Raw genomic sequence first — 144,179 nt, 5'->3', positions numbered from 1 at the left:
CTATTTTGTGGATGAAAAATTTAGGCATCATTCAAAGTCCTTGGAACTATTGACGAAGAGTAATGAGCAAATGTAAGCAGAAAAAGATGATTTTTTTGGTGGGGGACAGGGTCTCACTATACAGCTCTGGCTGCTGTGGAATACACTATGTAGACTAGGTGGGTCTTAAACTCACAAAGATACATCTGCCTCTACCTCCCGAGTGCTGAGATTAAGAGAGTGTGCCACTAGCACCCAGCTAAAGAGTAGATGATTAAAGAAGAAAGAGAGAAAGAGACTTTCTAGGAAGACATTTCTAATTTTAAGTTCTTAATTAAGCAAGCAATTAAGGGATAATTTTTCATGCAAAATACAAAATCACGACTGACATAAGTATTGAAAGAACATACATCAAAGATTTTTATTTAATTCATTAATAAGAAAATTAGGAAAATGTCATAATGAACTCACAATGGAAGTCAAAAGTCAGAGGCATTTATAGATTTCAGATTAGGAATACTGAAGCAACTCCCAGGGGAGGGACCTTATGCCAGAAACTGGGGTGAAGCCCCCAGACAAATATTCCAGACTTTTTGTATAAAAGGGTGCCAGGGAGCTGAGGTGATGCTTTTGACCAAACTTTCCAGACTTTTTGGATAAAGGGGTGCCAGCGAGCGGAGGTGAAGCTCTTCAACTAAACATTTTAGACTCCTTGGATAAAGGGGTGCTGGCTCAAGTCTGTCTGCTTCCTGCGGGCATGGGATGCTGTGGGAGAGGGAAGAGCTGGGCGTTGGTGGGCTCACGCTCAGCGAGAGGTATTGCTGGAGAGGCATCCAGTTTACTGTCATCCTGGAGATCTCAGGCAGCTGTTTCTTGAGGGAGATGAGAAGGCAAAACTGGCTTTGTTCATAAAGAGGAAACAATCAACCGAGCTTCTATGAGGCAAAATTTGATTCTGCTAAAGCAAGAGATATTTCAAGTTGTTATCAGTGATCTACAATGTCTAATACTAGCAAATATCTCAAAAGCAAGGGAAGGTACAGTGATCCTATAATCAGAATCAGGTAATCCAGTAGCCAGGCTGTACAACCCATGACCTCATGGTCCACATGAAGCCAAGGAGAATTAAGAATAAGGTCCAACACTAAATAGTATGCTCATTTAAAACATTCAAAGGATTTTGTAATTTGCTCATATCTGTAACTAGGTTGCAAGTTCTCTGATGTGATGTGTGTAATTGTCGTGTCATGACATCAAAAGGTCAGGCATGAAGAACCAAAGTTCCTCCATTTTATCCTCCACCTTCGTCTTGTGTCTTGTGTAAGCTATTTCCTGTAAAACATTCCAGTCCCAGAAATGGCTAGGGGCAGAAGTAATAGAGTAGTTGTCTGAAAAGTACAGATAACCACAGAACGTTCCCACCCAAAGGTCAGTCAATAAGAAAACTTGACAAGCAACAGGCAAGGTTCGAAAATAAAACTTCTGAAAAGTCCCTAGATATGAACCAATCAGGATTGAACCTGTCACCCCACACTCTGCTAATGTAACTTTTCTGGGTTTTGCCTCAAAATAATGTACTCTAGATGGTTGGGGTACCTCCTCTTGCTGCTGCACTGACAAGGTCCCTGACAGTTTGTATCATGTACACAATAACCTTGCTTTTGCATTTTGGTGAGTCGGTCTTCCTGATGGTCTTTCGGGGTTCCACAGACTGGGCATAACAAGGCACTCCTGCCAAACTGTTTTCTATTAAAGCCTAGAATTTCCCCTCCCCATAACTCTGAGGGGGAGAGAGAGAGAGAGAGAGAGAGAGAGGGAGAGAGGGAGGGAGGGAGGAAGGGAGGGAGGGAGGGAGGGAGGGAGGGAGGGAGGGAGGGAGGGAGGGAGGGAGAGACTTGGATCGCACTCTGATCTCAAGGTCTTGCTTATGAAGGTTCATTCTAATCCATATCCCTTATCCAGCTTCTCATACATGGGCATTTCTTGGAGTGTTCTTCCATCTCTCTCTTAGTGCTAAAAGTTAGTATGAATTAACTGTCTACTTTAAGATTATAATATGAAATGCCCACAGGTTCATGGTTTCTAGCTAGTGACACCATTTTGGAAGAATGTAGAAACTTTGACTGGATGAGGTCACTGAGACCTTTGAAAGACCTGAGATCTTTGAAGGTTATGCCTGTTCCTGCCTGGACTGACTTTCTGCTTCCTGCCCACTACGAGGCAAGGAACTGCCTGAGCATGCTCCCACTAACTGGTCACAGAGCCAACATAGAGTACTGTGGGCTCAATTCTCTGCAACCTTGAGCAGAAAAAGGGCATTGCCCCTTTACACTGCTTCTGTGAGATGCTTTGTCAGAGTGAAAAGGAACTAACATATATATTATGCTTCAGGTTCTTGACAGCCTCCACAAAGTCCCACCAGATAATCTTTCCTTACAGCATAGTAAACAAGCTAGAGAAATTGAGTCACTTGTATAAAACCTCCATCAATAAGGCTTCGTTTGGGTTCAAATCTCATCAAATTGCGCCTTTTCTTTTGCCCCTTAGTTCTGCACCAGGCCACCAGAGGGCCTGCTTGACAAGAAGCACATCCTACATGAAAGAAGAGCAGTAAACTCTATTTACTCTGAGAATCATATTTCAATTAATCCCTGAGCTTTGTCTCAATGATTAATTTATCTATTAAATTATCTATTTGTATTTTATATGTATGACTGTTTTGCCTGCACGTGTGAATGAGAATCATGCATGTGCAGTGCCTGCAGAAGCCAGAAAAGAGTGTCAGATCTTCCTGGAACTGGAATCACAGAGGGTTGTAAACTGTCACGTGGGTGCTGGAAACTGAACACTTGATCTTACAAAAGACTGCTCCATGGTCCCGGTTTTTAAATGCCTTCTCTGCTCAGCAATACACAGTAGCGCCTGAAAAAGAATTTTTCTTTTTTTGATAGTTTGTTTTGTTCTTTGAGGCAGGGTCTCTCTATATAGCCCTGGGTGTCCTGGAACTCACTATGTAGACCAAGCTGGCCTCCAACTCACAGAGATCCACCTGCCTCTTTCTCAAGAGTGCTCAAAGAGGTTTTGGGTTGTTTTTCTTTGTTCATTTGTTTGGTTTTGTTTGTTTGTTTTTGAGGTGACTACCTTTACATGGGCCTGGGAATAAGATATTTACATAAGTACTCCTGAAGAAAAACATAGACATGGATAAAGTTCAGAGGCTGAGCTAAGAGTTGGCATAGATCAGAAGTTAATAATCAAAACTATAAACCAAGTCTAGCTGCTGTTTATAGCCTACACACTAAGAATGCTTTCACTTTAATAATTAAAAACTTTCAAAAGAGCTTCAGTGTGGTGATACATGCCTATAAACCAAGCACTCGGGTTGGGGGCAGACAGAGGCAGGTAGATCTCTCCCTGAGTTGCAGGCTAGCCTCATTTGCAGAGTGAATTCCAGGACAGCCAGGACTACAAAAAGAAACCTTGTCTTGAGAAACAAAGCAAAACAAAAAGATTAATAAAACAGTTTAAAAATTGTCCAATGGAAGTGACACACACCTTTAATCTCAGCACTTGAAAGGAAGAGGCAGGTTGATCTCTATGAGTTGGAGGCCAGCCTGGTCTACAGAGCGAGTTCCAGGATAACAAGAGCTGTTATACAGAGAAATCTTGCGTCAACATATATATATATATATATATATATATATATATATATATATAATTTTTTAAAAAATTAAATACATAAATTTAAAATTAAAAAAATCAAGAGAAGTTTTGCCATATGGATATTACTTGACATTCAGATTCCAATTTCTGTGCCTTCATTAGAATATTACCTATCTATCAGTGCTTTGATCTTGCTACCTGCCTTCAAGCTTCAAGAAAGCTAAAGATCGGGGAACTGCAGCCTCTCTATAACTCCCAGTCAAGAGTGACTTTCTGTTTGGGAATAATTTCTCAGAAACCCCAGAGTCAGTAGCTCTGAAGAACCTAAACACTGCATGTCCTAAATGCCACGAATTTTTAAATTATGTGATGGGGAATGAGGCCTGGAACCCTACGCTTCAAAAGCATTTTTGAAGGTTCTCTACTGTGTTTTCTGCCCTTGGCATCTCAGTCAGTTCGTGGCTGTTCTGGTTCGTGTTCTGTGGCAGTTTGCTTGAATTTACCATTAATTACGATAATTAAAGTCACAGAGCCAACTTTTCCAACTCCTGGACTGAAGTGTTTCCTCACATTTCTTTCCCCAAAGCTCCCTCTACTGACTAAGTTCTCAGAATGACATTTAACTGCAGATGGACTTGAGACCAGAAAAAAGCCAAAGCCATAGATCTATAGAAAAAGGTTATTTGGGGTATTATTTCCAGTCCTAGTCAACTTTTTCACAATGTATGAACATCAACATCTGAGTATATAAATTTTTATTTAATATTTTTTAGAAATTTTGTACATATGCACTATGTCTACATCATCCCAGCCCTTCCTTCTCCTTACCCCAACTCCTCCTGTGTCCCCAACTATCAATTCATGATCTTATCAATCAAACTCATGATCTCTTCCATTATTATTGTTACAGATATATACACATGCACATATGTGTAAGCAGAGACTGTGCATTCGTTTCCCAGCTGCACAGACCCAAATAATCACACAGAAACTATATTAATTACAACACTGTTTGGCCAATGACTTAGGTATATTCTTATCTAGCTCTTATATCTTGAATTAACCCATTTCTATTAGTCTGTGCATCACTACAAGACTGTGCCCTACCAGTAAAGTTCCAGGATGCCTTTCTCCTTTGGAAGCTTCATGGTGTCTCCTTAACTTCGCCTACTCACTCTATATATCTTTGTTCAGATTTCCTTCTTGACTTTGCTCTGCTAAACTATTGGCCAAAACAACTTTATTCATTAACCAATAAAAGCAACACATATACAGAAGGACATCACATCATCTCCCCTTTTCTGTCTAAATAAAAAGGAAAGATTTAACTTTAACAATAGTAAAATTACATATAATAAAGCAGTTAATCAAGCAAGAATTACAGTTACAATATTTAGCATTTACATTTGACAAATTAAGGAAAATAATATCTTATCTTTGTGAGTCTAAAATTTTATATCTAATTTATTTTTTATCATAAATAAAAAACTATAACTATCTTCAACTTCAAGAGTCTTCAACTCTTCAAAGACTCCAGAAGGATTTAATATTACCTAAGTAAACAGGAAGTGCATTGTAAGCAACTTCCAGAGCTCTAAAATTGATCGAGACATCTTGCTGCCTGGACAGTCACCCAAAGCTCTTCTGTAATGTTGGGACATCCATCTTCAGCCTACAGGCCCATAGTACCCTGCAGACTTTTTCATGAAGCAGGAAATTTGAAGATCTGTTCTATGTTGTAAAGGCAAAATTCATCAGTTGCTTTCTTATATGTCCTTCAGAATGTCTGGCAGACTCTTTCATGTAGCAGAAACCCTGAAGGACTGTCTCACTTTCTTTGTTTTTAAATGATTTATTTTTATGTGCATTAGTGTTTTGCTTGTGTGTATTTCTTTTTCTTTCTTTCTTTTTTTTTTCTTTTTTTTTTTTCGAGACAGGGTTTCTCTGTAGCTTTTGGAGCCTGTCCTGGAACTAGCTCTTGTAGACCAGGCTGTCCTCGAACTCCCGAGTGCTGGGATTAAAGGTGTGCACCACCTCTGCTCAGCTGTCTCGCTTTCTTTAGGTAAGTTCAGCAGTCCTTTTTCTTTGGGTCCTTCATGTCCAGTTTATATAGCATACCATCAAGCAGTCTAGGCAACAGCAGTTTCTTGGCCAAATGGCTAGCCTTGTCACATTGAAGGCAAATTCTGTAACAAGTTTCTTCAAAGCCCATCTACCTTTCTGAAGTAACTGGTGCTGGCAGAAGTAGACATGTCTCACTAGTCTGATGTTCTTAAAACATATTAAACGCCTGTTCTTTAGGTCTTTGAAAGGTATGAAGAATACTTATTCATCTGAAATATATCTCTATACATTTAGAAAACCTAACTAACATGACTACAGTTTGACTATTATAGATGAATATCTATTAATCTGTATTTCTCAACTATATATTACATTTTTAAATGGGTTGTGCAAATATAATACCTCAAATAAAGCAGAAATACATATATACAGTATAACAAATTGACATTAAATTTGTATCAATAGACCAAACTAAACACCAATATAAAGTACTCATTTCTATATCATACCTCCCATAAATGAAAACATTTATAAACAATCATTTTGAGAATTTGGGCATTGTCATCTCCAAACTGTTTCCTGCTGTTTGTTGAGCAAAATATTTTTAGGGTTTATGAAAACCTTTCAGTAAGGATCTTAGTCTGTAAGGAATCTACAGGTTCTTATATTCTGTGGAAACAAAAGTAAAACCTTTTTTCCAAAGTAGCACATCCTTAGACTCAAATTTTGAAGTCAAGATACCTTTAAAATATATATGTTGGTTTAGCTTAGCAGCCCCCAGAATCAAATATCTTTCTGCAGTAAAAAATTCAAAGAAAACACAATAATATACATAATCCAGACTCTCTGTGTATATCCCATCTTTATGTGACTTTTTTCTTTCCTCCTTTAATCTATGACTATCTGTACTCTTTTATATTAACTGTCTATATTCTTTTTCTTCTCTCTCCCAAGCCTACATACATTTTTAAATCATGTTAGGACCCATTCAGAGGTTTGTTTCTATCTGAAACTGTCTTTATTGCATAGCTGTAATCATTTTCTAACCAGGAGAGCTTTTAAAATGGTAAGCAGTGTGGTCATAGCAGCCCTAGGTGCTGGCTCCACCTCTCTTGCCCTTTCAGTATGGCAAAGGTACATATACCACCAGCTCTGGGACTGCTGGGTAGGAGCAGTGCTCACACCTCAATTCTGGGAAGCACCGTGCAGTACATAAACACCTTTTGTCTGGGTAAAAGCTGAATCTGCCATGAAGCATGCTATGCAACCTGGAAATGTCTCCTCCATGCTTTCCTGTCTGTGTACACCTAGCAGACCTGATCCAGTGCTTGCCAAGGTGGGGGTGCTGAGCAGCAGGCATGCCCTTCCTCCTAACTCCAAGAGGGCATACAACCACCTGCAGTCGAAGTGTGTGGCTGGTCATATGGGCTAGGCCCAAACATATGGGCACCATTTGTATGTGCAGACTGTTCACTTGTTTCCTGGTTGCCCAGACCCAAATAACCACACAGAAATTATATTAATGACAACACTGTTTGGTCAATGACTTAGTATTCTTAGCTAGCTCTTATATCTTGAATTAGCCCATTTCTATTAATCTGTGTATCACCATGAGGCTGTGACTTACCTGTAAAGTTCCAATGTGTCCTCCTTCGGGATCTACATAGCGTCTCCTTGACTCTTCCTACTCTCTCTATATACATCTCTGTTCAGATTTCTTGACTGGATTTGTTTTGCTAAGCCATTGGCCAAACAACTTTATTCATCAATCAACAAAAGCAACACATATACAGAAGGACACCCCATATCACATATGTATATCTGACCTACTAAGTCCATTTAGTTTTGCTTATATGTACATGCATCCCAGTTGACTACTTAGGGTTGGACAACCTATGTAAAACTCATCCTGGAGAGACTGATTATTCCTCTCTCAGTAACTCTTCATCTAAGGGTGGAATATATGGAATTTCCCTTATCCACATTGGCATGCAGCTGGTGATATCATTACACTGACCTTGTTCAGGCAACCATATCATTGAGATCTCCTGTGAGCAACTTCTTTGTCACATGTAGAATATCTTATCTCACAATTGATACCCTGGTCTTCTGACTCTTAGAATCTTTTATTGCCCTGTTCCACAATTTTTCTCTGAGCCTTGGGTATAGGTGTTGCATTACAAATGTATCAAATAGAGTTGTGCAACCCACACTCACTTATTCTCTGCATTTTTACTAGTTGTGGGTCTTTATAATAGCCCTCTTATATCACCAAAAGAAGTTTGTTCCAAGACAGGCTCAAACTACAGAGAAACCCTGTCTCGAAAAACAAACAAACAAACAAAGAAGTTTCTTTGGCCAAGCGGTGGTGGCACATGCCTTTAATTCCAGCACTTGGAAGGCAGAGGCAGGCGGATCTCTGTGAGTTCGAGGCCAGCCTGACCTACAAAAGCTAGTTCCAGGATAGGCTCCAAAACCACAGTGAAACCCTGTCTCAAAAAAAAAAAAAAAAAAACAGGAAAAAAAAGGGAAGAAGAAGTTTCTTTGATGAGGACTAAGAGCTACAGTTGATTGTATATAGAATATGTATTTAGAATATTGTTAGAAATCATATTTGCTTAGGAGAATTGTTGTAATAAGTTCTTCTCATGGATCTCTATGATCTCAGTTGGCTAAGTTCATGGTTTCTAGCATAAATTCCCTCCCGTTAAGCAGGCCTTAAGTCCAATTAATTGACTGTTGGTGACCCTCCACACATGATAAAATTGCACCATTGGTTGCAATTTAGTCATTGTTGTGGTTCATTGACTTTACATAGAACTATCAACTATCAACTATGCAAACTTGGCAGCTTGCATAGAACCTTCCTATACTATGAAAGCTAGTTCCTCAGGGAGGAGTCTTCCAGGTCAGTTCCAGCTTGATTCCTCCAAGTTATACATTTGAAGTGTGGTATCTTCAGCAATAAGGTTTTACCTACCAACCTTTTGGTGATAACAAAGAGCTATAGCCATACCTTATATTGTTTGTACATGGGGTGTCTCTTGGAATCTTTTGAGCAACAACTGAAATGAAAAATTTCTATGCCCTGCCATGGGGTTAGAACAACATATTATTATGTTCACCTAAAATGCATACATAGGGACTGGAGAGATGCCTCAGAGGTTAAGAGCACTGGTTGCTCTTCTAGAGGTCCTGAGTTCAATTCCCTGCAACCACATCTATAACAACCATCTATAATGAGAACTGGTGCCCTCTTCTGGTGTGCAGGCATAAGGCAGAACACTGTATACATAATAAATAAATAAATCTTTTAAAAATTTACATATAATATAGGTGCATATATATGTAAATAATTTAAGTGAAGTTAAGTCATTTGGAGAGGTGTTGTTCTCCCAAGAGCCATAGTTATGTACAGCATCTCCACTGTAGGACCCAGTGAGAACAAAACTCCCTCTGAATGCAATTGATCAAGTGAACAATTCTAAGGTGAGTGGGAGAAGTCTTGGTAAGCAATGCCTTCCTGAACACAGGCTCCTCAAACACCTTGCTAATGATACACAGCTGCTCTTACTGCTTACCCCTTGGGAAGGATGATCATATGTAGGCAGAAGAAGTAATACCTGCTTTATTAAGGCTGCTTAGGTTGGAGGCAGCCCTTCTAATGTGGGAGAGGGAGGTATGATTAGGACTGAATAAGGACTGTGGTATGATATGTATGACTGATGGATGAAACAAGATCACAGGAGTATAGAACTATAAATTGTTGGTAACTTGAAGAAATGTCCCGTAAGTTTCTGAAAAAGAAAAGAAAAGAAAAACAACAACCAAATCTGTAATTTGCTCTTCCTGGCCAAGATTTTCCATGATACAATTACACATCATCCCAGAGGTGCTACGGAGTCCCTGAACAGTGCTGAGGTTTGACCTGTTACTTAGAATATCACCCCAGCTGCACGGTGGTAAGCAGATGCAAAAGAGAACCATGTAAGAAATAGCTGGAAAATTTCACCTGAGATAGCAGAGGTCAGCGACCTTCTCTAAGAAAGTGGCTTTGTGGATGGAGAGGAGACTCACTGGGCCTTCCTGGTTGTGTTAGTCAGATGTTTTGTTGCTATGACAAAATGTCTGGCATAAACAGCTTAAAGGGCAAAGGCTTATTCTAGCCTACATTTTCAGAGGTTTTTTTTTGTTTGTTTGTTTTAAATCATGGTGGGGATAGAGCTTGGGTTACCCAAGTGGCTTCCATCATAGCAGCTAGGTAGCAAAGAGGGCGGGGGAACCCTGTGTGTCCTGATTTTCTGCTTTGCTCCATTTTATTACATTGGGGCCCCAAGACTATGGAATGATACCACCCATGTTCAGGATAGATGCCATACCTTTAGCTAATCCTCTGTGGAAACACTCTCCCAGATATTCCTGGAGGGCATATTTCACTTACATCCTAGGTGTTTCTTGGTCCAGCTAGGCTAACAACCAAAATTTACCAATACAAGTCCACCCATCCTCAACTTGACACCTAAACACAGCTCCTTAAACTGTAACTAAGGCCTCTGATCACAAAGACAAGACGAGTTTCTACTTTGATGATGTACTAGATTTTGGTACAGTTAACTAAAATAGGAAATCAAATGGAATAAGTGGATATAAACATATTGGCTGAGTCCAGAGGATGGGCTATCCCAAGAAATACTAACTTGGAGCTCCTCTGTGAGGCAGAGTATGAATACACAGCTCTAGTCTCTGCAGGTAGGAAGAAAAGCCACAGTAGAGATGTAACCACCAAACGAGACAGTGTAAATCATAAGTAGAAATTAAGACAGCCCCTGGAGGAAACAGCCATTTTCACTGTCATGTCAGAGGTTGAGCAGAGTTGACTGACTGAGCTCTGCTGCTTCTCCCTCCACCAACAGAGGGGCGAGTGTCTTAGGACCTGAACCATCATCACTAGCATCTGGGGGCCCGAGCCACCTGCAAAATGCAGACGGGAATGTGCCTCAAGAAAAGGACTCTGCCCCCAGGAAAGAACAGGGTGACAGGGAAGGAAATTAGTTTTTGTGGAACAGAAGAGTTGGCCTATTTCTTACTCTGAATTTAATCAACTTAATGCCTGAAAGGTTGGGGAACAACAGAAGTCAGAAGAAAAAAATTGTTACAAATGAAGGCTGCCTCTCCGGGGATCTAGATAGCAAGCCAATGCCTAGGCTGGGGTTCATGGTTCAACCAATGAACAAAAATGATTATATTGGGTCTTGAAGGAAGGCAGGGTAGAGGAGAGGCCCAATAAGGGGCCGGAACTGGAAATTCCTGGTGGTATGATCCACTTAAGATAGTTACTGACAATTTTTTTAAAAAAAAAAAAAAAGAAGGAAAAAAAGATAGATACTGACAACCACTCTGATTAAGCCAATTAAGAGTTTTAAGTACTATTTATAGATGGCCAGTCAAGAGCAGGCTTGAGCGTCTGTAAAGTCTCTGGGTGCCTAAATCTAGTGATAAAGCATTTATAAAGGCAGAACCTACATCAAAGTTAGATGACGGCCAGAGGAACCTTGAAGCCTTCATTCCCAGCAGAGCACAGTAGTTACTTTGCCAATTATTTTGGTTAACAGGTATGGTTTATAGTCAAGACCATGAACATCTCAAGAGTTTTGTGAAGGCAGATGTGACTGCAGAGGGGAGGGAAAGCAAAGGACTGAGAACTGTCCAAGCCAACACAAAACGGGGTCAGAATGTGATGACATTACCTTGGTCATTTCACTCCCCCAATTTTTAAAGTTATTTTCAAATTTTTGGTATTGGCTAAGGGGTAACTACTGACTCCTGAGGTTCATTAGCTTAATGGAGGTGATTTATTCTACATGGCTACACAGCAGGTCTCATAAAAGCAGGCATAGACGGTCTGTCTGCAAGGTCAGTGAGAAGGGTTGTGAGCCAAGGCTTTAACCCAACGTGTTATGGTATCAGAGACTATTTGATTTACACTCCTGTTGTCATTTTTGGTCTGTTTTGGTGGGTTTTTTTGTTTGTTTGTTTTTGAGACGTTATTGTGTGGCCCTGGGTGTCCTGGAGCTCTCTCTGTAGACCAGGCTGGCCTCTAACTCACAGAGATCCACTTGCCTCTGCCTCCCATGTGCTAGAATTAGAGAAGTGTACCACCACTACCTAGTCTCTGAAGTTTCTTGATGTACACTTGGCCCTTGGGTCAGAATGAGTGATGAGGCACTAAGGAGCAGTCTCCCTCCAGGTAAAAAAGGACCTGCCATGAGTGGGCTTCATTTCTGTGAAGCTGACTTTCCATTTCTCATCAGGGGCTAGTCCCTTCAGAGGAATGGCAGGCCTTTGGGCCCTTGCCTTAGGTAGACCTATATGCAGGAAAGATATTTAGAGGCAGCCTGATGGCCATCTCTCAGAGACATAGAATCTGATACCTGGAAGATAATAACTCAGTCTGCTAAGATCTACCATCCAGTTGGATCCTGTTTAGTGTCCTGGGAGCAGGCCTTGTTCTTTTCTTCCTGGAAGTAGGTGGGCTGGGGAGGGAGTTGGGGATCAGGGAAAGCATGGTCAAGGCAGAATTGGGCTCTGCAGGAATCCTTGCTGCTTATTGGGCTGCCTGATCTGCCCTATGATTTCCTTGGGCTTCGGGTGTGTTGGCTGATTGATGTCCCTTGCAATGTATAACAATCATGTCCTTAGGTACCCAGATCTCTTTAAGGAGAGCAATAATTCCCCCTTTGTTTTTAACAGTCTTTCTTTCAGTAGTCCATCAATAGGTCTCTGCCTCAGGAAGGGAAATATCTGATGGATGGTCTGAGATATGTTCGTGAAGTCCCCACTGTCATGGAGGGGAACCTCAGGGTTGTCATCAGCATCAATGTCACAATATTGAGATTGTTCAATAGCAAAAGAGATCAAGCAACAGACTCCAATATTGAGTCATATGGGTATTTGTCCTTCTTAGGAGGGTTTGCACAGTGGAGGATCACGTAAAGTCAGGTTCTGGCCCAGGTGAGTTTGTCAGTTTCTCTTACTATTATAGTGGTTGCGGTTGTGGCACAGAATCAGGGTGGCCAAAGGGAGGTCACCACATCCAGATTCTTGCACAGAGTTACAGGCCTCAGCTAAGGCCTGAGACAAAGAGGTGAACCAGTTTAGTGACATCTGGTAACTAAAGCTCAGATTAGAGTCTGCTTTAGTCCCCAGAAAGCTTATTTTTCTGTTTCAGTCTGCTTTAAAGGCTGGACTCTGCAGTGATAGACTAATGGGACTGGTCTATTTCAGCAAACTCAGGAATCCAGAGCCTGCAATGTCCCCGCTGCCCCCAGGAAGTCTCATGCCTGTTTCTTGGTTTGGGGTAGGGTGGGGCTTTCCCCCTGCAGCCCTGAGAGTTCCCCTGTCTTGTGGGCATATACCACAAACAGGAGACTTTGTTTGACAGAGCTGAGCTTTTTTTCCTCAGCGGTGAAATGTCAGAGCAGCAAGAGTAAGTCCTTTGTGACTTTCAAACAGGCAGCAGTGGTGGCTGCTGCCAATAGATCATCTACATGCTGGAGCAGAGTAGAATTGGGGTGTGACACTGAGATCCTGTTAAGACTTCTTGCAACACCTTCTCAAAGAGAGTAGGGGAAGTTTTGAACCCTTGGGGTAGATGTGCCCAGGTTAGCTGACTAGCTTCATTGCACATTGGATCAGTTCATTCAAAGACAAATATGGGCAGGCTAACTGGTGTAGCTACCAAGGTTTTTTCCCTTCTCCTGGCGATTCGCAGGGCCGTGTGACCTCCGGCTCCCTGGAGACTCTGCACTAGCTCTGGCTTGAGGGGATAACCTAGCAAGAACCTGGTTCTCTTTGTTATGGTGATTCCACTTGTATTCAAAGTCTTAGCAGTGGGCCCATAGCCTGGCTCCCCAGCTGATCCTGCTCCAGGCGCTGGGAAGGCTTTAATCTTCTCCTCCTGCTTCTGGTTGGGAGGAGGCTTTGCATTTTCGATCCTTCTAGCCCACTGGTATAAATACCCGACTTGAGTTTAATAAAGTTGCCATTTACTCTGGTAAATGAGCAAAGGTCTCTTTTGTGTGTGTCTCTTTTTTAACCCTCAGGACAGTCGTCCATTCTCGTGGGCCCGAGTTCGGGAAAGCATGCAGCCTGAATCGGGCGTGGGTATCCACTGGAAAGTGCAGACTCTTACAAACTGGCTCCAGAGAAATAAGAGAAATAGAGAAGCAAGTATCCTTAAGGTCCAGGACTGTACAGAACTGGTGACTTGGTGGGAGGAGACTGAGCAAAGTGTACAGATTTGGAACTGTAAGATTTCAGTTCATTCATTTGCCTCCTGTAGATCGTGGACTGGCTGATAACCCAAGATTTCTGGCTTATGCACAGGCAGTAAAGACATAGTCCAAGTTATCTGGCATGGGGCGAGGATATTAGCTCTAAACATCCTCTTGATATTGTTATACCCAAGTTACCGATCCCCAAAAAAGAAACTTCATAGAACCTGATTCTGACGTAAAGCACAAGAAGGTTTCGAATATATAAACTCGAGTTTGAAACACACCTCTAGCACACCGAGGCAGTGGGTGAGGCAAGTGCAGTGTCGAGCCTGGGGAAGGGGAGAAGTTTTAAAGGGGAAAGACCATAATCAGGGGAGTTCATGTCCTGTCATCTTGGGATTGGGTAAGGAGGGTATAAGGTAAGGTAGTTTCTCAAACCATTGGTCAGTTTTTGGGTGCAGAAACCTAAAAAAGAGCCATTAATACCTGACAAGGTATCTTCAAGGACAAGGTATCTTCAAGGACAGGAGGCCTCCCAGGAGCATCTGGACCTCGTTAAATTTTATGGCCCTGCTCCCTAGTTTCTTAATTGGCTATTTTCACGGTATCTGTTCAAATTCTGACATTGCAGCACATTTCTAGAACTGAGATCAGCCCCTGCTCATTATATGGCTTAAGATAAAGTCCCTTCTTTAAAATGGAGTTTGCAAAGTCAGGTACTCACAATATGGGAACAATTTTCAGTCTAGCCTTTTGGTTCAAGGATATCAACAGACCCCTGTTGGTATGTCTATAGCCAAGAGACTTACCACAACTGGTGGGTGGTGTGCTGCCAAGCCAGGGGTGCTTATCTCAGCCCATATCTTAGGTAACTGTTGTTGTAAGTCCTGAAGCAGGGGTCCAGAGTCTGGATTTGTTTCTGCTGTGAGTGGGGGAGTTAGAAAATGTTCTTCACACAGAGGGCAGTTAAGCTGAGCAGGTAGGGCAGGAGTAAAGGAAATTTTAGTTTCTTGTAGAAGAAAGGTGATAGTGATGTTATGGAGTTTCAGAACACCCAGAAAAGAACACTATACTCAACTCAGATTCTAATTAAACAAATTTATTAAAGCTGCTATCAGGGCCACAGTCTGTAGCTCAAATTAGAGATTTGCTGCCCAGAGGCAGGTGAAGGAAGGGCTTTTAAAGATGAAACCCACAAGAGCTGTTGGTCTCTGCCAAGATTAGACAGTCAAGGTGACTGGATGTCTGCATAAACAAGTTACAGATTCCAAAATCAGCAACTAGTAATATTGTATCAAGCAGACGGTCATGATTATACATTTCTGGGGTCAGGAAGTCAGGATTGGGAGGAACCCTATATCTTCAGGAACTTGAGTCAGAGACAAATTGATATTAGGTTCCAAGATGTATGCCCCCAGCACAAAATGGAATTTCTTTAGCCATCACAGTAGTGTGTAATTTTTGAAAAACATCTTTGTCCAGAAGGAGGAAAGGGCAATCTAGGACCATCGTGAAAGAGGGGTGGGTGAGACTAAACTGTTCTTTTAAGTGTAAGGTGATTTTCCTTAATGGTACCTCTCCCCACAGTGCATAGTGTCAGTTATTTATTTATTTATTTATTTATTTATGCATTTCTCTCCCTTGGACACAAACAGTACAGGGTTAATATAGGGGCAGAGTGAGCTGACTGGAATACAGCCAGCATAAACCTTGCTTGCTTACATTTTACTGTCAACAGCCAACGTATCTTGCCTCTGTCTTGAGGTGTCTTCGTTATCGTAAACTTTTTGGGCTACCTTGATGAATTGCAAAGCACTCTAGCTTTCGAAGTTTTTTATGGGTGTCCAGAGCTGACTAAATGACAAGAACCAAATGTAATGAATGCTCTAGCAGTTCTTGGAGCCAGTGGATCAAATGGGATATCAAATCTGAAGGCCCTTCCCCCCCTTGAGAAATGTCCCCCGAGACTCTTTTTGCCCTGAAGAACCACAGTAGTGTCAAACAAATTAATTTTTTCAAGCTGCACCCTGGATTCTGGGATTGGGAGCTGGTGCAAGCGTCCAGAGCCTGGGAGCCTGCATATGCATTGGGGCGCTACCTCAAATCGAGTAGCTTTTCAGCATCTGTATCAATGACTGAGCCTCCAAAACCCTTCCTTGCCTCTGCCCTATACATTCCCTCTCCTCTGAAGTAAACAGACAAGGAATTGCTGATAAACACCCCTGGTAGGGTGATTGACAGACTCCAGGAAAGCCTTTAGGGGGCTTGGGGCTTATCAGAAAAGGGGGCTCTGGACCTTCCGATTATACAGATCAGAAGTAGAGAAAGAAACACAGATCGAGTAAAGGGCAACGCTCTTTCTTTAAATTGTTGACCCCGGGTCTGTAGGGAGCGGTGTCTGGTATGATAGAAAAACAGAGGTTGGGATCTGAATCCAATATGGGGTATGGTGGTGCCTCAAGCTGGAAGTCAAAGGTACTTTGGAAGCCAGCAGGACAATAAGCTAAGTGGAGCAGTCGCCGCCCTAAGACAGAGTTGGCTCTCCAGCTCTCCAGCTCCCCAGCTCCCCAGCTCCCCAGCTCCCCAGCTCCCCAGCTCCCCAGCTCCCCAGCTCCCCAGCTCCCCAGCTCCCCAGCTCCCGGGAGCATCGACGCCACCCACCCAGGCTCCTCGCAGAGCCGAGAGGAGCGGCAGGTCCAGACCAGGACCCTCGCAGACGCCCATAGGGTACACAGTTTATCCAAGTCCCAGGGGCCTTGCCTCGTGAAGTAAGACCGGGCTGGAGGTCCAGTGGGAGCCCACGGTGGGAGAAGCGCTGGGGTGCAGACAAAACGACCAATGGCCAACAACAGCAGGGGGCGCCACCTACTGACAGAATCCGGAAAAACCAGCAGATTTTTTTTTAATTTGCTTTTTTTAAAAAAATGTTTTTATTGAGCTACACACTTTTCTCTACTCCCTTTCCTTCCTTTCCTCTCCCCTTTTGCCATCTTCTGTGACCTCCCCCCCCATGCTCCCAATTCACTCAGGAGTTTTTTGTCTTTTTCACCTTTTTATGTAGATCTATGTATAAAAAGCACAGAATTTTAATCAGATTCCTTTTGGGAAAAAACAGAAATACCAGCAGCAAAAGCAAGAAATCAGTTCAACAGTTCCCAAAGCTGAACTTGCCCATTATACGTTCGATCAACTCTCTGGGCCAAACTTCCCTGTCACACATTCAATCGATTCTCTGAACTAACCTTGCTCTTCATGAAATCAGCATTCACACAATTGGCCCATTCATTCATCCAAGCAAAACCGAAACCAAATCTCTCACAATAGGCAGAACCAGGGTACAGGGTCCGCCATTTGGGACCTTCCAACTTAGTGTGGAGGATGGACTAAGAAAGAGTTTCCTGAGAGAAATTCTTTTCCTAAACCAGGACGAAGACCTTGGATAGCCAACCCTCTTTTCCAGGAGAAGAGTCTCTCCCTTGGGGCCTATACCTCTTATCCAGAAGGTTCCGTGGGGCTCGTTCTCCTCAACTAATTCACGGTACAGACACTCCTCCTAGAAGTGTCCAAAGGACTCTGTCTTGATGCTGGGGACACAGCAGTCACTCCACACCTCTTCTGCTTCAGCGAGAGGCGTGGAGCCTGGAACATTTATCAGGAGGACTTCTCTGCCGCACCCTCTTCCTGGCCAGGAAAGTGGAGCTAGGTATGGGATCTCTCTGTGGCTCTAGGGTGATGACCCACGTGAGACAGTTGTTGACAACCTTGATGACTAAGCCAATTAAGAATTTTAAGTCCTTTCTGTTGATGGCCAGACCAAAAGAATGCTTGAGCCTCTAAAATGTCTTCTGTTGTCTGAGTTCAGGGATGCAACATTTTACAGGGAAAACTCACAAGATATAGCAAAGTTAGATGAGACTCAGAGTAACCTTAAAAAGTTCATTTTTGGCAGAGAATAGTAGTTACTTTAGACATAATTTGCCAATTATTTTAGTTAGTATATCTGGACCATAGTCAAGACAATGGAAATCTCAAATTTGTTGCCAACACAGACCTTGACTGCTATGGGGAGTTGGATAAAGGTCTGAGAACTGTCTAAGCCAGTTGGGGTTCTTTAATACAGTTCCTCAAGTTGTGGTGACTTCCAATCATAAAATTATTTTTGTTGTTACTTTGTAGCTGCAATTTTGCTATTGTTATAAATTGTAATGCAAACATTTTTTGAAGATAGAGGTTTGGTAAAGGGGTCGTGACCCATAGGTTGAGAATCACTACGACACAGCTGACCCTTATATGTCAGTTGTTCATGTATCTTCAGGTTCTGTGCAAAGTATTACTTATATAAAAAATCATAATTTTGAGACTCATTGGAATATATGCAAAGTAGGTATAAATAAAAGAGAGCTAATTTAAACAAAACTATTAAGTATTCGTGTAGATACCATGTGGACATAACTGGATATGGTGCTGCATGCTTTTAAATCCAAATACTTGGGAGACAGAGGCAGGCACATCTGTGCAAGTTCCAGGCCAGCTTGATCTACATATGGATCTTCAGGATAGCCAGGGATGCATAAAGAAATGGTCTTAAAAAAAAACAAAAGGAAATGTGAATAAAGGAAATTCTGAGCTACACAAATTATTAACATTTAGTTACTTATGAAAGTAAAGTAAGAATGAGAAGAATTGGGGTATAGCACAATGGGTTAGAATACGTGAAACCCAGCACCAAAATATGTCATAAAAGAGTAAGAAAGATTCCTCTACTAACAAAATAGGTAGGACAGAAGTGGATTCTAAAATTAACAGCCAGAGAGGATTGGAATCAGGAACTATGTCGAAGCTTGAGCCACAAGGCTTTCAGCCATGATGGACACAAGCACAATACCAGGAATGTGTGTAACACATACACACGCATTGGTCATTAATTCACTGAATTCATAAGCGTGGTTTCATATACATGTGAACCAATAAATGTATTTATAGTTTATATGTACACACAACTCACAGTGACACATGTATGTGTTGAAGGAGTCTTTGTTTGTTTCCTGGCTGCTCTGACTCAAAATAATCACACAGAAACTTTATTAATTACAATTCTGTTTGGCCAGTAGCTTAAGCATATTTCTGGATATAACTCTTTTATCTCAAATTAACCCATTTCAATTATTTTATATTTTACTACAAGGTTTGTGACCTATTGGCAAGGTTCCATCTGGCAGCTTGCATCTTTCTCTTCTGGCAGCTACATGACATCTCACTGACTCTGTCTACTCTCTCCTCCTCTATCTGCTTGAAAACCCCACCTTGCCCTATTCTCCTAAGCCACTGGCCAAACAGCTTCATTCATTAACAAATAAAAATAACACATAGACATAAGTACTTCCCATACCATTTCCTCTTTTCTATTTAAATAAAAAGGAAGGTTTTTAACTTTAAATTAGTAAAATTACCTATAACAAAACAGTTATCAAGCAAGAATTATAGTTACAATATTTATATCTAAGGAAAACTATAATTATAATTATCTATTTTTCAACTCAATCAAAGATTCCAGAAGGATATAATATTACCTAAATAAGCCGGAAGTGCATTGTAAACAACTTGCAAAACTCTAGAATTGACAGAGACATTGCACTGCCTGGACAGTCACTCAAAGTTTTTCTGTAATGTTGTGGGCATCCATCTTCAGTCTACTGGCCCATAGTATCTGGCAGACTTTTCCACAAGCAGGAAATTTTAAAGACAGTTTTACCTATATTGGCAGTTTGTCAGTCACTTTTTTCTGTGTCCTGTGGAATGTCTGGCAGACTCTTTCACGAAGCAGGAACACTGAAAGACTGTCTTATCTTCTTTAGGCAGCTTCAGCAGTCATTTTTCTGTGGATCCTGAAAGTCTAGGCAAGAGTAGTTTCTTGCCCAAATGGCTAACAAAATCCATAAGGAGTCCCTTTGATGCCCTCTTGAAGTAGATTGTGCTGCCAGGAGCAGATGTGTCTTACTGTCATGAAAAGTACTAAGTTCTTAAATTATTTTAAATGCCATAGTCTGTATTCTTTGAAAGATCCAAAGAATATCTATCCATCTGAAATACATCTCTGTACATCTAGGAAATCTAACTAACATGACTACAAGTTTGACTAGTATAGATGACTCTCTATTAATCTATATTTCTTAATTATACATTTCATTTTTACATGAGCTGCACAAACACAATACCTTAAGCAAGAGCAGAAATATATATATATATATATATATGTATGTGTATACAGTATAACAAAATTGACCTTAAATTTGTATCAATAGACCAAGATCAATATGAATGCAAAGTATTCATACCTATAGCATACCCCCTTTAAATGTAAACAAACATTTATAAACAATCATTTAGGGAAATTTGGCATTGTTGTCTAGACTACTTCCTGCTTATTGGGGTGCTATTAATTAGGTCTGTCATGGGGTATCCTGTGTGGTAGGTCCATCTCAGCCAGCAGTCCTGAAGCTGAATGTCCTGAAGTCATGGATGTTGGACCATCTGGACCATTGTTTCAGAGGGTCTTGTTTGATAAAACCACATTACTCTGGAAGGAATCCACAGGTTCTCACCTTCTGTGAAAACAAAAGCAGAACCTCTTTTCCAAAGCAACATAGCCTTAGACCCAAATTTTGAAGTCAAGATACCTTTAAAGTATATATGTTGGTTTAGCTTAGCAGCCTCTACAATAAAATGTCTCTCTGTACTTAGCTCCTTTATAGTATAAAAATTTAAAGAAAACACAATAGTATACATAATCCAGACTCTCTGTGTATATTCCATCTTTATGTAGTTTATATTTCTTTATTCCTTTAATCTCTGACTGTCTGTATTCTGTCTCTTTAAAGCCTTTGTTTTATTTTTAAAAAACTATTCGTTTCTATTTATAACTGTTGATATTCTTTTTCTTCTCTCTCTCAAGTCTACATAACTTTATCCAAAACTGTGACTCATTTAAAGATCTTTTATCTCTGAATCTATCTTTACTGCATATTTGTGATTATTTTCTAACCTGGAGCACTTTAAAATGGTAAGCAGTGTGGTTGCAGCAGCTTTGGATGCTGACTCAACTTCTCTCTGTCTTTCAATATGGTGGAAGTACCATTACTGCCAGTTCTGGGACTGCCAGGTAGGAGCCATTCTCAATACCTTAACTCTGAGAAGGAACGTGCAGCACATAAACCCATTTTATCTGAGTAAAAGTTAAATCTGCCATGCAGTGCCTGGAAAGATCTGTGTATGGTGGCGGGGATCTGCCATGTTCTCCTGCCTGTGCACTCCTAGGAGATCTGATTCTGCCACTTGCGCAGATGGGGAGCACTGAACCATGGTCATGGTCTCAGCTACTTTTCTCCTGATCCTGGGTGGACACAAAAGCATCTAGACCCAAAGTGGGTGACGGGCATCAGCCCCAAATGTTTCAGATCATATTGGTGTGCCAATCTGTTGGAGGAGGCCGTGGTACTGTAGAAATTCCTTCAGCCAGTAGCCTTTAAGATACCAGTCCACTTGGGCATGGCCTCTTATACTATAAATGCTGAAGCAAAGTACACACTTGCTCTCTCTCTTTCCTGGCCCTGGATTAAGTTCCTTTTCCCCACATTCATCAGGAGGACTGTGATCTGTAAATCTAACCCTAAATAAATAACCCTTTATTATATGTGATTCTGAGCTAGTGTTGGATTATTTTGTAACTTCCATCTTCATCTGGCACCCATGTGAATACCAATTCTACACCTATGGGGTAGGCCAAAAAAGACCCAAAAAATCCACAACCCAGAAGGCCTCCCATCTCTGCCCACCTGGCTTGATTTCACCTACTAAGCACCTTTTTGTCAAACCCTGCCACAACCACAGTGGCGCTACCATGTGGTGACTTGGCAATTTTCCAGGTTTGTGCATGGTCCCCTCCCCCACACCTGTCACTTTACCTGCTGCTCAGTGACTTGCTCAGTTTCTGGTTTGTGATCCCTGCTCACGAACTCTGGGCTTCATGCTCCATGTACGAAATTTATCTAATTGCTCTAAATTTGTCAAGCAAAGCATATTTGTCAGTATTTATTCAGGCACCAACATGCAGAACCAAAGCAATTCAAATAGTCCGATGCCTCCCTATTTCTACAGTACCACGGCCTCCTCCAACAGATTGGCACACCAATATGATCTGAAACATTTGGGGCTGATGCCTGTCACCCACTTTGGGTCCAGATGCTTTTGTGCCCACCCGGAATCAGGAGAAAAGTAGCTGAGACCATGACCATGGCTCAGTACTCCCCACCTGCGCAGGTGGCAGAATCAGGTCTCCTAGGAGTGCACAGGCAGGAGAACATGGCAGATCCCCGCCACCATACACAGATCTTTCCAGGCACTGCATGGCAGATTTAACTTTTACTCAGATAAAATGGGTTTATGTGCTGAGTCTCCCCACCACGTGGCTTCAACGGTGACACCTGCTGGTCAATAAAGATTATTACACGTAAAGCAATTTACTGAACTCTAGCGGTGGTAAGTAAATTAATAAATTTGAAAGTTAAATGATAGCAGACAATATTACCATTCAGGAATTTAATACCCTTTCTGCGTATACAATGGATGGTATTCTGCAAGGCTTATGTGATTTTCCTTATACATCCATTTATTTGATTTTGGGAATTAGTTTTGTTTTTCATATTATATCGTCAAGAGAATGGCTTGATAACAGAGCCAAGAATAAGGCACTTTTAAAAATGACACAGTCTTCACAGAATAATAATGAACAACTAGTTGAAAAAAATCAAAACTATTGAAAAGGATAACATTAATTTGACAGACAAAATCCAATCAATGTTGAAAGGTGCTGAGACATTATCTGAAATAATTTATGCTGTTGAACTTAACAACCAAAATCTGTTAAAACGTTATGATAGGTTAGAGGATAAGGTATCTCTCCAGGAAGGTAATATGCGCACCATCAAAATTATGTACAAGGATGAGATGTTATCATTACTGGACAAATTTCATACCTTGGAATCATCAGTGAGGGCATTCGAATGGACAGGAGATTCAAACTTTACAAAAAAGAGATTTGAAAAGATTAAGGAAATTATTGAAATGATGAGCAGAAAGAAAAGGCACAAGGACAGGGTTTAACCTCATCAGTACATGCCAGAGTCTGGAATGACTTACCAGAGTTTTAGCTGCCTATCTCGTAATATCCTATGAGAAACCATCTGGCACAAAATACCCTAATGTACTCAAAGAATATACATGGCAACCTATAGGGGTGAGTGATCTAAAAGAAATTAAGCAAGCAATAGTACTTTATGGCCAGCATTCACTGTTTGTTAGGGGAATGGTGAGCTTCAAGCAATAAGGCTACTCCACACGATTGGCTTCAATTAATCTCAGCGGTCCTAGAAAATGGGCCCCGGCTGAAATGGAATGCTATTGGTGAAAAGAAGAAAAAAAATTAGAGCAACAGGGGAAAGCAAAAGGATTTGAGGCTTCCCAAGACCAAATACTTGGCAAGGGCCATTGTTCTGATCCTCAGGACCAGGCTCTCTACGATGAATACACCTTATCCCTATGCAGCACAGCAGTTTTTAATGCTTGGGACCAAGAAAGAGAAGGCTGTATCATATATCAGGGTTAAACATGGTCAGAGAGAACCCTTTACTGATTTTTTCCCAAATTAAGGCTGTACAAGTAGGAGTAACAGACCCAGAAGCTAGATGTGTAATTATTTAATCTCTGGCCAACTTAGAATGCAAGAAGATACCTGGGCCTTTAAAGGTTAGATCAGCACAATGGATGAATGGATCCTGAACACAACAAATGTTGAGACATTTGACTATAACACCGAGGCTTGGGTAGGAGAAGCAGTTTCTAAAGGTATGAGGATAAATCAAAATGCCAAATGTTTTAATTGTGGTAGAATAGGACTCTGAAAAGGGATTGTAGACAAGTAATTCCTAGGAGTAACGTCTTCTCTAGGAATGGCAAGAATAGGCGATCTCAACCTTCTGGAATTTATAGGATGTGTGGCAGAGGCCAACATTGGACCAATGAATATAACAACAAAAGACAAACAAGGCAAAAAAGTGATAGAATTAACCTTATAAAGAGAAATACTTGGATTCTTTTACCACTTGTATATGGCACACCAATAGCTGGAGCCCATACATTTTATACTGATGCAAATAAATCAGGAAAGGCATGTTACAAATCAGAAGATTTAAGTAAGGAGGAACAAAATTCTTATAATTCTGTCCAAAAGGCAGAGTTATATGCTATTTTCATGGTACTAAGGGATTTTAAAGAACTAAAAAAAAAATTCTGAATTAAATCAGCTGGTGTATTTCAAGGATGTGTTGACCTTACAATGGAAAACAGGAGATATGCTATCTTGGGGAAGGGATTTTGTTCTTGTTTCCACAGCAGAAGAAAAGCTATAGATACCATTAAAATTAATAAATATTCGATTTGAAAAGGAGAAACTTCTTGAGAAACAGAAATGACAGATCATCCACAAAGGTGACATCATGCAGGTGCTAAGGAAACCTCATAAGGATTGGGGTAGGGTTCTGTTCTTGTCTTTTCAGAAAAATACACATATTCAAAAAGTCAAGTGACACTGGATGCTTGGATGCCTAGAGAGGAAGAGATAACTATCCAGAAAGGATCAGCAAACAAAAAGGAATATGACTTATGAGCACAGGTTATCCGCAGGGAAGAACTTCATATGTATATTCTCTGCACATAAATATCCAATACACAGTAGAGATATAAACTCCCTTAAAAATCAAAGCTGGCTTTGGATTTGAAATCTTTGGAGTAGAAAAGGAAATACCAGCCATAAACTACCAATTGTGGGACACCCCTACACCAATCACTTCCACATCCTGGTTGAATCTCAGTTCTCACTCATAAAGACCCTCATGCATAGGCTGTTGACTTCTGTGTAAGGCAGTGGTTATGTGTATCCACATGTGTGTGTACATTTCAATGCATGCACCAAATGTGCACTTGTTTGGTGTCTGTGTATCCTTGTTATAAAAGTGTCCATTTGCTAGTAAACATTTAATATAAGCCACAAATTGTTTTGAGATTATGCATCCCAGGATGGCTTTGAACTTGCTATGTAGCAGGAGATGGCCTTAAACTATGGATCTGTCTGCCTTCACTTCCTGAGTGCTAGGATTACCAGTGTGTGCCACCACACTTAGTTTATGAGATACTAGGGATCAAGCCCTGGACTTTGTGCATGCTAGGCAAGCTCTCTGATCAACTGAGCTACACTCCAATCTCCTCATACAACAACCTTTTCAGAAGGCTTAAGGTTCCTCCATTTCAAAAACAAACCTGAAATTTTTTGTATGTGTGTGTGAGTAATGTTCTGTCTGAATGTAAGCCTGAAAGCCAAACGAGTGCATCAGATCCCATTATAGTTGTGAGACACCATGCTGGAAACTGAACTCAGAACCTGTGGAAGAGCAGTCACTTTTCTTAACTACTGAGCCAGCTCTCCAGCCCCAAACCTGAATCTTAAAAAGTAGAAATAGTAATAGTCTGACTTTTGACTTCTCTAAACTCTTACATGAATCCTCAAAGTCCCTGATAAGCTGTTAATAAATAGTTTATATGCCTGTGGGGAAAAAAAAAGCTGGCTGGGATGTACATGTTGGTGTTTTTCAAGTTGTTCTTTTCCAAGGATGGTCTTTGGATTGAAATGTCTTTAGCATTCTCTTAGTAACATCCTTTTGGGATCTCCAAAGAATTCTCTTTTTTTTAAGATAAGAAAACAGCCAGGAATTTTCAAATTTTGGGGTGAAGATGCCCCATGTCCAAACATGGATTCTCATCCTACAGCATTTTGTGTGCTTATTCAAGGTGCATGTGAGCCATCCACTCAGAATCGGGTAAGATATTTAGATGTTTTCACTTGGCAACAGTAAACGAAGCTGAGTGTGTGAGGTTACCTATAGTATACAGCTCAAGTTTTAAGGCTAAATTCGTGAGGATTTATAGAGTGAAACTTGGAACCGAACAAGAAAAGAATTCAGTAGTGCAGCTATATGACAGTGTTATTCTCTGCTGCTGGGATAAACACACTGTCTAGGGCAAATTAAAAGGGGGGAGTATTACTTGGCCCACAATTCCAGGTCAGAGTGCATCATTTCATGGATTCAAGGAAGCAAAAACTTGAAAGAGTTGGTCTCATTACATCTACTGTCAAGAGCAGAGAAGGGACAAATGTGTCCACCCTTGTTAGCATCTCATTTTCTCTACTCCTATACTATCCAAGGCCCAGCCCTTGAAACACTCCTGCCAGCATTGGGAGAGACTTCCCACCTCAATTAATGTAATCAAGATAATGCAGTCAAGGGCAAACTTATCTAGACAATCCCTCACTGACACCCTCTTGCTGGATGATTTTAGATTGTGTCAAGTTGTCAGTTAAGCCTCATCATCACACTACACATAGGCATTGCATGGGTATCACACGGCAAAGTGTCTCCACACTCAGGTAGTATCAGGAAGAGGTACGGTAACTCCAAGTGAAAAGCGATCATAGCAAGATGCCAAAAGGATGATGATCATATTCAACATAGCCAGTATGAGAATAAGGAAGGATACCTCCTAACAAAAACAGCATTTGAAAGAGCCTTGAAGGTTCCAGAGGTCTAAGGAAGATAAGCATGATAACAAGGGAGGAGAGGGAAAAGAGGATGGTGGATAGAGATGGGAAAGGCACAAGCAAAGACACAGAAGTCAGCCATGGCGGTAGTGGGTGGTGACACATGCCTTTAATCCCAGCACTTGGGAGGCAGAGGCAGGCAGATCTCTGTGAGTTCGAGGCCAGGCTGGTTTACAAGAGCTAGTTCCAGGACAGGCTCCAAAGCTACAGAGAAACCCTGTCTTGAAAAAACAAAACAAAACAAAAAAGACACAGAAGTGGAGAGGTCTGAGAGTTATTTAGGACCATGATCATGGTCATTACTGATCCATAATGAGATAAGTGCAGAAATTGACAGGCATTAAAAGGAATCATGCAGTGATTCAACGGAGTCATTTTATTTCTTTTGAAACTAATATGAATTTGAGCTTGTATTTGTGTGTTTATTTTTGTTTTCTTGTGTTACATTTTATTTTACATGAATTCCCCCATCCCACTCTGTCCCACCTCTGCCTTTATTTGTATTTTTACTTTCTGAAGTTTTAATTACATACAGTCAAATGTGGTTTGACAATATTAAATGGAAAGTTCCAGAAATAAGCAATTGTAACTTTTAAATTGTATGTGTTTCCAAGTAGTATGATTATCTCATATTGTCCTTCTCTGTCCCACACAGTACATGACTCATCCCTCATCTTTTACCCAGTGTATCCATGCTCTATGTACACTGCTGCCTACTTCATTAGTAACTGTAGTGGCATTTCATTTGTATTGGGGGGTTGAGACAGGGTTTCTAGGTAGCTTTGGAGCCTGTCCTGGAACTAGATCAGGCTGGCCTCCAACTCACAGAGATCTGCCTTCCTCTGCCTCCTGAGTGCTGAAATTAAAGGTGTGTGCCATCACCACCCAGCTCATTTGTATTTTAATAAACAAAGCTTGTGGGGCTGTCAAGAAACCTGACACTAGAGAAATTCCCAGGAATCCACAAGGTTGACCCCAGTTAAGACCCTAAGCAATAGAGGAGAGGGTGTCTGAACTGGTCTTCCCCTGTAGTCAGAATGATGAATATCTTAAATATGGAAACAGATGGAAAAAGAGGCAGAGACCTGCAGCAGAGCACTGTGCTGAACTCCCAAAGTCCAGGAGAAGAATGGGAGGAGTGAGAATATGAGCAAAGAGGTCAAGACCATGAAGGTTACACCCACTGAAACAGTTTACCTTGTAGTATGGGGGAGCGGGCTGCATCCCACCACCCAGCTAGCTTAATTCCCAAAATAACCATACAGAAACTGTATTCATTAAATTACTGCCTGGTCCATTATATCTAGCCTCTTCTTGGCCAACTCGCACATCTTGATCTAACCTATTTCTAGTAATTTGTGTATTACCATAAGGTTGAGGCTTACCAGGAAAGATTCTAACCAGCATCAGTCTCAGGCAAGAGCTTCATGGCGTCTGCGACATTGCCCTTCTTCCCAGCATTCTGTTCTGTCTTCCCCACCTATCTAAGTTCTGCCCTATCAAAAGGCCAAGGCAGTTTCTTTATTCAACCAATGAAAGCAATACAGAGACAAAAGAAACTCTTAAACCATTACCTGAGCTAACGGGAGTTCACTAACTCCAGACAGACAGGGAAGGAACTAGCATAGAACCAAACTAGACCCTCTGAAATTGGTGACAGTTGTATGGCTGGGGAAGACTGTGGGGCCAAAGGCAGTGGCACTAGGATTTATTCCTACTGTTTGTTCTAGCTTTTGGGGGACCCATTCTCTTCGGATGGATAACTTGCTCAGCCTAGATATAGTAGGGAGGACCTTGGACCTTCCCCAAAGCAATGTACCTTACCCTCTCTGAAGAGTGGATGGGGGGTGGGATGTATAGAGAAAGTGGAGGAAATGGGAGGAGGGGAGGGAGTGGGACTGGGATTGGTATGTAAAATTAAGAAGGATAATTTGTTTTCCTTTTTAAAAATTAAAATAAAGTAAATTAAATAAATGAATAAATAAATCCATAGAAATCAGGCAGTAGTGGTACATACCCTTAATCCCAGAACTAGAGAGGATTATAAAATGGGAGGAGACAGCTCTCAGTCACAGTCTTATTCTGAGATTCCTTGAAGCAGGGTCACCATTTCAGACTGAGGTCAAGGTAAGAGTCAGTGGCTGGATGCTTTGCTTTTCTGGTCTTCAGGTTGAACCCCAATTTCTACCTCTGAGTTTTTATTAATTGTGCTTCAAGTTATGCCTTAGTTATTAGATTCATAACTGGCTATCACAGTGCTCATATTCAAGTAACCCCCATTTTTACTTAATGAAGTCCCCACAGAGCAAGAATAATGAGCAAAAGAGACACCAGGGCATGAAACTTGGACAGATTAATTTTGGTTCCATGTGACAATGGTGTAGGGCAGATAGGAAAATATATAGGGTCAGCAAAATGGGTCAGCAGGTAAATGTATTTGCCATGCAAGCCTGATCACCTGAAATGAACCCAGGACTCATTGAAAGAAGGGAGGAGAGAAATGACCCCCCCCACGTGAGCCCCAACATGTAAGTGCCCTCATCATCACATACATATAAATATAATACTAATATAAATAAATAAATAAATAGTGGTGTGTGTGTGTGTGTGTGTGTGTGTGTGTGTGTGTGTTCAGATATCTACTGGGATGGTGGTGGTGGAGGCAGTGTTGGGATTGAAATGTATCCTTCATGGATAAAGAGGGACTTCTGTGTTTTACAAAATATTTACCTGTGATAGAGTGACAAGTTTAAAACCGGTCCTTCATCACAGAAGGTCTGAGAAACACCATAAATGAGGGAATATGCTCTTGCTCCACGCAGTGTAGGAGGTTATGCAGAGCTGGAACACACTTGAAATGGTAGATTGAGACAAATTTTGTGTTGTGGGGGTAAAGATAAAAGTGATATTAGCTTATTATGGTTTCAGAGACATCAAGGAAGTGATGGGAGAAGATGGAGGGATGCAGTGTGGAATCTGGGTTATGAATACAGATTCTCATTTTCAGTTTTTTTCCCCAACTAGCACAGATCAAACATATAACACACATGGGCCACCCCCTTACAATCTTTAAGGCAGTCAGCTAGGTCTGAGCTCCCCAGTGTCACATGTCACAGGAATCAATGTCACCTGGCCTTGGAGACCACAGAGATGGAATTCCTATTACCTGGGTGGCGTAGGAACAGTCTTGTGAAATTGATGACAGTGACCTGTGTCCCAATAACTGTGAACCACACAGAAGGAAAAATGTCCCAGGTGATAGTAGAGAGGGCCTATGCAGACTATAAACTGCAAACTCTGTTACCTTTCCCGACTCCTTGGTATTTCAGAAGTTTCACCAAATTTACTTGCAACTGATAGGAAAATTAGATCATGAAATTAGCGTAATACCACTAAGATGACTGATCTGGTGGCTGTGCATAGAGAGAAGGTCCAGCACAGAATTCAGGCTTAACACTGTAAACTGCTCCTGTCATGCTTTCCAGCTACGGTCTGAGTGAACAAGCAGGCAAGACCTGCTACATTCTTTCCCCCAAGACATCATTATCCAAGATGGCCCAATACCAAATATACCCTGCCTGGCTATCAGCCAATCAGCATTTATTTAAAATATAATTGACAGAATATAGATGATTGTTCTGAACCACCAACCCTAAAACCTTCATTGACTTTATGTTGAACATTGAATCAAGCCAATAGCACAGAGGACCTCCGTCATCTTTCCTTTAACTATGGGTGGGAATCCCTAATCCAAAAGCAAACAAACAGATAAAGCTTGAAATGCTCAAAAATATGAAACTTTTGGCACACTAACTTGACATCACACTATTGGGGAATTACCTGAACTCATAGAACAGGTTCCAGTGGAAATACAGATATTCTAAGTACATGTATAACATTATCTTCAGGCTGTGCGTGTAAGGTATATGTTTAAACACAAGTGAATTGCATGTTTAGGCTCGATTCCATCTCAAGGTACCTCTTTTGAATATGCAAATTATTAAAACTTCCCAAAGATCTGAAAACTGAAGAGCTCTGGCCAATGAAAGGCTGTCTTAAAAACTAATATGGAAAGTGATTGAGAAGGTACAGAACACCTATCTCTGACTGTTCCATGCCTCTCACCCAGGCACATGTACACATATCCATATTCACATAAACACTTGCACTCAATGTCCACAAGTCTAAGAGGCAGCGTGGGAACATGGGTGGGACCAAGGCAGAACTGCAGGGGTTCACTTTCCCTCAACTTTTTGACACTTGCAGCTATGGGTTCATAGGGAGCAGCCCCAGGAAGCCTCATCCCAAAGTAAAGCCTGCATATGGAGCTCAGCTGTCAGAATTCTGTCCTTCCTTTGCAAGCTAGTCAAAGATCCTCTGGAGATCTTTATTAATTATTATTAATTAGCAGTAGCCTAGCCTGCATATCTACTACATATCTGAGAGAGGATCCAGAGCTAGAAAACCCACCTAAGGACAGCACACCAGCACTGGGGAAAGGAAAGAGAGAACAGAAATGTACACAGGAGGTGTGCAAAGCACATGGAAGAAGACTGACTGCATGTTGGTCAGTGTTATAGGATGTCATCATCTCTACATTATTCATTGAGTGCCTTTTGCATCATCAGAAGCGGCTTCTTTAATATTTGGAAGACGTCATAGAAATCTATCCATGAAACATTAATCTCTGTTTCTGTACCTTCAACTCTCCTCTCCATGCCTGTCTCAGGAAAAAATAGAAAAGAAGGAAAAAAAGAAAGAAAAAGAAAAAAGACAGAAAGAAAAGAAAACTAAATAAATTTGACAAACTTTAAAATCCAATTTGTACCTCTGATAGTTATCTTACTTAATATGAGTTGTCTCTAATGATGCTGATATTACCACACCCATGAGACTGAACCCCTACATAGCCTTGAAGATACTTTAGATTTTGTAAATTATATACATTGAATCTATTCAACTTGTCCAGTGAAGCAATCAAGGCAGTCAGTAAGCAAATAGACATGACTGTGTTGAAATATGACTTTATTTAGAGATGGTGAGATTTGAATTGCATACACATTTTCTTTGTCATCATTACTGTCTTCTGAGACGCTCATATGGCTAACCCCTTAGCTCCTCCAAGCCTTTCTCAACATTTTACCTTCTCAGTGAGGCCCTACCCAAACAGACCATCCCCCTAAAATTGCAAGTGACATCATACCCCCTTCCCACTGTCCTCGTCCACTTTTACCTTCCTTTTCATCTTGTGATTTGCCCATAGCACTTAGGGCCTTCTAAAATAATGTGCCATTTACATTTGCATCTTTATACTGTTTGCCTTCCTTTGCTAGACAGTAAAGTTTCCAATTACAGAGTCTGCTGTTCATAACTTCACAGAGGCCTTCAAAGGGCCCAGACGATTTACTGGCTCACAGATGACATGCAAAAACTTAGTTGAAGGATTCAACAGATGGGTTAGTGGCTTAAGAAACTCTCAACCAACCACTGAATTGGGGTTCAAGTCATTTGATAATGAAATGTTTCTCTTTATGCTCTTTATGTTTCTCTTTGAAGTCTTTAGAGGCCTTAGTCTTCAGAAACGAGGCTGTCTAATTTTAAAGGCCCGGTGGTGACTTGAATGAGAATGTCCCTACCTCGCTGTCCCATAAACTCATATATCTGCATGCTTAGTCACCAGTGGACTGTTTTGAAAGATTAAGTGTGTATTCTTGTCGGAAGAGGTGTGTCAATGGGGGGTGAGCTTTGGGGTTTCAAAAGCCTAAGCTTTTTTTTGTCTCTCTGTCTGCTGCCTCTGAAACTGTAAGCAAGTCTCCAATTAAATGCTTTCTTTTGTAAGAGTTGCCTTGGTCACGGTGTCTCTTCATAGAACAGTGACTAAGACAGGTCTCTTCAAATTTAGAAGAAATAAAAAGACAAATAGTATTTTAAGTATAAAATATTACATATTTATAATCTGTTATGGTTCTTTCCCATGATTAGCTTTATCCCCTGTTCAAGTGGGTAGCTCCCTTTGGTCTTCACTATGGCTCTTTCTCCAGGATCCTCTCCCCTGCAGTAGCCAGGGCTGATGACTGACTACAGTCTCAATTAACGGCAGCTTAGGAACTTGAAATAGAATTAGACCAGAAGAAAACAGCTTGGAGTTTTGTTCTAAAGAGTCAATTTCAGAAAGCAAATGGTACAAACTACATCCCCTTAAGAAATGCATCGTGGGGCTGGAGGGATGGCTCAGCAGTCGAGAGTACTTGCTGATCTTGCTGAGGACATGAGTTTGGTTCGTAGCACCCATATGGTCATTCAGAAATGCCTGTAACTTCAGTTCTAAAGGATCTGATGATCTTTTCTGGTCTTTGCAGAATCTTGCATGCACACAGCACATTTAAACTCACACAGGCTCACACACATATATGTGAAAAGTGAATAAATCTTTTTTTTTAAAAGAAATACATTATTTACAGCTATGCAAAAATGTTTATTTTTTCTTCAAGTTTACTTTTCTTTTTTGTTTTCTAAAATGTCATAAATTATTCAATGAGCATTGGTTGCAAAACTCCTTGTATTGCTTTTCTTGATTTGCTTGGTATGTCGCTTAACTGGGAAAATATGAATTGTTTTGCTAAGCCTCATTAAAACTGAACTCTGGCCAGGTGGTGGTGGCACACACGTTTAGTCCCAGCACTCAAAAGGCAGAGGCAGGAGGATCTCTGTGAGTTTGAGGCCAGTCTGATCTACAAGGTCTAGTTTCAGAATAGGCTCCAAAGCTACAGAGAAACTCAGTCTAGAAAAAACAAAACAAAACTTAATTCTGGCCTTATGGCATACTTGATACTTTCATTATTCTCTTATCACTTTCTGACTCTAGATTAGAAACATTTATTTACTTATCTGTGTTTATTATTACATTTAAACTTTCTGAGACGAGAAAACTACAGCTTCCTCATTTGTATGCCCCACAGATGCAATCAGTGTTTAATTATCCATTCCTAAACTAAAGTGAGATACATAGTTGGCTGAGCTCCAAGAGCTTCAATGTCTACCCTCAGCTTGCCATGAAAGGCCTTTCTTGATCAGGCCCCTGCCTTTGTCCACAGTCTCAACAGCTGTCACTGCCTTCTTCCAGCTTCTGTATTTTCCCATCTCAACCCCATTGTTGTTAATTTCTTGCCTTTGCACATCCTCTTCCAGAAAAATAAGTTATCATTTTGACTGCAAGTGAACGCCTCACTATCTTCAAGCCACAATACATTTCTCCCCCCGCCCCACTCTTTTTGCCTTTTAAATTGAGTCTATTTGCAACTTGGATGACAAGGATCTTAAATTTAGTAAGAACAGCTAATTATCTCTAGAATACATGGGTGACTATTGAGGCAGGTAAGATTAGGAGAGAGTTTATCTGGTGTAGGAGGTCCTTCTGTATTTGTGTTGCTTTCATTGGTTATTAAAAAAACTGTCTTGGCCTAGTTGATAGGGCAGATCTCAGGTAGGTGGGGAAGACAGAACAGAATTCTGGGAGGAAGAAAGCAGAGACAGGCAGACACCATGCTTCTCCTGCCCCAGGTGGACGCTGGTTAGACTCATGCCAGTAAGCCACAGTTAAGTGGCGATACACATTAATGGGGATGGGTTAATCAAGATGTGAGAGTTAGCTAATAAGAGGCTAGAACTAATGGGCCAGACAGTGTTTTAATTAATACAATTTCTGTGTGGTTATTTCGGGTGTACGCTAGCCAGGCAGGACAGAACAAGGTGCCCCGCTCCTTGTACAACAGATTGGCTGCTCAATGTGGCCGACTAACTCCACGTAAAATCTGAGAGGGCTTGAAAAGGAATTCTAGACACACAGTAAAAAACAGAGTTTAACATAGCTTTTTGCTGTTTGCTGGTGGCATGCCAAAGAGAGATTTTCCTGATTCAGATGTAGCAGGTTGGGGGGGAGCTGCACATTTTTAAATTGCTGGCTTTCTGGACTATGCTCCTAGTGCAACCTCTTTCTCTTGTGGGAGACAGAGATTTGGATGGGGTTTTGTGAGTAAAGTGCTATGGCTTGTTTGATAGCAATGTGGACTGCTGTGTGCCTGGAACTGTGCGTGGCTCAGGGGCACCAAATGGATCTGAGGCAGGAGCGGCTCTGCCATGCTGAACTGTGCTGACCTCAGGCAGGAACTATCATAATTATCATAATAACAGCGCAGTTAAGGTTTAGACTGGGCAGGAAACAGGCGGTATTACCCCTACATGGCACAAGCTAAAGTTTTAAAGAAGTGCTTAGCATTTTAAGAAATGCTCCTGAATAATAAAGAATTACAGATTCACAATAGGACAGATTCAGACATAAAAGACCTCTAAATGGGCCACAGTGTTGGATGGCTGTACGTAGGCTTGGGAGGGAGAAGAAAAAGAGTATAGAGAGTCATAAAATAAAGTTAATGCCTTTAAAAGGGGGGGTAAAGTCTTTAAAGAGATAGAATACAGATAGTCATAGATTAAAAGAAATAAAAAGAAATAAGCCATGTAAAAATGGAAAAACACAGAGAGTCTGGATTATGTGTATTATTGTATTTTCTTTAAATTTTTTGACTGTGAAGGAGCTAAGTACAGAGAGACATCTCATTATATGGGCTGCCAATCTAAACCAGCTTGTGTATTATAAAGGTTTCTTGACTTTGGAATTTGGGTCTAAGGATATGATGCTTTGGAAAAGAGGTTCTTTTGTTTTCACAAAGGGTGAGACCTTGTGGATTGCTTCTAGACCAATATGGTATGATAGATCACGCTCTCCAGAAAAGTTGCAGTAAACACCCTCAAAAACTTACTTTTCTCAACTGCCAACTAAGACGAACCTAGCATAATCAGGCTTGAAGTCATGTTAGTTAGATTTTCTAGATATATAGAGATATATTTCAGTTAGATAGGCATTCTTCATATCTTTCAAAAACTACAGAATATGGCATTTGAGATGTTTTAATAACTTAGGGCTTTTCATGACAATGAGACACGTCTGCTCCTGGCAGCACCAATCTACTTCAGAGGAAGATGGGCATCAAAGAGACTCCTTATGGAGTTGGTTAGTCATTTGGACAAGAAACTGCTCTTTCCTGGACTGTTGCATAAACTGGACATAAAGAACCCGCAGAGAGAGGACTGCTGAACTTGACTAAAGGTGAGATGGTCCTTCAGGATTCCTACTTCATGAAAGAGTCTAAAAGACATTCTTCAGGATACAGAAAAAAGTGACTGAACTGTCTTTAAACTTTCCTACTTCGTGGAAATGTCTGCTGGATGCTATGGGCCTGTAGGCTGAAGATGGATGTGGAGGGCCGGACCACATTCTCCATTGCTTCTAGGAACAAAGGTAGAGATTGACCTCTGTGACCCCAAGGTGTGGCGGTACACGCCTTTAGTCCTGATGCCTGGGCGGCAGAGGCAGATTGACCTCTGTGACCTCAAGGCATGGTAGTATACGCCTTTGGTCCCAATGCCTGGGAGGCAGAGACAGGCAGATCTCTGTGAGTTCAAGGTGATGTAGCACACGCCTTTAATCCCAGCGCACGTGCTTGGTAACTCTCTATCGCTGCGTCCCTGCCTACTCCCGAGGCATCATCTGGGATAATGGGCAATGGACCAATCCAAGAGTGACACGTCAGAAGCGAGGACTGTTTCCTTTATAAGGGCTGGGTTCCCCTCATTCGGGGTCTCCGCCATGTAAGCTTATGCTCTCCCTCTCAAGACGCATAAAGCTTTACTGCAGAAGAATCCTAAGTGTCCCACGTCATTCTTGCGGGCGAGACGGTAGCGCGGGACAGATGGATGTCCCAACGGTACAGAAAAACTTCAGGTGACTATACAGGTAGCAAGATGTTTCTGTCATTTCTAGAGTTTTGGAAGTTGTTTACTTCTTGCTTACTTAGGTAATATTATATCCTTCTGGAGTCTTTGATGGAGTTGAAGAATAGATAGTTATAGTTTTCCTTAGTTATGATAAAAGATAAAATAGATCTAAATATTGTAATTGTCATTCTTGCTTGATACCTGTTATATGTAATTTTACTATGTTAAAGTCTTCCTTTTTGTTTAAACAGAAAAGAGGGAATGGTGTAGGAGGTCCTTCTGTATTTGTGTTGCTTTCATTGGTTATTAAAGAAACTGCCTTGGCCTAGTTGATAGGGCAGATCTCATGTAGGTGGGAAAGACAGAACAGAATTCTGGGAGGAAGAAAGCAGAGATAGGCAGACACCATGGTTCTCCTGCCCCAGATGGACAGATGCTGGTTAGATTCATGCCGGTAAGCCACAGTCAAGTGACAATACGCATTAATGGAGATGAGTTAAACAAGATGTGAGAGTTAGTCAATAAGAGGCTAGAACTAATGGGCCAAGCAGTGTTTTAACTAATACAATTTCTGTGTGGTTATTTTGGGTATATGCTAGCTGGGCGGTACGGAACTAGGTGCCTTGCTCCTCGTACAACATTTATCTTAGAATCCCAATTTGGTTTGGGGCTATATACATATGTCCTCTTACAATAATGCACTTGGCAGCTTTGTTCCTTTCCTGCATGTAGCACACATACATACACATACTTGCACACAAATACACACATACACAGTACACACAGGCACACATAAACACTCAAAATAATTCACCTAGTGTAACATGAGGGCCGGCTTGTTGGGGTTTCTGTCCCACCCAGTACCCCAACAGCCAGCAAATCCCAAAAAGAAATTACACATAGGACTCCGTAAGGTTATAAACTGATTGGCCCATTAGGTCAGGCTACTTGTTAACTCTTATAACTTATATTAACCCATTATTCTCATCTATGTTAGCCATAATGGCTCCGTACCTTTCTCAGCTGGGCAAGTTACATGCTGCCTCTTCAGTGGTCTGCGTAGGAGTGGTTGAGGGCGTTCTGTGTCCCAGAATACTCCCAGTCTCTTTGCTCCATCCCTACGTCCTGTCTGGCTTTCCCGCCTATACTGCCTGCCTGACCAATCAGCGTTTTATTAAAATATGATTGACAGAATACAGACAATTCTCCCACACCAACCTAGCACTTCAGAACCCCTTTGAGCCTCCTCCTAGCTCAGGTCACATGTACTTCCATCTGTAAATCATAATGTCTTCTCAGCCTTAGTAAAATCACATTTAAGCTGTTCCTATTCAACTATACTCCTAGTGTTTGGGGTATAAGAATTAGAAGGGCCAAGCCAGCCTAAACTGGTTTGGGGTGCCGGCACAGTTAAGGGAAAACTAGGTTTTCTAATAATCTGAGAATCCCATATTTACTATCTTAGCCTGTGCATATAATTTTAAACCAGATGCATTACAGGAAGGGAAATGAGTAGTAGAGATATGATTATGTAACTTATCAATTAAAATACAGACTCACCCATACTAGTAACCAGCCCCTCCTATCTTCGGACCTCTAAAATCAGAGACCCACGCTCAGTGTAGACTGAGGTCCACACTGTCACTCATGTGGCCTGCTGTCCCTCTGTAAGTTGCACTATAACTTTGTTCCAAAGTAAAACTATTTGGTTTTTGCAAATTTGCATGAGCCATATTTCCAATTCTTTGGATAAGAGGCCAAGAAACACCCAGCTCAGACCACAACCACTGACAGCTCTGCTAAAAGTGGGAAGTTTTAAATGAACATTTTAGACAATCAGTCACATTGCAGAGTGAGGGAGCAGATTAGAAATGGCTCTGTCACTTCAGATCCAGGGAATCTAACACCCTCACAAAATGCATATAGGCAAAACCACCAATGCACATAAAACGAAAGAAGAAAAGACAAAACTGACTCTAGGCAATTAGTTAGGTATTTAGAATCAGTAGAAGTAATGCAGACCTGATCTGAGGTCATAGTTGTGGGATTAGAAAGGATTTAAAGGAGAGACCTCAGGCAGTAACTGAGAGTTTGGGTGAAGGAAAGGCCGGTTCCTGATTTCTGACTTCACTCTGGCTGGTGACAAACCGAAGTACGGCATTGGGGTTGTATGTTATCTGTGTATCCTCCAACTAGTCCGAAAGATCTCCTTCAGGGACCTTTCCTTTCCGTCTTTATCCGCGTTCAAAGAGGAGCAATTAAAATTAATACGTTCAAAATATTAAGTAGCAACTCTGAGCCAATGAGAGCTACAGTCAATTTCAGAAAGCCTACTGACACCATTTCTTGTTTGTTTATTATTTTAGTTTTGGTTGCCTCCAGTAGCAAGAAAAGGAGTTAGACCAAGAAGAGCTACTTCCAACTTGCTTTCGCTCCATTGTACAACTAGGAAGCTGACAATAAAGTTTATTTGAGCGTCGACGTGCCCCGCCGTGGCCCCGCCTCCTCAGCAGCAGCGCTGATTGGCGAGAGCTTGCAGGCCTCAGGCGTTTCTAAGCCGCGATTGGCCCCAGCTGCCGTTCGTCCGGAGCGTCGGGTGCCGCCCCGCCCTCTCGCCGCGTCGCCGGTGCCTGCGCCTCCCGCCTCACTCTCTTGTGTCCCGGCAGAGGCCCGGGCGGCCAGCACGAGCAACGGGGATCATGTTCCGACGCAAGCTCACGGCCCTGGACTACCACAACCCTGCAGGCTTCAACTGCAAAGGTGGGCGGCGGCCGCGGGGCCCGGAGACGGTGCCTTCCCAGCCCGCCCGGAACCGGTGGTCGCTACCTCGCCGACCGCGGCACGCTTCCCGGCCCGACGGCTGCTCGCCGGGCATCTTATGGGGCAGCAGAGCAGGGCAGGGGAGCCGGGGAGACCTTTGGGGCGTGCAAAAAGTTAGTGGCCGACTGCCAGGTGGTGGAATGGTCCAGAAAAAGACACTTGGTTTTAAAGTCCTGCCGGCCCGTGGGGAGACTGGGAGTGTGGCGGGGACCAGGGCCTTATTTTGCTGTACAGGACGCACAGGTAGAAGGCAGTTTCTAAGCCGTGTCAACGTTTGATTTCTGGAAGGGTATCAGGGTCTATCCTGGTTTTGTACTTGGTTTTTTGACGCAAAGCTTAATGGGTGGTGTGGTGGTAGGTCCGAAATTGGGGTTTGAATCTCAGCTCTCTGACATATAAAATGAGAATCTTTCCTGAGTATGTTAGGGAAAATCTAAGGAAGCAAATGCATCCTAAAAATAGTATACTCTCTCCTAGCTTTCAGTTTTTAAATATTTGTGTTCGGGTGCTCTAATGTTTATTTCTTGTTTACTTTGTGACTTGCTTCTAAGTTTTTGCCTGTCCAGTGCCCCTCATACTCTGAAGGAGCTAAAGTACACTGTTTCATACATGTTTAATTCATTTAATACTAAAAACAACCCCATGCAATAAGCCCCATTATCCTCATCTTTTATCTGAAAAATCTGAAACTTAGAAAGTGTACCCAGTTTTCTGAGGTACACCCGGAATTTGAGTGTATTGGCTCTAGAGTCTGAACATTGAACACTTGCTTACTTCTCTTAGGGGTAGGATGTGGGGTGGGGTGGGTCAGTTAACTTAGTGTTTGCAGATGGGAAAGTCACAGGATCGCCAGGTCTCGTGACTTGATATGTGATGCTTTTGTTACAGATGAAACAGAATTTAGAAACTTTATTGTTTGGCTTGAAGACCAGAAAATTAGACACTATAAGATTGAAGACAGAGGTAACCTGAGAAATATCCACAGCAGTGACTGGCCCAAGTTCTTCGAAAAGGTAATGAATCAGGAAGTAAAAGAAAGCATGAAGTTGGGTTGAAAATTCCTATATTCTTTCAAGATATAATAGTGATCAGTATCAGTAAAGCTAATTTCATGGATTTCAAATTTGCTCTTTTGATTTTTTAAAGCAAATTATATTATCTCCCATCAAGTTTTGAGTACTTAGGTTAAACATTTTCTAAATGGCATGATACATGATATTCCTTAATAGGGCTACCTACTCTTAATTTTTATGTATGTGTTTGTTTATTGGGTATCCACAGAGACCAGAAGAGTGCATCAGATCTCCTGGAGCTGGAGTTATATTAGACATAAAATGCAGGAATGTCAGGAATGTACTCCCCCCCCAAACAGGGTTTCTCTGTAGCTTTAGAGCCTGTCCTGGGACTAGCTCTTGTAGACCAGGCTGCCCTTGAACTCACAGAGATCCACCTGCCTCTGCCTCCCGGCCTCGGAGTGCTGGGATTAAAGGTGTGTACCACCACCGCCTGGCTTAAAATATGTTTTTTTTAAACAATCTTTTTGGGACTAGAGAGATGGCTCAGAGGTTAAGAGCTCTTCCACTTCCCAGAAACCACATGGGGGTTCACAACCACTTGAATGAGATCTGGTGCCCTCTTCTGGTGTGCAAACATACATGCAAGCAGAATACTGTATACATAATAAATAAGTAAATCTAAAAAAAAAAAACCATCTTTTTTCATTTTACATACCTATCTCAGTTCCTACTCCCTTGCCTTAGAATTTTTTTTTTATTTTATTTTATTTTTTTTGGTTTTTTGAGACAGGGTTTCTCTGTAGCTTTGGAGCCTGTCCTGGAACTAGCTCTTGTAGACCAATCTGACCTGGAACTCACAGAGATTCGCCCGCCTCTGCCTCCCGAGTGCTGGAATTAAAGGTGTGCAACACGCCTTTAGGAATGTACTTTTGAGAATTTGTCTGAGTTACTTTTCTGTTGCTTTGAAGACACAACATGACTGGGGCAACTTATAAAGTAAAGCATTTATTTGGGGACTTGCCTACAGTTTTGGAGAATGAGTCCATGACTGTCACATGGGGAACATGCTAGCAGGCAGTCAGCCATGACACTGGAGCAGTAACTGAGAACTCACCTCCTTATCCTTGAGTAGGAGGCAGACAGAGCTACCTGGAAATTGTGGGGTAGAGTGGCTTTTGAAACCTCAAAGCCCACCCCCAGTGACATACCTCCTCCTTCCCAAACCAGTACCATCACCTGTGGACCAAGCATTCAAATATATGAGCTTGTGGGGCCATTCTCATTCAAACTACCACAGTGCTTTTATTAAAAGAGGTAATTGACATGCCTGAACTCTTGAAACTGCCATGTTTATTTTTATAGTTAGTGTACAGAAGTCCCTGCATTTGGTAGACAGGGTTCTGAAAAGCTCTGTATGGATGTTTTTGTGACTAGAATTAGATTTTCTATTGATTTATTTTAATTTTAGTAATATTTTTTCAGAAAAAAAATTTGTTTTTTGAAAACTCAATAAAAATCACATCATTCTAATGCCAGCGAATGGGAGTGACATGGCACCAGCCTCCTTGTATTGTTCGTGAGCGATATACCTGATAGGCTACAAGTGCTCACTTGTATTGTTCGTGAGCGATATACCTGATAGGCTACAAGTGCTTACCCATAGCAAGGCCTGCATGCGTGTTGTCACTGCCATTGCTTCTATTGGTTTGTTTTTGTTTAACATTAAACTTTTTTTTTCAATTTTTTAAGATTTTAAAATATAATATTAGTGTTTCTGTTTGTTCATTTTTCCTGTGCACCTGATGGAAAGTGTGCAGAGATTAAAGATAATTGTTTATATAAAATACCCAGACTAATAGTAAGATAAAGATAAATCATTATTCACTGAAATACTATCAGGAACATCATTGTTTAAGACATATTTGAAAACATCTATTGGGTGGTTAACCTCTAGATTTTAAGTTGCAACTTGTATTTTTAAAATATTTTAGTACTGACAAGTTTGTTTTATTTTGGTTTTGGTTTTTGAGACAGGGTTTCTCTGTGTAATTAGCCTTAACTGTTCTGGAACTCTCTTTGTAGACCAGGCTGGCCTCAACTCAGAGAGATCTGCCTGCCTCTAGTGCTGGGATTAAAGGTGTGTACTACCATGCCCAACTCTGACAAATGTTTTTTGATCTTGGCCAAATCTTGTGAATGAGAGTTAGTTGATTTATTAAAGAAATAAAATCTGTGGTTAGAAAATGACTAAAAAGCATCAATTCATAAATTATCCCTGAAGTTTTGATTGAAAACTTTGTTGCTAGGATGTACTTTGAGCTTCTAAGAGTCTGAAGGGTCCTCTCATTTGCCTAGCAAGTACTTGGCTATAGCCAACACATGTTCCATTACTTGCTCTGTTAACCTTTTGTTTATGACGTTCATATATGAAAGTTAAAGTTCCAATAAGTGACTGAATTGTCTGTCCTTCTTTTAAAGGATTTTATCATTTTATCTAATTGCCCTGTGCACTGGACCTGGAATCAAAGCTAAGGCTTTGGCCTCACATCTAAGTTGTATAGCCACTGTTTAGTATCAGATTTTCTAGACCGCAGGTTTCTCATCTAAATGATGTTATTCTACAATCCAGCTGTCCTTCCTGGGATCTCCCAATACAAACATTTTTTTTTAAAAGGGAGTATTTCATTGTTTACCTTAAAATGATACTCTTAAATGTTTTCTTCTGAGCTGTATAATTATATCAAAGGTTTAATTGTAATGGAAGTGGGGATGCACACTGTAATCCTAGTACCTGGGAGGTTGAGAGGAGAGAGAGAATCAGGAGCCCCAAACCAGTCATGTGTATCTGGAATCCAAGGCCAGTCTGGGCTGCATAAGGCACTATCTCAAAAATTAATGATATAGATGTTATAAGAAATTTCTAAAGATCCATATTGAGGCCTGTGTCAATTCTGCTATTCTTTAGTTCTGTGGCTGTATGATAATGAAATCCATTTTTTCCCCCTTCCCTTCACAGTATCTAAGAGATGTTAACTGTCCTTTCAAGATTCAGGAGCGACAGGAAGCAATTGACTGGCTTCTTGGTTTAGCTGTTAGACTTGAATATGGAGATAATGGTATGTTTTGTGGGGAATGTGGGTGTAGGCTTGAGACTTTTTAAAAGATTTTTTATTTTTAGTTGTATATGTATTCTATGCATTCCTGGTGTCTGTGAAGGCCAGAAGAGGACATCAGGACTCTTGGAACTAGAGTTAAAAGCAGCTGTGAGCTGCCATGTGGGTGCTGGGAATCAAACCCAGGTCCTCGGCCAGTGCTCTTAACTGCTGAGCCACCACTCCAGCCCATGTTTAGCTTGTTGCTGTGTGGATGGCTTAGCCTTTGATGCTGCTGCCAGCCTCAGGACCCATGGGGTTTGGAGTATTAGTTGCAGCTGCTATTTCACAGGAGAAAAGACATACTAGTGTGTCTAATGCCAGTGCACATTAAGACAGTGTGACGTGTGTGTATTATGTTAGTCATTCTATTATTGGAAACTTTAAAAAAAAATTTTGTTTTTATTGACCTATACATTTTTCTCTTCTTCCTTCTCTTCCTCCCCTCACCCCTTCTACCCTCTTCTGTAACTCCCATGCTCCCAATCTTGCCTTTTTCTCCTTCCTAGATCCATGTATGTCTGTTTTAGGGCCGTCTTTGTTGTCTAGGTTCTCTGGGGTTGTGAACTGTAGACTGGTTTTTCTTTGCTTTATGTCTGAAAGCCACTACGAGTGTATTGGACACTTTTGAGTATTAGGGCGAAGGGTAAAACACAACTTTTCATTACATTTGTCGCGTTTCATTAGACATCTCGGCTCTTACCATTCATTTCTAGTTTCTTTTCTTTTCTGTGTGTTCTGTCACCCATCACCCGTTCCTGCTGTTGTCACTGATTTTGATCTTTTTAACTGGTATTAAAGGGTCCTGCCTCCTGTTCTCAGCAGCATGGTCCATTGACTAATTTCTGAAATGTGCTTTAGAATGCAGCTTCTATCTAAAGAACAGCTCTAGTTACACCTTCTCAAGCATTATCAGTTTCCCATTTTCACAAAAAAAGCCTTTCAGTTTTATTTGAAAATACAAAACAATCCTTGGGATTATAAACCATGCAACCTCAATCTTGCTAATGTTTAGGGTCTTTAGAGTGTTTTCTCTGTTTCCTTCTCTGGGTTGGTAGCAACTGTGTGGGAGGTCATTAGCAATAGATTATCCTGGGATCTTGGACCTTATCAAAGCTGATCTTCGGCTGCTCCCATGTGGATTCTTATCCATTCGCCTTGCCTTTTCTCATTGCATTTGTTCCATTTATACATGCCTTCAGTATTGGTGGCTTGTGCTGTATCCCCACAGTTGATTAGCATATGCATTCATTTCTCAAATAAAAGCTTATGTATAAAATATGATAGTTTTATATTGCAAAAAGGAAAGAGTTGAAAGACAAACAGTATCAAAAGTGTATTAAACATCTAAACTACACAGCAGGCTTTGTTTAATTTCCAGTTTTCAGCACTGCAGGAGCAGAGACCCCAGGCTGACTAAGGCAGCAGTACCGGCCTTCAGCAGCAGGAGGCATTGGCGTTCTCAGCTTAGGACTTAAATCAGTTGAATCATGGCGATTTTTTTTGTGTGCCTTGTCATTACTAAAAACCTTTTCAGTCACATGCCAAAGTGATGAAAATCTGATTTCAATTTCACTACTTTTTAAAGTTTAGATTCACAGGAAAATTATAATAGTACAGAGAGTTTTCTTATATGAAGATCTGAGAAGCCATTTTTGGCATTAAGTTTATTCATTATTTCTTTTAAATATTTTGAAGTGAAAACAAAATGCCTTTAGAATTTTTAATTTCCATGATATGCTTTAAATTTGTGTATGATACTACACTTTACACGAAAGCAATATTTTAGTATTGAAAAGATTTGGGGGAAAATTTTACTTTCCACCTAATGTTCTTTTTTAAAGCTTGGGACAGGTTTTGACTAAGTTGCCCATAGTATCACTGAATTTGATCTCAGGCAGTTCTACAACTTGTGACCCTCCTGCTTGACCTCTGTAACTGGGGCCACAGGTATATTGCCACCTTGTCCTGCTTCTGTTTAATTTTAGGTAATTCATGTGTATTTGTGTCCCTGTCCATTCTTCTGTCCTAAATTTAACAGCAAGGTATAAAAGACTTTATTTTCTAAACGTTAGATGTTGAAATATATTTCGCAAAGCTTATGCTTGTTATCCAGGCGTTTGAAAGGGTCAGGGTTCAGGGCCAGCTTTAGCTCAGAAACTTGTATCAAGTGTTTCAATAAGCAAGTATTTTAGGTGAATCAAAAAGTTACTTATCTTTCTTTAGTTTTTGTGTAACAAAGTATAATTTTGAGTGGATGTCATAATGGTTCAGCTAAATTCAGTAAACAATAGTTATTTTAACCTTAAGTTGCCTGTTTTTTATAGCTGAAAAATACAAGGACTTAGTACCCGATAACAGGAAAAATACTGACAACACAGCTAAAAATGCAGAGCCATTGATCAACCTGGACGGTGAGTGTGTGATGTCCACAGGTGACAGTCTTGGTTTTGTAAATGCGTTCTACTTCTAGAATGAAGACTGGTGTAACTTAAGTCAATGCTTGAGATGAATGGCACTAACTGTGTTCTTTCCTGTATTTTATTGTCAGTTATAGTGTGCTTTTTTCTCTCCCAACCCCCTCACCATTGAATATTTGAATGTTAAAATGCAGGTGGTTTTTTGCTCCAGATAATTTGGATTTTGATTTCTTATTCATTGTGCCAGTTATTGGTCGCCTTCCTGACTATATAATTTATTTTTTTAATCCAGTGACAAATGATAAAATGTTTCAGTATTTCAAGTCTCACGTGCACTTTTAGTAATTCCCTTTTAAAGTGTTACATTTTAAAAATTACCTAGAATGTGGTGTGTTAAATATGCTTTCATCGACTGATTCACTGTGACCCGCAATATAAGTTATTCTTGAGAGTGAATGAGCTTCTTACACACTCCAGAGCCATTGTACACAGAAAAGCATTGGGAAAACTACCCATTGAAGCATCTACTTTGTCTTTATTTGTTTGTTTTTTGAGACAGAGTTTCTCTGTAGCTTTGGAGCCTGTCCTGAAACTAAAACCCTTGTAGACCAGGCTGGCCTCTAACTCAAAGAGATCCGCCTGCCGCTGCCTTCTGAGTGCTGGGATTAAAGGTGTGAGCTGCCACCACCTGACTGAAGGCATCTATATTAAAATTAATAGCTTTGGGAAGAAACATTAATTAAAAGTGTCTGTAAATGGGCCTTGCAGACCACTCCAGGGCAGGCTTAGTGTTAAATTGGCCATTTATGAACTTGGCTTGATCAGGCTAGTGCGGTTAGTAAGGAGACCTTGCACCCATTTTCCTCGCTGTTGGCGTGGTGCACTGCTTTGTGACTTTCCTTGAAAGCAGCAAAAAGACTGGGGATGAGTCTGTCCCAGAAAGTTGGTATTTTTGTAAGCTCATATGTTCAGATAAGTAATTGTGATGTTTGCAGAGCTGTAAGGTTAATGCTTATTCATTTTTAATCTTTTGTAGTAAATAATCCTGATTTTAAGGCTGGTGTCATGGCTCTGGCTAACCTCCTTCAGATTCAGCGTCATGATGATTACCTGGTAATGCTTAAGGTAAGGTGCCCATGTTATTCTTGATAGAAACTACATATGTAGAAGAATCTTTACTTTTCTGAAAGCTATCTATTTTTACCTAAGTTTATGATGGGCTGATAAATAGAAATTCAAAAGAATGTGGGACCGAGAGCACACATCATTATTTTATCTGTTTCACGTTGTCTAGTAAGAAGCTGGTATCCAAGCATTAAATGTATGCACACCAATGTGTTTTGTCTTTGTAGAAATAAAATTTCACTCAATCCTAGTAATAATCTTGCTAAGAAATATTAAAAAAAAAAAGAAAAAAGAAAAGAAAAAACAAGTGGGAGTTGGCTTGGCTGGTGGAGTGCTTACCACGTAAGCCTAAGGACTGACTTTGGAACTCAATACATACATTAACAAACAAGCATAAAAATCTCTGCTGGGAAGGCAGAGACAGGTGGATCCCTGGGACATGCTGGCCAGCCATTTGAGCCATGTCAGTGTGAGCCATCTCACACTGATCATTGCCCTAATTTTACTTTTGACAGATATATAAAGGCAATTTAGTAGAGAAAGGCTAATCTGAGAAAAGGTGGAGAGCAGCTAGGAAACACCCAGCACCAGCCTTTGATCTCCACACGTGATGTTCACCCATATGTACAAGTGCACATGAATGTGTACACACATATACCTCACAGCAAAAGAAAAAAAAAGCTTACTAAGAAACTAAGACCTGCTGGACAGTGGTGGCACACGCCTTTAATCCCAGCACTTGGGAGGTGGATCTCTGTGAGTTCAAGGCCAGCTTGGTCCACAGAGCTAGTTCTAGGACAGGAACCAAAGCTACAGAGAAACCCTGTCTCAAAAAACCAAAAGAAGGAAAAGGAAAAAAAGGAACTAAGACCTAGAAGAAGATAAGAAACATGCAAGACATAGACAGTTGTAGAGCCACCTCTGTTCATCGGGTGAGAGTGTGCTGTTGAGGAAGGGGGAAATGCCAAATCACTAATGGTGAACTTAGCTACACAAGACCTCTTTGGGGAACAAATGCTCTCGTCTTCGGCATCTTCCACTTCAATTTATACTCTTCCATCAAGAAACACAGCTCCCTGAAAGAGTTATTTTTGAGAAAGGAAAAACATTCCTTAAGTTTCTGCTGTAAACATAAAGTGGAGTGGGGCAGGAGGATGCAAATGGTAGATTAGATACTGTTGGATAACTGCTGTTATAGGAGATGAAGAGCTTTGAGAGTGACCTTGAGAGTGAAGGTCACTATAAATCACTTTGTAGTAAGTTGAATAAACTTCCCTCTATGCAGAAGGGATTATTATTTATCCTACTTATTAGAATTATATGGGTTACATAGACAGTTTCAACAAAGAGATTAGTATTCTTAGCTTATTTGAATATTCATGTTGTGTCTGAATGGGTTTTCTCAGACCAGCTTAGATGCCAAAGACATCAAGTTGTTGCTAGTTAAATTTAGCTGTTTCAAAGTTGTATTTCCTTAGTCCAGTATGCAGATTTCATTGGGGCAGTCCTACAGTGGTTGTATCACCTTTAGTCATAAACTAAGGGAGGGGAGAAGCAGATAATGCAGTGTATTTGGGGTCCTTTTGCCAAACTTTGAAAATCCAGGAGTATGTGGCTATAACAAAAGTTATAAGTTTTGTGAAGTCCTAGGTCTAGATACATATTTATCTTGTTAGGCATTCACATAGTCGTGATGCTATAGAAGTTTTCTTAGATTTACCAGGCACAAAAGTCAGCATATTAAAGGCTGATGTAGTTCAGTGGTAGAGTGCTTGCTTGGTATGCATTAGAGTTTGGATCAATCCCAGGATTGGGGCAGGGGGTGAGAGTTTGTGTATTAGTGGTCTGGTAAAATAGTAAGCAAGGTATTTTTGGGCTTTCTAGGCAATTCGCATTTTGGTTCAGGAGCGTCTAACACAGGATGCAGTTGCCAAAGCCAATCAAACGAAAGAGGTATGTGTGTTTCTAAGATACTAAGCCATCTAATGGAAATTCCTTCTGGTATTGTGGTGCATTCAAACTTAGTGTTTTCTTAAGATAACACATTCTGGGGCCAGGTATTGTAGTGCACACCTTTAATCCTAGCATGCAGGAGGCAGAGACAAGCAGATCTCTTGAGTTTGAGGTCAGCCTGGTCTACAGAGTAAGTTCCAGGACAGCCAGAGCTACATAGAGAAACCCTATCTTGAAAAACCAAAAGAAAAAGATATTCATTCTGTTGGAACAGGAGAAAGAGTAGCTGACTTATGTGTGAATTGAATTTGATTCTTAAGCAAATTCAGTGTATTCAGTGACAGAGTCAGACAGATGGGTGAGCAGAGAATTTGTCTGTTCACACTTCACATCCTAGAGAATCCCAGCCATCCATTCAGTCTGCAAACAGAGACTGTGCCCACTAGAAATGTGCCTTGTGAGATGGATTGCATTGTTCCGATACATGGTAAGAAAGGCAGGACACACTGCTTGTGAGTCTCTGTCATGTAACTCACTTTGTTCTTCATGCCATGACAGCCCCCCCTGAAGAATGCTACTGGAATGTTTTTAACCATGCGGCCAATTCAGACATCCCTGACAATGCCAGAGGTTTGGGTGTCAGCATTTAATCCTAGTACTAGGGAGACAGGAGATCTCTGTGACTCAGGGCCAGCCTCGACTACGTAGTAAGACCTTCTCTTAAAAAAAAGAAAAAAAAAGGAAATCTCTCCAGAGTGATAATGCAGAGAATGTTTTTGGGTAAGGGATAGGAGCTGCAGTTACCAATAATGGTCCTTTCTTGCTACACAGATGTTGAAATGAATGCTCTGTGCCTGCCCCACCCCCATCCCTCTCTCAAGTCCTGCAATGCTTTTTGTCCTCTGACCCCTTTAGCCAAGTGCAGCAGTAATGAAGGGCTGCTGATCCTGGGGCAGTGCAGTGTAGGTGCCTCTGAAAGACACTCCACTTTCTACTAAAGGTTCTTACTAGTTTAATTATGTATAAATTGGCCACTGTCAATTGTATCAAAGACCAGCCTATTTCACCCACATTATAGAACAAGCAGCAAATTGTTCTGGCATAATAGTCATTCATTCACCAAAATGATGGCAGTGCGAAACAGTGCTGAGCCTGAATTCTGCTTCTGTTGCAAAGTAGAATCTAGTTCAGATTACAAACTGGTCTTGGTAGCTATTCCTGACTAATACTTGAGGGCTATAGTTGATGTCACGGGTAGCTGTTCCTTGGTCGTCTGTTGGCAGGCAAAAGAACGCCAGTCTGTGGTGCCAGGTGATATACACAGTCAATCAGGACAAGCCTACTCCTACTTTATTCTGAATTTCCATTCATTATATAAGTTACTGGATGCAGGTGCTAATGAGTTGGAAAATTAAGCTGTTTGACTAAGATCATATCAAAGTAACTTCTTATAATAAAACATTAAATATATAATCTGTGAAACAATTTGGCTAAAGAAAACTGTATGTTTTAGATATGTTTGTATATTTTGTAGTATCATTTGTAGTCTAATTTGTGTAGTACTTGCTTAGCTCTCTGTCCTCCTTCCTGAGCAGCATTAAGTGTCTTTTGTAGTTAAGGACCCTTACAGGCCTGGCTTAGAAAGTTGGGTGGACTTTAGTGTCTCTGGTACATTTGAAGAGCACTCTTTCCTGGGTGGTTATAACACGGAAAGTCAGTTCTTCACAGGGTAACTTGTAACAATCCCTGAATAGCAAGCAGCTCTTTAATTTCAAATGAGAAAAGTGACTCTTAACTAAATAGTCTTGTTTTGTCATTATTTTTTAAAAGGGCTTACCTGTTGCTTTAGACAAACATATTCTTGGCTTTGACACAGGAGGTAAGTTATTTTGCTTTAAGTCAAGCTATATTGAGGGACTTGTTCTGAGGTGTATGCGGGTGGCTGGAAGCACAGAAACCACAGACACACACACACACACAGATGCAGTGTTCTTGTCTTATAACAGATGCAGTTCTGAACGAAGCTGCTCAGATCTTGCGATTGCTGCACATAGAAGAGCTCAGAGAACTACAGACGAAAATTAATGAAGCCATAGTAGCTGTTCAGGCAATCATTGCTGACCCAAAGACGGACCACAGACTGGGGAAAGTCGGAAGATGAGCACATCAGGATTTCAGCTTCTTGCCTGCCTAGTGTGAGGGGAACCATGTGCATCGGCATGTGTTTGGAAATCAAATGTCACATTTTCGAGGGAGGAATCCCAGGAAATTGGCCGTGTTCTAGAGATTTACCACCATTGCTTTTTTTTTTCTTTAATAAAGTTGGGGAAAGTAAAAGGGTTTTTTGTTTTGCCGTGTTTCTGTAATTCTCGTGCATCCTCCTTTATGGTTAGAGATTCATCCCAACCATGACTTCGTCCTGGAGACAGTATCGATCTTTAGACCATTAGAAAGCTTTAAAATATTTTATTGGATTTACATAGAAAATTTAAGAACTGCTATATCTTTGGTGTTTTACATGGAATACTTTGAGGAATGCTTCTGTAGAGGCACTTAGGGGATCATTTAGCACCTTTAATATAAATAAAGTGAGGACTTTTGCTGGGAAGTATAAGCAGGTTGGTTCATCCTGGTGATCATCATAATCTGTTACAGGGCTCTCAGACGACTTCAGGAAAAAATTTTCATAACCAGCCATGTGTTTTACTTTTCTTGGGCAGGTAGAATCCATGGCAAAAATTAGATTTAGTGTCTTAAGCTCTTGCTGGGTCTTTGTTGAATAAATTTGGTCTTTTAAATAAGTGTTACAAAAAGTTGCTTTAATAAGCAATGACTAAAATTCTTTAAACTTCTGATAACCTTTGTTTTTAAAAAATACAGTAGTAATGATTGAGGTATACACTTCACAAAATATACTTATATTTTAGCTGCACTAAAAATGCTCATCTTGTGTGCCCAGAGCTCATAACGACCAATTCCTATTCCACTGCCTTTGCCTTTGTAGTAAATGTTCTTAGGTCAAGATTCTTGTTGTAAACTTGAAATCCTCCTATACATTTTATGTTCATTTTCTTCCTGTGAGGGAGTGGACAGCAGTGAATGTTTCATTAGTTAAGCAGCATAGGAAGGCAATGATGGCAGAGTTACCATTGCCCTCTCTCATCCCTTCTCCACCCACTGGACGAAGGACATCATGATGTACCCTGAAGACCTTACCTGTTGGACAGTAGGGGTAGACTGCAGTGATCCCATAGAGGTGAGACCGCTGCTCGGGGAGATACTCATCGGTAAATTGACCACTGTCTTTATTCACTGATATGACACCATCCCTGGTAAGAGGAGAGGCAGGGCCAGTCACAAGATAATGTTTTAGTAGGCAACAATTTGACAGTTTTCCATATACATAAAAACAAACAATTCAGCCAAATGAGTTTCAGTCAATTTGTCTAAAGCCAGTGACTCTGGACATAGCTCCTACACCAGTATCCTGGGAACTTCCATGAAATGCAAATGCTGTTTACCCTCCCTGGTCCTTCTAAGTCAAAACCTAGAACAGCAGGCAGAATGTATTTTTTAACATTTTGTAGCCATAAGAGCTGATGGCTATGTCCCAGAGGTCACAGCACTCACATCTCATGTGAAATAGTAGGGAGTTGAGGAAAAGTACTCAGACATCCAACTTTGTTTTCTTTTTAAGGTCTTCCAAGCTCAGAGCCAAACAGTATTTCTCGGTCTTTAAGGTAGACAGTTGATGTTAGTTTTCTTACTTTTTGTTTTTTTTAAGACACGGTTTCTCTGTGTAGCCTTTAGTGTCTTGTAGACCAGGCTAGCTGAAGAGATTCACCTGTCTCAGCTTCCTGGTGTTAGGATTAAAGGCCTATACCACCACCACTTAAAAGTATTCATTCTCTAAGAACAGATTTAAATAAATGCTTCTTTTTAAGTAGTAATTACCAAATATCTTCAACTTATATGCTGCCTGCAAGCAACACCAGTAAACTTCAGGATGATGTGGAAGGATGACTTAAAAAATAGGTGTCTACTGAAGGACAGACAGCCCAACAGGACTTCCCAACTGGAGTTGCTGACTGGTAAAACAGCATGCTCTGCTCTCCAGAGTGGGGCTCACCTCCGCCAGTCTGTATGGTAAAAGTGATCTGCATAGCTGACGATGCTGAAGGGGTAATTGAGATGATTTTGGATGACACGCCGTCCGGTTCCATCAGGTAGTGTACATTCCAGTTTCTTGGTTCCTTTTAAGATACCCAAGGGGAAAAATGAGATGCCAGATAGAGTCTTCAAGGGGAACAGGCAGAATTTAAAAATGGGGCATTTTACTCCCACTATAGTCCACATTTGAAATGGTAAACCATGCCCTGTGATTCATGTCCACTTGGTGCAGCAGAACTCTAGTTTTGAGTAGAGTTTCAAACTTAAATCCTTTTATGGAAGAAACAATGTAATCTATTGAAATCTTCCAGTTTCTTCCCAAGAAGAAGGGGGGGGGGAGGCATAAGCCTACATTTATAGGTTGAAAACATAACATCCAGATTGACCAAAATGCTTACATATTCTACATAGGAAAATGAAAATAGTAGTGGGTAGTTTTACATGGAAGCACACAAATTCTTGAAAAAAAAAGAATTTTCATGTTTCAGATTTCTTACTAAAATTCCATATACCTTTTAAAAAATGTAATGTTCAGACAACTGGATTGTAAAACACCCAGCTGCATATTCAGCAAATTGAAGAGCTTTTATTTTCTTTAGTAAAATGAGATACGGTATCTTTGAGTTTTTCTAGTAATGCACAGTATGCCACAAAATAGATAGATAACCTGGTGTTAATGCATTCCTGAAGGAGGCCATTCTCTTACAGCACTTGGCAAAGGATCATAGTGCACAAAGTGATAAAATCTTACAGAGTTAGACTGTAATAATGGCCCAGAAGGTAGATCAATCTCAGTTCATCCAAACTTAAAAGTTTTCCAGGTGTTCACAGCAGAGTCAGGGGGCAGGGCAGACATGCTGCAGTCAGCCTCCCCTTTGAACTCCCACTGTTAAGAATCACTGCGCAATGTTCTTTTAAAGCTTACATATCTGGCAAGTATGATAGAAATTTATACCAACAGATCTAAAAGATGGGCAAATCCCCCTAGTGCTTGCACTGTTGTAAGGAAGGCCATCATTCTCAATGTTACCAGTATTACCTGCATCTGCCCAGCACAGCAGTTTGGAGAAGGGATCAAAAGTTAACCCATTGGGTAATCCAATATCTTTGTTGATCAGAATTCTTCTGTTTTCTCCATCTAAAGATGATGTTTCAATTTTAGGAGCTTCTCTATTCCAGTCTGTCCAGTACAAGTTGCTGTGGATAAATGTTAAATTGATAGTTAATGAACACTTGTGCAGGGGTTGAAGTACATAGCTTAGCATATACCAGCCCCTACACTAAATTTCCTCCCCCCGACAACACCCCAAAAGGACAGCCATGCAGTTTAGGAGATGCAGCCACAGTGGCCACCACTGACCACCACCTCCTGGTATTCACAGCCTTAATCTTGGTTATCCAAGTCTTTCTCCTGGCGAACAGTATGGTAGAAGTCATGCTATCACTTTCACTATCAGTTTTTTAAAAGTGGCTTCTGTTGGTACCTTTTCTTGCTTCACGGGGGAAGCTAGATACTTTACTGCAAGCTACCCTATGAAGAGATCCATGTGCCCATCAGGGAACAATGGCATAAGCCTGCCAGTGGTCCACGTGAGAACTTAGAGACCTTTTCAGCCAAGCCTTGATCATGGCAGCCTGGCCAGTACCTTGGTTGTTGCTTCATGACATTCATTACCAACTTGTGTAGCTTCACCCAGATACCTTACGGTTAATAAATGTTGTCTTGGGCTGCCAAGGCCTTCTGACAACTGCAACTGTGGGGAGTCATTAACTGTCTAGACCCTTGCCTCTCATACACTTGATGTAGTTGCCCAGAAACCCTCAATTTGTTTAAATCTTGAACTGGATCTTGGGCCTAGAATCCAAAGAAATATTTGCCTATTTGTTAGAGGCATTTGTGTGGTAGAAAATGAGTCCTGTTATAAAGAACTAATGCAATTTGAGGAATAGAGGGAGAGTTTCTTGGAAAAGTGCCCAAGTGTTGAAGGTCCTGGACACTTAATTGTCCTACACTTGGCTACCAGGACAGAGACACTCCTAACATGAAAAAAATACTTAAACAGTATCTTGTTAAAATCTGCAAAAAAAGAGCAGAAATACTGAAACTTCCATCAAAGCTATAGATACTAGTCAGTTGAACCCAGAGAAATGTCAGTCTTCTCTGCTGTGAACATCACTCCTTATGGGTGACAATAAGAGCCAGAGTCCAGTTTCCAGTCCGTGAGAAGGCTGAGATCCAGACAGTGAGCAGCATCCTTGGAGGTGACCAACTAAGCCTCTGAGAAGTTGCGAAGACTTAGTTATGTGTATTGCACTTTGGTGTCAGGGTGCCTGTCTTTGACATTTTCCTCTAGAATCTAAATCCTGAAGCATAATGACTGAACAAGGTGCTGTTGTTCAGTTCCCACCCTTTAAGACTAAGCACCAAGGACTATGAAGAGTGGCCCTAGGAGATATTTAGTCCTGCAGATAAGGTTCCTTCATGTGTAAAGTCCAAATCACCTTTGAGGCTTTCTTCACTGCCTTAAAGGCTTCTCTGTAATTAAGTTTGGTGGAAGCTACATGTCAGTAATCCCAGAGATCCCTGCCCAGGCATGTACACCACGGGTGACAGTAGCTGTCATGGAGAGGGAACATTTTTACCTAGATTTTGTACACTCCCCATCCAGGAGTGGGAGAGGGGAAACAAAACAAAACACTGCTGTGACTGTAACAAGGCTTTCTCAAGGTATTGCTGAAGGAAGCAACTCCCTCCTTTGTACCGATCATTTTCCAAGGTGCAGTTCCCAGGTTCTGCAGAACACACTCCATTCCAAGCTAACACCTTAGCTCTTGCCTGTCATCTTACATCCTGCCTCATACAATGCGAGCTCCTTAAAAACAAGACACACATGAGAGGCAAAGACAGATGGATCTCTGTGCATTTGAGGCCATCTGGTCCATCTGAGGCCGAATGTCCAAGACAGCCAGGACTGTCCTGGAACACAGTGAAACCGTGTCTTGAAAAATAAAACAGCGAAACCTTCTGCCTTCAAAGATGCCTGATACCTAGCAAGGCCTTGACATATATCCAGTAAATTAGGTATTTGAGGTTTTATTCTGATCTGGACCTTCCCGTGCCATATATATATGGCAGCTAGGCTACAGAGAGAAACCCCATCATGAAAAATTTTATATATATATATATATGTATATATATATATGTATATATATATGTATATATACGTATATATATGTATATATATATACGTATATATATATGTATTTATATATACGTATATATATATATATATGGACCTTTCCGTGCTAGGGGCTCGGAAACAAATCTATAGAGAACAAAGGAAGCCAGCTAACCCTCGGATTGGATCCACAGTGATGGCTCGTGGATTCACCAAATCTGTGTGAAAGAGGACCTTCCGCTCGGAACCATCCAGCCCTGCCCGCTCTATCTTATCCAGGCCACTATCTGTCCAGTACATCCTTCGGCGAACATGGTCAATGGCAAGTCCTTCAGGGCTTATCAGACCTGGAAATCGAGGCAGGAGAGGGCATCAGCAGGGTGTGAAAGGTGAACTTAAGTACCTTATCTAAGCCACTTATAGAGCCAAAGCATAAAAGAGCCTTGAAGATCCCCAAATGAAGGTTGCCTTGTCAACCCTACCTGGTATCTTCTGTACTAGACCTTACCAACCCCAGTGGCTCCTCGCATCCATGGTGCTGGGGACAGGCAATACAGACTGCCAAGACTGCCAGACCCTGGATTCTCTTTTTGTTTGTTTTTAAATTTTTCATGATGGGGTTTCTCTCTGTAGCCCTAGCTGTCCTGGAACTCACTTTGTAGACCAGTCTGATCTTGAACTCACAAAGATCCACCTGCTTCTGCCTCCTGAGTGCTGAGATTAAAGGCCTGAGTCCCCAGCATCCTTGGATTCTTACTGCCACCCACGTCTTTTGAGGACAGTTCGCCTTATCCTAGAATCACCTGTTTCTGTTATATAAAAGCATTTGTTAATAGAGGTATAAGGCTTGTACAGCTCAAAAGTAATAGAACTTAACCTTCCCTTTTAGCTAAAAACAGGAGAAACCAGGAGGAAACACGCCAATGACAGTAAAATAAATGCATTGCCAAGTGTCCACGGGATGAAGCTGCTGACCTGAGGTAAGGATGGTCTCGGGTTCTGCTCCTGCTTCCAGGCTGGCGCGACTGATGGTCCGACCAGCGACATCTGTCCAGTAGACCATCCTCTCCTGGCAGTCATAGTCAATCCCCACAACTATGGAGCCCTTTCAGAACCAATCATGACATCAGAAGAATTAGGATTCCCTTCAGTCCCTAACACTAAGTTCTTGGCTACACAGCATTACTGGGAGCAGTCTGTACTGTGGTGGTGCAGGGCATGGACCCAGTAGTTAGACAAGGGAGGTAGTGACGTCTCCCTAAGGTCAAAACCAGGCTCGGCCACTTAACCTCTATGCTTTTGTTTCCTTCAATACTTCAAACAGTAACATGTTTATAAAATAGAGTCTTAATGGCAACTACCATACAGCAAGCTCCTCCAGCACTATTAGAACTGGCTGTAAAAACAGTAATTTCATGAGGAAAATCAGCCCATTCACTATTGAGAGGATCATCTCAAAATAAGTCCTTAATGCTCAATGGTGTGAAAGATGACTGCTTCCAAGTGTTACTGGCATTTTCTCAAAGAGCCTTTCTAAAATCTGACAACACATGCCAACAAACTTCCTCTACTGGGTGAATAGGCTGAAATCCTCCCCAACCTGAGATGCAATCACCCCTGCCTCTTAATACAAGCATTCAGCTGTGTGGTATAGAAAAAAGCTTATAATTTTACAGATTAAGGAACTGTGGTCATTTGGCCTTCAGCTAGCACAGCCTCTCCCCTTTCTTTTGAGTGACAGTCTTATTGAAACCCTCAAATCTGGGATGTTCCTGTTTGAACTTCACACAGGACTGGCTTCATTCTATTTCTAACCCAGATTCATGCTATGAGAACCCCCAGCAGACATGAGACACACCTGTCTCCACCTCGTCTAGTAAAGCCTGGGGATTGGCTTGTGCCTGAAGCAGTAGTCACCAGGGGACACTGTATGAAGCAGGATTTGGTGCCTGCAGAAAAGCTGGCATTTATTTGCGGGGACGGGGGGAATCTAAGGTCTCAGTACTTTTATTTGAAAATCAAAATTAAAAGGCCCTCTATCCGAGGCAAGAGTACATATTCATACAGGCAGCAATGAATCCAGGGGCTCATGGGATTCATAAACTAAGCTTCTTGGTATGAAGGTCACATTTTAGGTAAATTGCTCTAAAGTGTGCTTATAATTCATGTCTCCTTCCTCCTTCATAGTTTCACTGTGGCCATCTCCACCCTGTCCATTAGACATGTTCAGAAATGCAAGCAAGCCATCCAATATGCCTAGAATACAAGAGTGTTAGCATGAAGGAACTTCTAAAGCAGTCCACTCAGATCGAGAGTGGGGATGGAGCCGTGAATCTTAAAAAGAAGAAAAAGACAGAAAAAAAAAAAGACAGTAGCTGCTTTTAAGCTTCCTTGGAATGAAATAGTAGTTCATTAACAGAAATAAATATAGTGAACCCTACCCTGTATGAAGTCTGCTCAGTATGCAGTGAAGAAAGGGTCAGAGCAGTTTTCACAGTAAATGGTGATGCCTCTCTCCTCCCCACTGTGAAGGAGAAACCCCTCCTTCCACAAGTAGGTGTTGTGCTAGCTCAAGAAGTAAACTTGTCTTCTGGGGGGAGGGGGAGTGCAATACCAGTCACACCCCGAAAGTCACGATGGACATGGAGGAAGGCTAAGAAGTGCATCAAAGTCACAACCAAAATGAAAGGGGACAGGCTGACAAGTGGTCCTGGGTGGGTTTCCACCCTACTGTCTCAAATGACCACAGACGTCACCTCCAAGATGTCTATAACCTGAACAGAACCCCCAGGAACTACAATGGTCTTCCCATAAACACCCAATGACTCTGAAATTCCTTACTGTCTACCTGAACTTCCATGAGCCCTCAGGACAAAGCGGTGAGAATGGGACAGGTATGACTTCCAACAACTGAACTCCATTAAGCAGACTACAGCCCAAAAAGCATGCCAGAATTCCCTGCACTGCATTCCTTACCCTGTGGCACCCAGCAGAGGCTTCTGAAAACCACAAAGCACAGCTCCTCTACACCAACAACCCCATTAACCTAGCTAGCATGCCGGCCCGCCCTGATTCCAAGCCCCATTTTTCTCATGTAGCCCAGCCCTCTGGAGAAATCCAGTTTACATGCAGTGACAGCAGAGTCCTGGCTGCATCCTTCTGAAGCCTGCTGCCATTGAGAGGCAAGTGGCCAATCTGCTGGCCCTGGGCATAGAGCAGGAAGGTGCCCACAGATGGAGGAGTCACATCAGGGCGGGGTGTAGGTCGGACTATAGGTGGAGTGACAGTAGGGATACCTGTTTGTGGAAACAAGGTGGGGAGAGAAAAGTTACTTTTGTACACAAGAACCTTCAAAACTATCCAGTGTTTTCATGGGGCAGATATTCTTCAAAGAAATTCTGATTTCTAGGTGTTTTTCAAAGTTATTTAAATTGCTGACAATACTCAGGGCATAAAGACAACAAAACAAAGTAGAGAGTTTTTGTTGTCATTTTTGGAGGGTCAAAAGCTTACTGGGGGCCCCAGGGTGACATTGCCGATTCCACGCAGGGCTAGGAAGGCAGAATAATTACATGCTGGCTTGAGATCAGTTGTTCTTATAGCAGAAACTGCTAGTGGCAAAGCCAACATTAAATCCAGATTGAGATCCTGAGACATTCTGATGATAAATCAACACAGCGTATCAAAGAGTGACTTTATTCATCAGACTTGGTAACCCTTATCCTCCCTACCCTGCCCACCATGGGAAGCAAAAACCCGACAGAAAGCCCTCAGTGGCACAGAGGGAAGCCTAAGTCACTCCATGCTTACATGCAGGCATGGTGCCTGGTTGTGAGCGTGTGCCCTGCAGTTCTCTGCCATCCTTGTCCACACACCAGCAGAAGTCACTCCTCCCATGGCACTGTAGGGGTATGAAGTGGCCCAGGTCGTCACACTGGGGCACATACTGGTCATCCCTGGGTGTGCCCCCATAGTGTTCCAGCAGATTTTCCCTCCAGCGCTCACAGACCGTCCGAGGCCTCTGGGTGGGCTCTAAGATGGGGAAACAAACCCTTAGATGGCCAACCAAGATCAGTACAACTTCAGGTCCCATCCCCCATCTCTTGACCTTCTTGGACATGCCCCTGGACACTGGGTCAGGGAAGCACACGTGTTTTCAGAAGATCTCTGTGGAAACGCAGAAAAGGAATTGCCCTGATGTTCCTATCTCCCAAGGCCAGGAGGACTTTCCATGAAGGCCCAGTCACTTCAGAAAATAACAAGGAGACAAGCTCATCAATATTCCTCACTCAGTCCAGTGGAGATGCACATGGACCTGGTCTGATGACTGATGATGACACAGCACTGTAGAGACTCACTTTGGGGACTCAATGATGCACATGACACTTAAAAACAATTATTCTTTCCCACTTGTTTCAAGTTATTGAACCTATACGACAAGATCCATCTCCAGGCTGGCCTGTGTGTCCTAGAAGAAAAAGGGCTGAAAATCATGATGCTGTGCTACATGGAGCTCTCAGCTTCATTGGAAAGTTACATGGAGCAAGAGAGGCAGGGTGGTGTACACAGCACAGCAGAGGTGACACTGAGAAATGTGAAACTGATTCTTGGACTATCCGGTTTCAAGAAAACCACAGCCATCACATTGCTGGGAGCTATCTCAAAGCTGACCCTTTTCACACAAGCTCCAGCTTTCTGCCACAATGCTGTCCTGTTTTCTCCTGTACCCCCTTTCCCCAAATTCTCCTATCCTCAGACTCTTGGTGCACACACCATGGTTAAAGAAAGCCAGGCTGGCTTCTGACAAATGCCAGTTTTCTGCTAGGCTGCTGCCCCAGGGCCATGGAGGCTCTCCCCTACACATGCAGTTCTCTCTACAAATGCTCCCGTTGTTGAAATCCCTTGCTCACTGAGCTTGGATTATCCTAAAGGCATTTCTGGTTCTGTCTTAATTCTTGCAACTCACAGCCTGTGGTCTACAGAATCACACAGCCAGGTATCTTCTTGCTACCACCACCTGGATGCACAAATGAACTCTCAGCACAAAAGTAAATGCTGAGCTCCTGCTTTTTCCTAAACTGGTTCCTGTGCCTTTAGCTCCACTAAACAGCAACTACATTTTCTATTGCGCAGATACAATCACCAGATTACCTCTTTCTCTCGCACATCAAGTAAAAAATGTCTCATCAATTTTACCCTCAAAAGCATTACGACTAGAGGCAGACACAGTGGTGCATGATTTTAATCCTAGCACCCAGGACACAGAGGCAGGTGGATCTCTGTGAGTTGAAGGCCAGCCTGTTCTACATAGTGAGTTCCAGAACAGCCATCGCTGCATAGTAAGCCCTGTTTCAAAAATGCCCCAACAACAACAAAAATCCATTTTGACTTCTTGCCACTTCTCCTGTGTGTGTCACCCTGGTCACAGACATTTCACACTGGGATCATGGCAACAGCATTCTGACTGAATTTTCTGTCTCCTCCCACAACCAAACCAGTGTACACTCAGCTAGCAGCCACAGTGGCATGTTTAAACCCAGGGGCACCATCTCACACTGGGACCATGGCAACAGCCTTTTATCTGGCTTTTCTGTTTCCATCTTTCATGCTTTCACACCACCAAACCAGCGTACACTCAGCCAGCAGCTGCCTAAAGCCCAGGGCATCTTAGTATATTCTGTTCAAAACCCTTCAGACACTTCAAAGAACAAAGCTGGAGGTATCACAACAGGCTGCAAGGGACCCTGTCCTCTGAGAAGGTGGGGAGATACAAATAAAGACCTCAATCTTAAGCTCCACAAGCCCTCTCAAGACTTCCATCTTGGGAAGTGGCTGCCCCCTCGGGGTGTTATAGCTCATGACTCACAGGAAGCAAAGACAATAAAGACAAGACTCTGATCTGCTCAGCCCCACGTGTTCCAGGACCAAAGAAGGGGCTGCTACTCTCTCAAACATCCACACTGAACACCCCCAACAGCCACTCTTGTTTCTGGGGACCATCCAACATGCCTATGTGTCTGCATGGATTCAAACACACATCAAGTCAACTGGGTCTCAGATCACTCACAGGTGGGCACCTCTTTCATCTCCTACTGCTTTAAGCAACATCCAACCATGGGCTTTCTTCTTTCCTGCTTCCGGTTGGTAAGGGTTCAAACAGTCTCAAGCCCAGAGTGCACAGCATGCTAGCATCCCTCCCACTGACCTGATTACACAAATGAGATTAGTGAGAGATGGCAGGCGGGCCACACAGTGACAAGAAAGAAGTCTGCGCCATGAGAATTCTGCACAAAAGAACGTGGCCCTTATTTTAACATTATTAAAATGTCATTAACATCTCAGAATGAGTCACTCTCCTTAACACATATTTGTTTTAATCAACTTAACAGACTGTCAAGCCATCCCTCCAAGGCCCCACCTCACCACTGACTTCCAAACAGAGCTGAGGTTTTTGAGAGAAGCCACAGCAGAAACAGGACTTCTCTAAGGCATCTTAGTTTTTAAGGTCTATAGCCTTGTTCATAAATAATGGGGGGCGGGGGGTGAAGAGGATCAATGTGGAGCAATCCATTACCAATTTACCTGTGTGAATCTTTCAATTTGTTTATTGAGAATTTTATACAATGTATTTTGATGGTATTCACTCTCTCTTCCCCAACTCTTCCCAGATTCATGCACTAATTTTTATGTACATATTCTTGGAAATACTAAAGCCCTGGGCATATTATGAATGTTATAGAATCAAAACTGTTGGAAATTGCCCAACTCTATCTCCCTCACTCATTAAAGTCTGAGATAAGTGAGTCTGTAAATTTTTGTTTTGTTTTGTTTTTCGAGACTGGGTTTCTCTGTCCTGTAGCTTTGGAGCCTGTCCTGTAACTTGCTCTGTAGCCCAGGTTGGCTTCGAACTCACAGAGATCCTCCTGCCTCTGCCTTCTGAGTGCTGGGACTAAAAGTGCGCCACACCACCGCCCGGCTGATTCTATAATTTTTTTTAGGTTTTATTTATTTCTAAATAATTTTAGAAGTGGCTCTTTAGATACTAGCTCCAAGATCAGGAAGTATTTGGGCTAAAGCAGCAGCATGTGTTGCCCACTTGTGAATAATTCAGCAAGGGGCTGGAAAGCTGCCCAGTGTAAGATGCCTGTTGCTCACATTGGCAGTGAGCCTCTGCTGACCATGCTCCAAAACCTTGGCAGGAAGAAGGCAGATAACAATGGCCATGTTTGCCATGAGTACCTCAGATCAGATAGATGGATTCCTATACTTCCTATGAAAGCAGCTGTGCAAAGAAGGGTTTCCCATCACTATGCTGGATTGACTAGAGAGGGATGGGCATCACTGGGCTAAAGGGAACTCAGTGGATTATTCTGAGTTTCATACCTATTTTTTCCTGCTAACATTAGCAGTCTTCAGACTGCCTTTTACAGGGAAGTGACATGGTTACATAGAAAGGAGTAGATAAAATATTACGCTGGCAAAATTCTTTAGCTCTCAAGCCTTTCACAATGGGTCACAGGCTAATGTTAAAATTCAACTTTCAGTCACCTTTCAACAAATGGAATCTAATGCATAAAGGATCCTATGACAGTAGCACGCACACAGGTGTGCCTATGTCTTCCAAGTGTTTGCTGGAGGAAAGAGAAAGCTATGAAAACATAGCAGCCAGTCACACCTACGTCTGAGCTGTGTTATAAATCATCCCACGGCCAGAGCCATTCTATTCCTTGACTCTAGACCTGAGCTGGCACAAAGTCTTTCTATGGGGCAAGTAAACTCACCTGATGGTGGTCCACAGTGAGGAGGGGTGGAGCCAGGTGGAGTCTGGGTGCCAGGGACTTCATGGCCATTCTGGTCCACACACCAACAGAAGCCAGTGTTGCCATGGCACTGCAGTGGCATGAAGTTGCCCTGGTCATCACATTGGGGGATGTGGACTCGTGACCCAGGGTAGGCATGCTGTGCCTGGGCATAGCGCTGCTGGTGTTCACAGGGCTTCAGGTTTGAGATGGAATCTGGAACCATGGATGAGTGAGACAAAAGAGAAATAAGAAATAAATTTCTTATTTCACAACCCATTTACTTACAAGTTCACATAAAGTCTTCTGTACTGAGAATTTCTTCCCTACAATTACAAGTTACCATGACATGGAAAAATAGCAAGACACTAAGATTTTAGAGTCTTGAATTTTTATTTTAGCCTTGTTACCATCTACCTAGTTGTCCCTAATTCCCCCCATTTGCCCTGTACATCCCCAGGTGAATATAAATGTAAGCTAGTCCAGTATGCTCCTCAGCCCTTGGGGGCCAATTGCCATCTGGACAAAATGAAGATTAACCATTGGCATCTGCCCAACATTCTGGAAACTTCAAAGAGGACAAGTTAACTCCATCCATTTTATGGGACCCGGAGTTTAAGCGTGAGAAGCCCATGTCAATATAGCCACACTGCTATATGTTAGCCAAGTTCCCCCAAAGCATTCACCACGAGTGTTGACTACTGGCTCATTGGTACAGGAGGCTCCTACTTAATAAGCCCCTCAATAGTTTAAACAGCATGTAGCAAAGTAGATCAATAGGGTGGTGAGTCAGAGCAGCCACAGAGTGAATGGCAGACTCTAACAAGCTTGCATGCCAATGAGCAGTAAGCGAACATCAGGAGGTACTAGAAGAATCCAGAGCTTGGAAAATACCCCCACCAGGCCCCCAGACCAGCTTCCATCAAGAGAAGGCTAGGAGGAAAATAAGTGGGAAGGCGCAGGGAGATCCCTGCGTTTTTAAGCTGGTCTTCCATCACTTACCAGATGTGCAGTAAAACCCATCCCCGTGATACCCAGGCTGGCAACGACAAGAGAAGGACCCAGGGGTATTGTAGCAGGTAGCTGCCTCATGACATCTGTTTTCCGCACATTCATCAACATCTGCAGAGGTCAGGGACAGGCGCAGAGAGGTGAGGAAAGGAAGGAAGACCATGACTTCACCACAAACAGCTGTGCGACTACATGGCCCCAGTGCACATGGCTCAACAAGTTACCAACTTTAGAACATCCCTAGAGCTGAGCTAGGAGTAAACAACAGAAAGGAAAAAAAGAAAAAGAAAAAAACATGTACTAGCTAGTTTTAGGTCAAGTTGACACAAGCTAGAATCATCAGAGAGAAAGGAGCTTCAACTGGTAAATGACTTCCATAAGACCATGCTGTGGGGCATTTTCTTTTCTCCCTCCTCCCCGGTTTGGTTTTTTGAGACAGGGTTTCCCTATAGCTTTGGAGCCTGTCCTGGAACTAGCTCTCGTAGATCAGGCTGACCTCAAACTCACAGAAATCTGCCTGCCTCTGCCTCCCGAGTGCTGGGATTAAAGGTGTGCGCCACCACAGTCCAGCTTGTGGGGCATTTTCTTAATTAGTAATCAATGGGGGAGGGCCCAGCCCATTGTGGGTGGTGCCATAGCTGGGCTGGTGGTCCTGGGTTCTAATAAAGCAGGCTGAGCAAGCCACGGGGAGCAAGCCAGTAAGCAGCTCCCCTGCATCAGCTCCTACCTGCTTGAACCCTGCTTGAGTTCCTGCCCTCGCTAATTTTGATGATGAACTGTTATATGGAACTGTGAGTGAAATAAACCCTTTCCTCCATTCCTCCACAGGTTGCTTTTGGTCATGGTGTTTCATCACAGCCACAGTAAACATAACAAAGACAAAAACGAATCCAGGAACATGTGTGTTAATAAATGAAATGAGTGCTCAGAGTAGAAATGCGTGGGCACCCAGAGAGAAATACCCCACTGTGCACTTCTGGAGCATCTGTCTGCTACACTGAACCCTAGACATTTTGTTTCCTTTCAACTGCTAACCTTTTCATTAATTTTCTGTCAGTGATGTTACAAACAAAGATAAATATAGGTAACAATAGTTTTCCGTGTTAGTTTGGCACCAGTTTCCTTTCTATTCTTGTAGAGATACAGGAATCCGATGAAGCCCCGAACACATTTTCTGTTTAGAAGGACCTTCAGCCTTGCCTGATCAGATTGCTGTCTAAAACCTCCAATTAGAGATTGTCAGACCCAGACTTACTTCTCATTTACTCAAAGAGAAGAATGTTATGAGGACTTCTGAAATAACACGAACAGCTCAGGCCCCTGCACTCAGCACATGCTTCTCTGAGGAGTTCATACTCAAAACTGCCAATTCCCGTAGTTTGAGCAAAAGCCAATTAATATGCCTTTTTATTTTGCTTATTAAAGTTGACCCATGCTGTCAAGAGTAAGTCACCTCTTTCCCCACCCCCACACTCAAAAGACCCCTAAGAAACTTTAGCAGTAGAACTGCTAAAGCTGATGCCAGGGGGTGAGGTAAGCTCTGAGACAACAGGAAGTCTTCCAGAGGAAGACTGGGAAAACAAAAGATACAGGTCTGAGCTAGGCTCCACCAAAAACAAAAGGAAATGTGAGTCACAGCCATCATAACAGCCAGAGTTGTTTTTGATGTGTGAGTAGAAGAAATGTGTGACCAAGCAATGGCATGAAGCCTAGAAAAGGAGCTGTGTCCATTTGGTGCAACCCATGGCAGGCACACACCAGCTTAGAAAGTGGAAGTTTATAACCGGGGTTAGACTTGAATGGGCAGGGATCAGAGTGAGACTCCACCAAGCCTTCACGCAGCCCATTCTCCAGGGGATCCTCCCCCGTTCAGCTGTTTTCTGGGTTGTCAGGCCACTGTGCCTCACACACAGGCATTCTGTTCCCTTGACAGGAATCCCTTATACTCACCTAGTAAGCAGTACGCTTATCCTCTGCATTTGGAGAACACAGTGCCTTTGAGTCCAAACATCCCTGCATGCTTAATGAAATCAAGCTTAATTCCACCCTGAGAGGCTCTCCCTGGGCAAGCAGCTGATTTTCTGGTTACCTTCACCTCCCAACATTAAGAAAGGAGCTATTTAAAGAGCATCCTAGATGGCAACTCAGTTACCACAGAACCATCCTCTCCATCCTAGTTGCGCATTCTGTCTTTTTAAAGGCCAGCTCAGGGCACAGCTAAGCAGGGGGCTGACTGGGACCAGAGCAGCTAGAAACCTGAGTGTGGAGCCAAACCTGTAAACTCAGAAAATTCAAACTTCCAATGGGGACAGGCACTCCAAGGAAGCAATGGCAAAAAGGAATTCCCCAAGGTTGCCAAACCTCTGGCAATATTAAGGCCTTGACCAAACCTGAAACAGCCACTTTCCCCTACTCCTCTTTGTGGTTGCCATGGCTATGGCAGACAGGAGCTGTTAGGAATGACCAGTAAGTAGAAAAAAAGCCCTGGAAGAAGTTTAAGACATCACACCTGATGAATCCTGGGACCTCAAACTGGAGAATTGTAGGATCCCAGAATTGTAAGCCAATTCATTCTTGGAGGGTCTTCATGAAAGACAGTTAGGTCAGTCCAGGACCTGAGCTCAGAGTTGCCTTCAGCTTCTCCCTCAGGAGCACAAGTCAAAGTTTATTTCCCTGGACAGCAAGTGTTCAGACAGAAGATGGGGAAGGACTTTGGCCTCTTCTCAAGGCAGGAGCTCTGTTTTTAATCCCCACTGATATGAGGATGCTAATAATTGACCAGTGGGAGGCTTGTACAGGGGATTGCTGGAAGACTGGGGACAGGAGGGCTGAGACAGCAGGACAGCCCCTTTGTCACAAAGGCAACAGAAAAATGGCAACTCATCCTAGCACAGTCGACACCACTACCATTCATCTATTAAAGTCAAGAACCTGTTAGGAAAACATGTCTGGAACCCTCCGTTTGAAGCTCAAGCTTTGGACTTTGAAATCCCTTCCTGCCCTCATTCTGAATAGAAACAGCTGGAGGTAAATTCAACCACTGAATGATTGACTTGCTTTCTGACCCAATGATTTAGTTGTCTGGTGCCAATTAACCTCTATACTACCCAGAACACTATGCTTTGGTTCATATGCCCTTGCGGTCTCTCTGTTCCCTAACTGTCCAATCACAAGTAAATGTCTGCTGTTTGTGTCTGTGTGGCATGTGGTGATCTTCCTTGGAATCTGTCCATGTACTACTAAACATTGTTGCTTCTATGCCCACACCCTCTCGTCCATGCTTTGCCCCGCATCTCTGAGCACACACATCCTGACTATAATGTCTGCATCATAATGTTTGCCTCCTGAGCAAAGATATAACAGACCCTCTCTACCCTGGCTCCCTCAGCTCACACTTGGAACTCCTCAAGACAATCTGTTCTTCCTGCAAAGTTACCCAGATTCTTAATGGCAGCATGCCTGGGAACTATTTAGCTCACACTATTACAAGACTGAAACCACTCCAGAGGGAAAGTGGAGAAGACCTCAACTCTTTTTTGAACCAAAGCCTCCTGCTAGTGACTCAAACCAGACTGAGAACCCAAATCCAAGTGCAGCCTTTCCAGGATGGCTGGTTCTCAACAAACAGTGGCTGGAGGAAAAGTCACAAATCCCCTTTTCATCTGATAGAATAAAAATGTGTGCACCTCAAGATCACACAGTTTTCACAACACAGAGCCTCTTGGCAAAGATCTTTCACTCACAGATATAATGAACACTTGAAACACTTCTAAATAAGAATGCATACACATAGCTACCATGCTATAGTTTTATTCTGCTAGCTACTTTCATGATTAGCACAGACTAACTCGTGTGGAACCTTTAGGAAAATGACCTCTATTTCAATCCTGGAAGATTACCACACATTACAGGCTGTGGTTATGTTAGGAGTCTCCAAAATGGCTCTCAATGACCCCTGTCTCATAATATGCATCATCTCAAAGAGTCCTCTCCTTAGAGACATGCTCATGACAAATGATGTAAAACAACACTGCAAGCATCTTTGAGGTGATGACTTCCATCTTGCTGGTAGGCTTTAATAAAGCAAGCTGTTTTGTGACTCAAAACAGCCTTGTCTAATGAGAGGCCCACATGACAAGAAACCAAAGAGCACAACATGCTATTATGGAACTGAGACTGCATCCAACAGTTCTTGCACCTGTCCATACTAAGTGGCAAAGGTTTCTGGAGACCCTTGCCTTCAGCCCCACTGGGCATCCTATACCATCGTACCTACTGAATCATGCCCAGACATCAGACCCACAGGGAGCAGCTGGGCCTTGTGAGGTTATTTAAAGATCAGACCCACACTCAATAGCATGAATGTCTAGGAACTTGAAGAATGCATCAACATAAAGGTTATTCAGGGAAGTTATATGAACTTCTAAATTGTCTCAGTTATTGTAAAAGGAAACAGTGAGAGAATAGAGAATAGAAAGTATTTAAAATGGGAAAAAGCCTGCTTTGGAAATAAAAATGTAAAAGGCAATCTTTTCTTCTTTGCCCTCACATACCTGGGCCTTCTAAGGTAACGTGCTATGGCAGCCTTGCAACTCCCTGGGACTTCATTACCTAAACAGCATGCTCCTTCACTCCAAACCCCATTCTAGTTTGCTTTCCTGTTGCTGAGAAAAAACACTATGACCAAAAGCAATTTAGGAAAGAGTTTATTTCATAGTCTACACTTCTAGACTACAATTCATCACTGAGTACAGTAATAGAATCCTAAACAGGAACAGAAGTAGACCCTGAAGATTAATGCTGCTGACTGGTTTGCTCTCAGGCTCACGATTAGCTAGTTAGCTTGTACAGTCCAGCAGTACATCCCAGTAGACTGGGCCCTCCTACATCAATTTTCAATCAAGAAAATGCTCCAAATACAAATCTGATCTAGGTAGTTCCTCAATTGAGGTTCTCTCTTCCCAGATAACTTAACAAGTTATGACAAGATTTACATAGATATGAATAATTTGCATTGGTATGGATTTTAAGGTCAATTTTGTTATATGTATATGCATTTCTGATCTTGATTAAGATATTATGATTATATAGTTATTTAAAATGTAATATATGATTAGGAAATATAGGTTGTTAATGGATAATCATCAATGATAGTCAAGCTTGTAGTCATGTTAGTTAGATTTTCTAGATGTATACAGATATATTTCAATTAAATAGGCATTCTTCATATCTTTCAAAGACTACAGAATATGGCATTTAAGATGTTTTAATAACTTAGGGTTTTTCACGACAATGAGACACATCTGCTCCTGGCAGCACCACTCTACTTCAAGAGGAAGATGGGCATTGAAGAGGCTCCTTATGGAGTTGGTTAGCCATTTGGGCAAGAAACTTCTCTTGCCTGAACTGTTGCATAAACTAGACACAAAAAACCTGCAGATAGAGGACTGTTTAACTTGCCTAAATGAGATGGTCCTTCAGGGTTCCTGATTCATGAAAGAGTCTGTGAGACATTCTGCAGGACACAGCAGATAGTGACTGAACTGTCTTTGGAATTTCCTGCTTCATGGAAATGTCTGCTGGATACTATGGGCCTGTAGGCTGAAGATGGATGCCCCAATGGTACAGAGGAACTTTGGGTGACTGTCCAGACAGTGAGATGTCTCTGTCATTTCTAGAGTTTTGGAAGTTGCTTATTTCTTGTTTAATTAGGTAATATTATATCCTTCTGGAGTCTTTGATAGAGTTGAAGAATGGATAGATAGTTATAGTTTTCCTTAGTTATGATAAAATATAAAATAGATATAAATATTGTAACTGTAATTCTTGCTTGATAACTGTTTTGTTATATGTAATTTTACTATGTTAAAGTTAAAGCCTTTCTTTTTTATTTAAACAGAAAAAGGGGAAATGATGGAGGAGGATCATTTGTCTATGTGTTACTTTCATTGGTTAATAAAGAAACTGCCTTGGTCCTTTGATAGGACAGAAAATTAGGTAGGCAGAGTAAACAGAACAGAATGCTGTGAGGAAGAAGGCAGTGAGGCAATCGCCATGACTCTCCTCTCCGAGACAGATGCAGTTTAGGATCTTTCCTGGTAAGTCACCACCTCGTGGTGCTACACAGATTACTAAATATGGGTTAAAGCAAGATATGAGAATTAGCCAATAAGAGGCTGAAACTAATGGGCCAGGCAATGTTTTAAAAAATACAGTTTTCATGTAATTACTTCAGATAAAGCTAGCTGGGCGAATGGCCGGACGCAGCCCGCCATTCCTTCTACACAAGACGACAGTAAAACTGTCACATATAGTGACACACCCCTAGGTCCCTGAGGCAGAGGCAGGTGACTCTCTTTGAGTTCCAGGCTATCCAGGGCTACACAGACATCAGATCCTGTCTCACCAAGTGTTTTATGAGGGTGGGAGAATGTAGGAAAACACCATAGCCTGAGTCCCTCCAGTCTACACAAGATCTCAAGCTGGCACCACAATCCAGGACCATGGGTGCTCACCCTCCCAGTGCCAGGGATCACCCTTGGGCTCTTTCTGATTCTAAAGATGCCCACTTTCTTGGCAACTCCAAGGCTGTATGAGTAACAGGAGGGGAGAGGCTGTGTCTCTATGAGGATGCATACCTAAAGGGAACAGTCAAGACTTACCCACAGGCACTCACCAGAACACTGATGTCCCGTGCCAACAAAGCCTGGCAGGCAAGCACAGCTGAATGAACTGCCTCCCTGGTGAATACACTGGGCCTGCCCCTCAGGAGCACAGGTGTGACTACCATCAAGACAAGGATTGGAAGGTGGGGCGATCACTGAAAAAAAAAAAAAAGAAAGAAAGTGTCCCAAGTGCTGAAATGTGTGTGCGTGAGTCTTTCTTTTCACAGCCCCACCCAAAGACTAACATCAGCAGCACACCTCAGGATCTTAAGGAACTTCGGGGTCTCAGACCCTGTTCTAGTCAGAATCTCAGTCTTGGCAAGAGTCCTATCTTCCTATCTCAAGATTTATATGTGTATTAGAGTTGAAACATGATCGTGTGTGTTTGTGCTTAAAATATTAGGAATGACAATAAGTCATTAAAACAGATTCTGGTTGTAGCTTGTAATTCCTCAGAGTACTGTGCACACACAACATAAGCATACATAAGCATGTGTGCGTGCATGCACGTGCAAACATACACACACACACACACACACACAGTTCCTACTAACCATTGCTAGTTTGTCATCTTACTGAAGATTGGAATATATAATTCTCTATTATCATCTAGCTCCATCAGTGGGGTAAATTTGGAATTCAAGGTCTTTTCGATCGATTCTTCAGTCTGAAGTTAGTGTGTTTTAGAACCCTAGAGGGTGTATTTATTTTGGGTGGGGTCTTTGGCCCATTGCATGAGACAGGCACCTTTCAACATGAATTCTTTATAGAGCTGAGGTGTTACAAGTCACTGTCAGGGTATGTGACAAGGCCAGGCATCCCGACTGAGAACATTCTGAGAACATTAAATATAACATATAGCTGAGAAAAACCCAGTGGTAACATACCATCAGGATAGGACTGGACTGAACTGCAGCAGAGGGTTACATCTTTAAGAAAGACACAGAATAGACTCTCTGCACAGCAAGTATAGAGACATAAGGAAATCCCAAAGCAGGGTTCAGCATCTTTTTAGTGGAAGGGAAGGAGATTTTGATACTTACAGACACAAGTGTGCTGGTCATCTGCAAATTCATAGCCATTGCGACACTCACATCTGTAACTTCCCAGCACATTGACACACACAGAATTGGGGCCACAGTGATGAAAGCCAGTGGCACATTCATTGACATCTAAGAAAAATGAGAACACAAAAGCATGGGTGAAACAGAGGGTTCTGGAAACGGAAGACCTGACAACTCGTTTTTCCACCACTATGGCGCTGCAGAGGAACTAATGGTTAACTAACGGAAACCGCAGACATGAGAGATGCTGGGTAAAAGTCCAAGTTGCAGTTCATCAGAAATAAGGAAAAACATGTTCAAATCTTTCCAGTTAAGTCATAATAAGATAATTTTTTTCCTTTCCTTTTCTTTTCCTTTCTTCCTTTCTTCCTTCCTTCCTTCCTTCCTTCCTTCCTTCCTTCCTTCCTTCCTTCCTTCCTTTCTTTCTTTCTTTCTTTTTGACAGGGTTTCTCTGTCTTGTTTTGGAGCCTGTACTGGAACTAGCTCTTGTAGACCAGGCTGGCCTCGAACTCACAGAGATCCATCTGTCTCTATCTCCCAAGTGCTGTGATTAAAGGCATGTGCCCCACCACCACCTGGCCAAGAAGATAATTTTTGACTACTTCAGGAATTCTTTAAAAAGTAAACAATTCAGTTTTCAAAAGATTATTTCTCTTTATAACCCTAACCCCAAATACCCATCTCCAATCTATCTTCTCAAATCTAGTCAGACTCTTCCTCAATTTTCATATGACATATACATGTTATAATATAACATATTCATATAACATATACAGAGGTTAATATCATTGCCTGATAAAGACCACAAAGACTACACATACTGTCCTCCACAGACTTGGTGCTGGAGAGAGCAAAGGCTACATGACAGAAACAGACATGTCTCTTACCCACACAGCTCCGTCCGTCTCCCTGGAACCCAGGGGTGCACTCACAGGTGTAGTCTATACCTGTCCCTGGATGGCACTTTGCTGTTGTGTCACAGGTGTGGCTCCCATCATAGCAAGGGCTCACTGGTGCGGGGGCTGAGTCCACTGTGCAAAGGGAAGCAGTAAAGAGGACAGAGTGACTGTCACAGAGAGAATATGAAGAAAAGGAAGGAGACAGGAGTCCTTGCTATGTTATGAATCAAAGCTAAGGTGGATTACTTGCATCTCAAGGTTAATTTCAACAGCTTCCTTGTGCCTACTCTGTAGAACAGGGTTCTGGCTTTCAGTAGGTTTGCCTCCAGGAGAAGAAAGCATCCAGCATCTCCTTGGATTCTCAGGATAACTCTGGGCCACACTGCTGTCCCCATAAGAAAGGTAATCAAGACACAGGATAAATTACTTGAATACAGGGTCAGCAAGTGTGTTGGCAAAGACTCAGCTCCAAATTTTTGGCTCTGCGTTTGTCAGTCTTCCATTTCAAACTCACCATTTCTGTGGGTTAAATCTGACTTAACACTTCACAGGGTCTTAGGCCCTGCCCCAGTCAGAATTTCAATTTTAGCAAGATTCCTAGCTAAAGAGTTCATATGTGTGTTGGTGTTTAAAATATTAGGCACAACAGTAAGTCATCAAAACAGACCTTGGAAAAAGCTTTTATTCTCCCAGATCAAGGCATGTACTTGACAGATAGACACATACAATTTCTACTACCATTGCTACTTCATTATCTTACTAAAGATTTGAGTGTTCTATCAGGGGGATAAGTTTGGAATTCTAAGTCTTTTTTGAAAGAAAGACTCTATTATTATATGTAAATGCGTGTGTGTTCATACATGTGAGTACATGTGCATGCCACAGTGTACTTGTCAGAGGATAGCTTCATGGAGTGCGTCCACTCCTTCCACACTTCTATGGGTTGCAGGGACTGACCTCTGGTAACTGAGTTTGTGCAGTGCGCTGGTTAGATTTTATTAGCCTGACACAGTCCAGATCATCTGGGAAGGGGGAACCTCAACTGGTGAAAATCCTGTATAAGACGGGCCTATAGGCAAGTCTGCAGAGCCTCTTCTTGATTGATGATTGAGGCTCAACCGACAGTGGGGGGTGCCACCCCTGGGCAGGTGGTCCTGGGGTGTACAAGAAAGCAAACTGAGCAGGCCAGGAAGAATAAGCCAGCAAGCGGCCCTCCTCTGTGGCCTCTGCTTCAGTTCCTATCTCTGACTCCTGCCTTGAGTTCCTACCCTAACTTCCTTCTACAGACCTATAAAGTGAAGTAAACATTTTCCTCCCCAGATTGCTTTCAGTCATGGTGTTTATCACAGCAATAGAAAGTAAACTGATACATATGACACCTGACTTCCTTTTACAGACCTATAAAGTGAAGTAAACATTTTCCTCCCCAGATTGCTTTCAGTCATGGTGTTTATCACAGTAACAGAAAGTAAACTGATACATATGACAAACTCCTTTACCCACTGAGTCATCTTGCTGGTCCCCAAAACTTCCTCTGTAAAGACAGAACCAAATAAAGAGAAATGGCTTCCCAATGTCTACGCTTCTTATATTTTTGGTCCTGTACCTAGCCTTTAACGACTGAGCCATCTCTCCGGCCCCCTACACTTCTTAATCGCGTGGATCCATCTCTAAGTAAGTTGTAGAGAGTGTCATGCAGTCGTAGTTGCCACTTGTTGAGCATCCCCTCCCAGGCAGTGGTCTACATCCAACCCCATTAAATTCACACAAGGACAGGTGCAGACTGCAGACTATAGCAATAACTATGAAAGCCAAGTAACATCCTCAAGGTTACAATGAGAAGTGGTAGAGTGAGAATCAGATAACAACCCAAACAACCCCAGGCAAGGGTCCATGCCACCCACCACTCTGATGCAGCTGTCACCAGAGCAACCTCATAAAATTTTTATCTAAAGCAAAGGCACAGACAACAGGGATGAGGTTCAGATGCACAATGACTCCCAATTGCTCAGTGCAAAACCCAAATAAAATTGTTTATATCTGCTGGATTTGCTCTCAAAAATGCAACATAAAATATTTCCAAAGTTAGTGTTCCCACTGGCAGGCCCGGCCATCTCAAGGAATAGTTCCCTCCTTCCTCCTCAATGGGACAGCTCTTTTTCCCTGTCTGAAGTGTTTGCTTTACCTCAGTCTGTGGAACTGTTGACTATGACAACACTCCATGCAAAATATAGTAACTGGGGCCTGTGCCTCTGAAGTCTGTGTCAGAACTCTGCCTCGGTGGGCAGGTTATTACACCCCAGTATACGCTAAGTGCAACCAGCTCGAGGGTTCTCTCACTGGTAGATGCCAGAATCTTAGCAGTTACAGACACACCTTGGCAGGACCTCTGCCTGCACTTAGCACTGGATTCCCGATCACTTCTCTCTCATTCATGACTCGCCAGCCACCTTCTACAGCTGGGACTTGTTCAAAGTAGTTGCCAGTTGCACCCTGAGTGCTTGTTTCTGCAGTTGCTTCAGGGGCTGAGCTTCCTCCTCCCAGGCCTTTGCGACTTTGTCTCCCTACCACTCTCACTTTCCTGCTGCCCAAGTTAGATTTTTCTGGTTTTCTTTAATAGTCGGTTGTAAACTGTGGTGCCTTGACTGAGATAGCTCCACTCTCTGGGAAACTCCTCCCATCCACACTATAAGAAACAGCATGGTGTGTTTCTTCTGCAGAACATTCATTATCAGTTTCCCCATCAGAACCTGAATATGAGACTGGCTATGAGTTTGTCCTCAGTTCACCTCAATGCTGGCAGAGGGAAGGGAATCTCTGACAAACCAAATAGTGGAACAGCTATCCTGGGAATGCCTCCTTCTCGACTTCTTGGGCAAGGGAGGAAAACCCAGCCTTAGTGAAGCAGCACTCAGCTAACTTGGGCACATAGGCAAGAGTTCCTAAGTCAGTCTCTAGCCAGATTTTAATTAAGAACAGGGTTACATTCTCACCGAAGGCCCCACGAAAGACAAGAACCCATTCTCCCCACAATTATTTCCTCATATTAGAATACATTCCAAAGGAAATAGTCATCTTCAAAATGCTTTAATTTGTAAGTGCTAATACTTAACCTTCTTATAGAGCAGCCCTTTCCAACATTAAACTTTGACCACAGAATATTCCAGGAAAGATTCATAAGTGTGCATGTACATTAGAGTTTATCTCCCTGATAGGCATTAAATAAAGTGAGAATTTTAGAAGCAGACCAGAATTGACCTGCACTCTTTTTTTGTTTGTTTGTTTTTTTGTTTTGTTTTTTGAGGCAAGGTTTCTCTGTAGCTTTGGTGCCTGTCCCGGAACTAGCACTTGTAGACCAGGCTGGCCTTGAACTCACAGAGATCTGCCTGCCTCTGCCTCCCGAGTGCTGGGATTAAAGGTGTGTGCCTCCACTGCCCAGCCACCTGCACTCTTAAACTACTGGACTTACATCAACACAAATATGTCCATAATCACAAGCAATGCAGTTATACAGTTAGTAATATAATTCAGAATCAAGTGCAAAGGGAAAATGTAGAGCCCATTATTAAGAAAATTGACAAAAAAAGACAAAAACTTAAAAATCAGCTATTTCAGTGAGCCTTCTGCACACAGCCACTAAGTGTAGCTTCCAGTAACATCTTGAGAAAACAGTCCTAAAACCACTTTACTATTCATAATTTCTAAGTCTGTTGGCTCTCTCCTCTTGCAGTTAAGTCAAGGGTATTCTTAAGCCATTTCATATTTCACCCACTTAAACTAGTGACTCTCTGATGGGGAGCTGGAACCCATTGACTCAATTAGAAAGGGAAGAATGGTTTCCTTAAAGGAGCCATCATTGAATGACTGAATTCATTGATGCAAATTCAACGGCTCTCTGCCCAAACATCTCCCCAAGATTCCTGGAGAGGAAGAACGGCAGCATGCTTGGGTCCTGTTCTGTGACAACAGCACAAATACTAACTGTATCTGCACCCTGTACAACCACACAGTGCCCACATGGCTGCAAGGTTATGTGGCTGAGCATGCCTTCCAGCCTGACAGCAGCCCCTCTTCTTAGGAAAGCCTAAGACTTCAAACGCTCCCATGCAGTGACAGAGGAGGAAGAGGGTTTACTTTTGGTGTCTTGTGTGTGCTTTTTTATTGTTCCATGTCAGGAACAATGAATGGTACGTCTGTGGGTAAAGCATGGTTCAGTCACAAAAGATTGAAACCCACACTCCCATGAAACCTCAGACTATCCTATGAGGCTTTTGTGAAGCTGACAGAGCCCACATGTTGCAGCTGCACTGTGTGGCGCACGTGTGGGCTCTGTGCCCAGAGCCAGGGTTTGAGTCCCAGCCTGCTGCTCACCAGCTGCGTTTCTAACTGTTTCACCTCAACATCTCAAGTTTTACATCTATAAAAGTGTGATAACAATACAGTACTGGTTGAGTAGAGGTTGCTATGGGGACTAGATAAAATAATTCATGTAAGGTACTAAGGACAATGCATGGCAATATATCATGCTATTTATTAAATATTATTTGCCTGGGTGAGAAAGAAGCTCATAAAACTAACTAGCAACTGGTAATTTTTGCTGGCTTACTCTCCTTTTGTTAAAAGAGACCCAAAGATAAACTGTTTCCCTAAATGATCCTAAAGGACTCAATAGTATTGGTGGTTCATCCTCTAATACAGTGGTTTTCAACCTTCCTAATGCTGTGACCCTTTAATACAATTCCTCATGTGCCAGTTACCTCCAACCATAATATTATTTCATTACTACTTCGTAACTGTGATTTTGCTACTGTTACAAATCATAATGTAAGTATCTGATACACAGGATATTTGCTATATGACCCCTGTGGGATGGAGAACTGCTACTCTAATGGTTCTTCTTATAGTCTTGATGCCTCCATCTGCAAGGGCAGGTGTGTGTGAGTGTGCGTGCGTGTGTGCATGTGTGTGCGTGCGTGCGTGTGTGTGTGTGTGTGTGTGTGTGTGGCGGGGGGGGGGGGGAGCTGTGCTCCACAGGAGCTTTTCCCTCTCCTTATGAAATACAGTTGGGTTCTTCCTTCTTGATTTGCATGCTGCTCTAAAAATTGTAACAGGCTTTCTTTTGGGCCACCAGTCAGCTCCCAAATCATGACACAGAGACGTCTTAGTTATTTATATAACCTAATAAGCTCAGTTTATTATCTGATATGCTCATTTCTTGCTAGCTCTGATAAGTTCTATTAACCCGTTTTTCTTTTTTTTTTATTAAAAATTTCCACCTCCTCCCCTCCCTCCATCCCCTCTCCCCCTTCTTCTCCAGGCCAAAGAGCAGTCAGGGTTCCCTACCCTATGGGAAGTCCAAGGTCCTCCCTGCTTCCCCCCAGGTCTAGATTTCTCCCACTTATTCTCCGTGTCTCGCCGGCCCTGCCTATCCCTCGATTGCCTAGCTATTTGTCATTCAGCTTTTTATTAGATCAATTAGGTGCCTTAGACAGGCAAGGTGACAGGCAGCACATCTTTACATAGTTAAACAAATTCAGCATAAACAAAAGCAGCCTAAACAAATGTAACACACCTTTACATAGGTAGGGTAATATTCCAGAAGAAAAAAAATCAAGTAGCATCTTCATGCATTAATTTACTACATTGTAATATCATCTTTGACTGCCCAATGCTTAGATCGGCATCCTATATCATTCTATGTATTTGGACCAGTTTCCTGTATCCAAGCAACCAAAGTAATAAACTCGGGCTTCTCCTTTCAACCAAGATCCCATCAGCTTCCTCTGTTGCTAATGTATGACTGAGCCAACACCCATACTGAATCTCTGGAGGCGTTAGGGGCCTTGAGCTCCAGCAACAACACAGATTTGCTCAGTCACCTCTCACAGATGCTGACTCTGGGCTCACAGTGTTAACAACAAACTGAGTGTAGGAGCCAGTCCCTTTATCTTCACATACCTCTTCTCCTAGGGGAAAGCATGATGAATTGGTTTAGAGAATTCAATTATCACACTGACATTTTTGTCGACTGCCTTTGCAGGCCCATCCCAGCTTGCCTAGGACACAGGGTAGGAGGTTTTTCTGTTCATGTGTTGCTTTCATTGGTTAATGAATAAAGAAACTGCTTTGGGCCTGATAGGGCAGAACTTTGGTAGGCAGAGAAGACAGAACTGAATGCTGGGAAGAATGGCAGAGTGAGAGAAGCCATGGATCCTCTGCCTGAGATGGATGCTGGTTAGAATCTCCAGTAAGCCACAGCCACGTGGTGATACACAGATTAATGGAGATGGGTTAAACTAATATGTAAAAGTTAGCCAATAAAAAGTTAGAGCTAATGGCCAAGCAGTGTTTTAATTAATATAGTTTTTTTGTGTGGTTATTTTGGGTGTAGCTAGCTGGGTGGCTGGAACAAACAAGGGACCCTCTCCTTGCTCTCCTTGTAACAACTGGCGCCAACGTGATGGACTAAATTCACTTAAAAACTGGAGAGAGCTTAATTCTAGACATGAAAAAAAAAAAACCCAGAGTTTAACACAGCTTTTTGCTGTTTGCTGGCAGCATGCCACAGAGAAATTTTCCTGACTCAGTAGCAGCAGCAGAAAAAAAGCTGTGCCATTTTAAAATGAGGCTTCCTGAGCCCTGCTACCAGTGCAAACTCTGGCTATGGAGTATTTGTGGGTCCGGGTGTTTGTGTGCCCACTTGGGATTGGAAGGAAAGTGGCTGAGACCATGCCAGTGGCTTGGCTCTTCCTGCCTGGGCAGGTGGTGGGATCAGGTCTACTAGGCTTGGGCATGCGGGAGAGCATGGCGGATTCCTGCCGCCATACAGAGAAATGTTTCCAGGCTACACAGTGCTCTGCGTGGCAGTTTTGGCTGTAACTCAGATAAAAAAGGGTTTATGTGCCAGTTAAAATCTCCGGTAAGCCACTGCCACATGGCGATACACAGATTAATGGAGATGGGTTAAACTAATATGTAAGAATTAGCCAATAAGAACTTGGAGCTAACAGGCCAAACAGTGTTTTAATTAATACAGTTTTCTGTGTGTTTATGTCGGGTGTAAGCTAGCTGGGTGGCCGGGACAAACAAGGGACCCTTTCCCTGTAACATGTTTGTAAAATAGTCAGCTTTTGAGGAATAGGCAGGATTACTGAGAAACTGCTAAGAACAGTTTCCACAGCCTCATCACACAGATGCCCTATCACTAGTGTGCACTACTGTGGCAGTAGCCAGTAATAATGTCCATGGACTTCATGGGGACTCACTCCAAAGGGCAGAAGAAGTCTCACTACAGAGAGCTTGCACACCATGTTCAGTTCTGCACTGTCTGCAACATCAAGGAAACAGAATCAGCCTAGATGTCCATTAACAGATGAATGGATACAGAATATGTGGTTCATATATACAACGGACTTTTATAGTTACCAAGAAAACAGAAATTGTGACATTGGCAGAAAAATGGATCACCACATTGTTCTCTCTTATTTAAAGAGCCTAGATTTTAATTTTTATATAGATGTGTATGTGGGAGGGGGTTGTGGATATAGGATACAAAAATAGAAAAGACAGAGAGTAACAGAATATATATTCATGAAAGAATGGGCTCCACTCTTGTGGGAGCAAGAGGATAAGTGAGGGACAGCAAGGTAGCGAGACAGGAAAGGGAAATAGAAAAAAAGTGCCATAATGAAATCTACCTTGTATATTCATTTGTAAAAATAAATACAATTTTAAAGTGATAGGGCTTGGACTCAGTGGTTAAAAGTCCATGCTGCTCTTCCAGAGGATTGGAGTTTAGTTCCTGCCACCCATATCAGTCAGCTCACAGGCTGCGGGAACTCCGGCTCCTGTGCATCTGATGCTTCTGGCCTCCTCGGGTACCTGCACGCGTGCATGCCCCTCTCTCTCCCACCCCACCTCCATGCACATCAAGGCTCACTCTGCCTGCAAGCCTACACATGCGTAAGAACATATACCCATGATCAGAGCCTTCACCAACCTAAAAAGGTCCTCCTCTTCCATATATCCTCCTTTCTACCCAAAGGCCCGGCAATCACTGCTCTTTTTACTGATTCTATAATTCTACCTTCTCCAGTGTATCAGAGTTGGATACACTGCTTATTGAGGCTAGATTCCACATCTAAGGTTCTTTTGTGCTCTATTGCTTTGATAGGCACAGAACATTGCTATCTGCACAGGTAAGCCTAAGGTCCAGTGAAATGTAAACCAGAGTTGCTTCTACCAGTTTCCTTTAGCTGAGATGCAATCCTTGTGACACAATCCACCCACTTGAAGGGCAAAACTAAACAATTTTCCCGATACTCAGAGCTGCACAACCACCATGATGATTGATTACTAGGGCATTTATCACTCTAAGAAGAAACCCTACACTCTTAAGTGACTTTGTCTATTCTCTTTTGTCCATGAACAACTGTTAGTCTACTTGGTATCTCTCTGGATTTGGACATTCTACGTCCATGGAATCATGCATTGTGTCTTCTTTCACTTAGCACAGTGCTGTCAAATGCAACCCAAGCTGTAGGATAAATGAGTACTTCGTTTCTTTTAATGACTGAGTAATAGTCTATTGTATGGCTTTAGGACTACTTAGTATGTGTTCTCTGGTTGATATTCATCTAGGTTGCATCTACCTGTTGGATATTTTGAATAATGCTGCTGTATTAGTATTATCATCACTGTCACAAAATACAGAAAGAACAGACTTATGCTAGCTCAGGTTTTAGTCTACAGTCTGACTCCATTGCTTCTAACTGTGGCAAGGTAGACTATGACAACAGTAGTATGTGGCAGAGGCCACTCATGACTGGGGAAGATAGGACAAGATATAACCTATGTGACCCATGATCTACTTCTTCCAGCTGGTGCCCTTCTCCTAAAGTTTCTGGAACCTTCCAAAATAGCATGACCATCTGAAGACAAAGCCTTTAGTACATATAAGTTTAGGTCTTACATTTAGGTCTTTGGCTCACTTTGAGCTGGGTTTTGCTTATGCCTGAGGCAAGATAGGGGTCCCATTTCTTCATTCCTTTGCATTTGGAAAGTTGTTTCAACATTACCTGTTTAAAAGACTTATTTTCCTATTGAACTATTTTGATATCTTTGTCAAAATAAAACAAACCAAACCAAAATACAATCTGAGGCTGGCCATGTTGATAAAGTCTGGGAACCTGAGTCCAATCCCCAGAACTCATATAAAAGCAGAAGAGAATGGATTCCACGAACTTGTTGTGAACACCAATGCATACATGCCACAATACACATACACCTACCCCATTATACACAATAATAACTAAAATTTGTGTTGAACTGACTGCAAACATAAGCATTTAACTTAGATGCTCACTTAAATTCCACTGATTTAAATCTCTATTCACATATCAGGGGAAAAGGCTGACTGGTACCACCCAGCCCCAGGTGCCATACTTTAGTTTCTGACATTTGGCAGGGGCTATGTTCTCAACGTTCTACACTTGCCTGTCTCCACAGGGCCACACTTTATTGACTTTATATCTGGCACTCACAGAACTTTAATTGTACCAAAACTGTTTGATGGCTTCTAAGAAAGGATATGATTTTTGCTCAACAAAAATAATATACGTACCTTCCACAGGGCCAATCTGATTGGTCACAGCAAATCGCAGCACACCCTCATCCTCACTGTATAAAGCAAAAGCCCGGTCCACAGTCAGCTGCTGGGTGGCAGGGATGGCCAAGTGTCTGGGGGCATGCCGGCATGCCTCGTAAGTGATGTTCTGGTCTATGTGGTAGGACCATGTTTGGTTGATAGAACCAGAAGTGAGAGAGAAACTTCTGGAACTGGAAGAGGTCACAGCTGTAACGAACATTTTAGAAGCAAATTGGTAAACTTTTAAAATACCAAAACCAAAAATGTTCGTATTAGCAGTATCTTTTTCTACAGTTTTTCACCCCATTCCTGGAGCAGGTTCCACTGAGAACTTCCTGAGTTCTACAGGAAGCTTGGAAGAAAAGATTTAGAACCCCCTTGAACCTGAGTGGAGACAAAGCTATACTGCTGAGGAGGAGAAACAATGGCTACACTAAGAACAAGCATTATAATGTGCTGGTGTGTTGAGAGCCACCGGTGTGCTGAGAGCTATCTACACACTGCCTGCTTTGCTCCTCGTAGCTGTGCAGGACAGGCACTGATAATGTGTGCAGAGACCACAGGGTTTAGATGAACAGCCCAAGACGCGGGGCCTGGATGTGGTAGAACTGAGATACACTCCACAAAAGGAATACTCCAAACGCTCTGCACTTTGGTAAGCTGGCAGGACACCAGCAGAGGAAAAGTTGTCCCTCTCTGGCTGGGAGGCATGCCAGGATTGGCCCCAGTATATTCTGGTCACAGTTAGAGTCTATGTTCTAATCTTTTCCCTGTAACCAGCTCTCATGCTAGAAGCTGGGGGCACCGAACAGGTGCTGCTCAAGCCAGACCAAATTCAAAATGACAACAGTGACCGCTGGAGCATCTTGCATGTGGCTAGTACTGCTATAAATGTGTCAGGCTTTTGACATTGTGACACAACACTACCATCTACAAATGTGTTGGACTGTATTTATAGCTAGCTACTCTGGGGCAGATGTAGCCCCCAGGCTGCAGGCTGGACACACAAACAGCTTATTACACCTTATGAAATTTATCAACTGTGTTAGGCAATCAGAAAAGATGTTTTTATTCTCATGCTAAAAGAGAAGAAAATAGGCTTTCTGTTGATTTTTTCTCCATAGACTTTAAATGGCAAATCTAGGATGTGAATGAATTTTGTGTTGTCTCCAAATCCCAGGTTTGTTTCATAGCACTGTAATAGCATCTTTGTATTTAGTTTAAAGAAAACTAAAATCACCAGCTGAAACAGTTACAGGACAATCATAAATCTTAATTGTCAATACAGTCCATGCCCTTTATCAGTTATTGTCACCAGAAAATAATGTGCAAAGATATTGACATCCTTATTATGTTCAGCAGTCATTACTCTGCTTGCCTATATGATGAATACTTTCTGAAAAACAAGAACAAAATTATATCAGTATCACGTTGTGCTCCCAGGACATTCCTGTGTTTTAAGCCTTGTCACTATCTCATTGAGGCAGACACCATGTCCACTTTACAGCTGTGGAAACTCACACATACCTGAGTCCCCGTGATGATAAAGCTCTCTGTATGGAGCAATGAGAGCTGTGAAATTCGCCGGAATGAAGGGCACCTGACCCTCAATGTTGGTCTTAATGCTCAGATAGTTCTCTGGGTCAAGCCCCTCAGCAGTTTGAGTGATACGAACCCTCTCTTCTCCAGGGTAAAACGTAACTTCCACCTCATGCACAAAAGTAGCACCTGCAGGGAACAAAAACTCAGCAAGTGGGTGACAAGAGGTCTTGTTTAAATAAATTATTCTGAGGATTGGCTGGGGCTTGGGTGGTAGATTATCTCCCTATGGTCGAAGAGGTATGGCTTCAAGCAGCTAGTCACTAGTGTGTTTGTCCTCTTCCGGTCTCTGATGGAGACAGTACCTAAGGAGAGCATGCCAGCTTGTGCTCAGTCCTAGCTGCAGACCTCCTGCTCTCCAAAAGTTCTCGAATCCTCCTTTAGCCAATGGCCTTTAAGATTATTACACCTACTCCAATTTATTGTAATTGCCTTACAACAGGTAAGATCAGAAAAATTACAAGATGACTAATAATATTACCATTTAAGAATTTAATAATCATTTTGCTTAAGCCATGGATGGTGTTCTGCAAGGCTTATGTGATTTTCCTTATACATTCATTTATTTGATTTTGGAAATTAGTTTTATTTTTAATATTATCTTGTTAAGAAAATGGTTTGATAACTGAGCCAAGAATGAGGCACTTTTAAAAATGATACAGTCTTTACAGACTAATAATGAACAGCTAGTTGGAAAACTTAACAATATGGAGAGGGATAGCATTAATTTAACAGACAAAATCCAGTCAATGTTGAAGGGTGCTGAGACATTATCTGAAAGAATTCATGCTGCTGAATTTAATCAAAATCTGTAAAAAGTTCTGATAGATTAATCGATAAGGTATCTCTCCATGAAGTTAATATGCATGCCATCAAAATTATGTCCAAAGATGAGATGTATCTTTATTGAACAAATTTTATACCTTGGAATCCTCAATAAGGGCATTAAAATGAAACACTGGCCAGGAGATTTAGACTTTATACAAGGCAGTGGTAAAGAGATTTAAAAAGATTGAGGAAATTATCAAAACTGATGAGGGGACAGAAGGCACAAGGGCAGGATTTAGCTTCATTAGTATGTGCCAGACTCCAGGATGGCTTTCCCAGAGCTTTAGCTGCCTATCCAGTAATTTCATTTGAGAAACCATCTGGCACAAAGTACTCTAAGGTAGTCAAAGAATATATATGGCAATCTAAAAGAAATTAAACAAGCAATAGTATCTTATGACCCAAATTCGCCATTTGTTAGGGAAATGGTTAAAACGTGGGCTTCAAACAATAAGACTACCACACATGACTGGTTTCAATTAATCTCAGCTGTCCTAGAAGATGGACTTCAGCTACGTTGAAAGTGTTATTGGTGAAAAGAGGCAAAACTTTTAGAACAACAGGGAAAAGCTAAAGGATTTGAGGCTTCCCAAGATCAAATTCTTGGTGAGGGCCATTACTCTGATCCTCAGGATCAGGCTCTCTGCAACAAACACACCTTGTCCCTACGTAGCACAGCAGCTTTTAATGCTTGGGACAGAATTAAGGAACCAAAAAAGAGAATTAAATCATATACTAGGGTTAAACAGGACCAGAGAAAAGTCCTTCAGTGACTTTTTAAAAAGATTAACTAAGACTGTACAAGTAGGTGTAGCAGATTCAGAAGCTAGATGAGTACTTATTAAATCTCTTGCTTTTAAAAATGTCAACTTAAATACAGAAAGATCCTTGGGCCTTTAAAGGTTAGATCAGCACAAATAGATGAATGGATCTTGCATACAACAAATGTTGAGGCTTGGGTAGGAGAAGCGATTTCCAATGGTATGAGGAGACACCAAGATGCCAACTGTTTTAACTGTGGTAGAATAGGACATCTGAGAAGGGATTGTAGACAAGAAATTCCTAGGAATAATGTCTCTATGGAAATGACAAGAATAAGTGGTCTCAGCCTTCCGGGATATGTAGGCCATGGAAATGTTGACATTGGGCCAATAAATGTAGATCAAGAAAAGACAGACAAGGCCACCCGATACCATTGGAAAACTTCTTGGGGTACCTTTCACAGGCCCCCATGTCAAAAATGGTCAAGTCATTCTCAGTCACTGTGGAGAACATGTTTCACCAGAAAAACTAAAAATCCATTGCCTACTGTAAAAAAAAAAATCATACTGTTCTGGGTGACATGGAGAATGGTTAGTGTGAGTTTATCTACACTAATATAATATAATATAATATAATATGATATGATATAATATAATAATAGTGAGTAAGAGTGAATACTTGTGAGTTACTATTTATGGACAATTTACATTGTTATAGATTCTTGTATATTGATATAAGTTAAAATTATATTTGTTATATTGAATATGCTATTTCTGTTTACAATATTTATAAAGTTATTTTACAAATAATTGTGCAAAGTTATTTTGTCAGATTGTATGCATGCATGTTTCTATCTCTGCTTAAGACATTTTGTATATGGGTACAATTTTAGGATTTATCATATTGCATTATATATTTCTACCTCTGATCAAGATACTTATACACTGTTTACATTTTTATGTCATTGTCCTCATTTACTGCACAGTTGTTTAAAGACTGTTTAATATTCTAATATGAAGTCTTAGTCTTTAAGTTATATAGGTATTAAGAATTATAGGTCAATAGTCATTCATGTTTGTCATACTTATAGTCAGACTAATTATGTTCTTTAGATACATAGAGATTGTATTCTGAATAGATATGTGATCTTCAACCACTTCAAAGACCTGTAGAACATGGTATTTAAATAACTTAGGGTTCTGTTGACGTGAGACACGATTGTTCCTGGCAGTACCAATCTATTCCCAAGAGAATGTTAAGCACCAAGGACACTTCACTTGGAGCTTGTTTTCTTCTTGGCAAAACTGGCCTTGGGCAAAGAACTGCCCATACCTCGACCACTGATAAAATACATGATATCTGAACAGGACAAGCAGAATACAGGAAAAAAGACTGCTAAACCTTGCTAAGACAAGGTCAGATGGTTATAAAAATTTTCCTGCTTCGAAAAAGGGCCTGTCAGTTACTCTAGGCCTCAGCCAAAGTTGGTTGCTTCAACATTGCAAATGAGACTTTGGGTGACTGCCCAGGTAGCCAGTTGTCTGTTATCTACTGCACATCTTGGAAGCTGCTTGATTGCACTTCCTGCCTAAACAAGTAATATTATTATCTTCCTTCTCAGGCTTTCGATGGGGTTGAAGATTAGATAGTCCTAGTTACCTTCTTCTTAAGATCTAGCCAAGCCATTTCTAATACAAGACTGAAACTCCTTAGGATAGAATGATTATTAAAACATTTAGCATATATTCCTTGCTTAATATTGTTTATGTTGGTTTTAATTCTAATTTTTATACTTGATATCACATCTGTTCTTAGTGCATATAGTTTTGTATTGGTTTTGGAACTCTCTTGTTTAGACAAAAGGGGAGGTGATGGAGAACCTCTTTGGCCTTTAAAAGGTTGGACCTAGTTGGGGCATAACTTAGGGTACTAAAAAATTGTGATCCCACCCAGCTTAGCCTGTTCTTCCTGCACTCCACACCTTGATGTTGTGCCTCCATTCCTGTTCCACGAGTTTTCCCTTTTAATTAAGGTTTTAAGAAAAACCTTAGAATACTCTATTCAGAGTTAGCTTGCAATTATTTGGTTCGCGTTTACCCCCATTTGACACTTTCAGCATCACTCAAAGAGTTTCAATTGTCCCTGCCCTGTTTTCTTTATGGGAGTCTATATTTTGTAAGAGGTAATGCAGGACTTTCTTTCTCAGCTTGCCAGGGTTAGCAAATCCCACATAAACCAGGATACTCAGAAAATTTAAATGTCACATATATGCTATGTAATATAATATGGGCATGCTTATATTTTAAAACTTTTTTTCCAAAATTCAAGTTTAACTTTGCATACTATATTTTAGCTACTTTTGACACATGATTTCATTTAAATCTTGAGTAAAGGTGACATACTATATATCCTTTAAATGGCAGCTGAGCCATACAGCAAGAGGTGGGGAAAGAACTTGTCTCACAGTACAGGCCTTTGTGTGCAAGAAAGGAAATGTGTGTTGCTAGTAGGAATATGAGAAGCCAACCCCCTCCCCCATGCTCCCTGGCTGTGAAAGGGAGAGGTCTAGCTAGCAGTGCTGACATCTACTGAGGACTCCCCCCGGCCCTCTATGGTCTCACAGCCACCCAGGTGATCTGTGTGAAGTTATGTCTGAATAGTAGCAATCTCCCAGAGCCTTTAAACTTTTCCACTCATGACTTTTACCAAGATCTCCTTACTCTGCCTGGATATATATGTGTAAGATATGGACACATTTACAGATAACAGGCCATAAAGAAATATATTTTAAAGCAATGCTTTGGTATACATATAAATTTACCACTTATTAAACATGAAAGAAAACTTGCATTTTACTGAGATGGACTTGCTTGTTTTATTCATTTTATATTTATTTATTTAGCTCGTTATTTTATCCAAAGAATTATTTCTTAGCTGAAGATTTCACACTGCAGGAGAATGAATATCTTCAGTCTTTTCAGAGTCAACTAACTGGCTTTGACTTTGGAATTATTGATGCTGAAAATGTCACAGAATGGCAGAAGTACATTTAGGGACACCTCAGCAATTGTTGGAAAATGCATCCTAATCCTTACAACCTACAAATCATTGAACAATTTTCAAGAATCAAAAGTCTGAAACTCAGAAAACAGTTTTCTTTCTTTCTTTCTTTCTTTCTTTCTTTTTCTTTCTTTCTTTCTTTCTTTCCTTATTATGTATACAACATTCTGCCTCCATGTATGGCCGCACGCCAGAAGAGGGCGCCAGCTCTTATTGGTTGTGAGCCACCATGTAATTGCTGGGAATTGAACTCAGGACCTCCGGAAGAGCAGCCAGTGCTCTTAACCACCGAGCCATCTCTCCAGCCCCCAGACAACAGTTTTTTAAAATCTAACATATTGAGAGAATGATTCAAAGCTACATTAACTTGATACATACTTGCTAAGGGATGACAGTAGAAGACAAGAAAACTTTATCAGCCACTAAAGCAGCATGTTTCTGTAGAGTAGAAAGCTTTGTATGAACAAAGAAACAAAAAACAAAACAAAAACAAAAAACAAACAAAGAACGTTGCAATTCAAAACCTCCAATGGACTGGAGTCTGAGCACAGGTGTCCCAGGAAATGTTTTACAAAGTGTGTGCACTGTGTGCTCAGAGCCAGGGCTGCTTTGGAGTCACACCACAGGCAAGTGCTGTCGGAAACACCCATAGTCATTGTGGGTTTATACATTTTTTTTGAGCAATCAGAAACCTTTTTAGCAAGCTCCACACTCAGTTGCATGGCCTCCTCTGTAGCAATGACGCAACTTAAAAAGCTATGACCTAAGTATGTCAAGGGTATGGAGGGAGAGTTAGAAAAAGATCTGCAGGTGTTCCACAGGTACCACTTTTGAATTCTCATTTGCCAGATTTGAGCTCTACTCACCTGTGAGGCTGAAGCCATTCTCAGAGCCTGGCTTCTCCAAAGCAAAGAGCCAGCCAAACAGGCCTCCAATTGGGATGACAGGGAGAAGGGCCAGGGCTGCCAGCTGTGGGATGTGGCTGATGGCAGTGTAGGCTCTGCCGTCATTGCCCACAATGTAAGCATGGAGATCCACATCAGTAAAGTGCACAGGAGTGTGACCCACTCGGAGGTGGCCACTCACTTTCCCATTGACTCGGTGAGGTGCTCCTGAAAGGCAAGAAGAAGCCTCTCAGTTTTTGACCACATCAAGATTAGGACACGTGTACAGAGATAAAAGAACTCCCCTGACTACACCTAATCAACTACTCAATGACCCAGCCTGTCTGTAATCTCTCCTATCCTTCTTTTCCCTCCCCTGTAGCTCTACAGAGTTAGGAATGGGCAAGTGGAATCATTTCTAATTAATTCTTAAATTGAGAATAAATAAATAAATAAAGTATTTATTATTCAGGCATCCAATCATTAGCACTATGATTCGCACAGTACAGACATAAGGATTACCAATCACAGCCCACACTGTAACTAGAAACAGGCAAGTGGTGACGCTATTCACACAGTAGCCCCAGTTTGTCAATCACCTTCTGGCAGACAGTGCTTCCCATTTCCATAAAACCTGGACTGGCAGTAGCAGCAGAAGCCAGTGGCATAGTCGGTGCAGAAGGCATGCTGGGAGCATTGGCCATGGCTGTGTTCACAGGTTTCCCTGTTGGCACTATTATACGTGAAGACTGCAAAATTAAACAAACAAGCATCAGAAAGGCCAAAGGATTCCAGTATTGTCACCACTAAACTTCATCAGACACCACATCTGCTCTGCAAAGTCAGCTTGGACTGTAATAAACAAATAGGATTTGATGCTGAGGATATAGGAATAACATGCAGCCTGGGGGATTAACTTGCTTTATATTTTCTGGCAAGAAGCTCAGGTCATTGTTGCCAACTGGGCCTTATTACAACACTGGTGAGCTTGGCTGAGAGCAGTCGTGAAGGCAAACCATTCTTGCAGATTAGTGATGTAGGTGGGCCTTCTGTTTATGTGTTATTTTCATTGGTTAATAAAGAAACTGCCTTGACCCTTTGATAGGACAGAAAATTAGGTAGGCGGAGTAAGCAGAAAAGAATGCTGGGAAGAAGGCAATGAGGCAGACGCTGTGGAGCCAGCCACCAGGTCAGACATGCTGAATCTTTCCCGGTAAGCCACCACCCCGTGGTGCTACACAGATTATTAGAAATAGGTTAATCAAGATGTGAGAGTTAGCCAGTAACTAACTCTCTAGAGATAATGGGCCAGGCAGTGTTCAAAAGAATACAATTTGTGTGTTGTTATTTCCGGGGCTAAGCTAGCCGTGCGGGAGCCAGGCAGGACGAAAAGCAGGCCTGCCCACAGCTCCTCACTACAGATTAGAGTGTACTTTATGTACTTGGTGAGTAAAAGAAAATGACCAAACACTAGTAATTTTGTACGATTTGACATAAGAGTAGTGATCTTCAGGGAGCTAAGATCCAGGGTCTACAGCTAACTCTTAAGGAACCAGAACTTAAAGGAAAGGATGCACATACACTTGCCTTCACACGCAGAAGGGTTGGGGAGGAAAGAGAGAACAAGGAACAGGGTTAAGGAGCTTTTGGTCCTTGCAGGCTTCGTCCTTTCGAACACAAGTATGATTTCCATGCAACAGAAACAATGTAGGCTATAGTCATAGATGCTCTACAAAGCCACAGTAAACCAGAGGAAGCTTGATGCTCCAGGTATTGTTGTCCAAACTTCCCACATACTCTACCTGTCACAGAGAGATATTTGTGCAAGACAGATAAGGGAAGGAGGGAGGAACATAAGAAAGAGAGGAGCCTGGAGCCAACGTCATCATGTCATTGTTTATAAAAGAAATGGCCAAAGTGTGTCTTGAAATTGGGGCACAGTTGTTTTTTTATGGTTTTTTTTTTTTTTTTGAGACAGGGTTTCACTGTAGCTATCAAGCCTGTCCTGGAACTGGCTCTTGTAGACCAGGATGGCCTTGAACTCACAGGGATCCACCTGCCTCTGCCTCCCAAGTGCTGGGATTAAAGGTGTGTGCCACCATGGCCCGGCTTGATAAATTCTTTTTACCAGGAAGCTGAGCAATGCACCAATTCTAAGTACGGCCACCAGGAGGCAGGGTGGCTGGCTGTGCATGCTCTACCTCTCAGTCACAAGAGTCAGAGTAGGCTAGTGATGGATGGATTTGTGCTGTATCCCTGCTATTTGTTATTTTGTGAAGACTTACAGCCCCAGTCATTCTAAGCCTCATCAGGAAATGAAGAGTGAGGATGAAGAGGGAACTAGAGATGGGAGAGCTAGGTTAATTTAACTGAAACATTAGGTGTGATAGCATGAGTCACAGAGCCTGCTGAGTAACTCACAGGAGACTACATGCAAAAGGGTTGTTTTAATATTCATTTATTTATTAGAAAGGGTGAGAGTGTGTGTGATGGTCAGAGGACAACTCATGGGAATCAGCTCTCTTTTTACCACATGGGAGGTGCAAGAAAGGGAAGAGAGTACAACATGAGTCAGTGTGGGAAACCGGGAGCTGCGCTCAGATGACTAGTAGCTTTGACAGCTGCTGAGGGTTGCTTGGGGAAACCCATCTCCACCTGATAGCACTGACCACCCTCAGCATGGCACCACCTACTCCTTACAGCGAGGGTTAGTACATTAGAAACACTGAGGTAACTGTTAAAAAGACAACTTCTGAGGCCCACCTTAAACCCACCAATTCCTTCCCAACTCTCCATGGGATTGGAACTGCCAGAAATCTATGCTTCAGCCTCCACCAACTACAGATAGTCAAAACGCTATGCTGCTGAATCTGGGTAAGCAGGGACAGAGGCTGCCAGGTTTAAACAATATCCATTTGTCATAGACTTGCCATCTGAGGTTGGATAATGGCAAAAGTAGCTTGGTGTTAGGGATTTTTAAGTCTCACTTTCCCCCCACTTAACTAAGAACGAACAAACAAACAACAAACAAAAAACCTTTCTCATATCCTTTAACAGAAAAAAACAATGGGGTAGGGATATATGAGAAAATGAAGCAAGGACGCTGCCAGAGTATTGAGCCTTATCCTAATTGGGAGTTTTTAACAAAAATAGAAATTTCTCCTCTTTACTTGTTCCAATCCATCTTTCAATCTGTGTTTTTTTTTTTTTTTTCAGAAAGGTTTAAGCACTTGTCTTCAGTCCTTGGCTTGCCTGCCCTCCTTACAGAGGGCAGCCTCGGGAGAGGAGGCCCCACAGTGCACATCATAGAGGACACATAGAGGGTTTCCCGAGCCTGTCCCAAAGCAGCTGGGCACACTTGTACCTTTAAAAACACCTTAAGAACCAGAATCAATGTTTTCACTACAGAACAGATCTGTTCCCCCCAAATTTCCTCACCTCCCAGAATGGCAGACTACACAGGAACAGCACAGCCTCTTTTGCAGCAGCAGCGGCAAGCATCCCTTCCAGTCCCCGCGCCACTGTTTAAGTATATACAGAGCTTGTGACGATGTTGGGGGCAAACTGCCTGTAAGACTTCGTTGTGGCTGCTTACATCAGCTCAGCTATCAGGACACTAATAGGCTCCCTCTCACCTTCTGGACAAGGGACGGTACCCATCTCTACACACAGGTGTTCTCAGAGGTATGAGAGCCTCAACTCACAGACTGTCTTGGCAACCTGGAGGTAGCCATGAGTGTGAGGCTTTGGAGCCTGGTGAGCTGGGTTGAGTGTACAGTCTGCTAGAATATCTTCAAAAATGAACGTCCAGTGAGCAGTATGCTTGAGTAACCCACCCTGAAGGTCAGAAAGAGAGAGGAACTTGGGCTCTTCCAGGATGAATGACTTCCAAACAGAAAAAACAGGAGGACCCCTGCGTGGGGCAGAACACACAAGGCATCTGGAGTCTAGGTGCCCTCCCTTCTAGTTCATATTGTCACCTGAGATAATATCCAGGTTCTTACAGAAGAACCTCAACAGGTTCAAGAGCACTAAAACCCCTTAACCAGCCTCATTTCCTGTTCCTCACAATACAGGCAGTCGGATCCCTATTAGCTGAAGCTTCATTGACAAAGCTTATCCCACTTCATTCCTGGCTGCATTTCCACTTCTGTACCCATCTTTCCAGAATGTTCTCAAAATCCCACCTTTTCTTGCCTCAGACTCAGATCCCCACAACTTACTTCAAGCATCCCCTCCTTCAGTAAGACTCCCCGGTTGCAGCCACAAACACAGATGTAACCTCTCCATGGAATCCCTGACCCTGCTGCAATGTCTGCTTTGTACTCAGAGAGACAGTATCTATTTCCAGCCTTCAATACAAGAAGGCTGACACTAACTCGCTCCAGTCAACCCTGAGCATCAACCAAGACAATGCAATCTGAAGTCTCTTCTTAGGGAAGCAGCAAGCACAGTGCATCTCAAGCAATCTTCCCCCATGGTTCCCACACAGAGTAAAGCATATGGGTGCTTGAGTAATTTCTTGGCATGACAACAAACTACTGTTAAATACAAGTCACCTCAGATAAAGGATGCTCACACATTCCCTGTATTGCTGGCTCTATGAGCTATGAAATCAAAGAAGCAAAAGATACAAGGCCAGAACCTGAGTGTGCCTGATGCAGATGTAAAGATTTGCAAAGAATCTAGAATTCTGAATTTTAAAAAGTAGTCTATAAGTGGCCAAGCATATCAGTTCACAACAGCATCCCAGACCCAAGGAGACAAAGGCAGGTGGATATCTGTGAGTTTAAGGCCAGGCTGGTCAATGACGTACAAGTTCCAAGCAACCTGGGGTTAAAGAGTGAGACCCTATCTCAAAAGTAAACAGAAGACAGTCAGCCAGGCAGACAGACAGATAAGAAGATAGGTGTATATATATATATATATATATATATATATATATATATATATATATATATATATATATTGATAATCTATAGGACTGGGGAAATGGTTTAATCAGGAAAGTATTTGCCTTGTAAACATAGGACCCAAGGTTAATTTCCAGAACCCCTGTTACAAAAACAAAACAGAGAGGCAGTTCCCTAGGGCTTCCTGGACACCAGTCTAGATGATGTGTCAAGTTCTAGGCCAGCAAGGGCCAGTGTTGATTGCACTCCTGAGAACACTTTCAAGGTTGTCCTCCATCCTCGACACACAAACATATGCACCTGTGCACACATGTGCGTCCTATTGAAAGCAACACTAAAAAGAAAGATTTTCTGGGCCTTTAACAAAATCCTAATTTCCTGGTTCAGCAAACTGAATGCTACACACTTAAAGGGGGTGCTAAAATTTATTGGGAATGGTGTTTTCTATTCAGAAAACAAGGTTCAGACAGTGTCTTTCCTCCAAGTACAAAACAGAGCTGCAGGGGAGCTTGACTGTTAGAAGGATCTGTAAATTCTAGAACCTTCAAAAAAAATCTATGTTTTTGGATTGACAGAAATCTGTAAATCAGAAAAGTCAGAAATCATCTGACTCCATCATAGAGAAGGAAATCAGGGCCAAACTTTTCAATAAATCCTTTTTGTTTTCACTTTTTCTGTTTTCCATCCTGTTGTCCATTCTTCACCTGTCCTCCATCCTACTTCTGATGTCTTAAATCCTCAAAAATTAGTAACAGCAGCCACTATTTTCTTTTAAAGAACTAATGTAGGTGCTGAGAACTTCACACATATTCACATCAAATCCTGGCAATTTATCTACAAGAAATTAGAGGCTTAGGGGTGAAATAAATTGCCTCAATATAGCCAAGATTCAAAAATGACATCAGTTCTCTTCTATCACTTAATGCTCTGTTAAACACAAAGTGGCTTTCTTTCTTCCTGAAATATTTCTCCAAACAACTTCCTGAAAAAAAAAAAAAAAACAGGCATAGCAGCACCCAGAAGATCCTCTCTGTTAGTTCAGTCATAGCAGCACCCAGAAGATCCTCTTTGTTAGGTCAATATTTTTTTGTCAAAACATTGGAACAACTGAAAAGGTGAAACAATGCAGAAGGCTGTCACCTCTGACCTTTTCCTCCCGGCAAAGATCAGTGAACAGGCCATGGAACAAGAGGGATGAACCCAGGGCAAGTTTCCTAGTTATCAGTGTGGGTGAAGTGCTGTCCCCTCTGGGCATTTCCCACCTCCCTCCAGCTCTAGCCAGTGAGTCATGCAATGAGATTAAGGCTCAAGGAGGCAAAGGCCACAGCCAAAGGGGCCAGAACCAGAAAAAGAAAAAAACAAAAAAACAGCAGACACAGGTGTCTACTGTGTCCTCCCCATGGGCTCCTCAGCATGTTTGTCTAAGCCTGCACAACTCACCATAGTCAGAGCCAAATGGCCTAGTCCTCCACCCTTTATCGCCTATTAACCCTCCAAATGGCTCCCCTTCCCTGAACTTGCAAACTAAAATATTTCATTACACTTGAGAGGACAGCTGGCACAGTGGCCCCGTTCTTTCCCCACTCCATGAGGCTTAACTTTTAGAACACATTATTAATGGTCAGGAGATTCCAAGAAGAACTCTCCTGCCAAGATTTACTTGGAAAAGGGAATTTATCTCCTTAAACACAAGGAGAAAAAATCAGTTCCATCTTCTTGCTAAATTTTTCACCTATTCACTTAGGAGAAAAATCACAATTCTATGTTAGTTTTGTTTTGGAAAAGGTCTCACTTCATAATCCAGGGTGGCCTAGAATTCTCTATATAGCTCAGGCTGGCCTTCAGTCTCAGCCTCCGCTGTGCTGGGATTACCGTATGCAAGTGACATCGAGCTTGACAATTCTACATTTTTTTAAACGAAAACTTCAAACATTCGGTTTTCGAATGCACTTACCCTGATCATTAGAACCAAGATGGTCCTCCACTCCTACCACATACCTCCCTCCATGGGTAGGCACATGACCAGACACTGGGTAATCTGGAAGGACTTCTCCTTCCAGAGGAGGGACAGGAACATCCAGCTCTGAAGGTTCTGGCCCTGCATCGGGGTAGGGCTGACTGCTTCTGTTCCCAAGATCTTCCTTGCCTGGAGTCAGGAAAGCTACATCTGCCCTCAGAGGAGCCAGGGTTCTGGTACCCATCTGATCCAAAAGCTTCACTGGGTCCTTGAAATCCAGGACCTCTACCTCTCCCACAGATGCTCCCTGTTTGGTTTGAAGGTCCAAGGAAGCTGATTCTGTCTCCCAATAGGGTGACCAGTCACCACGGTGTGGCAAAGGAGAAGCCTGGTTAGGATCTGGAGACAAGGTCCCACTTTGGACAGGGCCTGGATCAGACTTTGAATTGAATGATACATCAGTTCTGCTGTGGCCATCCAAAGCCACCCCTGGTTCAACTGGTGGGTATTCAACGTCCTCTTCATTCTCATCGTAGTAATCAAAATTGTCCTCAGAATAGCTCTCCAGGGCTGCAGCTTGGCTGAAGGAGTGCTCCAGAGAAGCTGAAGAGTGGGCTGCAGAAAGGTCGCCTTCAACTGTTGCTGGCCTGACACTGTCCAGGGGAACCCTGCTGCCGATATGAAAAGCCCATGCTCCAGGAATCCCCAGGTTACTTAGTCTAAGAACAAAGGAGAGAGCTGATTGTGACATGTCCACTTACTCAACCTCCTTCACAGTTCATTTTGAAACCAAGACTATAAAGACAAAAGTGAGATTTTCCGTAATGTAGATCAAACAGAAAGAAACCTTTCAGGTAAGTCACTAAAACAGCATACTGAAATTTGCATATAAGTTGCCTTTTGTTCGACATCATGCATGCAACTCTAAACCATCAGGTTATAAATCTGCTTTACAACCAAAAACCAAATATTTTATCTAAAATCTGGCTTTCTCTACTTGAATGAAAACTTAAAAGATACCCTAAGCTACTTAAGTGTAAGCCTCTTCAACCACTTAAACAATATCGATTCTTATATGTTTTGGCCCAGCCTGCACCAAGTGCTTACCACTGTACTCTGCAAGTCTTCACTGTATTCTGCAAGTTAGGGGTAGTTGCTATGCCCAGTTTTACAGAGGAAGATTTAAGTAGCTTTAGAGAGGTTAGCTAATCTTAAAATCATACATCTAATAGCTGGCAGAGTGTTAACTACAAAGCCTGCATTCCAAACATCTACATTAAATTACACTGGAAACCAGTATCTGGTGAATAAGAAGAAGTTATTCATAAGAACTAATCTACTAATGATAGAGGATGATACACGAGTATTTTTTTAAGTCCAAGTCTAACACAATAAGTGAAATGTATCTATCAAAATGAGTTACAATTTATTTGGCAGAGAGGACCATGAACCTTCTCAGATTCCAAGAATCATTTCTCTCTTTTCAGAGGAGTTTCACCAGATAGCCCAAGCTGGGCTCAAATTTGAGATCTTCTGCTGGGATTATGAGTACATGGCATCCTTGCCAGTTCATGGGGACACAGTGAAGAGGACAGCTATGTGTGAGACTCCGAACCCGAAGAGAAAGTTGGAGTTAACAAGGCTCTGGGAAGTTTGAAGTAGCCAGTTACATTAGTCCAGGGTTTGCACACAGCTCTCCAACGCTACAGAACATCCTTAGAAATGAACAATGAGTAGTAAGAATGAACAGCTAATAAGAAAATTAAAAATCCACTAAATTGCACAAGAGATCTTTGTCCCTTTGGGCAGGTATTCATCATTCTAATCTAGATTTCTACAGCAGTAATGTTTGGTACAGTTTGAGGCTCTTTTTATTTCTGTGTCTTTTCATCCCGTGCCCAAGTGCACATTTGTTATTACTGCTGTACTGATCATTTATTGCCAGCTTGATGCAAACCTAGACATATCTGAGAAGAGGAAACTTCAATTAAGGAATCCCCTCAATCACACTAGCCTGTAGGTAAGTCTGTGGGATATTTTCTTGGTTAATGACTGATGGGGGTAATCACTGTGGGTGGTACCACCCTAGGGTACCAACCAAGCCAATAGTGATGTTTTCCCATAGTTTCTGCTTCAGTTCCTGTCTCACTCCAGGTCCTTGTCCTGACTGAGTGCCTGTGTTGGCTTCTGTCAATGCACTGTGACCCAGGATATACAAGCCAAATAAACTCATTCCCCCACAGGTTGCTTTTGGTCATGGTTTTATCACAGCCACAGAGGGCCACTGTACCAGTTTATGTGGTACTGAAGATCAAACCAGAGCTTTATGTCCACCAGCAAGTGTTCTACCAACAGACTTCCCTCCTACCCTCACTTAGCATGTTTAGAGAAATCAATGTTGTAAATGAACAACACCAAAGAAGACAGAAATCCGGGCTCATAAAATGGCTCAGCAGGGAAACCTGCTTGTCAACAAAAGCTGAGAGCTATACCCAGATTCCACATGGTGAAAGGGCAGCAAAAGCTCCCACAAACTGCTCTCCAACACAGATACTCCCCCAAGCACCCCCCAACCACACAGTAAGTATAATTTTAAAAACTGAAAACCATCAGTAAGAGAAACCCCTAGAGCTTGAGCTCATCCCCCAAAGTGTAACAATTGGGAAGCCTCTCGAATTTGGAAATGGACAGCTATAAAAGCTTCAAGGAGTAGGAAAATACAAATTATGAAAGAGTAAAGCTAAATAAATGCCTTCTAATGAGACATAAATCAATATCTTGCAGTTTGCCCCGGTGCCTGATGGGAAACTAAGCAGTTAGTTTATCCTACACTTTGAGGTTGTTTGGAATGCTTCCTGATGGAATTTGTCTCCTAGAAAGAAAACTTGACTGTAAAATGGGATGACTGCACTTTCCTGCCTGAGTTCTTAGGAAGAACACATTAGAAAATCCACATTAAAGGCCCAGCACAGGCCGTGTGGGCATCACTTAATAATTACCCTCTTCCCTTCTTAAATGCAGATAGCTAGATATTCAAAGGAGCACTGAAAACATGAAGAATGTATGACCTTCTTCATTTGACCTTCGTTTGAGAAGGAGATTCTAGGACTAGGACAAGGATCTTCTCTTTGGAGATGCAGCAGAGTGTTCCGAGAGAACCAGGATTATGCTTGTGGACTACTTTAGTTCACAAATGGTGTCCCCACAGTACTGGGCAGATACGGTACAATGTTTAAACCCATACAGTGATAATGTAGACGGAATCTGGAGCACAGAGGCCTAGAAGGTAGTGTCAAGCATGAAAGCACTGAGGCGGAGGCAAACCCCGTTCTGGGAGGGCAGGTAGCATTGCTGTCACTTGAAGAGGTGACAGGCAATTTTGACATTGATTTCCTGTTATTCTATTGTTTGTATTTTATTTCATTTTTATTAAGCATGAAGTACACCAAACCTATCAGTAATTCTGGTCACATCTCACTCTGTCCTTCTCTGGCAGCTCTAGTTATCTCTGGAAAGTATCAAAGAAAGGAATGAACTATTAGGAGTGGGTGGATGGCAAAGTGTGTGCATGCATGGGTATGAGACCCATGTGTGAGGGCCTTTATAGCTCTGGTAGGGAAACACAACTGCTTTTCCTCATAGGCTCTTTGTACACACAAACACATGTGCGCACACACACTCTCTCATACACATGCACCTGCTTCCTGTGCCCATGCAGATGCCAACTCTCTTTCCAGGATTCTGTGATTCCTGGCACTCCTTCCCAGGTTTTGTTGGTGTGCAGAGTCTGTGCCTTAAAAATCGTAGTAATGCACACTGCTTTGTAGAAGGTCCAAGGCCCTCCCTACTATATCTAGGCTGAGCAAGGTATACATCCAAAGAGAATAGGCTCCCAAAAAGCCAGTTCATGCAGTAAGGATAAATCCTGGTGTCACTGCCAGTGGCCCCTCAGTCTGCCCCCAGCCATGCTTGTGCTCTCTGAGGATTGGAAGGGAGTGGAGTGGAAGGGTGTGTGAAGGGAATGGGAGGAGAAGAGGGAGTGGGAACTTGGATTGGTATATGTTTTTTTTTAAAAAAAATTAATAAATTAAAAAAAGCGAAAAAAATCATAGTATGTGCTCTACCCTCCTTCCATGGGCTGTACACACAACCTTGGGACTGGGCTCCTGGTTAGCAGATGAAAAGAGAGAGGGCAGATGGCATGTAGCTAAGTTTGTTCTAGAGTCTAGACTATCCAGCAGGGGAGGAGACCTGCATATGCCCCACATGGGTCTCAAAAGGATACAGAGGCTCTGTCTAAAATTTAATCATATTTCAGGGCTTCAGATCTGGGCTTGACTATAGCTTGGCCATTATACGCTGACACAGGCACCTTACTAAATTTCTGTGAGGTGATTCAAAAATTGAGAAAATAGCTCTCCTTACTGCCTATAAGTCAAGTGAAATTTAATTAAGATAACATCTGCAAATGTTTTGTCACAATGCTTAGCAGATAATAAGTGACCAAGAAATTTCTGCTGAGTTCTTTCCAGTTCTCTCCAGTTGCTAGGAACAAGAGATACATGCACAAGAATAAGGTTTTCCTATAAGTGAGGATTCAGTGTGACTGAGAAGCAGCTATGGGAGACCATGAAATAACTAATGTGGGCTAAGCCAGTGTTCCAAAAAGGAAAGACCAAAAGAGCCCACCTGGAGTCAATAAATTCATTCGAGCACTAATGGGACAGACAAATGCAAAATGGCCTAGTGCCCTGCTAACAGAATAAGCCATTGGGAAGAGTAAGAAGCAGGCTTGCTTCTGGCAATGCTGTGCGCAAACCTATCACCATGATTTTGGGCAATGAAGTCAGAGGAGAAATCCTGAGATTTCCAAAAGCCCCATTCACTCTTCCCGCAAATTATATTACTCATAATTTAATCTTCAACAATACTTATCTGAAACACCAAATCACAATGCTTCCTCCTGAGTAATAATTAACCTGGAAAGCCTCCACTGAGACAGTTATTACTAAATATTTTTATGTGGCTCCAAGAATAATGTTTTTCCTAGCAAGCCCCAGTGGTTCTGCAAGCACATACATAACCGCTGCTGGTTCTGGTTCATATGCCTAACAGCACAGGAAAATAAAGAATATCTTGGAGAGCATGGAGCTCCAGGGCTGAGCTTAGAATCTGGATTTGACCCAGTGCCTTTTGTAGAAGCCACCAAGCTTGTTATTAAATGATCTCTGGCCATTTGAGATCATGTCCCTTCTAAATGTCCTTCCAATGGAATAGCACAGGCACACACTCCACATAACTTACTGGTAGAGATTTTTCACAGACTGCTCAGTGTTCGTCAGGCTGAAATATGGCACTTCTCTCTTCAGGTCATCTGCCTCCCCTCGGCAGAAGCCCACCCTAGCAGGAAGCTGCAACTGGACATTGTAGGATTCTTTGGGACGGGTTCCAAAGAACTGAAGGCCATTGGCAGGATAGAGAAAGAGGGCGTAGGTATCAGATCCATCAGATGCCAGAACTGCCTGGAAAGTGTTCAGCTGTGGACAAACAGGAATTTCAAACAACCTTAAGCAAACAAATAAACGAAAGAAGAAAACAGAATGTAGGCAAGATGCCAGAGTCCAAATTCCTTTTTAGGATTTCTACATACTGGCTTAAAAGACATTCTCTTTTAGAATTTTCTCTCCAAACTACAAATATAATTTTTCAGCTATGCAAGTTGCTATTCTAAACCTCTTCTACCGATTTAGATCAACAGTTGGATTATTCACAAGTAAAACACTGGTTAAGAAACTCCAGGGTTGTAGGGAAGAACAGGGGATGACAAAGGGAAAACTAACACTAGGGATGCTTGAAAAAGTCATAGGGAACCCTACTTGTCAAAACATACACACAGCAAAAGTTTACATGGGGGTAATGCTCCTCCCATCAGCCACAAATTGTCAAATAAAAAGCCCAGCGAAAGCTGGGCAGTGATGGGGAATGCCTTTAACCCTAGTGATGTGTGGTTCTTATTTGTATGCTGGGAATATGATTGGTTAATTAATAAAGAAAATGTGGCAATATAAAGATTAATAGAAATGGGTTAAATTAATATGTAATAGTTAGCCAATAAGAAGCTAGAGCTAACAGGCCAAGCAATGATTTAATGAATACAATTTCTGTGTGATTATTTTTGGGCTAAGCGGCCAGGAACCAAGAAGCGGCCTCTTTGCTGCTACAAATTGGTGCCCATGTGGCCAACTAAAATCCACTTAAAACCTGAGAAAGGTTGGGAAGAAATTCTAGGGAAAAAAACAAAACAAAACAAAAAACAAAACAAAAAAACAGAGTTAAGCAAGGTTTTGATGTTGCAGCTCCTTTAAGAGAGGTGTTCCTGACTCAATGTTAGCAGGAAAAAAGTTGTACCTTTTTGAAATGCAGGCTTCCTGGGCCATGCTGCCAGTATGACCTCTAGCTCTTTCAGGAGACCGAATATTTGGATGGGGTTTGTGAGAAGCCTACTGTGGCTTGCTTGATGGCAACATGAACTGAGTGTGTGCCTGGAAGTGGGGCCGTATGTGTGGCTCTTGTAAGCAGCAAGCAGCTCTGCCATGTTGGAATGGTCAAGGCTAGCAAGAAGTGCCATATATACCCTAGCAATGTCACAACTTAGATTCTTAAGCGCTTAGCATTTTAAGAAATGCTTCTGGTCAGAAAATAATTACAGATATGCAATAAAGACAGACTCAGATAAAAAAGTTCTCTAAATGGGTCACAGTGTTGGAGAAATGTTGGGAGAGAGAAGAACGAGTATACAAAATTATAAAAGGAGGTAAATGGTTTATAAAAAATAAAACAGTCTTTAAAGAGACAGTAAATATTAAAATGTAATAGAATAAAAAATAAAAAGCTACATAAAGATGGAAAATACACAGAGTCTGGATTATTATATTATTATTGTGCTTTCTTTGAATTTTTTGATTGTGAAGGAGTTAAGTACAGAGAGACATTTTGTTGTGTGGGTCACCTTGAACACCCCTCAAAAAATTGCTTCATCCAATAAATGGCAGGAAACAGTTTGAAGAAAAACTACACCCATATTCCCAAATATGGTTTATAAATGTTTCTTCACATTTAAAGGGAGCTATGCATAGAGATTTGTATTTGTATGAATATAGCTCTACTGATACAAATTTAAGGTCAATTTTGTTATATTATATTTCTGCTCTTGATTAAGGTATTGTGTTTGTGCAGCTCATTTAAAAATGTAATGTATAATTAAGAAATATAGGTTAATAGATAATCAACTATAATAGTCAAGTGTGTAGTCATATTAGGTTTTCTAGATATATAGAGATATATTTCAGTTAGATAAGTGTTCTTCAAATCTTTCAGAGACCTTCAGAGTATGGCATTTAAAATGTTTAAGAACTTAGGACTTTTAATGACAATGAGACACGTCTGCTCTTGGCAGCACCAATTACTTCAAGAAGATTATGGGTATTGAAGAGTCTTCTTATGGAGTTGATTAGCATTTGGGCAAAAAACTGCTCTTTCCTGAACTGCTTGATGAATTGGACATGCAGGATCCACAGAGAAATGACTGCTGAACTTGCCTAAAGGTGAGACCATCCTTCAGGTCTTCATGAAAGAGTCTGCCAGACATTCTGCAGGATACAGAAGAAAGTGACTGACAAACTGCCAATATAGGTGATCCTGTCTTTGAAATTTCCTGCTTCACGGAAAAGTCTGCCAGATACTATGGGTTTGTAGGCTGAAAATGGTACAGAAGAACATAGGGTGACAGTCTCTGTCAATTCTAGAGTTTTAGAAGTTGCTTATAATGCACTTCCTGTTTACTTAAGTAATATTATATCCTTCTGGAGTTTTTGATGGACCTGAAGAATAGATATAGTTATAGTTTCCCTTAGATATGATAAAAGATAAAGTAGATATAAATATTATAACTGTAATTCTTGCTTGATACCTGTCTTGTTATATGTAATTTTTTTTCTTTCTTTTTTTTTTTTTTCAAGACAGGGTTTTGCTGTAGTTTTAGAGCCCATTCTGGAACTAGTTCTTGTAGACCAGGCTGGCCTAGAACTCACAGAGATTCACCTGCCTCTGTCTCCCAAGCGCTGGGATTAAAGACGTGTGCCACCACTACCTGGTCGTTATATGTAATTTTACTACATTAAAGTTAAAACCTTCCTTTTTTATTTAAACAGAAAAGGGGAGGTGATGTGGGATTCTCCTATGCATGCTGTGTACATGACTGGTTAATTAATAAAGAAAACTGGCTTGGCCTGATAGGGTAAAAGAACAGAGGTAGACATGGAAAACTAAACTGAATGCTGGGAGAAAGAAGGGCAGAATCAGAGAGAAACCATGTAGCCCTGCCAGGGCCAGATGGAACTTTAGCCGGTAAGCCACAGCCATGTGGTGATACACAGATTAAAAGAAATGGGCTAAATTAATATGTAACAGTTAGACAATAAGAAGCTAGAGCTAATGGGCCAAGCAGTGATTTAATGAATACAGTTTCTGTGTGATTATTTTGGGGCTAAGTGGCTGGGAACCAACAAGTGGCCTCCTCACTGCCACACCCCAGCATTTGTGAGGCAGAGGCAGGTAGAGCTCTGTGAGTTCGAGGCCAGTCTGATCTACTGAGTGAGTTCCAGAAGAGCCAGGAATACACAGAAACCCTGTCTCAAAAAGACAAACCAAAAATAAAGAGCTTAGTGCCAGGTGTAAGATACTTCCCCAACAAGTTGGTCAAGGGTGTCACCCATATCAATGCTGGTTCTGGTCATTGCTCAAGGTTACCCACCAGAAAGTGATCTAAGAAGGTCCTATAAGTGATGACACTACACATGTAGGTCAAAGAACTTGGAGAAATCAACCCAGTACTAACCACGAGCTTCCACCTGTTAGCACAGGCTACTGAGGGAGAAAAGAAATCAACAGTCTCACCCTATAGAGACCACTGAGAGAACTACAAAACAAAGGCTCTGACAAGATGTACTTGTGGACTGGGCAGTGGTGGCAGTGGCACACGCCTTTATTCCTAGCACTTGGGAGACAGAGGCAGGTGGATCGCTGTGAGTTTGAGGCTAGCCTGGTCTACAAAGTGAGTTCTAGAACAGCCAGGGCTGTTACACAATGAAGCCCTGTCTGGGGGGCAGGGAAAGAGATACACATGGGTGTAGTAAGAGGCATGAGTGTTATGAGGATAATCAACTTCTTTCTGGGTGGATTTAAGGCCTGCTTAACAAGAGGAAACTTCTGCTTGGTATTGTAAATCTGGTCAAGAACTCATGGCTGGGGATGCTCATAAGCCTTACAGGTAAACTTATGGCTATTATTTTGTTAAATGGATATAATATCAAATTGCCTTCTAAATACCCATACTTTTAAACCCATTTCTTGGTACATGGGAGCATCATGTATAGACTGGATGGTATTTCATGTATAGACTCAAAACTAGTCAAAGTACAGAGAACACACTATCTGTGGAGTGCTTAGCCACAGGTGGTCCCATCTACAATATCTATTTGGTGCGGGAGAATTGTCTGTATTCTGTCAATCATATTTTAATAAAATACTGATTGGCCAGGCAGGCAGTATAGGCAGGAAAGCCAGACAGGAAGTAGGGGTGGAGCAAAGAGACTGGGAGTATTCTGGGAAGCAGGAAGCTCCCTCTGCCACTCCTGCACAGACCACCAAAGAGGCAACATGTAAGCTGTCACACTGAGAAAGGTACTGAGCCCATGTGGCTAACATAGATAAGGATAATGGGGTAACATAAGTTATAAGAGCTAATAAGTAGCCTGACCTAATGGGCCAATCAGTTTATAATCTTATAGAGTCCTATGTGTAATTTTTCTTTGGGGTTTGCCGGTTGTGGGGTACTGGGCGGGACAGAAACCCCAACAAGCCGGCCTTCGTGTTACATCTATTTCCTTCAAGGTTCAGAGAACATCACAGAAAAAGAGGTGGAAGGAGTTTAAAAGCCAGAGGTCAGAAGGAAGGGGTCAAAACAATGACCTGTGGATATGATGGGGCTACCAAACTCATGAATGCACAGCATAAGCAGCTGAGCGGATACTGCCAGCTGATGGCTGGTACGGGAGGAGGAGTCAGGTTTTTTTAAAGAATGTGGTCCCTGGCGGGTGAGTAGATCTGGCTCCAGTGGGTGGCCCCTCACCCATGCCCATATGAGCTGCACTAATTGTACTTACTTGGTCAAATAAAGGACATAAAGTTGAGAATGGACAGGAGCAGAGGAATATATTGAAAATACATTGTGTGAATGTGTGAAATTCTCAAATAACTTTAAAATAGTATACTTAAAATTTTTAAGGCTGCAAGTTTCTCCAGTCCAATCTTTTTATCCTTTGTTTTAAATTTAATTATGTTTTTTTTCATTTTACATTTCAACCCCAGTTCCCTCTCCTTCCCTCCCACCTCCACCCCCCCAGTCACTCCTCAGAACAGATAAGGCCTCACCTTATCTGTTACCAAAGTTACCAAAATCTGGGATACCAAGTTGAGGCAGGACCAATCCTCCCCTGCTCCCCCACCCCCATCCCCGGAATCAGGCTGGCCAAGGTATCCCACCTAAGGTTATGTACAGGGAAAGTTCTGGTCCCACTGCCAGGGCCCCTCCCCCAAACAGATCAAGTCATGTAACTGTCACCCATACTCAGAGGGCCTAGTTTGGTCCCATGAAGGTTCCCCAGGTGTCAGTCCAGAGTTCGTGAGCTCCCACTAGTTCGGGTCAGCTGTCTCTGTGGTTTTCCCCATCATGGTCTTGAACAACCTTGCTCTGATCTCTCCCCCTCTCTTCATCTGGACTCTAGGAGCTCAGCCCAGTGCTGCAGTGCAAACTCTTTTGAGAGGTCGAACAAGGAGCAAAATTAACTTGTTCATTCCCATACCCTGAGTCCTCGTTTGTAATCTCGTATCTCAGCGTCTCTCATTTGGATCCATCCATCCACACGTTAGCTCATTCACGAATTCATTGAATGCCCACTGCAGGCAAGCCTCTGTCAGGAACTGGTCAAAAGGTCTCCTTACTGTTCTCACAGTCAAATTCTCTTTTTATCTTGTCACACTGCATTTAAAGAAAGAGACCTAGTGACTTGCAAATGTGCTTAAGGCTGGGAAATGAGTAGTGATGGCAGCCAGCCACCCCAGAGCTCATGCCCTGCAGTGGTCAGCCATCTGAACGCCTCACCCTCACAGTGTTTAACTGTCCCTACTCCCACTATGTGCTTTGATGTTGTGTTATTTCCCTGCACCTAGAAAACCCTAACCTCCAAGTACTGGTCCCTGAGGGGCTTAGCAGTGTGATTCTATATGAAACTCCTTTTAATTCTCCAGCACCCTCTTTGCTGGTTTCTGGTATGCTTTCAGCTTAGGTTGCCTGGTTTGGTTTTAAATCCAACTCACTGAATCGTTTGAATATTAATTCAACAGTACCTGATGAGCCAAAACATTATGTTTGATGCTGCAGGCTAAGGAAGGAGCCAAGGTCGTATTTTTAGGTGAAGGAAACAGCCATGATTGGAATTTCTGAAGAGTTACTGGGGACAGGCATGGTGGCAGAGGTCACAGAGGAGGGTGTTTAGGAGTGGGGGTGGGGTGGCGTCACAGTGGCAGCCAGTGAATGTAATAAACACTGCAGGAGCCAAAAGCAGACAGAGGAGAGATGGAGCTGAATTATCACTGGCTGACTCCAGAGTAACTCCTGGTATTTCATTTACTCAGTTTCAACAGGACCTTCCTGCCTTCAGCACTTTCTTCCACCAAACAATTAGTTAAGGGATATTCAACTGTCTTAGAGACTACAGTCTACTTCTCTCATAGAAGAATTTACAATTTAATAGGGAAACTGGAAAGGGTTTTTTTTTTTAATATATGCTTTATAAAGAAGATGAATGATAGAAAAATCACTTATTGGCACCATTACCTTGCCATTTTGCTAAACATGACAAAACTGGGCACAGGGAAGAACTTCAGATTTGGATACAGGGAAGGAATGTGTCTTTGTGGTTTTTTTCTGTCTTACTTTAGAATTTCTCAAATGTTAATTTCACCTTTCCAACATCTATTGCTATTGATTAGACTGAAATTGGGCTGACTGGTCAAAGAAATGCAGATATTAATATGTGAAACACCAAATCTATGTGCTCTCTAACTGGAAGAGTCTGTTTGCCTCCCCTGCTTTAAAAAAAAAGTTTGTTTATTCAGTTCCTCCCACTACATCTCATGAACAAAGCTTGACTCTTCCTCAGAAGCCCAGAATCTCTCCACGTTTCTATCTCAGGTAGATGCCTAACACATGTCACCAGTCAGGGTGGGGCCTGTAATGATCTGTTCTCTCTTTAAGAGACAAGACCCCCCCCACACACACACACCGTCCACTGAGGCAGGCAGATCTTCCTTCCTGCTTGCAGCCTTAGTTTCTCTCCCTTTTCCATCTTCTTCTCGAAAAGGCAGCTTGTCTCGTGGCTGCCGCCCAGGACCAGCCACATTCGGAGACCCGAGACCTGTAGCATGGTCTGGTACGCTGTTGCTGCCTGGGCCTGGCTGCTTTTGGGACCTCTGCCCCCTGCCTGCCACCACATGGCCTGCTGCCTGCGGCCGCTTGGGGACCTGCAGTGTTTCTGCCACTGCAGCTACTCGGGGATCGGCAGCATTTTTTAATTAATCCATTTCAGGGTCAGTCACTGCATAACTTTTATTTCCATCACAACAAAATTCAACTCAGGAGATAAAAGGAGTGGAGCTGGCGCTGAGAACCCCATCCTTAAATAACCAACGGTGGAGGTTCCTGGTATGGTGGCCACAGTCAACTTCACAAGATAAGGGAGAACCCAGGTTCTAAATTTAGAGAAACTGTGTAAGATAAGGATTGTCTACATTTGGAGAACTGAAGTGGGAGGGAGGAAGCCCTGTGGAGAAGTAAGGAAGGCTGGTTGACATGGGAGAGGCTGGCTTTTAAGTAAGGAATCTGTACAAGTAGTGCTTTGCTTATCCATGCCAACTAAAATGCCTTCAGTGTCTTTTCTATGTCACCTTCTCAACAAGCATTCAAAGGTTTAATTTCCTTGTCTTCACTAAAATAGGCAAATACTAGAGAAAAACAACAAAGCTCCTTTTAATAAAATTAATGATCCCAAAGTACATTCCAAAAGAGTTGAGTTGCTTGGAAACTACTCTACACATGAACAGACCCCTTGTCAGGCTATAGACTTCCACAAAGAACCACTAAGAGGCCACTTCACAGGTCCTGAAGGGCCTTCCTCACAGATACCCTTTGACTGGTTTCCAAAGGGAAAGGCCCTCACATTACCAGAAACAAGGCTCTGAAGGGAAACTCTCAGATGGACTGGCAAAGGGTCACTGGCTTTCAACTTTCCCGGGATCCACAGAATCAAGAACAGTATAGAGAGAGGCAAGACAGAGCTGCCTAGCTGCAGTGTCTCCAGTTTCCTTTTGAGACAGAAAACCTGAAGCTTTAGCAGAAACTACGCAGAAGCCTGCATATCCTTTCCCGATACAGAATATGGCCTTTCAATGTTGATACAACACTGGCAGAACCAGGTTAACAGAAAAAAAAAATACCATTTGGCAAGAGCAAAATATCAGCCAATATGATGCCATCTTTCCCACAAGGGATATGCCTATCCAACTTTACCAAAATGATAAAAAAAAAATTAGAAATGAGGTAATCCCTTCATCGGGACAAAGTTCAGAGTCCTTACAAAGGGAGGGCCAGAGGAAGGTGGCTCTGCAGGTGAAACCCTTGCCTAAAAATCCAAGTTCAATTTCAAGAACCCACATGGAAGGGAAGAACTGGCAACAGGAGGTTCTTTTTCTGAACTTTGCATGTGTACCTTGGAGTGTATACACGCACATCATACAAGCACAAATACCATCTACATTATCTACACACCATCCACACATGTATGATGCACAGACACTATACACACATCATACACATACCACGTACAAACACTATACATACGGACACATACACACATATACCATGCACATACACACATATCATACACCCACAATATAGACACATATATCATACAGACAAATTTATACATACACACATACATATGCACTCATATATGTATATATACATCACATACACATACATATCCACATACATCATATATACACCATGCACATACAAAAACACAACACACACATCATGCAGACATACATCAAATTACACCCAGACACATATATCATGCATACACAGATAGGCAGACAGACAGACAGATAGGCAGATACATGTGCACACAAAGATAAAATGAATTAAAACAACCAGATCCTTACATAGAGCTCTAGGACGGCACTATTACACGGCAGGAACCAAAGAACCAGCACCTGGTCTTATCAAGCCAACGTAGGAAAGTACATGACTGAGCACCTGCATGCATGTCTTAAATTTCAGCAGTGATAGTGGCTACTTAAAAACTTCACCTCAGGCTGGAGAGATGGCTCAGAGGTTAAGAGCACTGACTGCTCTTCCAGAGGTCCTGAGTTCAATTCCCACAACCACATGGTGGCTCATAGCCATCTGTAATGAGATCTGGTGCCCTCTTCTGGCCAGCAAGCACACAGACAGACAGAACACTGTATACATAATAAATAAATAAATTAAAAAAAAAAACAAACTTCGTCTCAAGTCATTCTTATGACAATCCTATAAAGTCGGTACTGTCACCTCATTCTACAGCTTAGAAAATGGAGACTGAGGGGTCACTTCTCCCTGGAAAAGAAGCATAACTGTTATGCTTTTTACATGATTTGTGTAGAAAAAAACAGGTCTTGCTTGAAAAGCATAAGAAAGGGAAAATGCAGAGAGTTGAAAAACTTGCCTTTGCCTCATTTAAGGCAGATCTGGAAATCATTTTCTCTTCTGTCATCTGTGATAGAAACACACTTGCACTTATCTTATAGGGCTGTATCTAGAAAACAGTATACTATAAGAAAATGTAATGAAGTATAAGATTTGATGACTTAGTTACTTGTATTAAAAGTGTTTATTTTGTTTTTTATTATAAGCTTGTTATTCCTGATTTTAGGTAAATGTTAAAAAATATAATATAATGAATGAATGAGTGAGTGAGTGAGTGATGAAATCTAACAGTTGTGCCTGTCTTCTCTAGCCCTTTAGCTGGCCCAGGGCACAGTGGCACAAAGAAAGTACAGTATTTAGTTTGAACTCTATTTACTCTGTTGAATTATAATTAAAATGTAAAACCCATGTAATTACAAGGTTAATCAGTAAACAAAACTAGATGCTACCTGTCAACTAAGGAACCATAATTTCAAATGATGTTTATTTCTAGACCTTTGCTGGACTTTAAGAAACTGGTCTCTTCCTTAAAGAACATGGAACAAACACAGCCACCATTGTGGTGACAGTGGGCAAGCCCTTAACCTCTTTGGGAAGACATCTCTATTTCTGTAGCCAAGAAACACTGGGAGTTAAAGTAAACAAGGCTTTGCTCCTGGTCTATGCCATTTTACACCCAGGGGGGAGTTTCACAGGAGTATATCAGTAATGAGGCAATCCACCCTGACTCCACCCAGGCCCAGTTCATAGGATGCCAAGTCCCAAGCCTGAGGCTGAGCTGTTGGTGCTTTCTCCAGCGAGACTGCAGAACACAGGATCCTGCAGAGCAGAAGTAAGCACACTGTTGTGTTAAGGGCAATGTGGCAAAGGCTATAAAGAACTTATAAAAAGTATACAACCTTTCTGGGAGATAAGCTAAGGCTATACAGTGATTTGACTCTTAAAAAAGAGTTACATGGGGCTGGAGAGGTGGTTCAAGAGCCCTTGTGGCCTTTACAGGATGCTAAATCAAATGCCTGCACCCTTGTCAGCCAGGCAGCTCACAGCTGCCTGTAACTCCAGCTTCAGGGAATCCATGAACTTCTATCTTCTGGTCCTACTGATACCAGCAAACAGAGACATATATACATGGATAAAATAAATAAAAAAGTTAAAAAGTGATTCGCAGTAAGAACTATAATAAAACCACAGAACCAACCCTGGGAACTGTCGTAAATGCACTGGATGAGCTCTTATATAGTCATTATAAATGTTACATAAAAACAGAGACTGAGTATATACTATTCGACAGGAAAAGCACTGAAGCAGCAATATGCGCAATGTGAATCCACTATTGTTAATCGCAATAATGATATTTGTAAGAAATAGTTGGAAATCTAGTCAGGTGATGGTAGCACTCACCTTTAATCCCAGCACTCAGGAGGCAGAGACAGGCAGATTTTCTGAGTTCGAGCAACTTGACCTACAGAAAGAGTTCCAAGACAGCCAGAACTACAGAGAAAAACCCTGCCTCAGGGTGTGGTGTGGTGTGGTATGGTGGGTGTGGTGGTGGGGTTGGAAGACTGGAAATCTACTTACAAAAATGTTTAACGGTGGTTGTTTCTTTTTGAATTTCCTGAATTTTCCAATTTTTTCATCACGGAACGTATCGTTAGAAATTTGTATGCTTATAGGTGACTCCGGAAATAAACCGTAAAGTGACTTTGGTCCCAAAGGTCTTCGATATCTGTACCTCAGTCCTTCATTTCACAGTTTTCTTTGCCGATTTAGTCGCATTATGGTTGTACCCTTAGAACACGCCCAGAGACAACAGACTTCACTACCAAATCGTCTAAGCTAGACTACATCCGCTTCAATGGGCAGGGGAAGAAACTCCAAGTCAATCCCTTAGTTCCCACTCAAAGCCAAGCCCATCCCTTCAATTTGCTCAACTGCAGGCCTTCCCCTCACTTACCTCTTCCGAGGGTGCAGCCCCATGCCTGACCTCCTCGTAAGCGCCCACGTGCTCCCAGGTGGCCAGGAAGGCGTGGGTGGGGGTGAAGTTGAATGCAGACAGCGGGAAGCCTGTACGAACATACTGGGCCGCCAGACCCAGCACGGCAGGGGAGGTGTCCTCGCGGTACAGGATCCGGCCCCTGCCATTACTTGTGTCGATGTCAGCCAGGAAGGGGGCGATGGCTGGGAAGTCAGTAGGAAAATCATCATCTACATATTGAGTCTCCCTGGGGAAGTCCTGGGTGGAGATGATGCCATTGGTGCCCACCTGCAAAAATGACCACGAAGAAGGTGAGGTGGTTCACCGGGTAAGGGCACTGGCCTCCAAACCTGACGAGTTGAGTTCCAGGACCTGAACACACATGCTGGAAGGGGGGGAAAATTGATTGTTCTCCAACCTTCACACGCAGGAGGTGGCAAGTGAACCTCGCTCCCCATAAACATTTTTAAAAGAACAAAATAGTGGCGGTCGCTCAAACCCAAAGGAAAGCCACATTCTCAAGTCATTTGCGCTTACCGTCCCTGGGAGAGAAGCTCTACTGGAGCCAGGAAGCCTCCCTCTCCTAGCTGATTAGGAAACACAGGACAACCAGCTCAACTTCGGCGACGATCCTGCTCCTACCCCACCTCTCCAATGTAGTGCGACCAGCAGATGCGGCCTCCCTCGAACCCGTCCATCTTTCCACTAACGCCGAGTCCTTGAGCACAGCCTCCCACCGCTCTAAACGCAAACTACCCTGAAGCCTTTCTGCCTTGGATGCCACAGTAGAAGGGTGCCGTCTTTGCGCCCCCTTGAGAGATTATCCTTATTAATGAACAGCAGGGGTCACGAAGCTGCAGCACCACGGCAGAGTCTGGTTCCCAGAGGGACGACAGCTGAGCATGGAGGCTGATTGTTTCACTTCATGGACACCCCGGGAAGAAGCTACAAGACTCACACCCAGCCGCGCACCTCCGGGAGCTGAACTTACGTAGAGGTCGTTAAACTGGACATCGTAGAAGTGTAGGGGTACTGCCAGCTTCACGGCTGCTGAGCTTTCGTCGTCGCCCTCTAGTAGCAGCTGGTCTCCCCACGACTCTCCGTAAGGGAAGAGCTCATCCGGACGCAGAGCCCCGACTCGCGACAGCAGGAGCAGGATCAGCAGCGACAGTAGCGATGGCGGTGCTAGTCGCCGGGCAATCGGGTCCTGAGACATGCTCGCTCCTCCCAGGCTCAGTCCTTCACTCACCGCTTCTCTGCGGCCCGCACTGCCTGCCAGTCTACAACCTGGACCTCTAGTCCGCACTGCGGACCCGCCCAGCGCACTGATTGGCTGTGACTCTTGAACATTGGCCAATCAGCAACTCTGATAAAGTTTGCCAGCTGCCACTACATCTGGTTCTCATTAGGTTTTCTAAGACTGCGGTAGTTCGCTGGAGCGGCGGGCCTGGGAAGGTGAGGTTCCTGGCCCGTTGCTCCTAGGCTTTCCCCCATCCTCCACTATGGGTTACCACTCTGCAGGAGGTGACTTCACGCCCTGGCGGGACCCCTGGTGCTCGCGCAGCTGCAGGCTGGAGCAACTCCGCGCTCTGGACTGGCAGAGCAAGGGAGGCTGATGGGGTTACACGCTGGGGTTCGCGCCCTTCGCTAGGGTCCGGGTTACCCTTCTTGCTAGAGGTCAGGCCCTCGGATAAAGATTCAAAGGAGCTTTGTCTCTAACCCGTGACTGCCCCGCCCCACCCAAACTTCCTGCTGAGAAGCGTGTCTTTGTGAAAGGCTGACTCCCAAGTTCCATCCAAGCACTGGCTAGCGCTGGGATGACTCTGCCACCCTCTGAAATGTCCTCCCCAGTTGTTTGCTTCCCTGGGGAAAACTGCCCAGGCCAGACGGTGGATCCCACTGTATCTGTGAACCCCTCGAATTGGAGCCTGGAATGAAGTGGCCTGGCGCCAGGCAGGAGGGGTCAATTAAGTATTCCTCCCGAAGCCTCCAAGTATAGGAATTGTCCTAGCAGGAGGCCACAGAATAGGTAACCTGAGCTGCACCGCAGGTCTAGAAGCCTGGAAAGCAGCTGCGCCCGGTGTAAACATCCCCTCTGGGAAGCCTCGGGAGCCCGGAGAGATTTTATTACCATTTTATTATCAGGAGCCTGAAATTTCTCATAGTCTTCTCTCTCCTCTCTCTCTCTCTCTCTCTCTCTCTCTCTCTCTCTCTCTCTCTCTCTCTCTCTCTCTCTCTCTCCTGTCTCCTCTGCCCCGCCCCCTTAAAAGCTAAGGTAGTTTAAAAGACAAAGCGGGGAGGGCGGGGGGGGGGGGGAGCTTAGAAATACTTTAAGGGGCTCTCAGAAAACAGCTTTCTCTTTGTGTTTATCCCAGCTAAGTAATTCTTTAAAACTCAAGGGGTCAAATACTAAAATATGTTAAGACAACAGACTGTCAGACTCAGAATCAACACAACAAAAAAGGCCCCAAAGCAATTTGTTTTCCCAAACTGGAGAGGGATTATATTTGCTCTTAGCAAAACAAAACAAAACTACAATTGCACGTATTTTTTTCTGCTTTGTTTTTTCTGGGATCAAGTATTTACATTTTGTTGAGGACAAAATGATGTATCAAAGACTTCTCCAAGGTCACCTTCAGTTACTCTCTCATCCACCACAAATTCCTCCATTGGCCTGTGATCTCTTGATTCAGTATAACAGCAGTTAACATTGATTGGTGGTCTATCCTACAAATTATTGGTGAGACAAACTCCAAGAAGGAGTCCCACATGCTAATTTTGTAGTATTCATTCTTTTGTACAAGCCCTTCCCCGGAATGGTGGACTAGCCTGTGCCTTCTAATCAACAGAATGTGGCCATAGTGAGAGAATTCACTTCAGTGACCCTTCTGTCTTGCCAGCCAACACCGATGTCTCCACTGATTCTGAGGAAGCCAGATACTGAATTCGGAAGGCAATATAAAGCAAAGAACTTGGGGCATCCTCTGGCCACCAGCAGCAAGAAACCAAATTCTGCCAAGAGCCACAGCCCTTACTGACTTGGGTGCAGCCTTGTGAGAGACCCTGAAGCAGAGGCCTCAGTTAAGCTGACCCAGATTCCTGATTCATAAGAACTCTGAGACTTATTAAATATCTGTTGTTTTAAGCCATTACATTTAAGTACAGTACTCGTTTACAGAATCAACTAGACAGTGTGCTAAGGAAACTAAGCTTGGAGAGTTGTTTTAAGCAGTGATTATTACCACTTGACAGGGTGTATCTGAGCTTAGATCTGAACCCAGTTTTGTCTAATCTCTGATCATATGGATGCAATGGCACTTTTACTTTTGCAAAATAGCTAGGGTTACTTCTCTTGACTCATCTCTGGCTATGGCCACCACCTCTCAAATGCCACCTTCTATATTTCATGATATAGAATAACTCACAGGCATAGCTCCCTTTCCTCCAGTGAGTTTTCCCAGTCAGTCTTTAAATAACACTTTGCATCCTTTAAGAAGCTTTCCTGGAAAACACAGACTGATTTAGAGGTCCCTTCTTGCATAGCACCTGCCCTGGGCTTAACATGGTGGCATCTCATCCCACACATCTCTCTTGTGATCCCATTAGCAACCGTCAGTGTGTTTTGGGAGCAGGGACTTTGTCAGAGCTTGTAACAATGCACGTTCATGAACTTGTGTTTGTAGAGTGAGTGAAGTAAAGCAAGGCATCCTGGGACCAGAACCCCGGTCTGCTGATTCAGAACTTTCTTTCCCCTCTGCCACCTTTTTTATTAATCAAGTCTAGTTTGTAATCTTCTCTATCAGGCTGCTTAGCAACCCATCAACCACTGTTCTCCAGTTTTGTTCATTCTTTCATTCATTTATCCAATATGCCTGCAAGCTTACCATGACAGGTAAGATATGAAGGCTCTCATTGTAATGATCTGTCCTGTCCCTTTAAGATTCAAGCCCTGCCCACTTTCTCCTTCATCGACTGAGGCAAGCAGATTTTCCTAATGCTTTCAGCCTGAGTTCCTTCCTTCCCTTCTCTTTCCTGAAGAGGCAGCTTCTGCTTCTCTCCCTTCTCCCCACTTCTCCCCTTACCCCCTCTTCTCTCTCTGTAACATGAACGGGCCAGACTTGTTTGTTAGGGTTTTCTGTCCTGTCTGGTTCCTACAGCTGCTTAGGTTCCAAAGAAAATCACACAGAGATCTCTATAAGTTATAAAGCTGATTGGCCCATTAGGTCAGGCTTCTTATTAGTTCTTGTAACTTACATTAACCCATTATTCTGATCTGTGTTAGCCATGTGGCTCAGTACCTTTTTCAGTGGGGCAGATCACATCCTGCTGCTTCAGTGATCTGGGCAGGAGTGGGAGGAATCAACTTCCTCCTTCCCAGAATTCTCCTGTTCTCATTGCATCATTTCTACTTCCTGTCTGGTTTTCCCTTTTATACTTCCTGCCTGGCCAATCAGCGTTTATTTAAAACATGTTTGACACAATACAGACAATTCTCCTGTTCTCTCTCTCTCTCTCTCTCTCTCTCTCTCTCTCTCTCTCTCTCTCTGCTTTTCTCCCTCTCCCATCTATAACCCACTAAATAAATACCCACTTTCTATGCATGGCATGCTTAAAAGGTCTCTGTCTTTTACCCGCTGCCTAGCTCCCTGCCTGGGACCTGGCTGCCTTTATGGCCTGCCATGGTCTTGTGCCTGCTGCCCATTGCTACCACTCGGGGACCTGCAATGTTTTATTTTTACCATAACATTTGGTGCTTGTGACTTAGGTTTTCTCCACGTTCCCTTCAGCCTGCAAGCAGGTGGGCTGAGGATGCATGGAACCCTGGGATCAGGAACCAGGTTTCTTTTACAACAGCTCTGCATTCTATCTGCCTGAACACCAACCTCTATACACACCAGTGGCTTCAGTGGTGAGTTTTCCCCTTCCAGCCCCCAACCACAACCTTCACAGCTACGGTTGAGCCCTTCACTGACTTTCATCTTTAGTTGCTTCCCAAAGCTAAAAATGTGACTGGGCTAACCGGGTTGGTCATCCCATGCTAGCACTGCACATGCTGTGTGGTGCATTAGATTTGGGGCCCACGGTCCCTCAGATTTTTCTTTCTCCTCTCCTCTCCTCTCCTCTCCTCTCCTCTCCTCTCCTCTTCTCTCCTCTCCTCTCCTCTTCTTTTCGACTACTTGTAAGTGGCCCCTGCCTTAAGAGACAGTTCAGAGTGACCTCTAGCCTCTGGCTTCTGAGTCACCTGGACCCAGAGCCATTTAGGCTTTATCCACACCCTTTCTGTAGAGAAGAGATGTTTTCCTATAGGCCTTGCAGTGTCACCGTTTCATTAACACCCTGCCTGTAGAGAGGAGACATCCTTCCATAGGCCCTGCTATGTTTATTCGCTATTTTCACATTTCCAGCTATGGTATAAACCCTCAAACTATCCCTGCCACTGCTACTGCTAGTCTCACAGAAACTGACAAGATTAGCCGGATCCACGAGGCAGCTGCTTTCAATGCCAGCCTTTGTTCCCCACTATGGCTTGTGGCACGGTGGCTCAGGGACAGGGCAGATCATGCCTCTAGGTCTCTCTTGTTATTATGTTTAAAACTCCCAAAGCTCAAAAAACGTGGCTTTTCCATATAACATGTGACCACTGCTGTTTTTACTATGGTCAGGTGAACTTACCACCATCTTAACTGAGGTCAGGTGACTTCACCACCATCTTAACTGAGAGCAAGGTCAGGTGACCAATCCCCGCCACCTTTACTAAGGTATACCCTGGTTTACCTATGTTTTTTGTCTCTAAATTCCCTCTTGTTGACTCTATTACGTGTGTTTTGGGCAGTGGCATGCTGTTGGTAGGACCCACCAAGAGCATCCACTTTGCCCAATTGCTCTTCACTGTGTGTATGTGCATACATGTAACTTAAATGCACCTATGTTTAACTGTTAAATGTTATAATTATCTGTTCATTGTATCTCATTTCAGACTACAAAGCAATAAACCTCATGTTTTAAATTGGAATGTACTTTTTAGTTTCTTAATCCAACCCTGCTTTAAAATATATTAAGCTGTTCTCCACTATTGTCAGTTCTGCTGTTAACCTTCTATTGTAAGCAGTTTTTTCTTCTTTCTGTCTTTTTACGAGTATAAATCTGACCTGTTAGTTTGAGAGCCAGTACAGTCAAGCTCAGACCCAGCTCTCCAGGCAGAGTCTATACTGTAGTTTTACCTGATAAACAGCCCTCAACTGCTCAGAGATCTGGGAAATATGACATTTAAATATTTAATTATTAAAAGACTTTTCATAACAAAAAGAGACAGGTTGGCTCCTAGCAGCAGCACTCTGTTTTCTCCAAAGAAGGCAGAAGACAAATGAACACAAAGTCCGTTCGCAATTCATTTCAACGGCTAAATGCTGACCACTTGCAAAACTGCCTTTCATCTAAACTGAAGATCTCCAGACAGTGTATAGAATTGCTGAAATTGACAGCCTAGCTGCTCAGGTCAAGGTAGTTTTGTCTTTCTACAGATTTCTTAGCCCACAGGATCTTCTGGAGCCTGACATGCCCTGTACTAAATAGCAAAAGAAAAATACAACTCTCAGTGATCATGGAGGACCCTGAGGAGTAGCTCTAGGTGCCAACCAAGTAGGTTCACTGTCATTTTTTAATCAATAACTCAAGTAAAATTTATCCTTCTCAAAGATCTCTGATGCAGTTTGACAGCTGAGAGGGTTTGTCGGTTTAAAAGGACAGCCTCACCAAATAAATTTCAGTAAAATATAAATAAAAGTTACTAACATGTGTACCTGCAAGTTTTAAAGGTGTGCGGACAAATATAAATATTAAATTTCTCTCTCATGCTGCCTTTCATAGTCTTAAGAATACTTTCATTCTGATATAAATATGCTACTGTTTAAAACTTATGTTCTCACAACCCCCCAAAGTTCCAGGGAGCCTAATTAAAGGAAACACCTTAAATAAATTAGATACACCCCTCTCAATTCCCTGGTCCTAATTTTTTCCCCCTAAACTTAACTTTGTTCTCTGTTCTGCCAATACCTTAAACATGTGTAAGAGATACCAGACATTTCCAATACCACAAACACTGGACAGGAACAAAGAGACCACCTACCCCAGGTTGTGGCCAGCACCCAGCCTTCTCAGGTTCCCCCCAAAGATGACACCCACAAATAAGCAACAAGCAGTTTTGAGAATCCACCATCCCAATTCCTTTAACCTATTGTGCCTAATCTCCCACCTTTTTATTATAAAGAAGAGAAGGGACAGTAATGATCTGTCCCGTTCCTGTAAGAGACAAGCCCTGCCCACTCCCTCCCCCATGCACTGAGGCAGGCAGATCTTCCTTCTGCTTCCAGCCTGAGTTTCTTCCTTTTTTTCTCTCTCCTGAAGAGGCAACTTCTGCCTCTCTCCCTTCTCCTCACTTCTCCCCTTTCTCCCACCTCCCTCCCTCCCTCCCCCTTTCTCTGCCTTTCTCTCTGCTCTTCTCCCCTTCCCCCTTTCCCTTTTTGCTCCATAACCCACTAAATAAATACCCACTTTCTCTTCATGGCATGCCTAATAAGTCTCTGTCTCTCACCTGCCACATGGCTCCCTGCCTGGGACCCACTGGCCCTTGTGACCCACTGCTGCATCCCTCAGAGAACCTCAATCTTTTGTTTTTACCATAGCACTCATGACTTGGCCCTTGATCCTACAAGCTCATGATCACCATCAGGTTCAGAAAACAAAGCACAAGTACGGCATTCCATGCATTCACCAGAAATATGGGCAAACCTGACCTTAGAAACTAAAGCTTTGAATAAATAAACTAACTTTGAATCTAATGCAATCTGAGTACCAAGAAGTGGATCTAGGAGAGAAATGGCTGAAATGAACAGCCCTGTTTTTCTGAATTCTTAAAATATGAGGCTTTGGACAACTGTGCTTAAACAGACATTCCTTAGAGCTTTTCTTCACGTTGTTTTTTTTAAACCATTCTGGCACCGAAAGAGAGTGGCTTCCCCTTTTTAAAAGGTTACTTTGTATCTTGGGGGAAAGAAAAACCATTGTAGCTGTTTCACTAGTCAGAGAAGAAGGAAAAAATGCTTCTCTTGTATTACTCCCTTTGCAAAGGTAGAATTTCCATGACCTCCCCAGCTGGCTGAAGAGGTACAAACCCTTTCAAACTGAAGTTGTAAAGACCTTCTGTAGAAAGGTTTAGCCTTCTTGGGTTGGATTCTGACAGTAGACTGAACACTGTTTGAGAATGAAGATTATTTTAACTGTTTCAAGTTAGGGATTGTACTAAACACCATGCTTTCCCTATAGATCTCCAGTAAGTTTCCCATTTTTTTTTATGGTCACATTTCTGTTATGAACACCAAGACTTCAAGAGTGATGATAATTCCTTTTATTTTGATCAGGAAAATAAAAGCACATTCGCTCCTCGGTGTGCAGATCGATGCAAGTACTTAAGAGCATTCTCAATGCATAGCCAGGTAAGCATGTTCTATGTATAGTCAGATGAGCATAATCTATGCACAGTCAGATGAGTACACTCCATGCATAGTCAGATGAACATGTTCCACACATAGACAGACGAACATGTTCTATGTATAGTCAGATAAGCACGTACCATGCATACTCAGCCAGATGAGCATGTTTCCTGCATAGCCAGATGAGCATGCTCCGTGTATAGTCAGATGAGCATGCTCCGTGTATAGTCAGATGAGCATACTCTTTCTATATATAGCCCAATTCTTGTAGCAGCCAGGGATTCTTTGCATAACTTTACTACCCATTATATTCCAAGGTGGGTGTGCTAGCCTGTGAAAAAATAGAAGTGGGCAAATTGCCATGTTTTCCCAGACTCAGGCTCAAAGGAAATTATGTTGGGTTTAAGAAATACCATGGAGTAAGAAAGTATTTGGTGTAAATGTACAGTGTATAAAGACTCTGAGTCTTACAATCTTGTCATCTGTTACTGAAGATGTAGATTTTAAATACAGGGAGAGTTAGCGTGGGGCCTCATTGGTATTTCTGGCCCTTCTGGGATCTCTTTCTAGAAATTCTCTGCTCCCTTGACTTCTTTGGCCATATCCTTTTAGAGTATCCCTTAAGGTTTTCATCTTCTGCCTCCAGTGTCCAGAAGTATCTCATTATAGTAGCCTACTACTCTTCCCTTCCCATGCCATCCTTGAGTGTCAAGACTCTTCTAATGGACCTTTCTCCCAGTCCTGAGCCTTCTGAGCTCCCCCTGAGATGGCTCCTGATCACCACATCAGAAAGAACTGGATCAGAATGTCTAAGTTCTGAGTTTCCTATAAAGGCAATAACCTTTTTTTTTTTTTTTTTTTTTTTTTTGTTACCATTATCCCGCTGCAGGTCCTCATTGCCTTTCACCTGCTAGCTTTGGTGGAAGAAGTGACACTTGACTTGTTCATTTCTTCTTTCCAACTTTCCACAGCCATACCTTTCATAGAAGGAGAATTATTGCTTGCTTAGCTTCTCCTACAGCCAAAGGAGATCATCTGGGATTGTATCTATCTAACTGCCAAAAATCTGCTGAGAGTCTGTGGAAGGGCCTTTAAAATTGATGATGAAGGAATGATTGGCTCTTTTCCCATTCTTGTAGCTCTAACACAAATGTACTGTGTTGAGCCCAACCAACCATCTTCTAATGGTAAGATGGTCGCTATGAGAATGAAGCATGACAAAGCCAAAATGCAGAAAGCTGAATATCTGAACCAGGCACTGGCTCTCTGTCACTATACTTTTGCTGTGTGAGAAAACACACCCCAGTTGGCTTAAGCTACTGATACATGGAACAGTTTCCACTTCTTACACACTCTACCCCTAAATCTGTGTTCTACGTGAATTTTAAACAAATCTGTCTATGATATATCTTTGTCTTGCATGCTTGGGTGAAACTTCAGTATGTTCAGGGAAAACAGATGCTGTCCTTCAGTCCTGGGGAGAGATCTATCCTGTTCTTTTTGGCCTTACGTCCTCAGAATACTCTATTCACAAAAACAGCTGGGGCCTGGTATGCCTTGGTGGATGATGTTCCTTGCCATTCCCACCTCTAGATGTTACACAGAAAAATCTATTTTTGAATGCCTAATACTTGGGCATCTCTGCCTCAGCCTCTTATGTAAAATATCTAGTTTTCTAGTTATGCCTTTCATTTCCACAGGCTAAAGAACCTGGAGTGTATTTTTCACCCAACCCTATACCTTTGTTGTTCCCCACTCACATCCTCCCCTCTTCTCTCATTGTTTTCACACAATGCTATCCCATTGTCCTCTCTCTGGTGCTCTTATCTACCTTATATCTCTACTTCAGAATGCTTCTTCTTCTGATTACAGGATAAGAAAAGAGCCTTATAAATGTCTCCCTTAATGATCCTGCATGGTCTTTGGAAAACAGTCAGAGACACATGGTATCTTTTTGTCTTATGTTTCACAGACTTAGCACAGAACCTGCCAAGCAGAGCTGTTCAGTAAGCTCCACTGCCATAAATAGAAAAAATACTACAAAGAAGGCTTTCTTAGCACCCACAACTTTTCCTGGATAATCCACTCCCTGATTCTCTGCATTCCTGTTACATTCTTGATCGTTATTAGGAGAAAAAAAATAGGACTGTGGAAGAAAGAAAAAATGCAAACACATGCAAGTTGTACGTAATCATATTACATCAGCCTCTGTGTCCTCCATATATATTTCATGTCCAGTCTTGGACTCCATGTTCCTCGGAGGTTTTACTTTTCATTTTGTTTAAGACCTCACAGCTACCCTGGGAAGTATTCTGTAAACAAGGGCTGGTCAACTTCTGATGAGTTGAGTGATTGCCCAAAAGTGACATCAGTGCAAGCAGTCTGCATTAGGTAGTGGGAACAGCTACGTTTCCTGTTAGCTTTGGGTTCTTTGTGCTGCTTTCCTAGATGTGCTGCCCTTCTCACCAAATCAGATCACCTCGTTTCTGCTGCACTTGACCCGCTGGACACAGCATTGTCTCTTGGAGTTGGTACCCGAATCAGAACCATGCTCCTGAAGCCAACAATAACAATAGCAAGTTTCAACTGAGCCTTCAGTAATATACAGGGCTCAGTCTGAGGGCTCTTTGCCGTTTTATTCATCCAATGAACATGCCCAGTTTTCAGATAAAGAAATGAAGTAGAGAGGGATTAAGTGACTTCATCAAGAAAAGCAAGAGTGAAAAGCAAAATTCAAGCCCAAGCTATCTGAATCTCCAAGGATCCAGACTTCTAAACTTCCAAGGATCCAGACTTCTAAACTTCCTAAGATTGACTGTGACGCTGTAATCAGCCAGTGACCTTCCTCAAAAACATGGGTATCAGCAAAACCTCACATTCTGCTGGTCTGAAAAGGAATGTTCTTGTGATCCCTATTGGTCATGAAGTTAGAATTATGCTCTCTTGACTGGATGTACCTCATAAACATTAGAGAACTGTAACTATCTAAATTCTTTAGACTGAGAAAGTATAACACTGTGTCCTTTAAAAGCCTGCAATCAGCCAGGCAGTGGTGGTACATGCTTTTAATCCCAGCATTTGGGAGGCAGAGGCAGGAGGGTCTCTGTGAGTTCAAGGCCAGCCTGATCTACAAGAGCTAGTTCCAGGACAGGTAGGACTGTTACACAGAGAAACCCTGTCTCAAGAAACAAAACAATAAAAGCCTGCAATCTAGATTTATTGATGATATTGTTATAAACATTGAAAATGTATTATACAACAAATATTACAAAACATTTGCAATGTCTCACCACAACCTATGAGGTAAGAAAATTGAGATTCTGAAATTTTAAATGGCTTGCTGAGTCTTCAAAAACTAGCAGTCATTAAATGAGGATCTAAATAGCCACAAAGAGCCATATCACACATAAACATCGCTATTCATCATTTATCTGGAAGCAGAAATCTGATTTGTAAGCCACTCAGGAAGACCAAGTTCAAAATTCTCAGAATTCCTCCAAGCATGAACATCAGACAAAGCACCAAACCATAAAATAATAGATAAATAAGGAGTGGTTTAAGGCTCCACACACTCCACAGTGCTCAATTCCATTGATGTGGACAGGTTCCATGGTAGTAGAATATTCACATCATACACTCTTTATATCTCTTCCTACTGAAGTACTATTGCCAAGATTAGCCTGGGCAGTAGTGAGTTCTCACCCTCCTCAGTGATGAAAAGTGTGTTCTAAGGTTGCTTTTCTTCTTTGTTTTGGTCACTGTGCTGGCTAGTTTTAACTGTTAATTTGACACAACTGAGAATCACTCAGAGTCTTAGTTAGGAATTGGTTAGATTTTGTTGGACTATAGGCATGTTGGGGGAGGGAATTAGCTTGATTAATTTTTTTCATTCCAGTACCCAACAATTATCCTGCTGGTCTCAATTTCTGTTCTAGCTTAATTTATATTACTATGATAACATATTCTGACCAAAAGCAACTTAGGGAAGAAGGGATTGTGGTGGTTTGAATGAGAATGTTTAAATGCTTAGTAGTAAGACCCAGTCCACTGTGGGCAGCATCATTCCCAAGACTAAGCCCTCAACTGTTGTGGGAGCCCAGAATGTAGGCCATTTCCCACATTCATCTGACAGAATAGTTGTGAGACTAACTGGTGCATCCAGCACCTCCCAAAGCAGGAGGTGGTCACCTATTTCCTTTGATTGCAAAGTAGACCCAGTGCCATCCTGAAAGTGGTCAGGATATGCTAATGTGGTTCTGCTCCTTCTGTTGTAATTATGAGGTCACCTGGGGAAGAGGTATTTTCAGCTGAATAATCCCCGAAACTCCCTCCTGATACTGTTGTGTGAATTGTGTCTTCATTTTTCCCATGTCTGTACACTGGTAAGAAATGTTTTATGTTGGGGCTGGTCCTCGAAAAACTGTATAAAAGTAAAGAAAGCTAGCAAGGATTCATGCATATTTTCTCCACTTTTGACTATGGATGTGTTTCCACCAACTGCCTCAACTTCCTGCCTCTATGATTTTCCTACAATGGTAGACTATTGACAGAAATTATATGCCAAATAAACCCTATCTTACTATTCTATTTCTGTGAGAAGACACCATGACAAAAGCAACTCTTGTAAAAGAAAGTATTTAATTGGGAACTTGTTTACAGTTTTAGAGTTAACCCATGATCATCATGGTGAGAAGCAGACAGGTATGGTACTGAGCAGTAGCTATGAGCTTTACCTTCTGATCTTCTGGGAGAGAGAGATACCAGGTCTACTGTGGGCTTTAGAAAAACCTCAAAGCCCAATCCCAGTGATCACACTTCCTCCAATAAGGCTATACCTACTCCAACAAGGCCACATCTCCTAATTTTTCCCAAATAATTCAGCTCCCTAGTGACTGAGCATTCAAACATATGAGCCTATGGGGACATTCTTATCATAATCCCTTCTTCCCTAAGCTGCTTTATGTCAGGATATTTTTATCACAGCAATATAAATGAAACTAGAACAGAAATTGGTACCAGGAGTTGGAATAAAAAATATATACATACATACTATATACATACATAAATACACACACACATATACACATACAAATACAGGAAGGTTATGGTGATATATTTGTGTGTCAAATTGACAAGGGGGAGATTGTGCTGTTTAATTTTGTTGTTGTTATTGTTTTTGTTTTTTTTTTGTTTTGTTTTTTTGTTGTTGTTTTGCTTTGAAACAGGGTTTCTCTGCATAACAGTCCTGGCTATTCTGGAACTCACTCTGTAGACCAAGCTGGTCTTAAATTCACAGAGATCCTCTTGTCTCTGCCTCCCAAGTGCTGGCATTAAAGATGTGCACTACCACACCCAGTTTGTGCTGGTTAGTTTTAACTGTCAACTTGACACAACCTAGAATCACCTAGAAAAATGGTCTTAATGAAGAATTATCTAGATTAAGTTGGCCTGTGGTCAACTGTAGGGGATTATCTGGGTATTAATTGAGATGGGAAATGAAAGAGCTATGCACTTGAGAAAGACTCTCTATGAGTTACAGAAGCTGTACTTCCCACTGCCAATGTGAGCAGGAAAGAGCTCTCCCTATCATGTCGATGGTGCTCCTCATGACCTCATCACCAAGACACTACACCAGACCTCAGATACAATTTGCACTTGGACATGAGGTGCAAATGAGAACCATTTAGTAAAACTTTTATCCTAAAATCAAGACCAAAGCTCAAATCAGTTCCATCAGAACTTCAGACATCAGTTGATTTTCAAATTCCCTAGATGATTCAGAGTATAACCAAAGCTGAGAGCCACTGTTATATTGAAGCCTGATATAGAGGATTTCTTTGGTCACAGTATTAATTGATAGAATATAATTTCAAAATTTTTTCCAAGATAGTCCTTTTTAAAAAGTTTATGATGGATGCAAAGCAGTAAGATTTAAATCAATTCTTTAAGAATCTGAGCAGAACTGATGAAATTTTCTGATCAAAGAAAATATGTTTTTTGTCATATGTCATATGATGATTTTTCAGCCTCGGTCTGATTCTGTAGAAGTCAATAAAAAAGCTTCTCCATTTTGCTAATAATATTTTAACTGTTAGCACATATCTATGACCTACAGAGTGACCTCTGATGGGACTCACTTCATACTGCCATGTCAAGCACCACACTAATATGGCTGTGTCAGGCACCAAGTGGAGAATTTGGTCAGAAATTAAGCAAAATCTAGCTAGTAGTCACAGTTTTCTGGGCGTTCTTGATGTTTGGGACAAAGTCAAAGGATGCACACTTTCGCTTCTTCTACCTCTGTATTGTTAGGTCAGAAGAAGATGAACCACTTGGATCGTACTATTTTATCACCTACAGAAAAGTATATTGTCTGAGTTAAGATTACTTTTTTTCAGACTTTCAATTTTAAATTTTCATTACATTTATTAATTATTTGTGTGTGTGTGTGTGTGTGTGTGTGTGTGTGTGTGTGTGTGTGAACATGTGTGGGTGAAGACGTCAAAGGACAGCTGCGGGTGTTGGCTTGTTCTACAATGTGTGGTTCAGGAATCAACTCAAGTTGTCAGGCTTAGTAGCAGATGCCTTTACTTACTGGCCCTCAATCTTTGTAATAGATCTTCACGAAGAAAGCTGATTTGACAAATCTATTTTTTTGGAAAAATATATTCAAGTACATTACTATTTTAAGGACTATTCCCATATTAATGTAGAAGGAAAAAATCTCCCAAACATTAAAGATTTCTCTAGGTGAACATTTCAATCAAATGGGTATCCCCTCAATTAGGCTTTGAGAAACTGGAACTTGACATAAATCATATAGGAGTTTACTATAGAGCTTGTTTCACTTGAGAACAAAACTTGGACTAGATATTGGCGCTTCACATTCACTGTGTTGATCTCTGATGTGTTCCTGACATCACCTGCCTTTTGTTTTCTGTTGCACCACTGTGCTCCCAAACTGATGTAGGTGGGTCTTCTGTATTTCTGTTGCTTTCATTGGTTAATTAATAAAGAAACTGCTTGACCTGATAGGTCAGAACATAGGTGGGTGGAGTAGACAGAACAGAATGCTGGGAGAAAGAAAGCAGGGTCAGAGAGCTGCCCGCCATGAAGCTACGAGGTCAGACATGCTAAATCTTTCCGGGTAAGCCACGAACTCGTGGTGAGACACAGATTATTAGAAATGGGTTGAGTCAAGATGTGAGAGTTAGCCAATAAGAGTCTACAGATAACGAGCCAGGCAGTGTTTAAATGAATACAGTTTCCGTGTAATTATTTCAGGTAAAGCTAGCCGGGTGGCGGGAGCGCAGCCCACAGTCGCCTTCTACACCAAACACCCACTGAAAATGGTGTTATGACTTCCTACTTTTCATTTCATTGGTGTTCAGATACTTTACAAGGGCTGCAGATCCTAAATACTCAGAGACCCAGATTTGTCCCATTTTACTCACTGAGACATTCCCAGTTCTAACACAAAAACTGCTCAAAAAATGTTGAATGAATGATGGTCACAGGCTTTCCACAGGGCTCTCACCCTTTTCCATCTCACTGTCATTGCACAGCTGTGAGTCCTCAGGACCTTTCCTGTCATAAAGGCAGTGTCTGCCTCTTTCCAATCCCTCCCTCTTCATGAAGTCCACATGGCCCAGTCTCTGTGAGTTCACGTACTGCTAACTACTTACTCTACAGATCTTCAGCCTTTGCCTTGCATGAGGGTACCCTTGCTCTGGCATTCAGGATATGTCTGAGAGAAAAGATGCCAGAGGCCAGACTGTGACAGCTATGAAGAACAAAGGGCAAAGTCAGTGTGGGATGTATGTAGAGGTTATGTACATGAAAGTGGGTTAAAATGGCTATATGCCACAGATGGCACATTTAGTAGATATGCATGTAAACAACCCCAAGTCATTTTCTAAGAGGCAAAGTGTTTCAGCATGTCATGACAGCTGGTCTTATAGCAAGCTTTCTTATTGGTCTATCTCTGTACTGCCAACCCACAAATAATGACCCAGAGACTTATTAATTATGAAAGTCTGGCCTTTAGCTTAGGTTTGCTGCAACTAGTTCTTATAACTTAACCCATATGTTTAAATCTATGTTCTCCTACATGGCATTACCTTTCTTCCATCTTGCACCTCCTGTCTCCTCTCCAAGTTTGGCTGACAACTCTACCTTTTTCTTCCCAGAGTCCTCTCTGCTGCTGAAAGTCCCACCTAACCTCTTTCTTCCTGACTATTGGCTGTTCAGGTCTTTATTAAAACAATCAGAAGGCACATTGGCAAAGATACACCTTTATAGTGTAAACAAATATTCCACAACAAGTTGTCTCACTTTAGAAATACTTCTGCCAAAGATTTTAGTTCAAAATCTTATAAAATTATACCAATCCTTGCATTGGTAGAGGAGTTTGCGATCTATGATTTATTTACTTTTTATTTTATGTGCGTAAGTGTTTGGCCTGCAGCTATGTATGTGCACCACATGTTCTCCTTGTGCTCCCAGAGGTCAGAAAATAGTATTGGATCCCTTGAAACTATAGTTACAGACAATCGTGAAGTGTCATGCATACAGATGCTGAAAAATAAACCCCAGCCTCTTGGGAGAGGCCACTTAGCAGTAAGTGATCTTAACTACTGAATTTTCTCTCCAGCCCCAAGTTAGTGATTTTTATGCACACTTTGATGTGTATTGTTTCACACAACTCATCCCAACATTGTAGAGTGATATGCATCAGTAACTCAGCGGGAACATCAGGTGATATACTCAGAGCAACCCAGCTGGTCAGTGGCTGTAGTTGATACATAGGAGCCATGACTCTTTGAAATTGCAAAGACCTCCTTTCAGCAGCTCCTTGATGCGTTTGGCAACCATGATAAACAATTACAGACTCAAAGCAACAGAACACAGGACAAACTTCCAGCTGCTGGTATCTGGCAGGAAGAAAGAAGTGGTTTATGACAAGGGTAGACAATGGTAGGAGGCACGTGAGAACCGTAGCTCCATTAGCTTTGAACTTGAGTGTGTAATTGTCTGAAATGGCCAGTTCATTAAGAAAATCTGGTATACCATAATCATTGCCTAGGCTTCCATTTTGAAGACTTATTTACATGGAACAGCTGGTTTCTGCCTCTTTTATTTGTAAGACCTCATTTTTTAGGCATGAATCTATAATAAGTCATGTGAATAGAGTAGGATTCTTCTGTAGAGAATCTGAAAAAAAGGATGCTGAGCCTTGGGCTCAGCCGATCCCTTTGCACTGTTACCTAGGGATCCCTTTCCCCCTTCTCCCTTTTTCTCATTCTGAATTGTTACTAGGGACCCCCTTTTCTCTTCTCTTTTCTCACTCTGTATTGTTACTAGGGACCCCCTTTTCTCTTCTCTTTTCTCACTCTGTATTGTTACTAGGGACCCCCTTTTCCCTTCTCCCTTTTCATTGCTCTGGTTCGCTCTTCTTGCCACTCTGTACTCCACATGAATGTAAAAGGAAAAATGCAACCTGAAACAACACTGAATTCAGTCCAGAAATCTGTCAGAGGAGAAGTACCTTGCTCTGGCTGTGAAGTGCCTTTTTTCCCCAGAGTGTTTGAAGGCAGACATGATTAAACAATTTGACTAGTATCTGACTAACTTTCCTCTTATCCCACAATCCTGACTCTGATCTCCAGACCTCCACAATACTTTTTTCTTTTCCAGAACGTCATATAAATGGGAGCATACAGTCTTTGACATCTGGCTTCTTTCACTTAGCATAATACTTGTTCTTCATCCATGGGGTTGCAAATAAGGGTAGCTTATTTTACTATATTGCCCCCAAGTATTGTACTTCATGAATGTGTCACAGTTATCTGTTCACCAGTTGAAGGACATGAGTTGCTTCCCAGATGGCAATATTTGTTAATAAATCAGTTACAAATATTTGTGTATGATTTTTGCATGAAAAATAAGTATCTCCTTTTTCCAAGAAGTGGAATTGGGTCATTTACTAACTGTATGTTTCTCTTATTAACAAAACTTGCCTGAGTAACTGTACCCCCTTTACAACCTCCAGTATTGTATAAATGATTTGCTCTTGATGCATCTGCTCCAGCACTGGCTGTATTCACTACTTTATCCTCCTGTCATGATTATAGGTATGGAACAGTATTACATTGTGATTTTAACTTGTACTATTCTAATTGCAATAATTAATGATTAATTGATATTGAGACTATTATCATATGACTACTTGCTATCTCTACATCCAGATGTTTGAAATAAAATGTTTGATTGACAGATATGTATATTTCAAAGGTGATACATATCTGTCATTCAAATTAAATGATAACGTATTGTCAGAGTCAGTGACCCATGCCTTTAATATCAGCACTCAGGATGCTGAGCCCCAAGAATTGGGAGTTTGAGTCCAGTGTGGGCTACACAGTGAGTTCCATGCAGGCTCAGGAGACACTTTCTTAAATAAACAAATAAAAGCTGGGTGGTGGTGGTGCACACCTTCAGTTCCAGCACCTGGAAGGCAGAGGCCAGCTTGTTCTATGGCTTGAGTTCCAGGACAGCCAGAGCTACAAAAGAAACACTGTCTCGAAAAGCAAACAGAGAGCGAAACAAACAGAAACAAGGCAACAATGCAATGATAGTATGCTATAGAACTATTTTATAAAAGATAACGCAATGATAACATGCTATAGAACTATTTTATAAAAGATATAAGTTTCCCATAACCACTTTTTCTTCAGGTTCTGGTTATAGCTACTGGTTAACAGATTCTCTTGTGTTTTATATACTAGCTTGTATTTAAGCATATTTATTTATTTACTTTTATGTGTATGATTGTTTAGCTTGCATGTATGTTTGTGCACCACATGTGTGCCAGAGATCAGAAGATGAAGTTAGATACCTTGAAAATGGAGGTAAGACAGTTGTGAGCTGCTATATGTGTTTTGGGAATTCAAATCGGGTCCTCCAAAAGAGCAGTAAACGCCCTTAACCTCTGAACCATCACTCTAACCCCAGTAGCATCTACTCCTTAAAAAAGTTTTTTTTTCCAGTGATGGCATTCTGTATACATTACTTGAGAATATTTAAAAATAATTTCATAATAATCTCATATAAATTTTTATTTTAGCATGTATAGATTCAATCTATTTTTTCTTGTGACTTTGTAATATTTATTCAATAATCTATTTATTATATTTTTAGTAGAGCATAAATTTACTATTTTTAAGTTGAAAAGTCACATTTTGACAATTCCATGGTTTAAAATAATAACAATTGTTCTTCTAGTATATTCTAATGAAAATGTGGGGTTGGATCACTAAATGTCTCTCTCTCTCTCTCTCTCTTCCTGTCTCCTGTCTCAAGAGTATTTAATGTTTTGGTTGTCTAAGCAAATCTCTTGCAGCTGCAGCTGTTCCGTTCTCTGTTCGTGCCAAGGAGCCTTTGTTTATAGTAAGCACACCCAAAGAATTCTTCTTACACAAGTTGTACGACTGAAGCTCTTTTGCCAGTCACATCCACAGGGATGCAGAACCAGGCTCTTCCTTCTCAACATTCTTTATGGTCAGATGAAAATGAGAAGGATTTGATTTCTTGCACAGAAATTCTTAACCTAAGAGTGCTTGTGGTTTCTGTGCAGCTACGAAGGAGGAAAGCTCCCCTAGGCCTGTTCTGGATGTTCCCAATTCCATGCTACATGAGGACCCCACAAAGGGGCCTGAGCTATATTTAGCTCATCTGTTGAAATCTTAAAATCAGCAAAAATCAGAAAAGCCTAAGAAACAGGAGAAACTACTAGATCAAGCTCTGTGGAAGGACAGGAGTGCCGGGTCCATCTTTTCAGTGCCATGGGAACAACTAGTTTCCCTTGGTTTTTTTTTTGTTTTGTTTTGTTTTGTTTTGTTTTGTTTTTTTCTTAACAAACAAATAAGGTCTCGTTGTATAGCCCAAGATAGCCTCAAACTCTTGATCTTCCGTTTTTATCATCTCGATTCTGTGGTTACAGGAATGCACCCCCACACCACTCTTGTAGACTGCAGGCATGCTTTTCTTTCCTTCATGTATGGGTGTAGGTGTAGGTGGGCACCATGACTGTAGGTGTGCCTTTCCTTTTTTTTCTTTTTATTGAGAAAGGGTCTCTCACTGGTCTAGAGCTCATAAACCAGGCTGGCTGACAGCTAGTCTCTAAGGTCTATCTTTCAGTGTTGGAATTTCAATCATATACCATCACACCTGTTTGTCAGTCTTTCTTTTTGTTTCTATTTTTCTAGGCAGATTGTTTTTGGTGTTCCCTAGACTTGCTTTTTTTTTTTTTTTTTTTTTTTTTTTTTTTAGATCTCTGAATTTGGTTTAGTTATAAGGGCTGGAGAGAAGGCTCAACAGTTAAGAACACTTGTTGCTTTTGCAGAGAACCTGGATTCAGTTTCCACCATCCTCGTGGTAGTTCATAACCATCCCTAACTGCAGTTACAGGAGTCCAGACTCCCCCTTCTGGATTCCCATAGGCAACACACACACACACACACACACACACACACACACACACACACACACGCCCATGTAAATTTCATGCACATAAAATAAAATAAATCTAAAAATACTTTTAAAAGTCAGTGATCATAAGCTGGATATACAGGGGCATGCTTTTATTCCCAGTATTTGGGAGGCAGAGGCAAGCAGGTCTCTGTGAATTTGAGGTCAGCCTGGTCTACATAGGGAGATCCAGAACAGGCAGAGTTACATAGTAAAGCCCTGTTTCAAAATTAAAAAGTTAATAATAATAAATTTAGTTATCTTTTCAGACCATCAAACTCAAAATTACATAGTTTTAGTGATGAAACTTCCAGTAACTGACTGTGAACGAAAATCTGGATCTTTGTTTCTTTATCAGAAGTGTTTTACTAGAATATCCAGATTTTTATTTTATGTATTTATTATTTATAGACGGGGGTGGGATTCCTCTCTACGTAGTCCTATCTGTCCTAGATCTTGCTGTGTAGACCAGGTGGCCTCAAACACACAGAGATCCATCTGCCCCTGCTTCCAGAGTGCTGGGATCAAAGGTGTGTGTCACTACACCCATGAAAAGTCCAGAGTTTTTGAAAATGTAAACACAGCCAAATATCCTGATGTTTGCTATCACCAATGCAGAGAATTAGTGATTCTTTTTGGTATCATAAAGGGAAAACAACATCTATCACTTGACTGAAGTTACTTCTCCCCAGTCCTTTATTTCCTCTCACTGCCATCTCTAAAGTTCATCATCTGTGAGGTTGAAGCGAGAGACATTTCACTTGTATGCTTTGTGACCCTCACCAGATCATTTAAACTCTCTGGACCCCTGTTTTCTCTTTAATGGGGTAAGGAAAACAATATTGTCTCCTTGAAATGACTATGGTCAATATAAGCTGGAAATACCCATATAAACACCTTCAGGGTAGTGCTTGCCTGATTACGTTCTCGCTAGTGGTGTCCTAGGAAGGACTTCTGTGGGAATGAGTGTACGGGAGTGCAGAGTCAGATAACAACACAAGTGTGTCAGGCTCCTCGGGGTATTTGATGATATTAGAACATATAAGGTGAGCTTGGTGTTCTGACGACAGCTGAGTGCATTTCTTCACAAGTCTGTTCAGTGCAATCAAGTTAGTAACTTGAGATCAGCAATGGTGGGGATGTCTATATGATGGGAGCCACAAGCATTATGAAGCAGAGTATCTTCCCTTTGGGAGCCTCAGGTGGTAAACACTCATTGGAGCACACTGATAGAACCCAAACTGGAAACAAAAATCTAGATTTACATCCCAGCTCTGCCCCCTCATCAGCTTTTCAATCTAAACCTGGCTTCTTATATTGGAGATTGCTCAATGTTAGCAACAATAAAAAATTTGAGTATTTTGCACGGTACGTATGTCATGCTGGCAAGACTAAGGAGCACCCAGTGAAGCGCTTGGGTTTAAAGATAAGACTACTATATGCTATGAATGGAGCTTTTTCCATAGCTCTCTGTTGTCATGGAAACACAGTGGTCTCATTCCAGATAACAAAGGCTTTTAATATTTATTATCTGACCACTATGCCTCAGCATGTAAATATCAAATCCATACAGCTCTGGGTTACATTTTGTTGAAATGTTTGGTTTCAAAAATTGCTGTCTGAATTGCTGACTTAACTTTCTTAAGAAAAATCATGCAATGAATTTTGGCAATCATGCAATGAATTTTCCAACAGTTTCTAAAATGGCTTTAGACATACTTTTGCCGTTGTCAGCTAGTATTTATTCAAATCAATATTCTTAGTATTATAAAGTCAAAACCTATCAATTCTAAAAAATCTAGAAATAATGAAAAATACTATGTTTGGCAATATTAAATGTTCACCCAGGATTTTAATTCACTATATAAGAATAAAAAACACATAATCTCATTAGCATGCAAATTTGTTTTTTTAATAATTGGTGAAGATATATGTATAAAACCAAAACTTTGCTTTAAAAATACATTATGATTCATTATCAGTAAATGTTTGATTTGTATAACATTTTTATATATGTGCATGTTCAAATTCATGTAAAAGTTTCTCAAAGAGCTGGAGAGCTGGGCAGTGGTGGCACATACCTTTAATCCTAGTACTCAGGAAGCAGAAGAAGGCAGATCTCTGTGAGCTCAAGGTCAGCCTGGTTTACAGAGTAAGTTCTAGGACAGGCTATAAAGCTACACAGAGAAACCCTGTCTGAAAAATCCATCTGCCCCCAAAAAAGTTTCTTAAAGAAAAGGATTGCAAGCAGGAATGTTTAAGAATCACTGCACTGCACCACTTCCCTTAGCTGCTGAGACTCCAGCTTCTTGCCCATCCTTGGAATACATATGTAATACAAGGACTGTCACAAGTCAGGCCCAGCAGTCCAGGCTATAAACTGAACACTTGGAAGGCAGAGACAGAAAGACTGAAAGCTTGAAGCTAGCCTAGCTTTATACTGACCCTTGTTCCCTTTCCCTAAAAAGGATCACTAAAAAGATGAAGGGTTGAGATACATGAAACCCTTAAAATGTAACAGCAAATAAGTGATAATTGTTAGTTAATGCTAAAAGCCCTGAAGTTACAAATCTCAGCTGAATCTTGCATCTTTTATTTCTTTGGATAAACAAACACTTGATAAAGATAGCAATACCATGTTTGGGAAGGTTTTGTTTTGGGGGGGAACATTTCTATTCAAGTTCTTTCCTTGTTTCCGTTTGAGAAACTGTTTAAACAAATTTGAACATCTAAACAAAGATAGTTTTAAAGTCCCCAATGCTAGTGCTCTGGGTCTCTCCTCTGAGCAGCTTTCAACAAAGTTGGGCCCAGAGCCAGACCATGTTAGAAAACGTTTTGAACTCACCCCACCCTGTCTCCACAGCCATCCTCTCCCAGAGCAAAGAATTTGACACAGTGCCAACAATAGGATCTTCATCCTGCAAATGTCTTAAGGTTTTCATCTTTTCCCTTTAAAAACAAAAGTAGCTAAGCCCTTGCAATGTAACAGACCTGGGAGAAGGGAATACTGCCATATGACAACCAGTGGCTCTGAGGAAACATTGAAAGACCACCGTTGGCAATAAAGACCACCGTTGGCAATACTTGTGGCAAGAAGAGCCCAGACAACTGCACAGCTGGCTTCCTGTCCATCTTCAAGTGTTCCCTTCAGTTCACTCATCGTGCAGAGAGCATCAAGGTCACACTCCTCATGGAATCCTGGGTCCCTGTAGGAGCGCAACACCATCCGTTTGGGAAGCTCTGGGAAGGGCCACGGGTTTCCTAGCTCTCTGTTGCTCAAGTATGCAGAGGGAGTGGCAGGAGCCAGAGAGGGGAGATTGATTCTAGACACTGCTGTGGCTCTGGAAGACTGGGGAAGGAAAGAGGCATAAAGGTCCTCCAGTATTAGGAAAGTTCTAGTTCTTCCCCTCTGCCACTGCTGTCTGCCTCCTTTGTTGCCAGAACTGTTATGAGTCTGTAATGCACTCAGTCTACCTACCCTGTGCTAGTCAAATACTAGCACTTGTGTGTGTGTGTGTGTGTGTGTGTGTGTGTGTGTGTGTGTGTGTGTATGCTGAGGACTAGGTGGCTATCAGGTGTCTTCACTGATCATTTTCCACTTTATCTTTTGAGACAGGCTCTCTTGAAGTACCTAGTGCTTTCAGATTGACTAGATGGTCAGCCAGTCAGCTCGGGGTATCCACTGGTCTCTGATTCCCTGTGCTAAAGTTGCAGATGTATATGACTATGGCCTGCTTTTTAAAAAATAGGTGGTGGGATCTGAACTAGGGTCCTCAGGTTCGTGAAGCAGGCACTTTACAGGCTAAACATCTACTATAGAATTTCTCTGGTACACTGTTGTAAAATAGTTTACCCTAAGATTGAAACATTCAGTCCTGCAGGGAAGGTCTTTAAGTAGGTAGGCAAACAACTCAAAATAGTTTCAGAAGTCCCTGAAATTGACCAGACTCACAAGGTCTCTTGCTGCCAGAGTAAGCATTAAAGGCTAAGAGTCTCTCTCTGCCGGGAGTCAAGCTTCCAAGAAGACTCTCATACCTGCTGAGTTGCAAAGACTCTGAGAGGAGAAAAGCTGAAAAGAAGACTCCCAGACCAGACCAGATGCCTGGAAGGCTCTAAGATCGGAGCCACTTGGAAATGACTTGCTCCAACCTGCTATGCTGCTGGCAGGCTATGCAGTGAGCTCCAGGTTACCCAGCTTTTATGAGACCATGCTGGGGTGGGCCTTGGTAATACAACTGTCTTTGAGTAGTTTCTTCTTCTGTAAGTAACCCCTCACCCATATTCCTGTAAATAACCCCACTAAAACTTATTGGTTGATAAGGAAGTCTTTGGTGGCACATATACTTTGGTCTGTTATGGGTTCCCTTTTCGGAGATGAGTAGATGTATTGATGTGGATTCCCCTCTGTATGGTGTGAATACGTTTTATTACCATTGGTTAATAAAGAAACTGCTTCGGCCTATGACAAGGCAAAATAGAGCTAGGTGGGAAAACTGAACTGAATGCTGGGAGAAAGAAGGCAGAGTCAGAGAGATGCCTTGTAGCTGCTTAAGGAGAAGAATACCCACAGGAGCATACAGGAAACTTGCCAGTAGGCCATGACTTTGTGGTGATGCACAGATTAGTAGAGATGGGTTAATTTAAGATATAAGAACTAGCTAGCAATATGCTTAAGTGATTGTCCCAGCAGTGTTTTAATTAATACAGTTTCTGTGTGATTATTTCAGGTCTGGGTGGCTGGGAACGGACAAACAGTTTCCGTCAACAGCTGTATGTATTATATCTCCCCAGAAGAAGTTTTGTTGAGGTACAACTTGATTGTTATCTAACAGGGACAGGACAGAACAAAGATGAGGTGGGGGAGAAGTTGGTGCATATTCCAGACTTCCAAGGAATGCAACTGAGGCTGAGAAGCCTAAGTGGGGTCTTACTCAGAGTAATTTCCAATAGAGTTGTGCTTTCTTGTATGTTAGTGTGCCTTTGTGCAATGACAGCAGTTGCATGGCTCTTGTTATTTTGTCTTTTTTATTGATTTTATTAAGCTATGCATATTCCTCTGCTCCACACCTTTTCCCCCTCCCCTTCAACTCTCTCCCATAGTCCCCAAGTTGCATGGTTCTTGCGATGGATAGTGAGACATGCAACTAAGGCCGAGTCATTAGTTTTAGAAGTTTGTGTGGGAGGAATCCCAGAATGGCAGTATTTACCTGTATGGTAGGTTGGTGATTGGCATCCACTATGCTGATACAGTCTTGCAGTCTTTGAGATTGGTGTACAGGTGTGTTTCTTCAATTCAAACATTGTAACTCTGAGGGGAAAGGTTTCCCCTGTACAAGTGTTGCAACTCTGAAGGGAAAGGTATCTAGGAAGTCAAGAGCCACAAAAAGTTACACTGCACAACAAACCTCACACAAGAGATTTTTTGGAGAGACACAAGAGAGTGGTTGCCTCTGCTCTGTAAGGAACTGCAGGGTACTTGAACTGGAGGCAGGCTTATAGAGAGTTTCTTGGAATGGAAATGTCCAGGGTCGGGGTTGGTGGGATTTTTGAGCTCAGGGATTGGTTGGTAAGCAGTGACAGAGGTTGCTCAGCCTCTGCGGTGTGTAGTCAGGAATGCATCTGAGGCTGAGATGGTGGTCAAGCAGGAGCTTGCTTGTGTAAAGTGAGCCCTTCTTTGTGTAACCTGTGTTAGCCTCTGATTTGGCAAGTAAATTAGATAAACTAGAAGACGAACAAGAGATAATAAAAACAGTCTAAGACATCCCTCAAGTCTGACTTTTAGTAGAAAAAGAGGGGAGAACTGTGGCCCTCCATACAGATAGGGGTCTTTACAATGGTCCAGTTCAAGAAACCAGTGTGATCAGGAAATACTCAGCAACTGAACTGCTAGAATTAGGGAAGACTTTAAATAAGCAGGGAAAGAGCCTGTCATAGCCTGGCTTGTGAGCCTGTGGGGCGTGGAAGTGGACAGACCCAGTCTGGCTGTGGAGGCAGGAAAACTGCCATCCTTACTTAAGGCACAGGCTGCATAACCTGTGTCTCCTGTACTATCTTGTAACTCCTCATAAATGTCCAGGAATGGAGGACTGTAGTTGAGGGAAAGACACTATTGAGGGAGCTAGGAATAAGGAATTCCGTGTTTGAACCCCAGTTCACTCAGTCAGATAAAACTGTGTTCACAGAGGAGTTAATCTGTTGATCCAGCTGGGACCGCAAGGCTGATGTGGAGCTTTAGCAGCTTTGCTGAGCCCATTGGTGGGACAAGATCTTTATAGACAGGTCTCAGTAACAGACCAGCAAGCCAAGAGTATCCATAAGTGGGAGAGAAGCCTAGAGGAGATAAGAAAAAGGTGAAACAGAGGAAGAAGTTTATTTGAGTTCCTCAAAGACAAATGTGGCAGGATGTAGCTGGAGTTCCTAAGGAAAAAAAATTGATAGAAAGCTGAACTGTGTGCTAAGGGACTTCTGGGGGCTTTAAAGCCTGAGGAGCAATTCACAGAACACATCCATGATAGCAGAATACAGGTGAGGAGGGTCAAGCCTGTCCCTGGAGTGGGTTATTATCACCCCACACTGCGGAGAGTGTTTCCCCCCAGAAAAAGTTTATGCTAGGGATTTGCCCAGTCAGGACCCCTCTCCAAACATCCAGGCAGAGAACGCAGAGGCAACAGCTACAGCTACATTCACAGTTCCACCGCAGGGCCACTCTGACTTATGGGGCCAGCAGGTGCATCACGGGAGAACAATATCATGTTCCCTTTGGGCCCTGAGCAGGTCTGAGGAGATAAACTCAGGCACTGCTGAGAACAGATGATAGCAGACTTTCAGAGTGCTTCATCAAGGATATCTTTGTAACCCAACTGTTTTTTTATGGGATGGTGATCTGGGATGTCACCTTCTGTCCATCTGTGGAGGGCAGTGGAATGCTGTATAACAGTTTTCTAGATCTGTACATTCCACCTGCAGAGAAGATCCTTAAGTAGTGAGGTAAACGACTCAAAATCACTTCAGGAAGTTCCTGAAATTGACCAGATTCACTAGGCCCCTTCTTTCCAGTGTAAGCACTAAAAGCTGAGAGTCCCTGTCAGCCAGAGGAATGCTGAGTTACAAAGAAGACTCTGAGAGGAGAGAAGCTGCAGAGAAAACTTTGAGCTCAGACCAGGTGCCTGGAAGACATTTAGACCAGAGTCACTTGAAAAGGATGCTCCAACCTGCTATGCTGCCTGCAGACTGTGCAGTGTGCTCAAGATTCCCCAGCTTTTGTGAGCTGTCAACCATGATTGGGTGGACCTTGGTAATGCAGCTGTCTTTGTGTCATTTCAGCTCCTGTAAGTAACCCTTCACCCATATCCTGTAAACTCCAGTAAAACTCATTGGTTCACCAAGTTGGATTCTGGTGCTATTTGTACTTTGGTCTGTCATGGGTTCTCTATCTAGAGCCTAAGCTATGACCAAACCTTCATAACTAATAATCATTCTACATGTCATTATTTGGGAGCTGGCTGATGGGACAGAAAAGGGTTTGTTACATTTTTATGTGTATAGGTGTTTTGACTGCATGTGTCTGTACCATGTGCATGCCTGGTACCCAGGAGGCCAGAAGAAGATGCTGAATCCCCCAAGACAGTTGTGAGGTGCCATGTGGGTGCTGGGAATCAAACCTGGATCCTCTGCAAGAGCAGTCAGTGCTCTTAACCACCTCTCCAGCCCTATTTGTTTGGAACTATTAGAGATTATATTATTACTAGAGGTCAGTCTGAAGTTATGATTGATACAGCATCATGGAAACTAGGGAAACTTAATGAATTCTTGATGTTTCTTCTAGACACTATATTAATCAAAATTATAGATACTAAAACTATGTCATTCCAGATAGTCTACATTTACTGCTTGGGACACTTGAGTCAGGATCTCTGTACTCACCATTGAAGCCTCGTGTAGCTGCTACAATAAGTGGATTACTTTAAGATAAGCTTTTTAATGAATTCATATGGCTGAGCTCACCAAGAAGATGCATTTCCTTATTTCCTTTTCTTTTTCTTTACTTCTTTCCTTTTTTCCTTTCTTTTCTGCTTTTTTTGTTTTTGTTTTTGTTTTTTTGTCTAAGCAGGGTTCTTCTGTATAGACCTGGCTTTTCTGGAACTCACTTTGTAGACCAGGCTGACCTCGAACTCAGGGATCCACTGGCCCCTGCCTCCCAAGTGATTAAAAGCATGCACCACCATGCCCAGCTGGAGATACATTTCTTAAAGTAGAAGTCCTGCAGAAATTCTCTCATATTCTCTCTCTCTCTCTCTCTCTCTCTCTCTCTCTCTCTCTCTCTCTCTCTCTCCATTTAAAAGTTCCTTTTTAAATGATCTGCTCTAGCCAGGTGTGGTGCCACATGACTTTAATGCCGGCAGTCTGGAGGCAGAGGCAGGTGAATCTCTGTGAGTTTGAGGCCAGACTACAGATCAAGTTCTGGGACAGCCAGGGCTACATAGTGAGATCATCTTTCACAAAACTAATAATAATAATAATTATTATTAATTTTTTTTTGGTTTTTACCACAGAAACTTTAGAGTCATAGAATCTTGGTTGCTTACATGTCTGTTAGCTGGATATTCTAGTTTCATTTTTTTCCTGCAACAAGCACAACCAAAAGGAATTTAGGAGAGGGAGGGGTTTGTTTGGCTTACATTGCTATGTCACAGTACATCATTAAGAGAAATCAAGGCAGGAATTTGAACTAGAATCCATAGCGGAATGCTGCTTGTTGGCTCACTCTCAGGACCATACCTAGCTAGCTTTATTATACAGTCTAGGCCCACCTGGCTAGCGATGGTGCCACTCACAGTGGACTGGACACTCCTGCATCAGTTAATAGGTGAGATAACCCTC

The 144,179-nt window shown here is 42.1% G+C and overlaps 2 protein-coding genes across 6 annotated transcripts; one reads left to right on the top strand and one right to left on the bottom strand.

The window, feature by feature from the left end:
• Positions 1 to 39,120: 39,120 nt before the first annotated feature.
• Rtraf (RNA transcription, translation and transport factor) lies at positions 39,121 to 66,270 on the top strand. Of its 5 annotated transcripts, none has more exons than XM_087911900.1 (9): positions 39,121 to 39,279; positions 40,228 to 40,352; positions 43,372 to 43,471; positions 45,835 to 45,921; positions 46,964 to 47,052; positions 48,937 to 49,005; positions 49,403 to 49,492; positions 50,836 to 50,884; positions 51,012 to 51,345. In XM_087911900.1, exons 1-9 carry the CDS (start codon positions 39,219 to 39,221, stop codon positions 51,164 to 51,166), a joined length of 825 nt encoding a protein of 274 aa, XP_087768026.1. In that variant the 5' UTR covers positions 39,121 to 39,218; the 3' UTR covers positions 51,167 to 51,345. The 5 variants fall into 5 exon arrangements, with proteins under 5 accessions (XP_087768026.1, XP_087768027.1, XP_087768030.1 ...); XM_087911901.1 differs by having other exon boundaries at positions 50,993 to 51,345; XM_087911904.1 differs by lacking the exons at positions 49,403 to 49,492; positions 50,836 to 50,884; positions 51,012 to 51,345 and adding exons at positions 57,244 to 57,334; positions 65,993 to 66,270.
• Positions 51,456 to 115,600, bottom strand: Nid2 (nidogen 2). Its single transcript, XM_048426411.3, has 21 exons — positions 115,274 to 115,600; positions 114,262 to 114,570; positions 102,746 to 102,978; positions 97,439 to 98,160; positions 91,171 to 91,320; positions 90,554 to 90,799; positions 84,966 to 85,166; positions 83,415 to 83,645; positions 73,781 to 73,924; positions 72,873 to 73,001; positions 71,841 to 71,984; positions 65,156 to 65,275; positions 64,136 to 64,369; positions 60,165 to 60,386; positions 59,481 to 59,650; positions 57,330 to 57,459; positions 56,530 to 56,701; positions 54,215 to 54,372; positions 53,135 to 53,258; positions 52,222 to 52,334; positions 51,456 to 52,080 (listed from the first exon to the last, which is right to left on the bottom strand). The coding sequence occupies exons 1-21, from the start codon at positions 115,496 to 115,498 to the stop codon at positions 52,070 to 52,072; spliced, it is 4,188 nt and encodes a 1,395-aa protein (XP_048282368.3). The 5' UTR covers positions 115,499 to 115,600; the 3' UTR covers positions 51,456 to 52,069.
• Positions 115,601 to 144,179: the final 28,579 nt, after the last annotated feature.

The sequence above is a fragment of the Myodes glareolus genome, chromosome 12, assembly GCF_982192425.1.
Source record: "Myodes glareolus chromosome 12, mMyoGla1.1, whole genome shotgun sequence".
Lineage (NCBI taxonomy): Eukaryota > Metazoa > Chordata > Mammalia > Rodentia > Cricetidae > Myodes > Myodes glareolus.
The sequence above is the reverse complement of the archived record's forward strand: the minus strand, read 5'-3'. Positions and strand labels throughout refer to the sequence as shown.

What these genes read in the sequence shown, in the direction of transcription:
- Rtraf (XM_087911900.1), top strand. Translation starts at nt 39,219, where the DNA reads ATGTTCCGACGCAAGCTCACGGCCCTGGACTACCACAACCCTGCAGGC. An exon ending in GGCCCAAGTTCTTCGAAAAG is followed by an intron (nt 40,353 to 43,371) that starts GTAATGAATCAG and finishes TTCCCTTCACAG; the next exon opens with TATCTAAGAGATGTTAACTG. An exon ending in TCTTGGCTTTGACACAGGAG is followed by an intron (nt 50,885 to 51,011) that starts GTAAGTTATTTT and finishes GTCTTATAACAG; the next exon opens with ATGCAGTTCTGAACGAAGCT.
- Nid2 (XM_048426411.3), bottom strand. Translation starts at nt 115,498, where the DNA reads ATGTCTCAGGACCCGATTGCCCGGCGACTAGCACCGCCATCGCTACTG. An exon ending in TGACCAGCACACTTGTGTCT is followed by an intron (nt 71,985 to 72,872) that starts GTAAGTATCAAA and finishes TTTTTTTTTCAG; the next exon opens with TGATCGCCCCACCTTCCAAT. An exon ending in TCACTGTGGACCACCATCAG is followed by an intron (nt 60,387 to 64,135) that starts GTGAGTTTACTT and finishes TCCCCATCTTAG; the next exon opens with AGCCCACCCAGAGGCCTCGG.